This window comes from Budorcas taxicolor, chromosome 4 (assembly GCF_023091745.1).
Source record: "Budorcas taxicolor isolate Tak-1 chromosome 4, Takin1.1, whole genome shotgun sequence".
Classification (NCBI taxonomy): Eukaryota; Metazoa; Chordata; class Mammalia; order Artiodactyla; family Bovidae; genus Budorcas; species Budorcas taxicolor.
The window spans coordinates 113,478,300-113,619,286 of NC_068913.1; the positions used below are offsets into that span (position 1 = coordinate 113,478,300).

The window sequence follows — 140,987 nt, forward strand, 5'->3', positions numbered from 1 at the left end:
ATGGCCCCCAAGGAGAGAAAGTTTGTCTTACTCTACTTTTTATCCCCTGTACAATAGCTGGCACTTGGAGGTACTCATAAGTGATCATAAAACTTAAAAGAAATGTTGTGATGTCAACGGTCGTTGCTGACTCTTCCAAAACCCAAAAGTTGTTCATCTGTTTATGCATGCATGATCAGTCGCTTCAGTCGTGTCCAACTCTTTGCAACCCCATGGACTGTAGCCCGCCAGGCTCCTCTTCCATGGGATTCCCCAGGCAAGAATACTGAAGTGGGTTGCCATGCCCTCCTCCAGAGGATCTTCCTGACCCAAGAATTGAACTCACATCTCCTGTATCACAGGCAGATTCTTTACCCACTGAGCTGCCTGGGAAGCCCTCATCCGTTTATACCTGGTAGGAAAAAGATAATACTGCATATTACTGAATGTTTTAAATAATAATGTCTTTGCAATGAGAAATCTGTAGCCATCTTCAGCCATCTCTGGTAGGCTCTCTCTTCTTACCTCATTCATTTAACAATTTCACATTAATGTTGGTTTAAAGGCCATAAAGAAAGTAGTGCAGCAATGTGGTCAAGAACTTGGGCTGTGGGGGCTTCCCTGGTGGTCCAGTATTTAAGATTCCATGCTCTCAATGCAGGGGACCCGGGTTCAGTACCGGGTCAGGGAACTAGATCCCACATACCACAAGTAAAGATTCCTCATGCCTCTGAAGATTGAAGATGCTGAGTGCTGCAACTATGGTCTGGCACAACAAAGTAAATAAGTAAATATTTTTTTAAAAAGGGCTTGGGCTGTGGATAAAGAACAAGGACCTACCCTATAGCACAGGGAACTGAATTCAATATCCTGTGATAAACCATAAGAAAAAAAGAATATGAAAAAGAATACATATATACATGTACAGCTGAGTCACTTTGCTGTATAGCAGAAATTAAACACTACATTGTAAATCAATTCTATTTCAATAAAACTAAAAGAAAAAGGAAAAATTTGGGCTGAGAGGTTAAAGGAACTTGTATTTGAATCCTGACCTGTGCACTTCTTAGTCCTGTGACCTTGGGCAAATTATTTCACAAAGGCATGTTATCTCTATTACAGACTAGTTGAGACGGTAGGAGGAGAAGGGGACAGAGGATGAGATGGTTGGATGACATCACTGATTCGATGGACATGAGTTTGAGCAAGCTCCGGGAGTTCGATGGACAGGGAAGCCTGGAGTGCTGCAGTCCATGGGGTTGCAAAGAGTTGGACACGACAGAGTGACTGAACTGAACTGAGAAGATCGGATTATATAACATATTTAAAGAGCAAAGAACGGTCCCTGACATTTGGTACTCAATAAATGTTAGTGGTTGTTGCTATAACAAATCATGCAAGGGAAAGACTTGAAGTTTTGTTTGTTTTTTTTTTTCCCATAACCAAAAGAAAATTTAAGAATTTTCTTTATACTTTTAGATTAACATGACAAAACACAAATTTAGAAGGCATAAAGGGAAACACTGACAGATTTGAATACATAGAAATAAACTTTGGGGAACTTCCCTTGTGGTCCAGTGGTTAGAACTCCCACTCCCACTGGAAGGGGCAGGAGTTCAATCCCAGGTTGGGGAACTAAGATCCTCCATGCCGCACGGTGTAGCCAAAACCAAAACAAAACTTTGGAACATTAAAAGACACAACAATAACAACAACAATAAAGCAAAAGTGAGATTTATATATTGCTGGTGGGAATGTAAACTGGCCTAACTTCTCTGGATAGAAATCTAGTCATATATCTCAAAAGTCTAAAATAATCATACTTTGCCCAGTAATCTCTCATTCATGGCAACTGCATCTAAGGAAATGATCAAAAAATCTTATAAAAATTATGAACTGAGACAGGAGATAGATGGCCACCCCACACCCCCCGGGATGAGCAGTTGGAGTTCGTCTCCTGTAGACCAACAACCAAAGTGAAAATAGCAGGGCAGTCGAGAGAGCAAGCTGAGCCCTGCCCAGATAAAATAAGAGGCCACATATTTCTTATTCTTGAAGTCAAGGAGACCTTCCTGACTAGAAAACTCCTTGGAGGTCAAAAGGGAAGTGATGTCAAGTCTACCCATAGGCCTCCTCGCTGGAATCCATCTTGGTTGAGGGATGCGTGTGCACACATGGGAGGATCCTGAGATTAACCAAATATGGACTCAGAACCAGATAAAGCAAGATGACTGGCCGAAGAAAACCCGGAAGAATGCACCCTGCAAGTGATTTAAACTACCACTAGGGCGTGGCCATCTATGGGGTTGCACAGAGTCAGACACACTGAAGCGACTTTGCAGCAGCAGCAGCAGCAGCAGGGCGTGACTCTCTCTCTGAGTCCTCCTATGTGTCTGTCCACATGTATTCGACTCTTTCTCCTCCTAATAAACGCTTTACTTGTTTTAGTACTTTCCATCTTTGTGGGTATCCTTTTCTGTAAAGCCGAAGGGCCAGGGTCTTGTCACTGACCACTGGCCTAGTGGCTAGGATAGGGTGCTCTCACTGAGGCAACCTGACTTTAATCCCTGGCCAGAACTGAAACCCTGCTTCAAGCTGCTGCAGAACGAGGCCACCCAAGATCAGGAAAAGGAGACTCATCTTAAATGTATGTATTGGTAAAAATTTGAACCTAAATGTATAAATAAATTATTAAAACCTCTACAATGAAATACTGTGTGAGCAATTCATTTATATCTTAAAAGAATATTTAATGCTGGGGAAGATATTCAAGTATATTTAGTAACAAAGGCAGCTTGCAAAATAGTACTTATGGTTCCAACTATGTTAAACAAACAGACAAACAAAAATACAGAGGGAAAAAAGAGGCCTGGAAGGATAGACACCAAAAGGCTGAGCGAGTATCTCTGAATAAGTGCAGTTATAGGTAGCTTTTGTCTTCTTTATGAAAAAGTGGAAGTGTCGGTCACTCTGTCATGTCTGACTCTGCAACCCCATGGACTGTAGCCCACCAGGCTCCTCTGACGATGGGGTTCTCCAGGCAAGAATACTAGAGTGGGTAGCCATTCCCTTCTCCAGGAGATCTTCCAGACCCAGGGACTGAACCTAGGTCTCTGCCACTGCAGGAAGCCTCTTTACCATCTGAGCCACCAGCGAAGCCCCTGTCTTCTTTATACATCGCTGTATATTTCAAACATTCTGCAAAGCACGAGAAAGTATAATAAATGTTACTAGAGAAAGACAAAGGCAAAAGTAGGGACTTCCCTGGCAGTCCAGTGGTTAAGACTCCATGTTGCCAATGCAGGAGGTGCACGTTCAATCCCTGATGGGGGAAGTAAGACTCCACATGTTGTGCATGGCACGGCCAATTTTAAAAAAAGAAAATGTAGAGGTGTTAATTTCAGAATTCTGGTGGTCACTGGTGGCAAAAACAGAAAATGATTTCAACCTATTTATATCATATAAATATAAAATATTTAAATAATTAAAAAATAACACCCATTCTTTCAACTGAGGTGAATAATAGCCGCTTGGAGGTTTCCATCTGCAGTCATAATAATTTGATCACTGTACAACTCCCAGGCCTTTTGCATATTCCCAGATGAGAACTACATGCACATGTCCTGGGAGGGCACTGTTTTCTCTTTGGCTTCAAGTTCAGTGTTTGGCCAAATTTTGCTGTTTAGCTGTGGCTTCAGCCTTGGCTACTGCAAAGTGGAACAGGTGAATGCTTACGCAATACCATTTCTGGCAGCCTTAAACCTGTAAATGAGTAAGACTGTACGGTTGGATAGATTTCCATCGCATCCCATCAGTGCACCAACCTTCAGTAACATCAACGTGGTATGCCATTCATTGTTAGTATATGAATCTCTACTTTCAAACTTAAGTATTCTAAATTCCAGTTTTAACTTGAGGTGGCAACTCTGTTGATCTGCTTTAGATGCTGAAATTCTAATAGTCAGTTGAGGTATACAATGAATGTATGTTTAATATTGCCAAAGTAAAATGCTACAATAATTACTGACAGTTATGATAGGTGTCATATGAGTCTATGTAATAAATAAAAACTTTCAAATAAACATGTTACCAGTTAATATGAATACTGAAAGAATGTTACCTGGATAACTTATTATATCCTTTATGAGCCTACAGGTGTTCAGAAAAACATAAATATGACCACAAGGCAAAATAATAAAGATTAGATCATATCACAGTTCTAATTACTATAGAATTATTTGGTGAAATTGCATTCATAACACAAAGTAATCTTTAGAAACTAATGTTTAATTATTTAATTCCATTTAGTCTGTGGCTCTTTAAAAAGAAAAAGCCCTATTTGGTAATTTTTCACATATTAGGAGGGTAAAATTAAATGCAGAATGTGAATATGGCTACATCAAAATTTCACAAGGACAAAAATGTCACGTACAAGACATGATAAATCATCTTTTATTGAGATGTGATTAAAAATATAGAGACAGCAGGGGAAAAAAAGGGGAGAGTTTAGATAAAACGAGACACCCAGTATACATTCTTCTCTCTAAACAATGGACTTTACAAGAATCCTTTTAATAAGACAGTGGCTCATAACCTGGGATCTGTGAAGGGTAATATTTTTTAAAGCTAGTAGAAATAATTATTGTAGACTACTAACCAGTTTTCAGCAACTGAAGAGAAAGGATTTTTGAGATTAGCCCAAGCTATGAATTCTAAATATTGATTTATCTTAGAAGCATTCCCCAAATCTTTTCCTGATTTATACTTTGTTGTGTCCAAAAAGGTTATTGAAATTACAAAATACGCTACCACAGTATGTATTTCTGGACATGAAGAATCAACTTTAACTTTTTTTTAAGGTTTGACAACATAGAGGATTAAGGATTACTTCAACTGTGTCACCTCTTTCCTTATTTGATGAAAGATTCCCAGGTCTCACACACATAGTGAACTGGACTTTGAGAAACGTTCATGGAATGTAAAACTTGTAAAGAGAAATGCATAAAATTATCGACTAAGGAACAAATACGGTGAAAGCAATGAGAACAAGCATACTATAATTTGTTTACGCTCTTCAGTTCTATATCCGAAAATGGTTATGCCTTAAGAAGATGTAATAGAAAATAACTGGCTTCAGTGATTTTGTAGACATATTGTAGAAAGATCGTAGACCACTTTCACCATTTCCATTCAGCCAAGGACAAATGATATGTCACACAACGATTTTTGGAATTGTCATGTCAGTCGTGTCCGACTCTTTGCGACCCGTGGACTGTAGCCCACCAAGCTCCTCCATCCATGGGATTCTCCAGGCAAGAATACTGGAGTGGGTTGCCATTTCCTTCTCCACATGTCCATATGCAAGATATTTAAACAAGATAGAACAACAGCTATTACATCCTTCAGAGGCTCGTGGAATACAGAAGGCCTTAATTTTGTATTTTCCAGAGAACATTACTAATGCAGCAACACTTACTAATAACCATTGGTGGTTTGCATGGAAAGCACTTGGTTTGTTGATACTTGCTGAATAAACTTGAGAGTGCAAGCGTGCCCTACACCGCCACTGCTAAAAAAATTTCCCTTTGATTCTATTCCGGGGAAGATACTAAAATTGATGTGCATACAAAGAAAGCCAAGATGTGTATGGATACTTCGATTATTTTCTTAACTTGAAAACCAGTTAAATTGTTCCACTGTCCCATTTCTAGAGCTCAGCTTTAAGACCAATTTTTCTCCAGTGATTATGTGTAGCAGCAAGAACAGATAAAAATATTAGTGAAGTAGAAGTCGCTCAGTTGTGTCCACCTCGCTGTGAACACATGGACTGTACAGCTCATGGGATTCCCCAGGCCAGAATCCTGGAGTGGGCAGCCTTTCCCTTCTCCAGGGGATCTTCCCAACCCAGGGATCAAACCCAGGTCTCCCGCATTGCAGGCGGATTCTTTACCAGCTAAGCCACAAGGGAAGCCCCAAAACGTTCAGTTCAGTTCAGTCGCTCAGCCGTGTCTGACTCTGGGACCCCATGAACTGCAGCACCCCAGGCCTCCCTGTCCCTCACCAACTCCCAGAGTCCACCCAAACCCATGTCCATTGAGTCGGTGATGCCATCCAACCATCTCATCCTCTGTCATTAGGGTTTAGAAATAAAAAATATGAGTATGACCATCTTGAATTTGCTTCTGAAAATATGCATTTTCTTGAAACAGTTTGTAAAACTTCAGTCATTAAAATTGCTTCAGTGAAATGTCATCACCATCCCCCCAAATTTTGAAGGCCAAGAATTAAAAAAAGAAAAGTCGTTACCTTAATAAGCTCTTATTTGTGGTCACTCACCTAGAGCCAGACATCCTGGAGTGTGAAGTCAAGTGGGCCTTAGGAAGCATCACTACAAAGCTAGTAGAGGTGATTAAATTCCAGCTGAACTATTTCAAATCTTAAAGGTCACTACAAAGCTAGTGGAGGTGATTAAATTCCAGCTGAACTATTTCAAATCTTAAAAGATGATACTGTTAAAGTGCTGCACTCGTTATGCCAGCAAATTTGGAAAACTCAGCAGTGGCCATAGGACTGGAAAAGGCCAGTTTTCATTCCAATCCCAAAGAAAGGTAATGCCAAAAAATGTTCAAATTACCGTACAGTTGCACTCATTTCACATGCCAGCAAGATTATGCTCAAAATCCTTCAGGCTAGGCTTCAGCAGTGTGTGAACTGAGAATTTCCAGATGCACAATCTAGATTTAGAAAAGGCAGAGGAACCAGAGGTCAAATTGCCAACATATGCTGGATCATAGAAAAAGCAAAGGAATTCCAAAAAACGTCTACTTCTGCTTCATTGACTATGCTAAAACCTTTGACTGTATGGATCACAACAAACTGTGGAACATTCTTAATGAGACGGGAATACCAGATCACATTAAATGCTTCCTGAGAAACCTGTATGCAGGTCAGGAAGCAACAGTTAGACCCTTACATGGAACAACAGACTGGTTCCAAATTGGGAAAGGGGTACATCAAGGCTGTATATTGTCACCCTGCTTCTTTAACTTATATGCAGAGTACATCATGAGAAACACTGGGCTGGAAGAAGCACAAGGTGGAATCAAGATTGCCAGGAGAAATATCAATCACCTTAGAAATGCAGATGATACTACTCTAAGGGCAGAAAGTGAAGAACTAAAGAGCCTCTTGATGAAGGTGAAAGAGGAGAGTGAAAAAGCTGGCTTAAAACTCAACAGTCAAAAAACTAAGAACATGGCATCTGGTCCTATCACTTTATGGCAAATAGATGGGGAAAATGTGGAAACAGTGTTAGATTTCATTTTCTTGGGCTCCCAAACCAATGCAGATGGTGACTACAGCCATGAAATTAAAAGACATTTGCTCCTTGGAAAAACAGGTATGACAAACTTAGTCTATTAAAAAGCACAGATATTACTTTGCCGACAAACATCCATCTAGTCAAAGCTATTGTTTTTCCAGTAGTTATGTATGGATGGCTACATACATAGTTATCCATATGTGAGAGTTGGACCATAAAGAAAAAGAGTTAGACCATAACCTATAAATTAATGCTTTCAAACTGTGGTGCTGGAGAAGACTGTTGAGAGCCCCTTGGACAGCAAGGAGATCAAGCCAGTGAATCCAAAAGGAAATCAACCCTGAATATTCATTGGAAGGACTGAGGCTGAAGCTGAAGCTCCAATACTTTGGCCACCTGATGAGAAGAGCTGACTCATTGAAAAAGATCCTGATGCTGAGAAAGATTGAGAGCAAGAGGAGGAGGGGGAGACAGAGGATGAAATGGTTAGATAGCATCACCGACTCAAAGGACATGAATTTGAGCCAACTCAGGGCAATAATGAAAGACAAAGAAGCCTGGAATGCTGTAGTCCACGGGGGCGCTAAGAGCTGCAACTGAACAACAACAACTCAAGAGGAAAGAACATTTAATGGTAATGTTACCATATTATACTGTCAGAACTAGCCTTCTGCCCAGAGAAGTTCAGTTGAAAATATTGTATTTAGCAATACAATTGTTTCTGTGCCCAGCAGTTGACAGGCTGGTAGTTGCCATTCTTGCCTTATAAGTTAAACTTTAAAATTTTAGCTTTTCTGTTGTTGTTCAATTATTGAGTCGTGTCCGACTCTTCACAACTCCATGGACTGCAGCAGGCCAGAGTCCTCTGTCCTCCACTATCTCCCAGAGTTTGCTCAAATTCATGTCCATCGAGTCAGTGATGCTATCTAACCATCCCATCCTCTGCTGCCGCCTTCTCCTTCTGCCTTCAATCTTTCCCAGCATCAAAATTTTAAGTACTACATTTTAAATAATAAATGAATTTCCTTATCAAGAAAATTCAGATCCCCCCCCCCCCTTTTTTTTCCTCTCTAGAAGTTCATTCTGTCATGGTGATATTCTGGTTCAGAGAACAGCAACTTTTAACTGTCATTAGTCATCTGACCAAAATATGTTTTCCTTTGCGGTAGACCTCAAAGGACACACTGCAGGTATAAGCTAGTCTAAAAATAGCTTTGTATGCTCAAGAGTAGGTGCCCCAACACGACGCTTCTCATACTTTTGTGATTCGCATCTACTCTGCCTGTTAGGGGCATTGACTTGAATCGTTTACTGAAATACAGATTCAGGAGGACTCCAGTCAGGTTCAGCCGGTTGGAAAGGAGGGCTGGGCTGGAAACAGAGTTATGTGTTTTATGGTTTTTTGTTTTTGTTTTTTTTTTAAACTGTAACAAACGCTCTGTCAGCCTGAAATCCACAACCTTCGTAGATAACACTTAGTTCTTCGCTGTCGGTTAGCACAGACCCAGCAAACCACAGCTCCCGTCATGTCATCCGAGATGTAAACACCACTGCCGAGTAACTTTTGGTCTTGACACCGTCCACATGGGACGGGAACCGCTTCCCCTTGGGAGCCGCATCTGCAGTTTCTGCCAGTGATGAACGTGGTTTCCATCACAGATCTTTCTGTCTTGTCCCTCAGTCTAACCCACTGGCTCCGGTCGCCCTGGTCCAGCACCTAGCCCTGGCACTCCGCCCATTTCCACCTTCCTGCAACTGGCGGCCCTCCCCCTGGCGCCTCCCCTCAGGCGGCTCCCGCTGATTGGGGTCTAGGAAGAAAAACTCTTCCCAGAACGAGCCCGGGTTTGTGGCTGGGCCCCGAGTACCCATCTGTGGAGCACTCCCGGGGGCTCGTGAGAAAACGGGCCCCCCTGAGTTCCGTAGCGGAGCCGAGCAACGCCGAGCAGAAGCCCGGTGGCGCACAAGTGGCCGCCGGGGCCGGCAGGGGGCGCGCTGCCGCGGCTGGCGGGCGGCGCGTCTAGGCCCGAGCGGGCCCCGGGGTGCGCTCGGTGCCCACAAAGCGCCAGCTGAGGGGTCGCCGCGGGCCGAGCGAGTGGGGCCGAGCCCGCCCGCCACCCGAGCTCCGCCGCACGGCCGCCCGCGTCTCCACCGCGTCCCCGCGTCCCGAGCAGGCCGGGCCCGACGGGCTAGCGAGAGCCCGGGCGGGGGAAGGCAGGGCCGGGCGCGCGCCGCCTGCGGAGAGGCCGGGGGGCCGGCCTGCGTGGGGCGGCGGCGGCGGCAGCGGCGACTCCGGCTCCGGGCCGGACAGCGCAGGGGCCATGGCCGAGGCGGCCCCCGCTCCGGTAAGGGCGGCCCGCGCCGCGCTCAGCGCAGCGAGCCCGGGAGGGTCGGGGCGCCTCGGGCTCTGAGACCCGGACCCGAGGGGAGGCGGGGGGGAGGGCGGGGAGCCGGCCTCCTGTCAGGCGCGGGGCCCCGGAGTTCGGCGCAGCCCCGACGACTGAGCAGAAGACACCTCTCTCGGGGTCCCGCCAGCAGGGGAGGGCCAGGGAGCGGGGGGGACCCCGACGCCGAGCGCGGGTCTGGGATTGCTCGCTCTCCGCTTCGTGCGGTCTCCGCACCTCCGTGCGAGTCCCCGGCTCCCCATCCCGCTTGGAGGTTTGCAGCAGAGACAGCCTCTTACCCCAATGGGAGGGATGAGTTCAGAAACAATCCCCCCGCCTGGTGCCAGCCCCGCTGCAGGACGCGGGGGCAGGGGAGGGTGGTGGCTTGATTTGATGTTTTCATCAGCTGTTCTCCAGCCCTGGGAGCGGACCCCACAAGAGTCACCCTCGCTGCAGCCCCCCACCCCCACACCTCCACCCCCACCCCAAGCCTCGTGCAGCCACAAATGCGGGGTGACGGCAACAGTTAGGTGTGTTGAAGGACCGCGGAAGCGCAGGGATCCCCAGTGCCCAGCGCGTGTCGGGGGATGCCGGACACACAGGAGGCCTCTGTCGGGATTGCCGAGTGCTGGTTTCCGAGCGCGGGATTACCTTCTGCGTGTTTATTCATCCCGCGGATGTTTACCGCCGGCCGGCCGCGGGGCCAAGCCGGCTCTGTCCATGACTAAGCCAGCAGAGCTGGCCGAGACCGTCCCTGCATACAAGAGCCTCGTGAGAACCAGCCAGGGACGCGTCAATACCAGGACTGGATAGGGGGGCCCAGGATTTGCCAGCTAAGAAGCCTCTGCGCACCCCAAGTTCAGCCATTGTAATGGCTCAGGAGCCAGACTGGCCTACTGAGTTGCAAAGTGAGAGGAGGAAAAGGGGAGCAGCAGCAATGGGGCTGGGGACAGAGCAGAGGAGACCTATTTTTTCCCTTTCGGATCTTGTTTTTCCAATATGGTAGAGACGATCGTATGTCTATGCTAGCCCTGTCCAATAGAAATATAATGGAAGCCATATAGATAACCTTAAATTTTCTGGTAATCACACTGTTTTATTTATTTATTTATTTTTGCCAGACCCTCTGCAGTGAAAGCTACAGAGTTCAAACCACTAGGCCGGCTGGGAATTCTCAGTCGTCACATTTTTTAGAAGTGAAGAGAAACAGATGAAATGAACTTTCATGATATGTTTTATTTAGCCCCGTGCCTACAAAATATTTCGCTGTGTAATTAGTGTTAAGAAATTATCGATGAAGTTTTACATACGCCTCCTCATATTACGTCTTCAAAACCTGGTGTGTATTTTATACTCACTGCACATCTCAATTGAAATGAGGGCAGTTCAGGTTTTCAGTAGCCACACGTGGCTACCATATTGAACAGTGCAGGTCCCATGGAGAAGACTCAGGAGGGATTGAAATATTGACTATAAAAAAGAGATAAGATCAGCGTATTTTAAAATGTGGAAGGAGGTGGCATTCAGAGCCCAAGGTTTTGAGTGGGATGAATCTTTTTCCTGAGGGAAGGAAAGAAGAAAGCATATATATTAAGCTACTGCTGAATTTGAAGTGAGGAGTGTGAAGAAAAAGAAGAGAAAGTTGAGAGAGACTCCCCCCATTCCCACTGTCCAGGGTCTAATTACTCTTAATTCTTAAAGTAGGAGGCCATGTCATCTCCTGAGAGGCAGGGGGCCTGCAGCAAACAGGAGGCTCAGCCTGTGATCCCTGAACCAGCAGTGTTGGCATCACCTGGGAGCCTGTTTAAAATGCAGACTCTAAGTTTTCCTCCCAGACCTACTGAGTTAGAGTCTGCATTTTAAGGGGATCTCCAGATGTGCTCATTAGCTTGAGAAGCGCTTTTACGGCAAGTTGAAGAGGGCCAGGAGCTTATAATGGCCAGTATGGTGGGAACCAGGCAGTGTAGTGTCCCTGCTGAGCTTAGAGACCAGGGGTGTGTGGTGACACCAGTTTACCCTGTTGTGCGACTTCGTTTCCTTGGGCTTCCCAGCCTCCTTCCAGGAACAGAGAATAAGAACAATTGATTCAAAGCTGGAAGTTAGCGGAGCCGCTGAGGCAGAAAGAGAAGTGAAGGGTTGAAGTTAGCTGAAATGATCAGCCAAGGAAGAAAGCAAAGCCTGGAGCAGGCTGGTAAACCAGAAGCAAATGGAAGGGTCAAGGGTTCAATGGGATTGCAGAGCAGGTGAAAGAAGAGTAAGCTCGTGGGAGCCAGAGAGATCAGAGGTTGTGGCCAGAGAGCAGGTTATCAAATTCATAGCCAGAAGGCTTTGCAGAGATATCCTCGTCCAACCTCCTCTTCGTTGTAGGAATTTCATTTAAAAAAAAAAATACACTCATGTTTCAAAGTATGCTCAGTGAGCAGGGGAGGGGGGAGCCTGTTATTTTCTTGGAAAGACCTAGTTCCATACTCATTCATACAGACCAAAGTTTCCCTTCCCGAAAATTCTATGTTGGTTCTAGTTCTGTCTGCCCTCTGGAGTAACACAAAGTGGATCAGATTAAACAAGTCTGTTCTGCCTTCGGTTTTATAACCTGCAAGTATTAGAAAAGAGCCACTGTGTTTTCTCCACACGCAACATTCATAGCTTATTCAACTACTATTTCATGGTGTGGCCGTGGTTGTCAGCCAGGTGGTGGATGGGCGGGAGCTTAATTAAGTCAATAAGGAAGGGGTTTATCAGAGGGCACGGAGCTCGGTGAAACCTGGAGAGATCCTGGTGCATTTCGAGCTTTTGCGGAGGCAGAGGATGCCACTGCAGCCTGGCCCCTGGGGGGCTGGCTCAGGGCCGTCCACCCCAGGGAATGCCCCAGGCCGCTGCTTGGTCCAGTTTCACCTGGTCACTGTCTTAGCTCATCCACCCCTGAGTTCTCTTGGCGTTTGGTGCCACTGAGCTCCACAAAGATGAGGCTTAAGCAGGCAGTACTAAAACTGTACTTAGGGTAATCACAAATGGCCATGGAAGCAGTGCTCATCTGGTGTGCTTTGGATTAGGGCCCCTTCTAACATTCAGTGTCTCCTCCCGTCTCCCCACTGCGCACAGACTTCCGAATGGGATTCCGAATGCCTTACCTCCCTGCAGGCGCTCCCTCTCCCCGCAGCCCCAGCGGCAAACGAAGCTCACTTGCAGACCGCGGCCATCTCCCTGTGGACTGTGGTAGCAGCCGTGCAGGCCATCGAGAGAAAGGTAGAAGTCCACAGCCGGCGACTGCTGCACCTGGAGGGCCGGACGGGGACAGCAGAGAAGAAGCTGGCCAGCTGTGAGAAGACAGTGGCGGATCTCGGAAACCAGCTGGAGGGCAAGTGGGCCGTGCTGGGGACCCTGCTGCAGGAGTATGGGCTGCTGCAGAGGCGGCTGGAGAACTTGGAGAACCTGCTGAGGAACAGGAACTTCTGGATCCTGCGGCTGCCCCCGGGTATCAAAGGAGACATTCCAAAGGTAGGCCTTGCACTTTGGCGTGGGAAGTGCAACCCCTCGTCCTTGCTATTGTTCAGTCGCTTGGTCGTGTCCGACTCTTTGGGACCCCATGGGCTGCAGCACGCCAGGCTCCCCTGTCCTTCACCATCTCCCGGAGCTTGCTCAAACTCATGTCCATTGAGTCCGTGATGCCATCCAACCATCTTGTCCTCTGTCATCCCCTCATCCTTAGACTGTTAGTAACGGGTGGTCTTGGTCAATCAGTGAAGGCTGAAGGAACCAGGAAGTGGCTCTTTGTCTATTTGGGAAGCATTGCATGTTCAATTTACATGTTTTGATCATGGGAAATGTCAGACTTCAGACTGGAAGACTCTTCTTAGCCCAAAGCTGGCTATCCGGCAGATGGATTTTTTTTTTCTTTCTCCTACCCATTACCGCCAAGTCACTTTTTTTCTGTATTAACCTGTCTGCCGCAGTCTTGATCGAAAACAAAATTAAATAGCATTGAAATCAGTCAATTTGAATTTGTTGGGAATTCTGGTTTTAAAAAAAAGAGGACAGAGGAATGAGATGTAGAGTCAAATGGTTGGTGTAAGGATGGGGGGCTGCCTGTGGCTAGGATCCATGGGGGGCCTGTCCTTCACCCTTTACAAGGTGTGCTCTAGTGCTTGGGCCCAGCCTCTCCGGAGGGAATAGCCCATAAAACAACAGGAAATAAACGCCATTCCCTGAGCTCTGGAAGACAAAGGCAGGTAGTTTCCAAACATGCCTGTTTATTCATTCATTCAACAAGTATGTCTTGAACACATACTGTTTGCTTGGTATCTAGTTCCTGAAGGCACAGCAGTGAAGAATTCATGCAAGCTCCCCTGAAGCTTAAATTTTAGAGGGAAAGACGTTACAAACAAACAAAATAAATCCATTTAAGTGCCTCAGTAAAAAATAAGAGTGTTATCTGGTGATTTCTTTTTTAGATTGGATGTCAGAGAAGGTCTAGTAAAGTATTTAGGCTAAGAGTAAATGACAGGAGGGACCCTACTGGGAGAAGGTCTGAACAGGAACCTTCCAGGCAGAAAGAATACCTAGTGCAAAGTCCCAAAGGCACAAACTTGGAACACCAAGAGGAAGGAAAAAGGCCAACCAGCTGGTGTGCCGTGAACAAGCAGTGCATGTCCAGAGACACGGGGGTGACTCGTTTAGGGCAGGGTTTTTCAGCCCTGGTTCTACAGGAGTCAACTGGGAGACCTTGAAAATTCTGATGGGCGTCATGTCTAGATGTTCTAACTTATCAGGTTCAGAATGGGGCCTAACCATTGATCTTAAAACTCCATAGACGATTCTAACATGCGACTCTGGTTGTAAAACCACCAGTGTAGGGCCCTGGAGACCGAGGTGAGGAATGTGGTCTTTATCTGAATTAGAATGAGAAGGTTGGAAGGCTTTAAGTGGAGGAGTTGTATCTGGTTTATATTCCGAAAGAATCTCTTTGGCGTCTACCTGGAGAATGGCTCATGGGAGTAAGAACAGAAGCAGGGAGAAAACCCTAAGGCAGCCGTCAGGGCGGGAGGGCCAAGAGTGGCTTGGCTGAGGGTAACAGCAGTGCAGGGGGAGATAAGCGGGCAGATTCAGGACATTTTGATGGTAAAATTGACAGTAAGATTTCCTGATGGGAATTAGGGAATGAGGAGTTAGGAACAATAATAATGTAAATTTACTGCATGATAATTTCTGAGCACTTACTGTTGTAAGTACTTTGGTTACTTTCATAAGAAGTCTAACTTGCCCAAGCTCATACAGTCAGTAAATATAAATAGCAGGGTTAGATTGTGACGCAGTTGGCTCCAGAGCAAGTGCTCTTAACCACGGACTCTCAGGTTTTTGACTTGGAGGTCTGGGGGGATGGTGTTGGCATATATGGAGGTGGGGAAGAAATTAGTGCCCCTTTGGCAGTGTTTGAGATGCCTGGGATATGTTCAGGAGTGCTGCTAAGCGGTCTCTGAAGCTCAAAGGTGAGAAATATTTGGAAATCATTGACATGCAGATTGTATCATAAGTCACGAAGCCAGAAGCAATGACCTCGGGAGAGAAGGTGGAGAGGCAGGAGAAACGAGTCCCAGGACCAAGCACCAGGGGCGGGAGTGGCGGCCAGTGAGTGTGTGGGTCACAGGGTCAAGGGACAGTGGTCATGTGGGCTGATACGTTGCTGAGAGGTCTACAAAGATGAGGATGGTGAATGCAGTTTGACAACTTCACCGGGGACCTTGCAAGAGCTGCTGCAGGGCAGAGAGCGGGGGATAGAAGACTGAGTGTGGGTTGGGGGGCAAACAGAGGGGATGGAGACCCCTTCAAGGAACAGGGGTGAGCAGGTGGCCGGGAAGGTCAGAGCAGCATCTGAGAGAGAACCTTCCCCGCTGTATGGTGTGTGTGTACCTGAGTGCTTCCTGAAGTTCTCTGGAGTAATTTAAACTTGCTGTTGGGCCATAAGAATAGCAGAGAAGGTAAGGTAAAGTTACTTACTGTCTAACCTGGGTAAATGGATAACATTTAAACTGTCCTTCTTAAACTTCCAATTTGTATATAAAATAATGTGATTCCTCTCAAAGATTACTTCATGAAATTAAAATATATAGAAGATTTACTAGATTGAAATATGGGCCATAGGAACACTTTCATGTCCTTGATTTGTTGAAAATGCTCCTACTCTGCCCTTATTTTTGAATGCCAAGTTCAAAATAATTCTCCCTCAAAAATCGTTTCTTAATTTTCATTTTTCGAATTGTGGTAAAATATGTGTGACATAAAATTGACCATTTTAGGGGAGGGGGGGTGAAAGAAAAAATACTTACCATTTTAAACAGACAGTTCAGTGGCATGAAGTACATTTCCCTTGTTACGCAGCTATCACCAGCATCCATCTTCAGAATGTCTTCATTTTGCAAAACTTTAGTGATGTACCCATAAATCCTCCCAGGACCCCCTCCCCCAGCCCCTGGTGACCCCCATCCTGCTTTCTGTCTCTGTGAATCTGTCTGCTCCAGGTCCTCATCTAGGCAGGCTCATACTGTATCTGTTTCCTTGTGAGGGAGTATTTTCCTGGGCTTGACACCTTCAAGATCAATCCATGTCAGGGCAGGTGTCAGAATTGCCTTTTTAAGGCTGAGTAATGTTCCACTTCTCTCACAGTTTTAAAGGCACCAGTGCTTTTTTTTCATTACATCAAATGCCATTGGTGAAAAGTTTAATAACAAATCAATTCTTGTTTGTAAGAAATATATTTTTTTCTCTCTCTGGAAGCTTTTATCTTCTATTTGTACTTGTTATGTCTTCGGTGTAGGTCTTTTAAAATTTATGTTGGGCACTTGGTGTCACCTTTCACAATCAGAAGACTGATTTTCCGCTCTGGGAAATTTTCTTCTGTGATTCTATTTTTACAATCTTTTGTTTCCCCCATCCACATTTTTTTTTTTTCTGTTCTCTTTGTGGAATTACTGTTTGACAGATGATGGATTCTTGTCTTTGTCTCTTTAACTTTTCCTTCGTATTTTTCACCTTTTAAACTGGAGTTCTGTTACTTTTCCTTCCAGCCTTTCTGACTTTTAACAATTGTATATTTAATTGTAAAGAATATTTATTTTCTCCTTTTTTAAAGCAGCCTGAATTTTTCTTTTTTAACGGATGCAATATCTACTTGAATGTCTCTGGGAATATGTGTTAGAGCTTTTTAAAATGTATTTTTTTTAATCTAGGATTTTTTTGTAGTGTGTGTTCATCTCGATGCTATTAATTTTGCTTATTCATTCATTCATTTGCTTTACTTCTTGGCTGCACTCTAGAGCACAGGCTCTAGGCACATGGACTTCAGTAGTTGCTGCACTTGGGCTCCGCAGTTGTGACTGGCTAGGGCATGTGGGCTCAGCAGTTGTGACACAGGGGCTCAGTAGTTGTGACTTGTGGGCCCCAGTGCGTGCAGGCTACAGCAGTTGTGGCCCATGGGCTCATTGCTCCACAACATGTAGAATCTTCCCAGACCAGGAATCGAACCCATGGCCCTTGCTTTGGCAGTTGGATTCTTAACACTGCACCACCAGGGAAGTCCAGTTTTACCTTTTTTTCTTTTTTTAAATTTAGCTACAGTGAGTCCCTAGTTGCGGCTCCTGCTCTTAGTTGTGGCATGTGGGATCTAGTTCCCAGACCAGGGGTCGAACTGGGGGCCCCTACATTTGGGAGTGTGGAGTCTCAGCCCCTGGACCACCAGGGAAGTCCCAGTTTTACTTTTTTTAGTATTGAGTAATCTTTTTTTAAATATATATTTTTTAATCTAGGATTTTTTGTAGTTTTTTTTTTTTTGGTTGTTTGTTCATATTTATAAGTGAAGGATTTGATTAATAGGATAATTAGAGGAAGCTTGCATTTTTCTCTACCACCATGTCAGTCTTTTTAACCAAAGGATCTTTCCTTTGCATGAGAGGCTCTCTCCTTAGATGCCCCATATAGGTGGGCTTCACTTCAGGGTGCCATGCAAGGAGCAAACAGGCAGTGCGGGGCCCACCAAGAGGCCAGGAGTGAGGCAGGACTCTGAGTTAGCCCCACACCAGGATGGGGTACAGTGGATGGGACAGTGTGGGTACTGTCTCCAGACAGGTTTTTAGATTTCTTTAGAGATGAAGTCTGGGTTTCAGCTTTGGGGTAAATGCTTCTTTACCAGGGCTGATGAGGACAAGAGAGGGGGCCGTACTGTTCCAAAGATAGACCTTCAGACTGCAGTTTCCAGCCACTGTTACTCCTACTCAGTGTCTCTGCCAGCTTTGAGCTTGCCGTTCTCTGCATTCCTTGCTGCGGTCCTTCCCTGTGCGTTGTCAGAGACGCCGCTTCCTTGTACCCCAGCCCCAGCGCTCGCACGTCCTCTAGGTCTCAGTGAGAAACTCATCAGAAGTTCTGACTGGGGCACACCCTCTCCTTCTCGTTCTTGGTACTGTTACTAATATTTAGTCCCTCCTGGTCTGACTTGCTGTCATTTCAATGGAACTTGGGTGGGAAAGGAAGTACGTGTGTGTTTAGTTCACCGTCTTGAACCAGAAACCTGTACTGATCCTTCATTTTTGTCATCGTTTTATCATATGTGTTTCTGTTGTAAGCTTTCACACATCTTTTGTGTAGTGAGGTTAGATAAAAACTTGACTATTGAGTTCATCTACATTTGCCCTCAGCTTGATTTTAGATGCTGAACAGGATGTGAAATGAGTAGTTTATGATGCTAGTAGCTCCTAAGGAACAAAATTTATGGTTGATGACACAGATGAAGCAATTAGAAAATGTAATTGCCTCACAGAATTGTATAGACCTTTGTATTTTAAAGGATATGTGAAGTTTATGAAGATGAGTATCTTTTTATTGAATTTTTTAATTTGGGGAGAAAAAAATACACACAAACATATATATACGAAATTACCAGGAGTCTTTCTCATTCTCTTTCCTTTTTCCATAGGATCCTGTTTTTATTTTATGGATTTAATCTCTCTCAAATCCTTATGGTATTACTAGTAAGGTTTTTATAAAGATTCTGTTGCCTAGTTTTTCCACACTCATCCTCCCCCTCTTTACATTTTAGTCTATCTTGGTCATGCTGTAGGATTTCTCAGTGGTCACGGTATTTAAAAGTTAACTCATATTTAAGAATAAAACTGTGGAAAGCTCTCAAGTGGGCGAAGGAAGAATGAGCGTTATGATGATGGCAGAAGTAGAGAAGCTTTATACTAGGTGACAGTGCCCACACCTGGTACCTTAATACCCCAGGCCCCTCTTGGATTTCTCTACAGAAAGACATATCCATTTGCCTACGGATAAGCTCCTAGCTTTAGATAGCATTATGCTGGAAGGTGGGGTTCCTTATGACCATTCCCTTCATGCAGCTTGACTCCAGCTAGGCAGAATCCATAATTGTTCTCTGAATGTGTTCTCTAATTTTCCATGCTTAAGTGTTTTTCCCATTCCTGTTAGGTCTGTTTATAACCTACCTATTAGGACTGACCAAAGTCCCACCTTAGTCCAGCCTCTTTATAGCTGTTTCCAAAATCTGTTGTCCAGGTCATTAAGCTGAATATAGTCGTATGCTTCTTTTAGACTGAAACTGTATATTTATAATCTTGCTGCTTAAGATAAGCCTCGTACTTCATGGATATCCACTATAGGCTCTGTTCTGTGAATTAAATACTGCTTTGCATTTGTACCTATCTCTATTGATGACTAAAACTCACAGCCTTAAAGTTTGTCACAGTGAAAACATCATCAACTCTTGGAGGTTAGATCTGTGTCTTAAGTCTTCCCTGTATCCTTTTGGCATCTCACATAGGTTTTTTGTAACTAGTAGGCATATATATAGTTGGAGAAGGAAATGGCAACCCACTCCGGTATTCTTGCCTGGAGAATCCCATGGACAGAGGAACCTGGCTGGCTGGCTACAGCCCTAGGGTTGCACAGAGTCAGACATGACTGAAACAGCTTAGCATGCCTGCAGGCATATAGTGGAGAGGTGATGTAGCAGAGTGCTTGAATTGCAGTGAGAGAAACTAACCCCAGTGTGTTATAATTGCAGGTGCCTGTGACGTTCGATGATATCTCCATCTACTTTTCCACTCCAGAATGGGAAAAATTAGAAGAATGGCAAAAGGAACTTTACAAGAATATCATGAAGGGCAACTATGAGTCTCTCATCTCCATGGGTGAGGCTAAGTTGGCACCGTTTGAATGAGGGGACAGCAGCTCCGAGCAGTCTCAGAGCAATCCCTTTTCCTCCAGCGTCCTCATTTTCCCTCTGTCCTCATACATTTCTGGTTCCAAGCCAAAGATGTCCAATTCACCCTTGCTAAAAAGGAAGTCATAGTTTCTCCTTCTGCCAAGTCAGGGGACAGAGGGTGAAGTTCAGGGGTGTGGGTGTGCCAGCTGCAGTGGTCTCCATGGTGTCCTGTCTATTTATGGCCTCGCCTCTCCTCACTGAGGCGCACGTGCTCTTACTCCATGGAGGTGGCAGTCGGCGGGCCTCGCCTCTCTTGACTGAAGTGCCCTCACTGTTACTCCATGGAGGCAGCAGTCGTTGGGCCTCGCCTCTCCTCACTGAGGCGCACGTGCTCTTACTCCATGGAGGCGGCAGTCGGCGGGCCTCGGCCCTCCTCACTGAGGAGCCCTCACTCTTACTCCATGGAGGCGGCAGTCGGCGGGCCTTGCCGCTCCTCGCTGACATGCACGCGTTCATACTCCATGGAGGCGGCAGTCGGTGCTCAAGGGGTATACAAGCCTTTCTCACTCATCACCTCTCCTCCCACCGCTTTCCCAATAGACACTGTCCATGGTTGGAGGTGAATGGATGGGGAGAGTGGTCTAGACCAGTGGTCCCCACCCTTTTGACAACAGGAGCCAGTTTCGTGGAAGAAGACAGTTTTTACACGGATGGGGGTGGGGCTCATGTTTCAGGTGGTAATATGAGTGATGGGGAGCAGCAGATGAAACTTCACTGGCCACCGGCTGCTCACCTCCTGCTGTGTGGCCCGGTTCCTAACAGACCACAGACTGGTACCAGACCATGCCTTGGGGACCCATGTGCTAGACTCAAAGAAATTCCCTGGGACTGTGGGCCTCACAGCCTTCAGTTCAGCTTCGATGGCTGTTAGTTGTCATCCTCACTGATCACTTGTCATACCCTCTTTCCCATTTTCCTCTCGTAGATTATGCCATGAATCAACCCGATGTCTTATCTCAGATTCAGCCAGAAGGAGACCGTAATACAGAGGACCAGGCTGGGCCAGAGGAGAGCGGGATTCCCACGGACCCCAGTGAAGGTGAGTGGAGAAGAGAGATCCACCCTTTGTCTCCCTTTCCTGGTCAGAGGTGATAGCTCGGAGCAGAGGTAAGCAGGGGCTTCTGGAGGCTCTCGGTCCTAAAGCAAGGAGACTGTGAATGGGTCAGCAGGCCCTGGAAATCACCTTGTCCAAAGCCTTCACCCGTCAGTAGCACATGCCTGAGAGTATTGAGGGAGCATGTGTCCAGCTGTTCAGAAGTGTTGAGGGGCTGGGAGTCTGCATGGTCCCTCAGGGATGCACGAAAAGGGCAGACCTGATGATGTCCACCTGGGTGAAGTGGATTTTGCCCAGTTTGGGAGCCAGTTATCACTAATTAACTCCCCCTACTTTTTTTTTTTTGGTTTGCATCGATTTGATATTATGGGGGGAAGATTGCTAGCCCAAGTTCAGTTGTTATTTCTCTCAAGTCCCACCTGTTACCAGAAAAATTTCATACAGATTTTGTTTGCTAGATAGAAATTTTATCCTCCAGACATCTCTGTGAGATGAATATCTCTGACAACCCACCCTCATTCCATGCACTGGTATTTTTTTTCCTAGCATTTTACTATGAAGATTTTCAGTCAGAAAAGTCAAAATGATTTTGCAATGAACACAGAGATACCAGTCACTTAAGATTCTATCCCTGGCATTTTATTCTACTTCCTTATTATATGTGTGGCCATCTCTGCGTCCCTCGGCCGTCCATCAATACAGCCTATTTTCTGTGTATTTCAAAATCAGTGCAAATAGCAAGACCTTTCCTCCTAACTAGTTTGGCATGGATATAATTAACCTAGAGTTCAATATTTGTTTATATATTTTGTGATACACATTTTATATACAATGAAATGCTCAAATCTCAAGTGAACTTTCTCTGAATTTTGAGGAATGTATGTCTGCCACACATTGTTTTTAAGAATGTGTAGGTGATTATATTTAGGCAGTGTAACAGGTTGAATTTTATTAATCTCTATACCTTGGATATAAATAATGAGTCTAAAATCACATCACAAGTAAAGATGGGTTATTTGATTGCAGAAAAATTCATTATTGGAAGTGGCTCCTTAGTCAGCTTTATTAGTTACCTGACATAGGCCTCAGTGAGAGAAAATGAGTATGTCATTTTATTGTTTGTGGATGAATGGAAATGGTGTAAGTAATTTGGTTTTGTGATCATACTTGAAAGTTTCATTTAGCTGCCGTTTTGTCAATTTATTTTTACCTTGGTTTTCAAGACTCCATTTGTGGGTAGTCACCTTTTATGCTTTAATATATTTTTACTTAAAATTAACAGTGTAAGCATTGAATTTATTTAATACTCTGGTTTTATTCTTTAGAATTTTAGTTTGCATTGGTAATTACCAGCCTAGTTATATACCTGAACTTAAAGATAGGAGTCATAGAATTTAGACTGATCAATACATAGCATTTAAAAAAAATCATACATGTCTAACCTTTAGAACCCTTAATATTTTCCCCCTTTTAGGTTTAATTACATTTTCATGACTTTTTATTCATTTAATTCAATTGCTTTCTTTCAGTTGCTCAAATTGTCAACAACTGAGTTTTAAACCACCTCCTGTGTCCTTTCAGTACTGCCTCAGTACTTGTTTTCTTTTTTTTTTCCATGATTAAGAAGTTGAATATTTTATTATTAAATTGTTTATTCTCCTGCAAGGCTGTTACTTCACTGTATAAAAATGGCACCAGCAAACACAGTATATTGCAAAATTAAGATAGTAATATTCTTCACTGGACACTATACAACTAACAAATTTTTCTCCACTGGCAGTTATTTCTAGTGGGAAGATAATTTTGACCCAAATCCAAGGATAGCTGTAAGCAAGTTACAGTGTCATACAAGGTTTAAGATAACCATGTTATCCTTGAATTACATAATTTTTGTAATTAGTTTTACCAGAGATAATTTCAGGAATTCTGAATATTATAACTGGAGCCTAGCCTAAAAATCACAGGATGCTGTGGAAAAGATGCACAGCGTTTATCTGAAGTCATTAGAAAATTAAGGGGTATTTTCTTCAGGAAACATTATTATAAGTCATTTCTTTTGCTAAAAGTTGCTTTTTAAATATCTATCCACTACTAATTTAAGACAACTATGCTAGATTAAGTTGTTTCAAAGTAGTTTATTTAGGGGTTCCATTTTCACTCCTCAATAGATTTTATGTATTTCTCATATGCTTCTTCACTCATTAATTCATCTAGTTCTGAAGGGTTCCTGAATGTCAGTCATCTTGATCAGCCAACCATCTTCATAACAAGACTTGTTGACAAGTCCTGGATTTTCTGCTAGAGCTTTATTAATTTCAGTTATTTCTCCTGATAGAAAAGAATAGAGTTCACTAGCAGCTTTCACACTTTCCAAAGCACCAAACTCCTCTTGTTTGTTCAACTTTGTCCCAACTTCAGGCAGACTACAGTAAACAACATCTCCCAAAGCTTCCTGTGCAAAATTGCTGATTCCCACTGTTCCAACACCATTTTCTGTTGTTACCCATTCGCGTTTTTCTGTGAATTTCCGCACCGATAGCAGAGCAGGGCCGGTGCGCAGCGCCCGGATGGTACCCGCTCGCAGTCCCCAGGGCTGTGGCAAGCAGGGCGCACTGGGTGCCGAGATGGCGCGCAGGCTGCCGATTGCGGCCCGCACGCTCCGCACCGCGCACAGCGCCGTGTTCGCACGGGTGCAGAGGGTCTCCGCGCGGCACCTAGAGCACCCTGGCCGGCCAGTACTTGCTTCCATAAAAAAAAAAAAAAAAAGTTCCTGACTCTGTTGGGGTTTCCAAGACTTCTACACTCAAGTAATTTGCTGGGAGAACAGAGGCCCCAGCATATAGCCATACTTAGGGCTGAGATTTATTACAGCGAAAGGACACAAAGCAAAATCAGCAAAGATCAAAGGTGCTCAGGATGCAGCCTGGAGGGAACTGGGGGCCAGCTTCAGGGTCCCCTTTCAGTAGAGCCTCATAGACCACACTTAATTTCTCCAACAACAAGTTGTGGCAACACACATGGAGTATCATCTCCCAGAGAGGCTCTCCAGAGACTCAGCACCCAAGGCTGGTCCCATAGGCCCCCTCTGTCTGGCATGTACCAAGATTCCAGACTCCCAGAAGGGGAGTGGATCTTCAGCATGAACCACAATGTAGAAACAGCTGAGACCCAGCGAGGCACTCTTAACATTGAGGAGAGCTTGAGATCAGCACAGGGAACTACTTATCAGCCAGGGGCCAACCTTGGGAGCAGGCCTTCCAAGGACAGGCAGTCTCAGGCCTGCTGTGTTGACATGGGGCCACTTTAGATTTTCCTTCTCCTAACACATTAAAAACCTCCTGATTCCTTTCAGTGGAGAATAGTGTTAACTGTTTGGTCATCAGGTGCCTAACAGACTGTCCACGTGGATGCCAGGTGGATACTAATGCTGGGCCACTTCAGAAACGGGACTAATCAAATATTTTTTTCATTGATTATTCTTCACTCTGTTTATATCATTTCCCCATCTTGTTCTAATAGGAAAAGAAAAGAAGAAAAACTTCTCATTATTGAGCAAGCAGCTGTCCTCTTCTTTAACATCATCATCTTTTTAAAGTTAAAAAATTTTTTTAAAATTTTATTTATCTATATATTTTTGGCGGTGCTGGGTCTTTATTGCTGTGCCGGCTCTTCTCTAGTTGCCGCCACCAAGGGCTGCTCTCTAGCTGTGGTTCAAGGGTTTCTTGTTGCCATGGCTTCTCTTGTTGCAGAGCGCAGGCTCTAGGGCACTCGGCCTTCAGTCATGGCGGCTCCTGGGCTCTAGAGCACAGGACCAGTAGTTGCGGCACAGAGGATTAGTTGCTCCTCGGCATGTGGGATCTTCCCAGATCAAGGATTGAACCTATTTCTCCTTCATTGGTAGCTGGATTCTTTACTACTGATCCACCAGGGAGGCCCTTCAAAATTAACTTTAACACACTTTGTAATTTGTTAGTAGACCAGTATGTTCATATTAAAATATTGATGTATTTTTAGAAACAATTTTCTAAAATATGTTTGGATTTTATCCTTATTTCTTATAAAGCCCATAATTTATTATCTTACTCCATTTTAGAGCTTTAGGAAGAACTGTGCATTGTAATTAAGTAAAAATACATACAGGTAGAATAGATTTGGGGATAGTAAGGATACCTTATGGCACCCCCTCCTTTTTATGTCCAAATATCTTGGAATTCATTTTATATTCTGTCTTAGTCACCATTATCTGAATCTGATGAAGAAATTATTATTCCTTCCAGGGAGCAGTCACTGGTGCCTCATATCTTAGATAAAATTGCTTCAATTAGTAGAAAATAGTAATGAATGAGAGAATGCAGAAAACTATAAACCTGAGATTTTCTGGAATTCTTTGTTACTAGGGCCAAAATGCAGACCAGCTGTGTGTGTGTGTGTGTGGCCATTATTTGGTCACTGATAGTTGTAATATTGAACTCCAGTATTTTAGAATTCTTTGGAGAAAAGCCTTAACTAAGAAGTTCAAACAGAATAACAACCAAAAGCCCATTATCTAGCCCTTCTTCTAGTTTGGAAGCCATGGACCTGAGCCTACATTCTAGAAAAGTAAAGTAAATTCATTCCCAAACCTGCAGTCCTGAGGAGACTTCTTTGCTCATCATTGGTTAGGGTCCATCGCCCTTATCTCCTTTGTCACTGGTCACTCTTGTCCAGCAAGACCATCTTTTCCTAAACAAAATCAGTGACTAAGACATCCCAATATGGTAAACTCTTTATTTTTGTTTAGCCTACATGCAGACAAGAATTACCCTGGAAATAAAACTTCGCTTAGTACACAAATACACAACATAATCACCTGCTGTGTTACACCTGCAGTTCCATACCTGCTTCACAAAAGTTGCAAAAAGAGTTTTGTATCTTTACCAATGGTAGTTTCATGTACCAGGCATTTTCATTGTCTGCTTAAGAATTCATACCTCAGCATCAGTTCCAACTCACTCAGTTCATAATACATTTGTACACATCCCAGAACCTCAAGGCTCCAGCTCCTTCTCAGACAGCTTGGGCCCTACCTGCTTAAAGCACACATGATAACATTCAACCAGCGTAGACATTAAAATTTTATATTTTCTTGCCATCTGCCTTTCTATTTTAACCACCTCTCGAACCTAAAACCTCAGCATTTCTTGATTTCCTCTTACCTGATCAGTATTTTCCGTTTCTCTCTTCTCTAGCTTTCCCCAAAGCCTGCTGCTTGCATGAACCTCTGATTTCACTTTTATTCCATGTCTCTTTAAGTGTCCACTGTTAGGGTCCCCCAGGCCTGTGAGGATGTGCTCCAGGTCCCCCTGTGACTGGGCCAGCAGTCGCCCTTCTGTCACCAGGCAGGTGACGCACGAGGCCCCCTGACCACTCCCGTCTCCTGCTGCTTTCATCTCACTTCCGAAAGGTGCTCAGCCCTGCACTCCCACCACTCCCACCGAGTGTAGCAGGCACAACCGTATTCCATGCACTCAGTGACAGCAGTGCTAAGACCCAGTTATTTAATAAAATAAATATTTACTTTGTTGTCCTAATCTAGTTAGTTAAATGACGGGAGGAACTTACTTTAGCATCACTATTCAAGAAGACCCCGGGTTTCCTTCCCGGGGTTCCCCAGGTTCAGTGAAGGCATGCTGAACCAGTGACGGGAACAATAGCCACTCCCGTTTCTGGAGAACCGCCTTGGTGTTTCAGTCCTCCTCAGCTTTTATGGTTGGCTGCTGACTAATACTGTAACAAACGACTGGAAAGAAACCACATGCCCATCAGCGGGAGATGCTGAATGCACAATGGTACAGCTACAGAAAGGAAGGAGGAGGGTCTCTGTATAATGCTGCAGACACGCATCCCAGAATATATTGTGAAGGAAAAAATAAGGTCCAGGACAGTTGGTGTAGTATGCCTCTTAAAGAGGGAAAAAATGAAGATGTATGGAAGATTAAAACGAAAGCCAAGGAGGATGGCTACCTACACAAGGAAAGAGACTAGAGATGGAAGCTAGATCTCTTTGAATGTATTTTATACTTTTGATTTTGGAGCCTTGTAAATATTTTACATAAAAAAATAAGATACAAAATCAAACACATGCTGAGAAAAATAAACTGTATACCACAAAAAATCTTAAGTTGAGTCCATATTTTTGTTAATAATACTGGTATAGTTTTGAAATGTACCTTCAGATAAAGCAAACATGCAGTGTTATTGGGACCAAGATTCTCAGGATAAGAGAGAACAGATACAAGTATTAAAGCAGTTTCATAAATATTAATATACATTCATTATATTTTGTTTTTCTAAATGGTATTTTATAGCTCTGCCTATTGAAAAGACCTAGAAGCAGTGACAACCTATTAACAATTAGCATCCTTATCATCCAGATTATGGTCTCTAAATTCCATTTCTCAGATTATTGATTGTGTGGTTGGAGTGGAAAACATACAAGATGAATCTGGTCTAGTTTGTTATACCAGAAATGGAGGAAACTAGATATTTGATGATGTGAAAAGACATAGAACTGATCTGAAGGGGCTCCCCCTAGCCAAAAAGGGACAATTTGAGCATCGAAAAGAATAATGACTTGAACTTACTTCTGGAACGGAAACAGATTCACAGACACAGAAAACAAATTTAAGGTTACCAAAGGAATTAGTGGGGGTTAGGGAGAAGGAAATAAATCAGAAGTTTGGGATTAACATATACACACTGCTGCTGCTGCTAAGTCACTTCAGTCGTGTCCAATTCTGTGCGACCCCATAGACGGCAGCCCACCAGGTTCCCCCGTCCCTGGGATTCTCCAGGCAAGAACACTGGAGTGGGGTGCCATTGCCTTCTCTGATATACACATTACTTTATATAAAATAAACAACAAGGACCTACTGTATAATGCAGGGAACTATATTCAGCATCTTGTATTAACCAATAATGGAAAAGAATCTGACAAAAAATGCATATATATATATATATATATATATATATATATATGTAGAACTGAATCACTTTGCTGTATACCTGAAACTAACACAACATTGTAAATTAATCATACTCAATTTTAAAAATGGTTTCAGAAAAGAATAATGACTGCAATGGATTGAAACTCATCAAATATATAGCATTCTATGAGTTCATAATGATACACTAGAGAAAAAGTAGTCAGAACCACTTGAATCACATTTGGAGGTTCTAGAGCACTAACTCGTTATTTAGAAGACTGATGAGTGAAGCAGTTAACATATATATTATATACATATGTTATAATACAGTTAACAGGTATATTATATACATATGTTTATAAAATATATAAACATATGTATAATATTTATAAAATCTTGGAGGAAGAAAAGATAAGGTTGGACTGTAGTTAGTACACTTCAGCCTTGTAGCTCAAAGTAGGAAAGGCAGCCCACAATGTGTATAGAACCCTGTATTCTCCTGTCTGTCTGCATAACCTGACAGTCTGTTGGGCCTTGTCCAACCTCTTATTTCTGCTTTGTGTATACCTTTAGATCCAAGCAGTCTCTAACTGATTTAAAAGGCATTGACCAATAACAGTGAGTTCTGTTCATTCACTAGGAATAAAACCATAACCTGCATACAAGGCTTTTTTGGTAAATAATATAGAGAGCTTGAATTTACTCTCCGGACCCTGTCAATGTGCCAGCTTGTTCTTTTAGGCCAAAAAAGGCTATATAGACCTTGGCTGGAATAGCAAGCTCAGCTGTTTCTGTACTGATCAAATAAGGCATGTTATGTGCAAAATCTTTAGAGGCTGTTCTTTTTTATTTTCCAAAAGAATCCCCAAGGCCTGAGGAACTTGCAAATACTATTCTCCCTACTCTCAGGGTTTAGGAAAAAAAAACCTGTGTCATTAATAAGCAAAAGTAATGTGCTGTCTTGAAAAGAACATGGAATTGGGAACCTGAAAAATGTTTCTGAGCAATCAGATGTGTGCTTAAACCTGATCTTGTAATTCTGATAATATATTTGTTTTTAAATTAACATTCTTAAAAAGTTTTTGGTCAGTCTTGTTTGTTTGTTTGTTGTTTTTTCTGTATTTTAAAGTAAACCTTTGATAATCTGGTGTTTCACTGTAAATGTTTCCTTACTGGAAATTTACTTAACCTCTGTGGGCCCCCTCTAACTTAAATGGAGAGGAGATCCCCTGCTTCCTTATCTCATAAAAATGCTGTGAGAGAAAAATGTGAAAATACTCTGAAAGTAAGTGTGCTGATGAAATGAAAGGTACTCATGCTTCTAGGTGATTTCAGGATGTCATCTCCAAAATAAAACTTTTATTTGTTTTGAAGGGTCGGGAAGGTCCCATGGAGAAGGGCATGGCAACCCACTCCAGTATTCCTGCCTGGAGAATCCCATGGACAGAGGAGCCTGGCAGGCCACAGTCCATGGGGTCGCAGAGTCAGACACGACTGAGCGACTATCACTTTCACTTTTCACCACCAAAAATAGTGAATCAAGGTGAGTCTATCATGGAAAGATTCATACATTTGGTTTCCTTTTGAATTGGCTCTCTGGATGTTATATGTGTTTTTGTTTTTTTAAGGCTGATTTTTTTTTGTTGTTATAGTTAATTAGAGATAAATATTGGGGCAAAATGTAGTATTCAGCACATCAGGATGATTATTTCCACTTTCTGAGTCAAGCCCTGAAGACATTTCTCTTCCCCCCACACCCCCTCCCCCCCACAAACAGAGCCTGGCATTTCGACATCAGATATTCTGTCTTGGATTAAACAAGAGGAAGAGACCCAGGTCGGTGCCCCGCAGGAGCCCAAGGAGAGTGACATGTGCAAAGGCACCTATGCTGGTGAGTACCAAGCCGCCCAGGCTCAGAGTATGTCAGACTACTGAGTAGAAGCTGCAGAGGAAGTGGGGTTGTGGAGGCAAGGAAGTGGGTAAGGAATAAGAAAAGTGGGCGGGGGGAGGCTTGTTCAAGTAAGAAATGAAACTGAAATCCAACTAAGATAAATTTTAAGTGAGAAAACACACTCTTAAATGTGAAGACAAATTAGAACTGTCAGAGGAAGGAAAAGAAGTGCACACGGATGAAAAGTATGAGGGGAGAGAAGGGCAGAAGAACATTGGAGGATCTCGTAGAAAGGGCCGAAGCTGGATGGGGATAGGGGAGACAAGCCAAGGCACAAATGAGGGTCTTAGTGAGGAGCTCTCCCTAAGGACAAAACCAGGACAGGAGGAAACACCTGTCTTCTAAGACACTTAGCGCCATCTGTATTTTGCCATCTGAACAGAAGAGAATCTCAAGGTCAGAGGAGACACAATGGTTCATGCAACTGAATGCAACCTATCTATCTTTTGTGCTCTGTGCTTAGACCCTGGAAAATCAAAAGAGAAAAAGAGTTTCTGCTCTTCCAGAAGTTTTGTTGGAGGGACACATTTCAGTACTAGGCATGCCTATTATTAAACGTCAAGGGTGAGTGGGATGGATGACTTAACTTATACACAAGACATAAGGAGTCTGGAGGACATTCCATCAGTTATCCTCTAGGCATTTAGATAGAGCCTGAGAAGGACATGAAGCTGGAACTGGCCTTACAAAACCAGTACCAGTGCTTGGGTGTGACTTAGGAAGCTGGGAAGGGCGGGTGCACTCTACAAAAGGGAGGGCAGGGTGAGCGAAGATACAGGAGCAGAAATGCATACTGTATTTCCTGAAAGATAAAGGGACAGAGAACTATGTTGAGGGGTTTATCTGACAGAGTAAGGAGGAACAGGATTAGATAAATAGACCTGGTCACAACAGGCAACAGAGAACACCTCAGAGTGTGTGCGCCAGTAATGAAACAGTGAAAGTCACTGGAGAGACAGATGCCAGGGCCCTTGTCCAAACGGAAGCACCGCAGAGGCTCGGTAGCGAACTCTCCGGTGATTGACCGCGAGCCCGGCAGACACCCTGGTGGTTGTCTCAGCCCTCTGCTGACTTCCTGCTTTGCGCCGGGCAGGGACCCGGGAGAGCTGCAGGGAGCCCGGGGGGTGGCCGGGTGTGACCCTGAGCTCTTTCTTGCAGATGAAGAGCTGGTCATCAAGGCCGAAGGCCTCGCCAGAGCCTCCCTGTGCCCCGAGGTGCCCGTCGCCTTCGCTTCACCAGCAGCCGCAGCTAAGGAGCCGTTCCCGGACGTGACCTTCAAGAGCCCGCAGTCCGCGCCCCTGGCGCCGTTTGGTCGTCCAGCCGCCGACCTGGCCGAGGCCTCGGAGGGACAAGTGACCTTCACGCAGCTGGGCACCTACCCGCTGCCGCCCCCGGCCGGGGAGCCAGTGTTCTCCTGCCACCACTGCGGCAAGAGCCTCAGCCAGGACCTCCTGCTGACCCACCAGTGCGGCCCCCCGGGCGAGCACGCCGCCCCCTGCGCCCAGTGCCCCAAGCACCTGCCCCCGCCGGCCGACGGCGGCCCCCCAGCCCCCGCCCGCGAGATGCCCCCCACCTGCCCGCACTGCGCCAGGACCTTCACGCACCCGTCCCGACTCACCTACCACCTTCGGGTCCACAACAGCGCCGAGCGCCCCTTCCCCTGCCCCGACTGCCCCAAGCGCTTCGCTGACCAGGCGCGCCTGGCCAGCCACCGGCGAGCGCACGCCAGCGAGCGGCCCTTTCGCTGCGCGCAGTGCGGCCGCAGCTTCAGCCTGAAGATCAGCCTGCTGCTGCACCAGCGCGGCCACGCGCAGGAGCGGCCCTTCTCCTGCCCGCAGTGCGGCATTGACTTCAACGGCCACTCGGCCCTTATCCGCCACCAGATGATCCACACGGGCGAGCGGCCCTATCCCTGCACCGACTGCAGCAAGAGCTTCATGCGCAAGGAGCACCTGCTTAACCACCGGCGGCTGCACACGGGCGAGCGGCCCTTCAGCTGCACGCACTGCGGCAAGAGCTTCATCCGCAAGCACCACCTGATGAAACACCAGCGCATCCACACGGGCGAGCGGCCCTACCCCTGCGCCCAATGTGGCCGCAGCTTCCGCTACAAGCAGACGCTCAAGGACCACCTGCGCGCGGGCCACGGGGGCGGCTGCGGCGGGGACCGGGACCCCTCTGGACCGCCGCCGGACCCCCCGGGGCCCCTCCTACCCGGGCTGGAAGCCTCGGCCCTGGGCGTCAACCCCGAAGGTCTGGAGGCCAATCAGTGGTATGGGGAAGGCAGTGGGGGCGCGGTTTTGTAAAGCTGTCTCCTTTCAGGGTTATCTATGTGGGCAGGGTAGGGGCAAGAGGAAAGCCCCGCCACCCCTCACCCCGCGGTAAGGACTGCTTGGCACGTCGAGGAATGTGGGGTCCTGAACACTTGACTAGAACCGTGCTTGAGTTTCGGAACTTCAGAAGAGCACCACGTTGCGAAATCCAGGAAGACCTGGAAGAAAGCCCAGCTTCCCCATCTTTTCAAAAATATGACCGAAGCAGAAGTTAGAAGAATGTCGCAGAGGTTGAAAAGCAAGGTTCAGCCTCTGATGATCCATCATAGGTTAGTAAGTTGAGAGTGGTTGAGCTCTATGTAGAGTCAGGTGTATGGAAGAGCCTCCAAGCACTGAAGCCCACCGTGAGGCAGAGAATGTTTGCCCGAACCTTCCTCACTTCCTTGGTCGTGTGATGGCTGCTGGAAGCCAGTGCCCAAGCCCTCCCCACTGCTACTGCTCCCCTAGCAGAGCTCCAGTGTCCTGCCCTGCCCAAAATGATGACTCAAGACTGCCTTCCTAGGTCTCCCAGAGTAATCCTTCTAATATATTTTGTTTAATACTGAGTGAGCAAAAATCTTGATGTTAAAAGCTTCTTAAGGAGAACAATTCTTTCATCAGCTTAATTTGAAGCATCCAGGCTTTTACTGCCATTTAAGCTACTAGAAAGCTTTGCCAAGGTCCTGGTTAAGAACTTGGAGGCAGGATATGCAGCCCCAGCTTTAAAAGCTAGAGATCCCAGAGAAATGATAGAACAGCCTAGAGTTTGTGCCTGAACCGTGTTCCTGAGAGCCACTTATATGTCATATTCTTCCTTATTGTTTCCAAGCCAGTAGGCTGGCTTTTCCATTCCTGGTGTCTGATATTCTGACAATCATCAACGGAAAAGGCTACAGCACCTTCTAGAAGCATTACAGAGTCCTGGACAGTGCCCATGGCCTCTCAGCTTTTGCTTCCTCAGTAGTGAGATGACAGTTACAATGCAGCTTTCTTGAGCCGGCATTGCCTGCTCAACCCCTCCTGGTGATGGACAGATTGAGGGGCTTCATAGACCCCTGAGAGCTAAGCGCCAGACGGGGCGAGGGCAACCTCTTCCCGCCGGCGTTGCTTCTGGGGAAATTTGCCACCATGTGTACCTTTGAAAGGGTCGGTCAGTCACCAGGCAGCATCTGAGCCTGGTCCCATTCCTAAGTGACTTTGCAGTCGGGTCACTTCCCCTTTACAGATCTCACATTTTCATCTGCACTGTGAGGCTGGTGAAGGGGGAAAAGTGAACCTTTAGGATTAAAAAATATACATATTGTGGTACATTCCTTCTCCTGCCAAAATCCTATCTCTATCTCTGGTTGTTATCCAAGGAAAGCAAAATAAGACAGCAAAATCAAGGCAGAGAAGTTCTTGCTGAAACTTGACTGAAATCAGTCTGATTTGTTGTTGACCCGGTTGGAAACTGGGATAGAAGATGAGAGCGCAGAAGCCCCAAGTCCTGGGCAGAAAAGTTGTTTGTACCTCTGGCGCTCTCCTGTTTCCCTGGAACCTCCCTACGGTGACTCCGATGAGGTCTGCAAGCATTTAGGCAAGACACTGTCCTGACAAAATGATAAGGGAAGGACCCGTTTTCCCCGTCGTCACCCAGCGCACACTTCACCCTGCCTAGTTAAGTGTGACTGCACTAGGAAAAAGTGTCAGCCCAGCCAGCTTCACTCCTAGGAGGGTGCTGTCTGAACATGCTGCTCTCTGGATAATCACATGTATAAAATATCTGCTCTGTGACATTCACAACACCAGGCATCACAGGAGCCCTAAGAGATGTGTGTGAGACCTAGTCCCCTGTCATAACTTACAGTCTGAAGGCAAGGGTATGGAGCACACCAAGAGATGATGAACAGAACCTTGACATACTGGATTGAAGAGTTTTCTAGCAAGGATCTGGATCCACTACCATGGAAACTGGGGAGTCCTGGGGATCTCAGAACCCGAGTTCCAGCTTCACGGGTAACCACCTCCCCGCCAGGAACTCGAGACTGAGATCCAGCTCTGGTTTGCATGTCCCTAACGAAAAGGAAGAAGAGTCACAGTGCTGTCCCCGTGTGGGGAGCTCCCTTCTGAAGAAATGGACTTGCACATTCTCCAGGGTTTGCCAGAGAAGGCACCCCTCCCTGCACTAGATGTGGTGATGGATGAAATGACCTGGAGAAGCCTCTTTTACTCGAAGGTTTCCTGAGGACACAGCTTATTAATGAAAGAGACCTGGGGATTGAAATGCTTCAGAGAGGTCCCACAGTCCCTGTTGCAAGGAACTCTAGCCAACCGGGACCCACAGTTTGGCAAGAAGTGAAGAGTTCACATACCCACGAGGTAAGAACCATGAAGCTGAGTGAAAGGGAATGGCAGGGTCAAGCCAGAAAGATAGAAGTGGAGGTTATCCAGTTGTCAACTGTCAAACGGACCAGGGGTGCAGCCTCTGTACCTTCTGGTCTCCTTTCCCTCCCACAGTCTTCTCACCACATAGAAACCCAGGCCGGGTCTAAATTAGAATTTGTTTGCTTGAGATGCAAAAGTGGATAAGTGGGAAAAAAAAAGACCGTTTGGAAAGATAAGTCCAACAGAGAGGCTCCAGAGTACCTTGACTCAGCAGGGGCTTCTGAGACAAATCATACCCTTAACAGTATTTGAGGATTGGTCGTCCTGACTGGACTCAGTAGGAAGGAGGAAACCTGGGAAACCTGCGCTCCATCAGTCGGCCCTCTGGCCAGGAAGTGTGTACTGTCGCACATCAACAGGCACCATCTTCGCGGAGTAGATCCAGCTGTTGACTGTAACCAGATTCACACTTTGCTTCCTTACTAGATTTTTCGTTATCACCGTAAGACGAACCTCTGGTTCCGCCGCTGATGTAAACCTAAACGAAGTTGACCGTCTGGAAAGTGAAAGAAGATGACTCTGATCTTTCATGCTGGGTGTTTGTTACTAGAACACCCTGGCCGGGTTCTGGCTACTTTACATAGCTTCCTAGCAGTGCTTTACAGAACTTCCCTCACCATTAATAACAGCCTGCAGACTTCCCGATTGGGGGACTCCGCTGGGCTTCTTTGTGGAGCATTTTTAAATATTTGGGTATCCATGGCTATCTCAGACAGAACCAGACTCTAGTCTTACCCGGGAGTAATAAATGTTTACTGTCTCAGTCTTAGAAAGTCTGGTTGATAAGAGAGAACCCGAGTCCCTTTATTTGTTCATTCCAAATGGGATGGAGAACTCCGCTTACATGTCCTCTGGAGGAGGAGCAGAACACACTGTCTCCCTGTCCCCCACCCCCAGCTGCATCCCACACTGTAGCTTCTTAGACAATATAAAGCGTCCTCCTCAGCTGCCTGAGGACCACTGAGAAGCTGGGAGGAAAAGTAAGACTCTCCCAGAATGTTCTCACAGACCAGGAACTCTGTTACCGTCAGCGCCGTGTTCTCTGCTCTTGGTGGAAACCTTTGACCCTGCCCTCTTCACCCTACAAAGGAAGCAGTCTTCTCACAGGGTTTTACACAGAGGACATTCTTTGACTTGGGAAGAGTCAGACTCTTATAAGTAGAGGATCCTCCAGTTGGGGCACATGGGCGGGAGATGGGGACAGGGAGTGCTCGGGCCTCACAAAGGCATGTTTTGTGGGTTAGTGCAGCTTAGTGGTGTAGGGCATGGGTTTGGCCCAGACCTAGCGAGTCCTGACGTCGTAAGAAGTGACGTAACAATTTAATCATCGTGAGTCTAGTTTTCCTATCTGTAACATAGAATGATGCTAGGTCTTGGACGTGTCAGGGTTTAAGGGGAAACTGTGAAAGTACTTGGCATGGAGCTTGGCACACAGAGGTGTCAGATCGGCAGCAGTCAGGAAAGGTGCAGGCCAACTAGAGAGGGAACTGAGGCCATGCTGCAGAAGCGCGTGGCCACTTGATGACTTAGCTCCTGCCTCCCATCTATTGCTTCCATTTAGCCTGTTCTTTTACCTATTCTGTATCTCGTGGCTCCCTTAAGTTTGTGTGTGCCGTGACATCAGCTGGTCCAGATTCTAAGGTGTGGAATCTGGCCCTTCTCTTGCTATGTGTGTGCGTGCGCGCTCGGCTGCGTCCGACTCTTTGCAACCCCACGGACTGTACCCACCAGGCTCCTCTGTTCATGGGGTTCTCCAGGCAAGAATATTGGAGCGGGTTGCCATTTCCTACTCCAGTGATCTTCTCAACCCCAGGGATCGAACCCCCATCTGCATCGGCAGGCGGATTCTTTGCCACTGCCCCGGGGCTTCCCTTCCTCTTTCTATACCAGGCCACAGAAGTCTCCAGCCCGCCCTTGGACTCGCTGCCCTTGGGTCGGGTGCTCACCTTGGCTCAGTCAGCCATGGCGGGAGGGAGGGTCCTAGGTCCCTCCGCGGGATCTGGGGCTGGTAGACTCTTGGGAACGGGCAGACGGTGGGGCGTTTCTAGTACTGCGTAGAGAGGAAAGACTCTGCTTCCCCTGTGTCAGGCTTCCTTGAGAGACTTCTGCTCTGGCAGCACATTGCAGACCAGAGCTCATGGCCAGTACAGAAAGGACCTGGAGGATGCTGTTGCTGTATCTTGCAAAAAAAGTAATTTGTTACTTTCTGGGGTATTATTCTGCCTTCCCAGCCAGGCTCCACTTCCTTTTCAAATAGGTGACTCAGGCCTTAATTCCATCTCTACACACATACACAATGACTTTCGTCGCATTGCCTCTTGAAAACAAAAAATTACTCCGCCCCTTAAGACCAACCCCAACTAAAGAATGCAGAGAGATACAGTCAAATCAAAGAGGACTCAAAGGCACCGTCCTGCAATGTCCATAAAATTGCCAGGTTACATTTCAAATAAAATATCTGATAAAACCTCTTTGGGCTCTGTGGCTTTGTGTCTGCTATTAGCAAAGCCAGCATTCACTGAAAAATCCTGCAGCTGATCTAAAAATGAAGCTACCCAAGAACTAGGGCCACGTCTTGTGTGTCCCTTCTGGTGCCACATGCTCTCAGGAACATGGATCCTTGATGGATTAATATGACTGTGCAGTGCGAAGACCACCTGTTGTTATTTAGTTGCTCAGTTGTGTCCGACTCTACGCAACCCCATGAACTGTAGCCCTCCAGGCTTCTCTGTCCATGGAATTCTCCAGGCAAGGATACTGGAGTGGGCTGCCATTCCCTTTTCCAGGGGAACTTCACATCTCCTGCATTGGCAGGCAGATTCTTTACCACTGAGCCACCCAGGAAGCTCCGAAGAGTAGGGATTCTGGTTGAGATTAACATTCTCTACCTACTTGGTACAATGCAAGCCACTTTGATTGTGTAGATTACATATCCTAATTCTAATGGGCAGATTGAACAAGGTGGTAATATAACTCTACAATAATTGAATTCCAACTCTACAAGAATTTAAGGTTTTACTGACTAGGACTGGTTTTCTTGCCTGGTTTCTCCCCAAATCCTGCCCTATCGAGTGATGCACACAGCAGAATGAACACCTTGGAGAGGTAAGTATTATTAACAGATTAAAGTGTCTCATTCTAACCATAGTATGATTTTTCCAAAGCCACACACAGACTGACAAAATTCTAGCAAAACTATAAGAATTCATTTTAAAGACACAGTATGTGTTTGCATTTTTAAGCATAGGAAAACAAAATAATGATTGGTCTAGGGTGCTGGGGTCATTCAGTGGTTACTTTTTCCTGTAAATTTTGTGTCATAAGAAACATTTTGTATATAGCATTTCTAAAGTGTTTGTAAGAATAAGGATTATGCTAATGAATGAGGTCCTGGAAGCAAGTCAGGGAGGCCAGAGTTTTAATTTTGGTTTGGTTTTCTCATTTGCAGTATGAGGATAATACATGCTTTACCAAGTTAACCCAAGGTGTTGTGAGGCTCGAAGGAAGGTGTTAAAAAGTGCTTTGAAACCTACTGCAGGCCTAAAAAGGAAGTGTCCATATAGGAAGTACAGGAGAATTACTTGTTGATCAGTCAAACAGTTTCCTGGGTGTTTCTTAAATGATGCTTCTCTTCATTCAAGAATGGGCAGTGGTTGTTGCTTCACTTCCAGTTTGCTTGCCTTTGCTGGGGGGAAGCTAGCTGAGACCGCAATTTGGGAAGCAGTGAGAGAGCAGAAGTACTTGCGGGCAGAGACTGAAAACAAAGTTTGGTGCAGATAATATCAGATTGACATATATAACGTGACCCATGTAATGTGTTGACCTCTACCCCCAACTTAGGCAAGATAACCAGTTTTATGTATATGTGGAATGATAAAACTGGAAAGGCAGGCACATTACTGAAGTGTGTGTCTGTGTGTGTGTGCGCACGCCAAGTCACTTCAGTCATGTCCACCTCTTTGCGACCCTACGGACTGTAGCCCACCAGGCTCCTCTATCCATGGGGTTCTCCAGGCAAGAATACTGGAATGGGTTGCCATGCCCTCCTCCAGGGGATCTTCCCGACCCAAGGATTGAACCCACATCTCATATCTCCTGCATTGGTGAGTGGGTTCTTTACCACTTGTGCCACCTTGAAGTGGTTAAACAATTCAAAATTAAGGATGTATGTGAAGCTGTGTACATCAAACCAGTTCTTGGCTTTCCGATTATAGTTTTTAAAAATTATGTAAGAAAAATAATATCTGCAAGCCAACCTCAAAGAGTAAACAGCAGGACAAAAACAAAAGAATAGTTATGTCAATAATATTTTATTAGTAGTAAGTAATAATTTACGATGCTTATGTCCCCAGGGAGATCTTGTGGGGCTGAGACAAGGATCTGAGGACCAGCAGGGAGCTTTCTTTTTATGCTGCTTTGTTCTTGGAAGAATATTAGAATAACATGGGGAACAAAAAAACATATATATGTCAGGGCTCACCTTGGCATGATTGAATTAATCTGGGATTGTGGTAGGGGGGCCTGGATGTTTTGTTTTTAAAGTTCTCCCAAGTGATTCTACATCTTCCCAGATGGCTCAGTGGCAAAGAATCTGTCTGTCAATGCAGGAGACTCAGGAAGTGTGGATTTGATCCCTAGGTCAGAAAGATCCCCTGGCGAAGGAAAAGGCAACCCACTTCAGTATTGTTGCCTGGGAAATCCCATGCATGGAGGAGCCTGGTACATGGACTACAGTCCATAGGGTCGCAGAGTCAGACACAACTGAGCGACTGAGCATGCCCACAGGTTACGTAATTCTACTGTGCCTGCAAGTTTAGAAGATCATAGAAAGGAAAAGTGAATTACGGGACTGGAAATGACCAGTTAACCTGCTTTCCTAAAACAGGGAGCTGTGGACTGAAGATGAATAAAGAATCTTTGAATCCACAATAGAAAGCCATGATTTGATTCTCGAGGCAGGACTCAGAAGGAAACAAGGCTATGGAAAGGTTGTTGGAAAGTGCTGACGGATCTCAATAGTCAAGTGAGGCCCTCCAGAGGCAGCATTCACTTCAGCTGTGCCCACTGCAGGCTCTGTCCAGAGACCCGATATTAAGAACACGGACAGGAGGCTGGACGGGCACAGATGCCAGCATCTGCATCATGGTTCTCCCTCACCTCCATCAAGGTGAGGCCAGTACCTCTGTGTGAGAAAACTTGGCTAAAGAACCAAAAGGGAGTGGGGTGATGTTATTACCAGCTCAGACTTAATACACATTTTAATACCTTACTTGTTGAATTTAGAAGGTATTAGTCACTCAGCCATGTCCAACTCTTTGTGAGCCCATGGACTGTAGCCCGCCAGGCTCCTCTGTCTATGGGATTCTCCAGGCAAGGATACTGGAGTGGATTGCCATTCCGTTCTCCAGGGGATCTTCCCGACCCAAGAATCAAACCTGGGTCTCCCACATTGCAGGCAGATTCTTTACCATCTGAGCCACCAGGGAAGCCCATTTAGAAAAATCGGTATTAAAAAAAAAAAAATCGGTATTATTCTGGATGAACACTAGACTTCATTTTAAATGGATTCTGGCCATTTTAAATAATCAATCCACACTTATGTGCTGAAGGGCTGCCCACTGGGAAGATTCAAGAGAACACAGCGCAGTCATCGCCAGCCTGAAGCATGTCTTCTGCATAAAGGGTTTCTAGGCCCTGGTGCCTGTGTGTTAGGACTGTGAGTAGCTGGCTCAGTCACCAAGCAGTCACGTATTGAGGAGAGTACCTCAGAGTCAGTATGAACCAAAGAGAAGTGAAGGAACTCCTGTGAACTCATCTCCTGTGTCAAAGCTCACAGAGAAAGTGATGGAATGCCTATTTCCAGTAGGCTGAAAATGAACTCAAGAGGGGAAAAGTCGTATTTTTCTCCAAACTTGGCATAGGTATAAAACAGAATGTTACTGAGAAAGAGAGGGAGAGAGAGAGAAAAATGTGTGTGTGTGTGGGCATCTAAAGTTCGAATTAAAATGTTGGCGAAAGGGCAAGGACACTGAAAACTCATTAGCAAGAGCAAATGGACCTTAAAATTGTAAAATACAAAATATTTGACTGGGATTCACATTAACACTTTCTGCCTCTTCTAAGTAGTCTAGAGCTTCATCATCTTACCCCCAGCAACCCTCCCCTTCATAAAGTCTTGCCTCTGATTTTTAGTTATACTTAGGATGTCAATGACTTTGAAATCTAAGGTGTTATCCTTCCTTGGAGGTTGGCCTAAAGTGTCTAAAAGTGCAGATAGGAAGTTGTAACCATGGAAGTATCACTGGGAGAGAGGAACTTGAGGATTATACTTAGTCCTTAAGCCTGCTTGTTAAATTAAGCAAGGAGCGACACTGAGATAAAAGGGCAAATCTGGTTACCTTCCTCACTTAGCTAAGAGGGAAGCTAGAGGTTTTCTTCCTCAAAGCTTGTGGTAGTTGAAAGGACGTGAAGTATACAGGAAGCACCAAGAGTTGGAGTGGTAGACACATGTATTCGGGTTCTCTAGAGAGAGAGAACCCATAGGATACAGAGAGAGATTTAAGGGAGATTTATCATAGAAATTAAACACGCAATTATGGAGGCTAAGAAGTCTCATCCTCTGCCATCTGCAAACTGAAAAACCAGGAAAGCGGTGGTGTCCATTCATTCTGAGTTCAAAGTCCCAAGAACCAGGAGCACCAGTTTTCCAGGGCAGAAGAAAGTGGCTGTCCTAGTGCAAAGAAAGAGCAAATTTGCCCTCCTTTTGCCCCTTTGTTCTCTTCAGGCCCTCAGCGGATTGGATGGTGTCCACTCACATTGGTGAGGACAACTTCTTTGATCAGTCTCGGATTCAACCCTAATTTCTTCCAGAAATTAGACCCACAGACCCACAGACCCACCCAGAAATAACATTTTACCAGCTACCTGGTCATCCCCTTGTTCAGTCAAGCTGACACATAAAATCAGCCACATGACGCACAGATATTCTGGCATTTTTGAATCCCCTCTCCTTTGTCCTCTCTGATATCCTTTAGCTCAGCACGTTATCACTTCCAATACCCGGTCCAGCGCAGACGCCATCTAATTCCTCGGTGAGGAGATGAAAAGCAGCCCATTGAGAGACTGAAGGCCCAGCCCTGGGTCCTCCCCCTTCAAATGTTTATTAACAGTGACGCTTGACATCTGTAATCCCCTCCATCCAGTTGCTCATTCTGCTCCTCGGTAAGTTAGATAACTGCCTCGTAGTTACTCAGTGAGTCGCAGAGACAAGTCTGAGGACTGGCCACCTCTCCCAGCGAGGCTCTCTCCCAGCCACGCTGGGTGGGATCTCTCAGCCCCTTCAGCCTTTTGGTCCCTGGAGTCCATGGGCCCACGGCCTGGGTTGCCATAGCAGCCCTCTCCTCCCGCCCTTCTTGTTTCCCCCCCATCCCCCCCCCACCATTCACCACCCATATGCTATATCCACTACTGGCTTTTGTGATCTGTGGTTGCTAGGGTTGGCAGCTATAAAAAGCCCGTGCATTTAAATTCTGTTTGAGTTGAGTAGCTTCGCTCATATCTCATGACAGTGAACTGAACTCTGGCTGCCAGGGGTGAAAGGGTGATGGCTGGCTGCAATGTGCAAAATTCACCCTCTGTGAAGGAGAAACGTAAAGTGGATGTACTATATGGTACCTTATTGTGTAAAAAGAGAAGCAGTTATTATAATTAGTTTAATGCTTAGGAAGGGAAGTAATTTTACCTACTTAATACTGGAAAGACAGCTTAAACCCTTGGGACTAACCTAGCCTCTCTTCCACCTCTAGGAACGAGGGAAGATGCTGATGATGTATATAGATCAGAATATATGCTCTGAAATGTGTCTCACCAGCGGAAATGAATTCACCTGGAGCTCTTTAGACTCTACTTGTCTGGTTCCCCTAAAAATAGTGACATGATATTTCCAATCAGGGGCAGCTCATGGCCAGGCAACAGAGGGAAGGAAATCACTGACTTCTGGGAACATAGCCTTTGCTAACCTGTAAGCTCCTTGAGATAACAGTAAGTCCGTGAGATGCTCAGTCTGTATCCTGGATGCATGCACAACAGAGAAAGTACTTGATAACTGTCCTTCTTAATATGGTGCTCTAAGCACATGCCTCCTTTGGGCCAATTATGCCCTTTACTAAGTGCAGTGGAAGAAAAGAGTACCAGTTTGTGGTGGTTCTCTGGCCAGGTCTGCCTCTACACAGGGCAACAGTAACCCTTGGAGATCTCTGTCTTAATAAGACAGGGACCAGTCATTTAGGAAAACAGTGTAGACACTATTTTGAGGATAATTACAAGGACTTACCTTTTCGAAGTAAATACCTTTGTTGAGTGCCTATAAGCACTGTTGTCATCTCATTTGATTTTATAACTGTGGAATGTCTCATTAGTTTCTTCATTTATATACGAGGAGACCAAGTGAAGCTCAGAGAGGTGACATTGCTCAGTTACAGCTAGTGAGTGGTGATTTTGGCATTTAAACTCAGGTATGTGTGCATGCTAAGTTGCTTCAGTCATGTTTGACTCTTTGCGACCTCATAGACTGTAGCCCACCAGGCTCCTCTGTCCATTGAATCCTCCAGCCAACAACACTGGAGTGGGTAACTGTTCCCTTCTCCAAGGGATCTTCCCAACCCAGGGATCGAACCCAGGTCTCCTCTGTTGCAGGCGGATTCTTTACCATCTGAGCCACCAGCAAAGCCCTGACACTAGTAGGTGCTCAGTAAACAGTTGTGGAATGAGTAAATGAGTTTCCCCTTCCCACGCTTTCTCCATCAGCCTATCTTGTCCTCTTCCCCCATCCTCCTCTGACTTGGCCTGGTGTTCCAAACTGCTGTTGAGCTGCATTTAAAGGTGCCAGATGAGGCTGCTGTTAAAACCCAGGGCTCTTTTCCTGGCTGGAAAGGTCTGGCCCTCTTCTAACCCAACCCAAGTCACTTCTCTGTCATCCAGGCAAAGGCCCGGAGTTGATCCAGGTAAATCTGGATCGAGAAAAGGGACAGTGGGGGAGGTGAAGCCTGCAAAGGAGTGAGGCAAGAGGCAAGGCCAGAACAAAGGTGGCTGAAGACAACTGCAACATTTTTCAGAAGGGTCAGGTCCTTTGGGATGCCCAATAGATATCAGCCGAACGGACAGAAATCCCTCCCCGGGCTTGGGACCCTGAGCGGTTGGGGACTTTGGGGTAGGCCACCCGCACCGAGGGGCCCACGGGCGGTAGGGCCACCTCGGGGCGGCGCTGGCTCCGGGCCCCGGAGCGGCCCCCGTCGGTCCCCGCAGGCGGGCAGGAGCTCGGAGGCCATTGGCTGGCGGCGCGGGCGGCGGAGGGGCGGGGAGCGCCGCCGAAGGGGACTGTTTGCTCCTACGGGCTGTAGATGGAGCTGTCCGGCCCCGGCGAGGGGGAAGGCGCCTGGAAAACGTTCTTCTTCTCCCTGGCCGGCCCGAGCGGGGGAACAGCGCTCCCAGGATGCAGTTTGTGTCAACACGGCCGCAGCCTCAGCAGCTGGGCATCCAGGGCCTGGGGCTGGACAGCGGGAGCTGGAGCTGGGCGCAGGCCCTGCCCCCGGAGGAGGTCTGCCACCAGGAGCCGGCGCTGCGCGGGGAAATGGCCGAGGGAATGCCGCCCATGCAGGTGGGTGCACCCCCGCCGGCGCCATGGCCGCCCGCCTGCCGTGGGGGCGGGGCGCGGGGCCGGGGCGGCGGGGGCCCCGGGCCGCGGGCGGGGGTGGGGTCGGGGGGACAGGGGCTCGCGCGGCAGGCCGGGCCCGGCGCCCTCGCAGGCCCCCGCCCGCACCCCGGAGCGGCGGGCCCCCGAGGCCGCGTGCCGGCCGGGCCCGGAGCCGGCGCCCCGGGGAGGCCCCCGCGGGGCCGGGGGTTTGCGGGGGGAGGGCCCGGAACGCGCGGTCCCCGCCGTGACCGCGTCCCCCACCCCGGCCCGGGCTCGCCGAGGGGCTGGCCGGCCGCCTCGCGCCAGGCCGGGGACGTGGGCGCGCGGGGTCCCTGGTCAGATTTTACCGCTGCGGCCAACTCAGACAGAAAGGTGTGTTTAAATGTTGTACGGCCATCATCTCTCCCCAAGTGTAACAGCGATTCACGTTTCTCCCTGGCACCGGCTGTGATCGAGGAAGGGGCCGGTGAGAGGTGCTTTTGCCTTCTTGCCAGCGGTGGGCAAACTTGGCCGCACTGTTAGAAGCACCTGAGCACCTTTCAAGACTCCTGACTCCCAAGCCTCCTCCAGACCGGTGAAATCTGAGTCTCTGGGGTTGAGAGTGGGCACCAGTCCTTAAGGAGGAGCTCACGGTGCAGACGAATTGGGGAGCCAGAGCTCCAGGGCTGTGTGTGAGGCGGAGACAGGCCTCGATGGCTTTGCCAGGGGCAGAGGGTGGGACCTGACCTCCGCTGGACTCCACCAAGCCCCTCTCTGTCCCTGGCCTGGTTCTCAGCCAGCCAGGTTCTGACACGTCGGCCAGGAGTTGCTGTGTCCTGTCTGACCATGTTTCAGCCTTACATCTCCAAACCTGTTTAGGGGAGCAGAATCTGCCGCCCCAAAATCTGCCTCCTTGGCACCAGGATTATTTTAAGATGGTTATTTTAGAGGAGCTGCAGGCACAGGAGACGCTCTGAAAACCAAGTAGGAGTTCCCTTTGTAGAGGAGAAACCTCCATCGCTGTACCAGGAAGAGGGCATGACTCAGTCGCTAAAAACTCTTTATCAGAGAAGGCAGCGACTTATGTCTGCATTAACCTGTGCCCTTACATCCTATCCTTTCCCTGGGCACCCCCATAACTAACTCCCCAGCCCCCCAACATCATCCTTTGTCTTTAGCTGAAGATGGTACTTCATACAGTGGTTTGGGTCATTTTGGCAGATCACTCAGGTCTCTGGGTCTCGCCCATGTTTACAGGAGGTATGTTTGTTTGTTTAGTCGCTCAGTCGTGTTAGACTCTTTGGGACCCCCATGGACTGTAGCCTGCCAGGCTCCTCTATGGGATTTCCCAGGCAAGAATACTGCAGTGGGTTGCCATTTCCTTCTCCAATACAGGAGGTATACGTGTTACTGAAATTGTTTTTCTCTTGTTGATCTGACTTATGGCAATTTGACTGTGAGACCAGGGAAGAACCTAGAAGGGTAGAAGAGGAAAATTTTTCTCCCCCAACACCTGCGAAAAGTAAACTGGGCCCAGTGACGTTCTGAACTTCCACCCGTCAGCCCTTGACCTGTTCGGTGGGCCAGGCTGGAATGACACCTCTGTGTGCTGAGGGCACAGCTTTGCTGGAGATGCCAGGACCTCTCGCCCAGGCCCTGCTGCCTTTTCTCCCATGTCAGGAGTTGCTCCCTGGAACCTGTGTGATCTTCCTCTGTGGCTGCCACAGCCGTGCCAAGTCTGAGAGGGCCGTGAGCATGTCTGTCCCGACCTGCCCAGCTCACCTCTAAGTAACAGGTCTCCACTTCACCCATCCTGAGGGCCCCTTCAGCAGCAACAGAGAGAACAGAAAGTGACCCTTCTCCTGTCACATGGCAAGGAGAGACCATTTCAGCCCTGCTGTCCAGCAAGCCCTGGGTGCTGGTGGGGTATGGGGCCAGTCCCCGGGTCAACAGTACACAGTGACCACCCCTCTCTTGGTCATAGGGATCAACTCTTAACTTGCATCCTGGGGACTTTGCCTTTCTGGGTGAGGACCCAGAGCTGGGGGTACTGGAGGGCCAGGGCCACTGGGTACCCCTCCCCTGGGGAAGCAGGAGGGGTGGGGGGACCTTCTCCTCCTCTTAGAAATGCTCCCCCCTCCCTCCTCCTCAGGGAATGACATTTTCGGGCACACCCACTTTGGAAAATATGAATACAGAGTTGTGTAAGGAGACAAGGCTGCTCGCTTGTTCTCTGGCTCGGGCTCCCAGTGTCTCCGGTGCCCCCAGCCCCATTATCTGAACTGTGTTTTTGTCAACCTGCAGCACCTAGAACCGCTCCAGTAGGCGGTGCAGAGCTGTGCTCTGGAAAGGCACTTCTCTGGGCTTCTATTTCATCATCTTTAAAGCAGAGCTCTAGGATAATCATTCTTGCCCTAACCTGCTTAGAGATTGCTGGAACGATTAGGGGGCGCGTGACTGATGTGAACATTTTTGCTTTGAAGCAGCAAATGCTGGGCAAGCTCTTCGGAGTTCACCATTAAGTTTAGCCCGCTAAGAAAGCAGCTGGTCTCGTCAAAGAGAAGTGGCCTGTGACAGTTTAGGCCAGGGTCCACCACCTTGACCTGCCATGGGTCAAGGTGGGTGGTAGACTAGTGACCAGCCCGACTCCCGCAGGCCGGGAGTGGGAAGGTCGGGTGGGTGGGTGCCCAGCTACTGCTGCGGACCTTAGTGAACGCCGTAGCCGGAGAGGAAGGGGCTTGGCGGGAGAATGGGGATCTGCAGCATTTGACGCGTTGTCCCCTGCTCTCGGGCCACCTTCGCTCCTTACACGGGGTCTCATGCCGGCCATCACTTCCCCCACTCTGCCCGCAGGCTCAGGAATGGGACATGGACGCCCGGCGACCGATGCCTTTCCAGTTCCCACCCTTCCCAGATCGGGCCCCTGTCTTCCCCGACCGCATGATGCGAGAGCCCCAGCTACCCACGGCAGAGATCTCACTCTGGACCGTGGTGGCCGCCATCCAGGCCGTGGAGAGGAAGGTGGATGCCCAGGCCAGCCAGCTGCTCAACCTGGAGGGCCGGACGGGGACGGCCGAGAAGAAGCTGGCCGACTGCGAGAAGACGGCCGTGGAGTTCGGGAACCACATGGAGGGCAAGTGGGCCGTGCTGGGGACCCTGCTGCAGGAGTACGGGCTGCTGCAGAGGCGGCTGGAGAACATGGAGAACCTGCTGAGGAACAGGAACTTCTGGGTCCTGCGGCTGCCCCCGGGCAGCAAGGGCGAGGTCCCCAAGGTAAGCGGTGGTCCCCAAAGGGCAGGGAGGCTGGTGAGGACCTTGATTTCATTTCGTCAGGCCTTCTCACAAACGTCTCTGACACCCTGTTGCCCAATGTTGGTGTCCTCTCAAAGCCGGCCTCCATTTGAACAACCTCGTCTGGAACGTTCTTCTGCAGGGAGGCTGGCCTCTACCCATTCCCCACAGAGCCCGCGGGTTCTGTCTGTGAGCCTTTTGCCCTCTCTGCTCCCAGTCCCTCCCAAGCGGTCTGGGTGTCTGCAAATTCCTAAAGCTTTTCCCGCCTGGGTTTTCGCCTTGACACCTTCAAAGACCGTTTGTCGTTGGCTGTGGTCTGCGCCTGCTCCTCTGCACGCGGCTGGAGACAGACCCGAAACCACTCCAAGCAGAGTTGCTGGAGTCATGACCGTCACCAGCGGGCCCATCTCATGATCAGAATTCATGCTCCGTTTCCTATTCTGTTTTCCCTCCCACCTTCTCCTGGCCCATCAACCCTGCACTCTCAGTCAACGGGCTGCTTTCCCAGGCAAGAATACTGGATTGGGTTGCCATTTCCTTCTCCAGGGGATCTTCCTGATCTGGGGATGGAACCTGGGTGTCCGGCATTGCAGGCCAATTTTTTACCAACTGAGCTGCCCAAATGAGAACGTAAATAAGTCTGTACACTGTGATTGCTATGTCTCTTAAGTTTTTCCCCCTGTAAGTGCCTCCTTTGTCTCTCCCACATCCCCTTGTAGTTCTAGGCCATCTGACCTGTGGACTTCCTCACTGTCTGGACTCTGCTGCTGCGTCCTCCCTGGTCTCATTTACTGTGTTCCTCTCTTCTCAGTCTTCCAGTAACCTGGGGGTTGGGTTATTCTCCCTGAACTCATGTGGCTGAGGCTCTTGCCGCCACCTCGTCATCCTGTTGGTCTTGCCAGAGCTCTGATGGTGTCCATAGAGCCAAGGATCACTGGAACCACAGTATTAACCTCCCAGTCTTCGTCTTCCTGCCCTTTCATGCAGGAGACCACCACCCTTCCTAGAAACACCTGTTGGCTCCCGGACCCCCCGGACCCCCCTCCCCACCTTGGTTCTTTCCCTACAGCGCCAGCTGCTGCTTCTCAGTCTTCTTTGCCGTTCCCTCTCCTTTCCTTATGTTTGGGGTGGTCCCGGGCTCCTCCTGGCCTGCCTGCGGTCTCTCCTCCCTCCCTCGTGATTTCACCCAGGCTCAGCGCTGTAGACGCAGCCTGTGTGCTGTCAGCTCCCGAGTGCAGTCTCTCCCTCCCACTCTTGCTCTCTGTATCCTGCCTAGACTTCCTTCTCGAATGCCAGATTCGCATTCCTGCCTGCTAATTCAGCATCTCCATCAGGCTGTCAGCAAATATCTTAGATTTAACTCAAACCAAACTGGGGCCTCCCTGATAGCTCAGTTGGTAAAGAATCCGCCTGCAATGCAGGAGACCCTGGTTCGATTCCTGGGTTGGGAAGATCCCCTGGAGAAGGGATCAGCTACCCACTCCATTATTCTTGGGCTTCCCTCATGGCTCAGCTGGTAAAGAATCCGCCTGCAATGCAGGAGACGTGGGTTCGATCCCTGGGTTGGGAAGATCCCCTGGAGAAAGGAAAGGCTACCCACTCCAGTATTCTGGCCTAGAGAGAATTCCCAGTTCATGGGGTCATAAAGAGTCAGACACAACTGAGCGACTTTCACTTACTAACTTACTTAAACTGAACTTCTGATTTCTGCCCGAACCCTGCTCTCCTCAAAGTCATCCTCATCCTTCCAGCTGCTCAGGCCGCAAGCCTCGGGGTCATCCACGCTTCCTCTCGTTCTCGCACCTGATTTCCATTATATTAGTAAATACTATCTGATTTTTCTTCAAAATATGCACACAGCCCCCCTCCCACCCCCCGCCACCTCACTGTTCCCACCTTCGTCTAATTGTAACCACCGCTGCCTCCTGTCTGATTCCTGCTGTGGCCTCCGCACTGGTCCCCTTGTCTCCATCCTTGGCCCCCACGCCAAACCATCTATTTTCAACAGAGCAGCCAGACTGATCCTTTTGAGAAATATAAATCAGTCATATCACCTCTGTTTAAAGCCCTCAAATGGCTCCCCAGGTTATTCAGTTTAAAAACCTCCATTTTGTCAGTGGTCCCCTCCCTCAAACCCACCCCTCTGACCTTATCTCCCTCCACCCCCTCTTGCCCACTCCTTGCTGCCAGCGCACCACAGGGTCCCCCTGGCAGGGACTTTCCTTCACTGAAGCCGCCCCCCTGCAGGTCGCTCCCATCAGGGGTCTGCTAGCTGTCACTGGATCAGTGTCCCCTTCATGGCCACCCAGCCCAGCACACTCTTTCCTTGGTCCCTGCTCTCATTTCCTCCAAGCAATTAAGCATTCAGGTATCTGAAATACTTTCTCTGTGTCTCTTGGTTGGCTTTCCTCCGTGTGGTTCACTGCAGCATCCCAGTGCCTGCGACAGGACCTGCTTGTAGCAAAACATGTGTGCCGAGTGACTCTGCAGCTGGAGGGCTCACGCTTCCACATAAGGGCCTGGCCCTTTTTTATCTTTGGTTCTGGCAGTCAAGCCAGTGGCTTGGCCAGAGGAGGTGCTGGGCGGTGATCCATCGAGGCCTCGCAGAGCTGAGTCCTAACAGCGGTTCCTCCCTAAGCCGCCCTCTGCCGCTGCAGCCCGCGGGGCTGGTCTGTGTAGAGTTTGGCGTATAAACCATGTTGCTTGTGATCATCTCCCCACACGCCGCCCTTTGCTATTGTCTGTGCTCTGCACTTTAACTCAGTGCCGAGTCCTGGCCCCGCTGTGCATTGAACCATGTGTCAGGGTCTTGATTTGTACCTCACGGAACATGGCTTACTTGTGGGGTCCAGAAGCAGAAAGCTTGGGTTTGAATCTTGGCTTCACCACCTATCAGTTTTCCTACCACAGGTCAAGTATGTTTTCTGTTGTCTCTGGGCCTCCTCAATCCCTGTTAGGAAAGAACTGACCTTTAAATAAGTCATTCAGTAAGTGAATTCCCAGCAGGTCCCTCTGAGATTCATTGTTCTCATCTGTAACATGAAGATGATAATACGCTTGATTTGTGGAGCTGCGAGGACTGCTGGGACAACACCATGTAGCTCATTGTATTAGTTGTCCATTGCTGTGTAACAAATACCCCAACACTTAGCAGCCTAAAAAAATTATTTTTTATCATCTTACAGTTTCCATGGGTTAGGAATTCAGGAGCAGCTTAGCTGAGTGGTTCTGGCTCAGAGTCTCATGAAGTTATAGTCAAGCTGTTGACCGGGGCTACAGTCATCTGAAGGCTCAACTGAGGCTGGAGGATTGGCTTCCAGTTGCTCCTTCCTTCCTGGCAGGAAGCCTCAGCTAGGTCCTCACTGCTTGAACCTGTCCTGTAAGGCTGCTCAGGCATCCTTATAACATGGCAGCTGTCTTCCCCCAGAGTAAAAGATCCATAAAGAGAGACCAGGATGGAAGCTGTAGCAACTTTTATGACTAAGCCTCAGAAGCTGTTTTACAAATTTGTTGACATACTGAGTGCAGCACGCTAACAGCATCATCTTTTAGGATTTTAAATAGCTCAACTGGAATTCCATCACCTCCACTAAGACGCTGGCTACTTGGAAGGAAAGCTATGACAAAGCTCGATAGTGCGTTAAAAAGCAGAGACATCACTTTGCCAACAAAGGTCCATAGAGTCAAAGCTATGGCTTTTCCAGTGGTCATGTACGGATGTGAGAATTGGACCATAAAGAAGGCTGAGCGCTGAACAATTGATGCTTTCGAATTGTGGTGTTGGAGAAGACTCTTGAGAGTCCCTTGGACTGCAAGAAAATAAAACCGATCAATCCTAAAGGAAATCAATTCTGAATGTTCATTGAAAGAACTGATGCTGAAGCTCTAATACTTTGGCCACCTGATCTGAAGAGCTGACTCACTGGAAAAGATGCTGAAGCTGGGAAAGATTGAGGGCAGGAGGAGAAGAGGGTGACAAAGGATGAGATGGTTAGATATCATCACCAACTCAGTGGACATGAATTTGAGCAAACTCCAGGAGACAGTGAAGGACAGAGGAGCCTGGTGTGCTGCAGTCCCTGGGGCTGCAAAGAGTTGAACATGACTTACTGAACAACAAAACAGCAGAAGTTGTAGACCATCACTTCTTTTGTTATTAGAAGCAAGTCACTCAGTCTTGCTCACACTCAGTGGGAGGAGAATTAGGCTCTATTTTTTGAAGGGACAAAGAATTTGTGGATGTATTTTAAAATATCCACAACCATAAGGCACCATGAGACTGTTAATATTGCGGGCCATAGTTTTAATTCCTTGTAGACTCTTGGCCTTGTTAGATGCATTCTCTTTGTCAGATCCAAGGAAGGCCATTGTCTCTCAGCTGCTCTGTGCCTTGTGGTTTCTATTAATTGTGTAATTATTCATGGATAATTCATGAATAATCTTTTCTGTCTGGCTGAACTGTAGGCTGCCTGTAGTCTTGGACCATGTTTCAGACTTCTGCCACATCCTAGCACAGTGAAGTTTTTGCAAAGTGATATCTTTTGCCACCTCGGAGACTATGGTCCCGGAATTTTGACTGGTGAAGGGAGGCAGAGGAGTTGGTGTGTTGGAAAAGGTAACAGGTTTTTTTTTTTTTTTTTTTTGGCCGCACTGGGTCTTTGCTGCTGTACACGAGCTTTCCCTAGTTGTGGCGAGCAGGGGCTACTCTTCACTGTGGTGCGCAGGCTTCTCACTGTGGTGGCTCCTCTTGCTGTGGAGCCTGGTCTGTGGGCACGTGGGCCCCAGTAGTTGTGGCACACGAGCTTAGTTGCTCCGCGGCACGTGGACTCTTCCCGGACCTGGGATTGAACCCATATCTCCCGCATTGGTAGGTGGATGCTTATCCATTGTATCTCCAGAGAATTCCACCAACTTGGTTTTGAATACATTTAGTGTGAGGTCCTTAAAAGATGAATAAACGAAGCCAGTCAGAAGACTGTTGAAATGTGAACTCTGAAGGGAAAGTTGAAGAGTGTCATCTACAAAGAGGTACCCACAGAACTTGTAAAAGACACAAGCCAAAAAAAAAAGAAAGAAAGAAATTGCCAAGGGGAAAGCAAGGAAACAGGGAAGAGTGAGGGCCGGACCTTGGTCTCGGGAGGAAGAAGGAGGAGCTGTAAGGAGGATGAGAGCCGGGCTCCATGGTTGTAGGAAGCAAGCAGGGGGAGATTTCAGGAAGGCGCTCTGGCCTCTGTGAGGACTGAGGGGTCGAGGGTTAACGGCAGGGAAGCTGATAACCTCCCAGGAGGTGGTTTAGACAGTGGGGGGCAGACAATGGGCAGATTTCAGGGGGTGAGGGATGTGTGGATTGTGAAGAAAACACAGAGCGTGCATCTTGGGATGTTCTTTTTTTTTTTTTTGAGCCATGCCAAGGGGCATGTGGGATCTTATTTATAGTTCCCTGACCAGGGATGGAATCCGTTCTCCGTGCAGTAGAAGTGTGGAGTCTTCACCCCTGGACAGGGAGGTCCTTGGAATGTTTCAGGAGAAGAAGGCACGTAGCCTCACTGAAGGAGGCAGAGTGGAGGGCTGGAGGCCCTGAAGTGAGAGCAGGGTGGGGAGAGACGGAAGATGCCAGAGGGAGAAGCTGGCATGGACTGAGTGTCACAAGCAGGAGGAGAAGGAGAAATGAAGGGCACGTGTGGGGAGTCGGCTCGCCTGGGAGACGGGCCGAGCCAGGAGCTTGCGACCAGCAAGCTGCCATCACGGGGAGACTGGGGATGGCTGGGGAGAGCGAAGAGCTCAAAAGAAGCCTCCCGGGGAACACAGCGAGATGGGAACAAGCTGGCCAAGAGGCTTGCGAAGCAGCCTGGAGCCTCAGCCAAGAGGTCAGAGTGTATTGCGATTGTCACCTGCAGAATTTGTGACCTTTATCTCGGGCAGGGAATTTAAATGAAGATGGCTCTGCCTCAGTTTTCCTAGGCTGGGGGTTCGCCCAAGCCTGTGGAAGGTCCAGGGGATTAGAAGCTCTAGTTCTGTTTCTACAGATGGGAGTGAGCTGCCAGGCGGTAGGCGGCACCCAGGTGCGCATGTGGCACCTGACCCTGGCACTGGCACCTCTCCTCTGTGTAGAGGCACTGCCCACTCACCAGACAGCGCACCTGCGGGCCTGCCCAAGAGGGCAGCTTTTTCTAATTCACACCAAGGTACCACGTGTCAGGTACCAAGAAGGATGGTACCAAGAGTCAGGGCTTGGGGAGAACCGAGGGCTTGGGTTTCAGGGTGAGGGGGAAAGGCTGGCCCAGCAGGAACAGAAAGTGTTAGGAGGTGAGGCTGGTGGTCAGCACAGGGCAGCTCAGATCCTAAAGTCACGGAACTGAAACCATCCTGAACGATTCTATGCAGATGAGGTCAGGCTGGTGAGTGACCGCAATGGGCAGACAGGAGGCCTCGCCCACCCAAGATGACAGCTTTATGGGGCAGATGAGATGCCCTGAACCTTGTGACTGATGTTAGACAACTGACGACTCAGGCTCCAGCGGGACCTTCCTAGTGTGGGTGAAGACCATTCAACACATCCAGCAAATGCTTACTGACTCCAAACTACGAGCTTCTAGATGCTTGGGACATCGGTTCGGTTCAGTTCGGTTTAGTCGCTCAGTCGTGTCCGACTCTTTGCGACCCCATGAATCGCAGCACGCCAGGCCTCCCTGTCCATCACCAACTCCCGGAGTTCACTCAGACACGTTCATCGAGTCGGTGATGCCATCCAGCCATCTCATCCTCGGTCGTCCCCTTCTCCTCCTGCCCCTAATCCCTCCCAGCATCAGAGTCTTTTCCAATGAGTCAACTCTTCGCATGAGGTGGGCAAAGTACTGGAGTTTCAGCTTCAGCATCATTCCTTCCAAAGAAATCCCAGGGCTGATCTCCTTCAGAATGGACTGGTTGGATCTCCTTGCAGTCCAAGGGACTCGCAAGAGTCTTCTCCAACACCACAGTTCAAAAGCATCAATTCTTCGGCGCTCAGCCTTCTTCACAGTCCAACTCTCACATCCATACATGACCACAGGAAAAATCATAGCCTTGACTAGACGGACCTTAGTTGGCAAAGTAATATCTCTGCTTTTGAATATGTTATCTAGGTTGGTCATAGTGGTGCCCAAAACATCAAGATGCCAGAGCCTTAGCACCAGCAAGTTTTAGTGACAGAAATGTAGCTGTGCACTTAGAGGTGACAGAAATACAGCTTCTCAACAGGATTTTATTGTACTTGATTCCCTGAGACTCCAAGAACCTACTCTATGTCTGTCACCCTGAACACCAAAAGCTTGACCTTTGGGTACCCAGTTGACCTTAAAGTGAATTTACAAAGGATGTGGTTAAATGCCTCATTTTAATTTTTTTATTATATATTTTTTCAAACTTTTAAACTTTTCATTTTGTATTGGCATATAGCCAATTGACAATGTTGTAATAGTTTCAGGTGAACAGCGAAGGGCCTCAGCCATAGATATGCATGTATCAATTCTCTCCCAAACTCCCTTCCCATCCAGGCTGTCACCTAACTTTGAAATGCCTCATTTTTAAAAGGCAGTGGTGACCATCTGTTATTGGAAGCTCAGGAGAATCAGAGTGGACTGACTCCACTGAGACAGGCCAAGCAGGATGGGGAGGTTGGGGCCATGGGGACTGGGGCCAGAGTCTGGGGTGGAGCGGTCAGTACCCCTCCCGGGAGCTGGGGAGGAGCAGCAGGCAGGAAGCACCAGGCTAACACTGTTGTTGGCCCAGGTTCCAGTGACCTTTGTGGACATCGCTGTTTACTTCTCTGAGGACGAGTGGAAGAACCTGGATGAGTGGCAGAAGGAGCTTTACAACAACCTGGTTAAGGAGAACTACAAAACCCTGATGTCCCTGGGTAAGTGTGCCTTCCGTCCCCCAGGCGAGCATCTTCGGAGTAAGGGGTGACATGCTTCTCAACCCAGGGTGCACCCCTAGGCAAGGTGTTTCATGTTTATACTTCACAGAAATTCAAGAGACGATGTGCTTCCCTGTTAGGAAGTTAGAGCAATTGATAAGAGTATGGAAAGTAAAGACCCAGGAACAGGGCCTGTTACTACAGAACTGAACACTGTGCTGCTACTATTCTGGAATACAGCCCAACAGCATCCCTAGGCGCTACCTCCCAGCAGCCCTGGAGAAGCCACCGGTCTCTGCTGCTGTTTCTGGGTTCCAGAACCCAGCTAGTTCTCCACCAGGAACTGGAGCATCCATTGACTTAGACTCTCCTGAGAGGTGACCTGACATAACGGTCACCTCCGCCCGCCGAGAGAGGCGCCAGGGTAGAGGAGGGGAGGGCTCCCCATCACCCTTGATGGAGACCCTTTGGTGAAGTTCCCTCAGCCCTTCCTTGCCTTCCACTTCACTCCAGACTCGGAGGGACCCGTGTCTAAGCCGGAAGCCCCATCTCAGGCTGAGCCCCGGGAAGAGCCCTGCGTGTGGGAGCAGCGTGACCCAGAAGAGAGAGAGATCCTCATGGATCCAGACACAGGTGATGGCAGCTGCAGAGAGCCCCAAGTCGGGGTGGGGCGGGAGAGAAGCCCCCATCCCAGCATGAGTTCCGGGGAGCAGCGGGGCGCGGCTTCTCTTAGTTGTTCGTTGGGCCGGTTCTGCCACCTTGCAGATTGGGCGGTCACATACAGGAAGTTTCAGGGCCAGGAAGGCCACCATGGAGGTTCGTCTTTTGGGTTAGAGGCATGTCACTTGAGATGCCCAGGTAAACTGGAGACGATGGAGAGGGGCGGCCTCCCAGGCCTGACTGGGGCGCTAGACATGGGAGCGGCCCTGCCCAGGCAAGTGGGCGGAGAGGGCTCTGCGTGGGTGTGTGGTGTGCGTGGCTGTGTGGGTGTGTGGTGTGTGTGATATGCACAGGGTGCTTAGTATGCATGCTGTACGTAGGGTGCGTGGTGTGAGTGGTGCGCGTGGTGCACGTGGCCGGTTGCTTTGTGCCCAGCTGTCATCTCCAGCATTCTCAGCCTGTTCTCACAGGCAGATTTACCCTCCAAGGCTGTCCCCTCACCCGAGGGGAATCTTATGTTCTAAGGATCCAGTTCCCTGAGAACATCACACCTGGTGACAGGAAGTGTGCGGGTTCTCAGGGACTCGGCTCTCCTGACGGTGTCGAACCAGGTGAAATCCGGTCCTCCGACCGTATTCTCTGCCTCGTCACAGCAGCCTTCCTATCGGGGCCTTCTGCCCCTCCTGTCTTACATGTGGAGGGCGTGTTCACCGAAACCTCCCTAGAAGGTTGCTCGAAGACAGCCCCCTCCCTCCCAGTCTGCTCTCCTTCAGTTCAGTTCAGTTCAGTTCAGTCGCTCAGTCGTGTCTGACTCTTTGCGACCCCATGAATCACAGCACGCCAGGCCTCCCTATCCATCACCAACTCCCGGAGTTCTCTCAGACTCAAGTCCATCGAGTCAGTGATGCCATCCAGCCATCTTATCCTTTGTCATCCCCTTCTCTTCCTGCCCCCAATCCCTCCCAGCATCAGGGTCTTTTCCAATGAGTCAACTCTTCACATGAGGTGGGCAAAGTACTGGAGTTTCAGCTTTAGCATCATTCCTTCCAATGAACACCCAGGACTGATCTCCTTTAGAATGGACTGGTTGGATCTCCTTGCAGTCCAAGGGACTTGTAAGAGTCTCCAACACCACAGTTCAAAAGCATCAATTCTTCGGTGCTCAGCTTTCTTCACCGTCCAGCTCTCACATCCATACATGACCACAGGATAAACCATAGCCTTGACTAGACGGATCTTTGTTGGCAAAGTAATGTCTCTGCTTTTCAATATGCTATCTAGGTTGGTTATAACTTTCCTTCCAAGGAGTAAGCGTCTTTTAATTTCATGGCTGCAGTCACCATCTGCAGTGATTTTGGAGCCCAGAAAAATAAAGTCTGACACTGTTTCCACTGTTTCCCCATCTATTTCCCATGAAGTGATGGGACCGTATGCCATGATCTTCGTTTTCTGAATGTTGAGCTTTAAGCCAACTTTTTCACTCTCCTCTCACTTTCATCAGGAGGCTCTTTAGTTCCTCTTCACTTTCTGCCATAAGGGTGGTGTCATCTGCATATCTGAGGTTATTGATATTTCTCCTGGCAATCTTGATTTCAGCTTGTGCTTCCTCCAGTCCAGGATTTCTCATGATGTACTCTGCATATAAGTTAAAGAAGCAGGGTGACAATAGACAGCCTTGACGTACTCCTTTTCCTATTTGGAACCAGTCTGTTGTTCCATGTCCAGTTCTAACTGTTGCTTCCTGACCTGCATATAGGTTTCTCAAGAGGCAGGTCAGGTGGTCTGGTATTCCCATCTCTTTCACAATTTTCCATAGTTTATTGTGATCCACACAGTCAAAGGCTTTGGCATAGTCAATAAAGCAGAAATAGATGTTTTTCTGGAACTCTCTTGCTTTTTCGATGATCCTTATTGACATGTGATTCACATTGCCATAAATTCACGTTTGGAGTGTAGGATTTAGTGGTTCACAGGCTGGTGCAGCCATCAGCACTATCTAATTCCAGAACATTTCCTCATAGGGAACCCCACGCCCGGGAGCAGTCACTCCCATTCTCCGTACCCCGCCAGTCACTGGTCGCTATGGATCTGCCTATTCTGGACATTTTGTCTAAATGGCTCCTTCCCTGGCTTAAGCACCACACATGTTTGAGGTCAGCAGCTGTGACAACCTTTCCCATGAAAGCAGTGTAACCTCAGCTGTTCCACTGAATTGTCATCTATCCCTGTGTCACATAGGACAGAGACCACGGTGTCCATTTAATCGGGGACAGAGCAGACTGAGAGCCAGAGAGGCCAAGTGACTCATCGGCTGGGCGGAGAGCAGACCTGAAACCCAGATCCGAGTCTTCCATTTTCTCATCTAGTCTCTTTCCTCCTGCCTGAGCTGTCTTCTGCCGGGGCTGGTGGTGTAGGTCACACCAGAGAGCCTCGTAAGAGGAAGATGCCCTGTGGTCACGTCTTGGGGTCTACATGGAACATGCGTTATTGTCCCTTATGCATAGGATGCTGTGCGATAGCCATCCAGGAATGGGGCTGGGCTGCTTCCCTTTGCCCACTCTAACTTGCTGCTAATTGTGTGTGTGTGTGTGTGTGTGTGTGTGTCTGTGCATGTCTGTGTGTGTGTCTGTGTGTGTTGTGTGTGCCTGTGTGTGTCTGTGTTGGTGTGGGTGTGTGTCTGTGTGTCTCTGTGTGTATCTGTGTGTATGTCTGTGTGTCTGTCTATTTGTGTCTGTTGGTGTGTCTGCGTGGGTCTATGAGTGTATCAGTGTATGTCTATCTGTGTCTGTGTCTGAGTGTGTCTGTGTGTGTGTGTCCGTATGTCTCTGTGTATCTGTGTGTGTGTGTGTGTTTGTGAGTATGACTGTGTGTGTGTGTGTGTGTGTTGGTGTGTGTGTGTCTATGTGTGTCTATGTGTGTATGTCTGTGTGTCTGTTTGTTGGTGTGTCTGTGTGTTTATCTGTGTGTCTGTGTATCTGTGTCTGTGTGTTTATCTGTTGGTGTGTCTATCTGTGTGTCTGTCTGTGTCTGTTGGTGTGGGTGTGTGTGTCCATCTGTGTCTGTTGGTGCAGGTGTGTGTGTGTGTGTGTCTGACCCGATCTTTCTGACTGGGGTGCAGGATGAAGCCGGATGTCTCCCACGTGGAGGGAGCCCTGCGGCCCACCCTGACAGCAGCCACCCAGCACGGGCTGTCTCCGCGCTCTCTGCCTGCCTTCTTTTACCTTGCTCTGCAGCATGGCCCACCCCCTTGTCCTGGGGGTTGATCACCCCCTGCTCCCAGGCCCTTCTGCTCCTCAGGGTTCTTGGTGCCCATAGGAACCCAAGGCCCCTGTGCTCTCTTCCCTGGCGAGCGCTGTCGGCTGTGCCCCTGACCCCGAGCTGACGATCATTCCTGAAAACGGTACCGACCGTGTGACCCTCTGTCCCCAGGAGCAGAGCCCCTGGGGCCGGCACCGGACACGTCCTCTCAGGTGAAGCGGGAGGAGGCCCTGTGCGCCCGGGCTCAGCGGGGCCTGGAGGAGAGAGCCATCCCCACGGAGTCCATAACCGGTGAGTGAGCGACCTGGCTGCCCGGGCTGAGTGGCTGAGGGAAGGGTCTGCATGGTCTGCAGGTGCCCAGCATTCTCTGACAGGTGTGCCCGGCCAGAGGCCTGAGCTGAAGATGAAGTGTTGGTCCACGATTGATGGATAGGAAAGACAGGGTTTCCCACGAGGCACAGACACGGTGCGTGATGGGGACGAGGGGCCAGCACCTCTAGCCTTAGCTGTTCTGTTTTCTCTTCTTTGTAACATCAGGTTTTAACTATTCGTTTCTCCCCTCGAAAAACAGTGTCTGCCGAAGTACCGAGAGTGAAGCATTTTAGAGGTTCGGTGGGTAGGGAAACTGTGGGTCCCTAAGACCTGCTCCCAAGTGGGAAGAACTGATTTGTTTTAAACAAACACAGCTGTTGCCTCTGTGCCAGCCGCCCCCCTGCCCTAGGCGCCGTCCTGACGGGCAGTCTGGGTACTTCTTCTTTGACAGCATCCATCCAACATGTGTACGTGAGCACTCTGTTCGAGAAGATGTGGCTTAGTCAGAGTTCTCCAAAGAAGAATAGGGTGTGTGCGTGCACACACATGTGTAAAGAGAGAGGGATTGAATTGAAGGAGTTGGCTTCTGCCAGCTGGAAACCAGGGGCAGTCTGCCGGTAGGATTCACTTTTCCTCGGGGAGTCAGTCTTTTCCTATTTGGCAGTCAGCTGGTGGGAGAGGCCCACCCACATAACCGAAGGTAATCCACCTTATTCCAAGTCTATGGGTTAAGTGTTAAACTCCTCAAAACAAAACAGCATAACAGCATCCAGAGTAATGTTTGGCCCGCTATCTGGGTACTGTTGCCTAGACAAGCGGACACATAAAATTACCCATCACAAGATACAGTAATGCCCTGTGACTATAAGTTAAGATGATAGTATATTATAAGTTAAGATAAGCTCTTAACTTACCCATGGGTTAGGGCTCCACAAGCTTCATCCCCTTAGTCAAAGCCTCATACTCATAGGTGAGTAGTAACAGCCCCCCAGCAGAGGAAGACAGCTTTCCAGTTCATCCAGCTCATTCCTTGAAAGCTTATATAGATAGCCATGTTACTATCTCCAGTGGAGTCTTTGAGATAAGAAGGCAATAAAAGGTAGATGAAGTTTAATGGAGTCTGCAGAGGAAAGAACAGGTAGGTTACATCTTAGAAAATTCCCGCTAAGATGGTGAAGATAAAAGGCTTTCTTGTTCAGTCGCTCAGTTGTGTCTGACTTTTTGCGACCCCGTGGACTGCAGCATGCCAGGCCTCCCTGTCCTTCACCGTCTCCCAAAGGCTTCCTGGAAGTGTCATTTCCCTGGCTGGTCCTTGCAGGAGGAAGACCTCCCTCATGCCGGTGCTCAGGCTTCGGGTGTGAAGCTCCGTGGAAGGGGTTACATTCCTGAAGGACAGACAAGCTCTCTCAGCGGCATCCCTGTGATGTCATCATTCCCCCGTAGTTTCCACTTATTCTCAGCAAAAGCACCAGCAGTGGGGGCCAAGCCGACTTAAAGCTTTAATGACCTCCAATGATTACCGCTGACGTTTAGGGAAAAGAACCTATTGAGAGACATAAAGCAGTGCCTGGTGGGCGGGCCCGTGTCCCTTAACCCCTTTGCCGCTCTGTCCCGTCAAGCAGACTCACCGGCCTCCGCCCAGGATCTCCTGTCCCGGATCAAACAGGAGGAGCCCCCGTGCGTGTGGGACCAGCAGGACTTGGCGGAGAGGGACATCCCAACAGACCCCAACTCAGGTGAGTGGGCCGCCAGAGCACATGGAGGGTGATGTTCCTATCTTCTGGGAAATCAACCCGACTGAGTCACTTTGGTCCAAGGCCAGTGAGAAACTCAGGGAATGAACCACTGTGTGTTCCCCAGAGGACGACTTTGTACCCATTTTTGTGTGTAACTACTAGAAAAGCGAGGAGGATTTCTCTAAAGGAATCCTTACATCAATAATTTGTCCTGTCAGTGAACTGATACTGAAATGACTTAGCTGATTTCTGAAGTATAATCAACAAGCCTTTTATTTATTTTGTACTTTTTTCGGCCATGCCACGCAGCATGTGAAATCTTAGTTCCCTGTCCCAAGATTGAACCTGCACCCCAGTGGAAGCACAGAGTCTAAACCACTGGACGGCCAGGGAAGTCCCTCAAAAGCCTTTTAAAGGTTGCGCATATTTCTGACAGAAAGTAATTTACATTTTCTGGAATTTTCCTTGAGCGAATACTAGCTAGATGACTCCCAGAAAATTTCTGGGGGTAGTCCAGGCATAAACGGGAGCATAAAAGAGCAGTAGGGATGCTCTGCCCACCCAGGCCCCACGTGCGTGTATGTGTGTGTGTGCATGCACGTGCGTGTGCGCATGTGTGTATATGTGCTTATGTGTGCACACGTGTGTGTGCATATGTGCATGCACTCACGTATACTTGCAGAGTGGAGGAGGCCAGCGTCATCTCATTTGGTGGTTGTGACCCCTGGGGACACCAGGCAGAAAAGCTGATGTAGAGTCTGGGGTTCCGTGTAGTCTGTCAGCTCTCCAGGGTCGCACAGTTTGGGGTGGGGAGCTGAAGGGCTCCAGGACAGAGGAGGAAGCAGTGCCTCCTGATAAGGGAGGTGGACGTTCTGCTGCAGTTCTCATTAATGACCCTTGTCCACCGCCTCTGCCGTCGCTGATCATGAAGGCCTCGCCCTCCTCCCTCTGTCCTGTGGGCCGTCAGAGGCTGAGCTCCCCTCTGGCCTGGCCCCACAGATGGCCCTGGGGCTCCCAGGATCCCAGTCCTGGCTCGGTCGCCACACGGGCCTCCTGAGAGATGGGCCTCCTGCCTGGCTGAGCCCAGGTGCAGCAGCATCAGTGAAGTCCATTCAGGACCTCGAAGAGGGTGGGGGCACGGGATACCCAGACTGGCACACGCTCTCTGAGCAGAGCAGTGGCCTCTGCGTGTGGTGGTGTTTGAGCCTTTGGTGGGATGCTCGGCAAAATGAACAGGCTCTAAGTCTGCCTTCTCTCCCCAAACAGAGTCTCTGATCTCCGCCCACGATATCTTGTCATGGATAAAGCAGGAGGAACAGCCGTACCCATGGGGCCCACGCGACTCCATGGACGGGGAGCTCGGGTTAGACTCTGGCCCCGGTGAGTGGGGCACCCAGCCGGGCCCCTGGGTATTTGGTCCAGAGGGATGGCTGCTCACCCACCCTGCCCCTTACAGGGTGATGCTCTGTCGTGGCGGCCTTTCAAAGGCCTGTATCAAAGCATTGACCCCTTTCCTTTCGAGGATGCAGGGGTGTTAGTTTCCTAGGATGGCTGAAGCAGCAGACATTTGTTCGCATAGTTCTGGAGGCCTGAAGTCTGAAGTCAGAGGTTTGGCGCGGCCCTGCTCCCTCTTAAAGCTGTGGGGGACCCCACCTTCCCTCTTCCTAGCTTCTGTGTCTGTTGGTGATCTTTGCTGTCTTTTGATCTGTGGATGTATCACCCTAATCTTCTGTCTTCACACCGTCTGTGTGTCTGTGTCTTGTAAGGTCAGGAGTCACGTGGGATCAAGGGCTTGCCCTCCTCCAGTATGACCTCATCCTAACTAATTACCCCTGGAAAGAGCCTATTTCCAAAGAAGGTCACACTCTGAACCACTGGGGGGGATCCAGATTTTGACATATCTTCTTGGAGATATGTCTGTCTTGGAGATAACATCTTCTGTGTTGCTGTTGTTCAGTTACTAGGTCATGTCTGGCTCTTTGTGACCCCATGGACTGCAGCACACCAGTCTTCCCCATCCTTCACTAGCTCCCAGAGTTTGCTCAAACTCAGGTCCATTGAGTGGGTGATGCCATCCAACCATCTCATCCTCTGTTATCCCCTTCTCCTCCTGCCTTCAATCTTTCCCAACATCAGAGTCTTTTCCAATGAGTCGGCCCTTCGCATCAGGTGGCCAAAGTATTGGAGCTTCAGCTTCAGCATCAGTCCTTCCAATGAATATTCAGGGTTGATTTCCATTAGGATGGACTGGTTTGATCTCCTTGCTGTTCAAGGAGCTCTCAAGAGTCTTCTTAACAGCCAGGGAAAGGAGAGTGGACTGGGAGCGAGAGGAGCTGAATGTTGACAAAAGTTTCAGTGGCATGCTGGGACATGCTGCCTGATTGTGAAAGTCTGAAAGAGAATGGAGGTAAAGAAGTAGTGAAAGCAAGTATAGCTAACTCTTAAAAAGAAAAGGAACAGAGAAATGAGATGAGCTGGTAGCTGGATAGGGGAGCACATGAAGTCAAGGGAGGGTTAAGTTGGGTGAAGCTGTACCATTGTGTCTGGAAGGATACTCACTGCTTTCGAACCCTCATTCAGACTGCCCTAAAGAATAAAGACAAAAAAATAAAACTAAAAAAGAGAATTGCGGTAGCCGAGGACAGAAACCCACCCATCCACACTCAAAGAATAAAGACATTTATTCTCTGATGTAATGAAGAGGTGGTCTGGTTTCAGTCTTGGTTAGTTCAAGGATCCAAGGCCCCAGGTTCTTTCCAATCCTTGCTCGTCCACCTGTGGTGTGAATGGAGCAATATGGCCACAGCTGTTCCAAGCATCACCTCCAGCCCCAGAGGGGAAGGAAAGACCATCTTTTTTTTCCCTACACTCTCTCCAGGGAGTGAGGAAGCCTTCCCAGCAAACACATCTCATTGGCCAGAACAAGGTCATGTGCTTGTATCTGAATCAGCTACTGGCCAGGGATTTCCAGAGTTATCAAGTCCTCACATTAGACCCTGGAGGAGAAGGTGTGACATCTCCTTGGAAAATGGAAAAATGGGACACACTGATTTGCAGGGTAGGAGGCCAGGGTCTGAGACGTGTGATCTTCTCCAGCAGTCTTCAGCTGCCTGAGTGCTGTTACCCACACTGGGGTCCCCTGGGCAACCCCGACAAAGGAAGGGGCAGAGGGACCCAGGAGCTAAGCTGGGTCAGGAAGGCAGAGCACCAAAAAACGTGCCCATACTGAGCGTGACGACGAAGGATCAGAGGAGGATTGGGACCGTTTGGGGTTGGGTTTCCCGGGAAACAGTCCCCGAGATGGAGGTTTCCTTGGGGGTCCTCTTGGGAATAACACCTACGAAGGAATGAGAGGAGCAGATTGTGGAGAGGGAGAAGCAGGGCCCACAGTGCAGCGGTGACAGAGGCCACAGCCAGACCTCCCAGCAGTGTCGGCTGAGAGGGGGGGTGCGGGGCAGGCTCAGCCCAGTCTGTTTAGGAGCAGCTGGTAAGGAACACATGTCATGGTTTGGGGCTCCTGTAGGAAGAAGGGACTGTGAACGAGGGATCCAGGAGGTGATGATGGAGGGTGAAGGAAGGAGAAGGCTCCTGAACACGGTCATCAAACCGAGTGGTTCCTTGGGGGTCAGAGTCCTGGCCTGAGGTCGCGGCTCTGATCGATGCTCTAGGCTTTGTGTCCCTCTGACCCCACGGTAGTGCGGGAGCATGGACTATGGAGAGGCAGGGATGCAAGCAAAGAGCATCATTGCAGGAGCAAGACTGGTGCTTCCTGGGGAGGCTGGCCGAGCAGCCGCTTCCACAGGAGGGGGTGCACAGCGTCATGACGTCTGCTCCCCACAAATGGGATCTGAGGCCAGATGGGACTCACACCAACACAGTTGACCCCACTGCTGTAGGAGGCCAAAGGCTGCATGCTAGGTGGAAATGCAACCTCACAAGGGAGGTGGGAGGCATGCCCCCAGCTCTCTGCATTCCACTCCCCTAGGCCTTTAGACAGGCTTTTCACCTGGGATGGTGGTGGTGGTTCAGTGGCTCAGTTGAGTCCGACTCTTTGCCACCACCCCATGGACTGTAGCCCGCCAGGCTCCTCTGTCCATGGGATTCTCCAGGCAAGAAGACTGGAGTGGGTTGCCATGCCCTCCTCCGGGGGATCTTCCCAATCGAGGGATCAAACCCCGGGTCTCCTGCATTGCAGGCAAGTTCTTTACTGCCTGAGCCACCTGTGTGGTGGGTTCACCTGGGATAGGTTCTGGCAAATTCTTTCCATCTTGTCAAGAAATTCTCTTTAGATAAATTAGCATCAAACATCAATACAGTTAAGTCTATTTCCGGGCAATTCTGCCTTTCAAGGGAGCTTTCGCGGAGCGCCGCTCTTCCCAGCATCTGCGGGAGTTTCCTGACCTAGCTGCGTGCCCCCCAGCTACCCGCTTCGGGTGCCTCCGGCTCACGGCTCTGTGCGGGTCCGAGGGTCAGGCAGCCGTGTTTAATTCGCTCATCCTCGGGGGGAGCTGGGGGCCCGCCAGCCCATGACTCGCAGGAGGCCTCAGAGGACCTAATCAAGGACCCGGCCCCCACCCCGCCTCGCAGAGACGGTTTGGGTCCCCCGCGCCCCAGACGAGCCGTATCAGCATGTCCCTTCTTCGTGTCTCTCCCCACAGGTGACAGCCTGCTGATGGTGAAGAACCCGGCCCCGCCCCCGCCGCCGCCGCCGCCGCAGCCCGCCCCGCCGAGCCTGCCCCGGCTGCCGGCGCCCCCGGAGGACGCGGGCGGCCCCCCGAGCCGCGGCGGGGGCGCGCTGCTGGACGACGGCTTCCCTGCGCTGCCCGGGGAGCGCGGTGCGGGCGGCGAGGGCGGCGGGGGCGCGGGCGGCGGCGGCGGCGGCGGCGGCGGGGGCGTGGGGGCGGCGGGCGGGGGTCCGGGCGGGGGCTGCGGCAGCTGCTGCTCCCCGGGCGGCCTCCGGCGTAGCCTCCTCCTGCACGGCGGCGGCGGCGGCGGCGGCGGCGGCGGCGGGGCGCGCAGCAAGCCCTACTCGTGCCCCGAGTGCGGCAAGAGCTTCGGCGTGCGCAAGAGCCTGATCATCCACCACCGCAGCCACACCAAGGAGCGGCCGTACGAGTGCGCCGAGTGCGAGAAGAGCTTCAACTGCCACTCGGGCCTCATCCGCCACCAGATGACCCACCGCGGCGAGCGGCCCTACAAGTGCTCCGAGTGCGAGAAGACCTACAGCCGCAAGGAGCACCTGCAGAACCACCAGCGGCTGCACACGGGCGAGCGGCCCTTCCAGTGCGCGCTGTGTGGCAAGAGCTTCATCCGCAAGCAGAACCTGCTCAAGCACCAGCGCATCCACACGGGCGAGCGGCCCTACACGTGCGGCGAGTGCGGCAAAAGCTTCCGATACAAAGAGTCGCTCAAGGACCACCTGCGTGTGCACAGCGCCGGCGGCGGCGGCCCTGGCGGCGGCTCGGGCCTGGGCGCCCCGCGGCCCCTGCAGCCGCCGCCCGAGCGAGACTAGGGCCTGGCGGCGGCGGCGGCGGCGGCGACGACAGGAGCAGGGCCGGGGCCAGGGGGCGGGGATGGCGGGGCGAGCCTGGGGGTCCCCCCGTCCCCCCCACCACGATCCCGCCCTCGGTTCTCTGGGCGCCTTCCCTCCCTCGAGCCGCCACCTGCTGGAAATTGGGAACAGGAATTGCACTCCAGACGGGGGTCCCCCTGAGGGTGGGAGGGGCGGGCGGGAGTCCCCTAGACCTGTCCGGCTGAAGGGGCAGCCCAGCTCTTCTCACGGGGTGGACCGAGGGGCTTCCTCCCGCAGGGACGGTCCTGAAAGGACAGCGAGGAGGCCAGCACACACCCCCACCACCCCTCGGGCACCTAGCCTGCCCATTTGGCCTCTGGGCTCTGGGGTCTCAGATCGTGGTCAGGGAAAGTCACCCGGGAGTCTCGGACCCCTGCCGAGATCAAGAAATAGGGTTCTAAGAGTTAAAGCGACCCTAAAAAAGGAAGACGAGGTGTCCAGGTGAAAGAGGAAGGACGTGCTAAGGGGTGGATCTCCGTGATGACAACACTGCCTCGCGTTTGAATAGCGCTTTATACTTTTTTAAAAAAAACACGTTTTTCTATCTGTTATCGACTTTCACCCTTAGCCTGTCCCTCTGAGGTAGGTGGGGTCGGAGTTTCCGACTGGATAGCTGAGGAAGGGGAGACATAGCTGAGATGGTTTAGAGGGGCGGGCGAGGGACCAGGGCCAGGCCTCCAGCGGAGTGTCCACCCCACCACACACGCGCTGCCTACCTCTGGAACTGGAGAGACCTCTGTGGCCTGGTCTCTCTGCCCCTGACCCACCACACATAAATCAGAAGCAACAGGGGGCCCACTCATGGGGTCATGGGGCGGGGAATGGGGAACGGGTTGACTACATAATGCCCCAGGAATGTGCTTCTGGAAGGTTCTTGGTGTTGGGGCACTGCTGGGTGGGAGGGAGGTCCCCCCGTCGGACCCCCAACCTGTCCCTCCCACGTTGGCCCCTCAATGTGGTGCCCCTGGCCCTCCGGAGGCAGCTGGTGCCCCAGCTCAGACCTCGTCCTGACAATTTCCTCCTTTCCTGGGGCCACGCGGGGTGAGGTTGAGGCTCCTACTGCCAGAGCAGCCAGGCAGGAAGTGAGTCTCATCCCAGGAGGGCCCGGGCCAGTAGGTGCTAGCCTCTGAGAGCCTCTGTCTCTCCTGCCCTGAGCCTCCCAACTGGTGCTATCTGTTAACCGGCCATGCCCCGTGGACTCGGACACAGACCCTCCTGGGCTCCAGACCCTGCAAGCGCCTGCGGGGGGGTAGGGGGGTGGCCCCCAGGGGACTCCCCACCAGTCGGTGCATCTCTTCCGTGGTCCTGATGGGCCACAGTCTCCATTTCTGCGTCTTGCATGGCCAGGCACTGGGGTGGGGTGGCTCACCCCAGGCCCCTTGTTTGCGTCAAGAATGACTTCTGCTCCTCCCATGGATCCCATTTCTCTCCCAGCCGGGGGGGCCACAGTTCGTGAGTACTCTGCCTCTGCCCCTCCCCTCATCTGTGCCGCTCTGCTTTCCTCAGACCCCTTTTTGCCATGCAAAGGGACTTCCTGAAATTAAATAAAAGGTGTCCAGATCGCAGACTGCATGTTCACAAGGCTGGAGGGTTCTCCAGCGTGGCTTCCTATAGTAAACCCTCAATGAACTGGAATCCAGTTAACTGGGATTTTTTTTTTTTCTTCTTCTTCTATTCTGCTTTCGGAAGGAGGCACATCTTAAGAAAATGAGAAGTTAAATATAGACAAGCTCAGTGGAGTTTTGTTGGAGTAGCAGGGGAACCCTCTAGTCTGTGGTTCTGGTTGGGAGGCAGCAGTATTCTGCTTTTCAAAAGCATGTGGAGAAAATCACCATTTTCATAACCTAAATCATAGAAAGTGAGACCAACGGGGTCGTATTTTGCTTTTTGGCTGCTCAGTGTGTGAAGGAAGAGGGAGAAACCCCTATTGAGACATGAGTTTTGTCGGTGGCCAAACCACCCTGAACGCACCCGATCTCGTCTGATCTTGGAAGCTAAGCAGGGTCGGGCCCGGTTAGTACTTGGATGGGAGACATGAGTTTGAAACATCTGCGCCCACAGCTCGAGTCTGTCCCTTTATTTCACCTTAAGGAGCTGATTCCCAAAGAGGTTTAGTGACGGATGATAAGCGAGAGAGCCGAGTCTGGGTTTGGTTTCTTGCGTCCTAGTCCGGCGGACCCCACTGCACCAAGTGCCCCCTCGGTTACGCCACAAGTCAACCCAACCCCCAGCTCCGGCCCCGTGGGAGCCCTCGTGTGAGCTGACCAAAGCGGGTGACAGTCAGTGTGGACCTCCCCCAGACAGCGAGGATCCTCGGTGTGGACCCAGCAGTCCATCTGCGGAAGCAGGGTGGTCCTGCTCTGCGGCGGATTTTCATTTTCCTTCCGCTGATGTGTTAATTAAAAAGTATTTTAATTAAAAAAATGAATGCATGCAGTAAAAATTGGTTTTAAAAAAAATATGAAGAGTAAAACTCTTTCCTACTAGATCCCCATTGAGAAGCATCCGCTGCTAAGAGATTATATGTCCTTTTGGACCTGGAGGAGTCGGGGCATAAAGGGATGACCTGAATGGAGCAGGGGAGGAGGGAAGGGTGATGTGGGATGTGGATGGGACACGCTGGGGAGGCAGGAACGGGAGCTGGAAGGCAGGAGGCTGGCCTGGCCAGAGACAGGATGTGTGAAGTTGTAGGTGATGAAGATGCAAGGTGAGTCACGGCCAGGCCACAGCCGGCCTTCAATGCCAAGACCTTTCAATAGCAGGCTGCCAATCAACCTGAGACCTGCGGTGCCGCAGACCCGCTTGTAGCCCCTTAGCACAGCTCAAAAGCAGCGAGTGGCTTCTTGAGAGAGGAAGTCTGGAGATGACAAGGTTAAGCTAGCTGCTACTGAAAATGAAGAGCCACAGATGAACAAGGTTATCCTGTGGTCCAGGATCTGGGCACCATTCCTGGTTGAGATCTAGTCCGGGAATATCGGGTGATGGCAGAGGGTGAGGGGGAGATGAATCAACTTCCCACCAGGCACAAGACGAACCAGCCTGTGTCTGGGTTTTCCAGTAATGGTCTGTCCGATTGTTACCGTTAGAAAAACAGGTAGGGAATTCTCTGGCGGTCCAGTAATTAGAACTCTGTTCTCACTGCCAAGGGCCTGGGTTCAGTCCCTGGTCTGGGAACTAAGATCCCACAAGCCAGCGTGGCCCCACCAAAAAAAAGGAGGGGGAAGAAAATTTAAAAATGTAGCAGCATTTTATCATCCTGGGACCCTAACAGTTTGGACAAGGCCACGGCTGTCACTCCAAACTGACTCCTTAGGGAGCCGCCATGGAAGGACATCTCAGGAATGGTAATTCTCGGGGAGTCCTGGGTATGAGACAGAATTCACGTCCCTCTACCCCATCCACTGAGATTCCTATAGTCTCCTATAAGTCTCCTAGTGAGATGCTGGCATCATTTGCCGAAGGCTGAGAACCTCTGCTCACACCCCTTTAGACATATTTTAAACCCATATCGTCCCTCAGCATTATAATTGCTATCAGCTGACTATCTCCTATTATAAGAGAAGACACCCATTTAAGAGTCAGGAAAGATCTATATCCAGTCTTAGAAGTGTAAGCTAGTGTTGGTTACCTGGGTGCATCCCAGTGGGATCAATATCCTCTAATGGTAACATGGAGTGTCAAAATCTGCAGTCCTGCCCCACCTCTCAACGATTTGGGGGTGAGGAAAGGTTTATTTTCCTTAGTTAATGCATGCTTTCTGGATTCTCAAATTCACATATCTCTGCTTTAGCTCCCTTCCCCCTTCTGCAGTCCCTCACTCCTAGGACACCCAGTGAAGTGAAGTCGCTCAGTCGTGTCCAACTCTTAGCGACCCCGTGGACTGTAGCCCACCAGGCTCCTCCGTCCATGGGATTCTCCAGGCAAGGGTACTGGAGTGGGTTGCCATTTCCTTCTCCAGGGGATCTTCCGAACCCAGGGATCGAACCCAGGTATCCCGCATTGCAGGCAGATGCTTTAACCTCTGAGCCACCAGGGAAGCCCCAGAGAAACCCCCAAATCCTAATTTACTCTGAAGGGCAGTTTAGTTTTATCTTTGCTCACATTCTGCCTTCCAAGCCTTGCCCAGGAGCCTATTTTTTCACAGTAAAACTCTTTTGGTGAACAAAATACTGTTTTCCCTCTAAAAGGAGTTCTGCACCAGTTTTTAATCAATCAATGAAGTTTTGAATAGATTTTACATTGATCCATTCAAAATTCAAAAGGGATAAAAGGATATGCAATTAAAAAAAAAATCTTGTCACCCAGATACCCAGTTCCCCTATCTGAGCCTGACCAGTCAACCAAGGAGCAAGGGGAAGTTTCTGGGAGGAATCCGGAATTATTCACAGACGCAGAGGAGCCACTGAAGCATCAGTCCCCCACAGGGACACAAAGGACTCATCTCTGCTCCTTTCTCTGGGAGCATTCTTTCAAGCTAACCTACTCCAAAAAATGGGGGACAAGACTCTTCCTGACTCGCATTTATAACTTCACCAGAAAGGATATTAACCTGCTTCCTCAGCTCCAATTAAAAAGATTTCAGGGATGAACTTAAGTCCCAGGCCCACCCCTGGCTCAGTCGCTGTGGCCGGGAGGTGAGGGTGCTGTGACTGGGCTGCTTTGAGTCAGACGCCTGCCTTTCCCACAGTCGCTGTGGGGCTGCCTTGGTGGCTCACTGATAAAGAATCCACCTCCCAGTGCAGGAGCCACGCGTTCCATCCCCGGTCTGGGAAGATCCCACTAAGCCTGTGCACCACAACTATTGAGCCTGTGCTCTTAGAGTCAGAGGGCCGCAACTACTGCGCCCATGTGCCTCCGCTAGTGAAACCCTTGCACCCTAGAGCTGGTGCTCCCCCGCAAGAGAAGCCACTGTGATGAGAAGCCGGGCACCGCAGCTAGAGAGTAGCCCACCAATGGCTGCGACTAGAGAAAAACCCGTGCTGCGAGGAAGACCAGTCACCGCCAAACATAAATAAATACAATTTAAAATAAATAAATAAAACTTTATAGTATATACATATTTAACATTTTATTTTTTTAGATAAATATTTATAAAAATAACATTTTTATATTTAAATTTTCTATATATTTATTTTATGTTTAAATTTTAATATTTAGATTATATATATATATATCAAACAGGCTGGAATTGTCACTGAACGAGACGGTGGCAGCCCTTTGAATTACATGACTAGAGCCTAGAAGAAGCCGTCCCCAAAGGGGAGGGGGTGCCTATCTGGTCAGAGGAAGGGGGACGTGCTAGGCCGGCGAGACTGACAGACGTCCACTACACGAATACACACACTCGAGGTTGGGGTGGGGCAGCTTGAGCCCAAGAGTGTTCACTCTGGGATTCTCACTGACCCAGAAGCTGCATGGGGCATGCTCCCTAAAGGGTTAGTGATGGGAAAGGAGCAAAAAAGCCATGGTCCCTGCCAGCTGGAGACCTGCAAGGTGGTAAGGGGAAACAGACTGCAAAGGCAGGTCTCAAAGCTGTGGTCTATGAACGTTCTTGAGTTGAAAAAGACGATTGGGTGTACGCATATGTACCTATATATGTTGATATGTATGCTATAAATCATATGATAGAAAATTTAAGGGACAAGATAACCATTTTAAAGCATTGTTTTCTTTTTATGATTTTATAGGTTTACTTTTGGTTGTGTTGGGGCTTCATTGCTGCGCGGGATCTTATCTAGTTGCGTCCGGTGGGGGCTGCGCTTCGTTGCTGGGCCAGGGCAGCTCATTGCAGAGGTTTCTCTTGTTGCGGAGCACGGGCCCTGGGGTGCGCAGGCCTCAGCAGTTGCGGCTCCTGGGCTGTAGGACACAGGCTCAGTAGCTGTGGTGCACGGGCTTAGCTCCTCCTAAGCGTTTGGGATCTTCCCAGACCAGGGCTCGAACCCGTATCTCCTGCATTTGGAGGTGAATTCTTTACCACCAAGTCACCAAGGAAGCCCTAAAGCATTATTTTAAACTTTATATTATTTGTGATTCGAAGAATACTTTTTCCATCACTAAAAATGAAGGTGTGAGTAAGATAACATCCAAGGTCCCATTCAGCTCTGCACTTTACATTCATATTCTACAGATGTAGAGATGACAGGCTCCAAGTACTAAGAGTAAATTTCCTTGATTCCTCTAACACCGCTGCCACCAATGGGAATAATTGTGAACGGCACCGAGGTTCATTTAAAGGCCTGTGTCAAGAGTGAGTGTCATTGGGGAAGGAAGATGGGTGGCTTCTGAGAGATGCAACAAGATGACATTTATCTTGATGAATTCATTGCAGGTAAGGCATAGAGACCTTGCCAAAGTGAAAACAAGCCAAAATGAGAAATTACTCGTTTCTGAGTGCTTGCTCTATGGCAGGCATTCCGTCACACAAGCACTTTTACTTGTATCTGTTATTTCACAAAGAGTAGTGGGATGAGGCATGCTTCTTGAGCTCTTAACCTGAGACAGGCACTGTTCTAAGCACTTGATTTCAACTAACACATTTAATCTGCAAACTCACTTAATAACTATGAAATATGTGCTACTATTATTCCTCACTAATAGTGAGGTCATGGAAGTGATGAGAAGTTCAAGACTTGCCCAAGGTCTGCATCTAGTGATCTGAATCTACATCATTAGAAGTTTGCCTGGTGCACACGTGAATTCAGTAATGAACCATTTAATGATCTTGGTATCCTATGTCCTGATATGTCTGCCTTCACAATCTTGATCGGCATCACTCCTTGGCCCACTTTCTTTTCTTTCTTTTTTTTAAGATTTATTTGTTTATTCTATTTCATTGTTTCTGGCTGCGGTGGGCCTTCGTTGCTGCACATGGGCTTTCTTTAATTGTGGCCAGCGAGGGCTATTCTTAGTTGCAGAGCGTAGGCTCTGGGGTGCGTAGGCTCACTATTTGTGGCTCGTGGGCTCTAGGGTGCACGGCCTTCAGGAGCTGCAGCACATGGGTTCATTAGTTGTGGCTCTCAGATTCTAGAGCACAGGCTCAGTAGTTGTGGTACGTGGGCTTAGTTGCTAGGTGGTCTGGGGGATCTTCCCAGACCAGGGATTGAACCGGTGTCCCTTGCATTGCAAGGAGTCTTCTTAACCGCTAGACCCCCAGGCAAGTCCCTCAGCCCACTTTCTAAACTGCTGCACCATCTCTGCAAGGCGATCAGACTGCAAACCGCTGCCTGGTGCTGCCTCCCTTGACACTGGAAATTTGATGTGAATATTTTTCTAGAGTTTCAGGCTGGGATGCTGAATCCAGCTGACTCTCAGAAACTGATGGATAAGCCAGAGTGTCGGTTTAATAATGTCCATGGGTGGTCTGGATATTCACATCAGCCTGACCTACATGTTGTTTCCCAGAAGCTACACGGGAACCTACATCATTAGAAATTTGCCTGGTGCACACGTGAATTCAGTAATGAACCATTTAATGATCTTGGTATCCTATGTCCTGATTTGTCTGCCTTCACAAACTTGATACTTTTTTTTTCTGTCTGACAGTAAATTTTTGTTGGTTTGAGACGTATCTCAGCCAATTTTCTCAGCCCATCCCATTTTTTCTTTAGGTATGTTAATGATTCAATTGCTTGTGGATCTGGTTGCCCTGGGCATCATGCCTTCTGTTGGAGTTGACTTTTCCTAGCCCTATTTTTTGATTCACCATTCAATCATCCAAAACTCTTTATGAACATTTCTGTGTGCAAGAAATGGAGGATAACAGTGGCGGGCTTATCCACTGTTATGGATTATCCACTCTCCATAATTACATTATGCATAGTAATTAGTTTGCATAATTACTATGCAAACTAATGGGAAAATGAGGTTATTTCAGATAGTGAGAAATGCCCTGAAAAGTTATTAGGTGACAACACTGAGTGTTGGGATGGAGGAGGGTGTTGGGCTGTGGACAGTGTGGTCAGGGAATGTCTCTCAGAGCAGGTAAAGTCTGAACTAAGCCCTCACGCTAAGGAGTCAGTCACATGAACATACTTTTCTGTTGATCTTAAGATTTTAGTTCTCAGGGAAAGTGCTTCATGCCTATCATTCAAAATGGAAATTCATCGCCTGTCTCTATGGAGACAGTGTGCATGAATCACATAATCATCGCTGTATTAGTGCTGCGTGTCACACGCTCAAACGGTAAAGCAGCCATGCTTTTCAACCCAAAACTCAGAGTGCGTGGTTTAACATGAGGCATGTAGGCTGGATGGGCTCTCGTGGATTCTCCAAAGCATGATTACTTTCACTGATAGACTTCAGTGGGATGGTCTGGGCACCTGACCCCCTGTTGATATGAGAAATGTGTGTCTGGTTTCTAAAAAGCAAAGTAACAGGTGTATGTTTGAATAAAACTGCTTGCGGTTTGGGAGTGTGTCTCTTTTCCCCAACCAGATTACAGCTTCTTCCCTCAGAGAAATGTCTGAGTATTATATTTTTAAAAGACTTTTTACTTTATATTGGAGTATAGCCAACAATATATATACTACAATATGGACTTCGCTGGTGACTCAGGTGGTAAAGCGTCTGCCTGCAATGTGGGAGACCCGGGTTCAATCTCTGGGTCAGAAGATCTCCTGGAGAAGGAAATGGCAACCCGCTCCAGTATTCGTGCCTGGAAAATCCCATGGACGGAGGAATCTGGTAGGCTACAGCCTATGGGGTCGCAAAGAGCTGGACATGACTGAGCGTCTTCCACTTTCACTTCTTTCATTCTCGCCCGTGAGTTTTATACATTGTTTTAATCCGTCAAAGCACCTACCAGAGTGCTGGAGAAACAGAGGTCTACGCGTTGTGTTCGTGTTAGTCGCTCAGTCGTGACCAACTCTTTGCGATCCCAACAGGCTCCTCTGTCCATGGAATTCTCCAGGCAGAAATACTGGAGTGAGTTGCCGTTCCCTTCTCCAGGGGATCTTCCCTACCCAGAGATCAAACTTGGGTCTCCTACATTGCAGGCAGATTCTTGACCGTCTGAGCCACGAGGGAAGCCCTCCAAACCACTGAGAGATGAATTTAAATGGAATTAAGTGTTTGCTAAGGAGTGGTAAACGTATCACGATAAAAACTTAGACAATTGCTTGTTTGGGGTTTATTAATGAAGCTGTGCTTATAGGAGGTTCGTCTTAAATTTGCAACCTGCCCTTGACTTGGAAAGTCCTTGTCGTGCGTCCCTCTCGGGCTGAATGCCGAGGTGTTGTTCACCCTCCTGCCGCACGGAGGCGCCAGGGGAAACCCCGCGCGGCGAGGATCGGCGGGTGGCGCCCGTCTTGGCCCGGGAGGGCCGGACTCCCACAATGCACCTTGCATCAACACGGCGCTGGGGGCGGCTGCCAGGAGGTGCCGGCGGGCCCCCCAGGAAACCCCGCACGCAGCCCGAGGCGTATTAGACGGGCCCCAGGTGGCAGCCATGGCGGAGTTGGCACCTGCTCGGGTAAGAGTCCTTCTCGTGCGGGCCCGGGGGCGCGTTGGGGGTGGGGGAGCCCCTGGCCGGGGGCTGGGCTTCGAGGTGCGGCCCCGGCGGGGCTGGGCGTCGGTAGTCAGCGGTTGGCGCGGGTCCACGCTTACCTTCCCCCGACGACCCCAGCGCCCTGCCCTCTCGCGGACGGTTCCCTCCGCGTCGGCCGTATCCCCGGCGTCTTCCCGAGAAACTTCGCCGAGGCTTGTTTCATGTTCTTGGATTTGCTACCGTCCCGGCCTGTTTTCGTCGCGCCCTAAGAGAGCCCGTTTCCTGGCTGATGAGGAGGCGCGGATGGGAAACCCTGAGTCCCTGTCATTGCCAGCGAACTTGCCCCTTGTTCCGGGACCCCAGGACTCTGCTTCTCTGTGACCAGCTCGTTCTCGGCCTAATGGGGTTGCCCTCGTTCCTTCTGCCGTGCTCTCTCCTGCTGCAGACTCTGCACTGGTTGCAGCCGCGCTGGTTGAAGTTAAGGCAGGGCTTTCTCTCCCTGGGGGGCAGGTGTTACCCTCACGGTGTAAGTTGCTGGCTTTTTGTCTGGGAAGCTGTCGATCTCTTTCCGTCTCCTCCTCTCCCACATGTCCCCATTCAGGGAATGGCAAGACGTGGAGCTTGGGCACGGAGTCGGGAAACTGGGTTTTAGCCCGTAACTCAGCTGTCAGCTATCCAGTGTAGTGATTTTAGGTAACTGTGTTCACTGTAAGCTTCTGTTTCCTTAGCTGTAAATTGAGTGTTTGGCTAGTTACTAGGTGATATGGTGGCTCAGACAGTAAAGAATCCGCCTGCAATGCAGAAGACCCAGGTTCTATCTCTGGATCGGGAAGATCCCCTGGAGGAGGCCTTGACAACCCACTCCAGTGTTCCTGCCTGGAGAATCCCATGGACAGAGGATATTGGCGGGCTGTAGTCTATAGGGTCACAAAGACTAGGACAGGACTGAAGCGACTGAGTTTGCATCACACAAGGTTCTTGGCAGCTCTGACAGTCTCTTTATTATTACGAAGTGTTGGTTACTTTGATGATATGAGAGGATTTGCTGTAGGAAGGGCAGGTGGAGTTCAGTTGGTCTTCAGGGCAGCATTTCTTAATCTAAAGACACTTTCAGAATCATGTGAGAGGGCTGTGGAGATCCTGTTGTGAAAATTTGACCGTGAGCTGGGTGCCTTGTATTTGATTCTTGTGGGAAGTTGGTAAGAACTGAGGGGAAGGATTGGGAGACTTAATACAGTGTGTGTTTTCAATGAATTATGACAAGACACAAATGTTCATGATATCACTATATTTACCTCATTTGATTCCTTTAAGCTAAGGTGATCTAGTCAAAGACTTGCCTTTTTTCTCAAGACCATGTTATAATACTAAAGTTGGGCTGGAGGATACATTACTAACTTCCAGAATACTTCTTCCTAACTGGTCAGTGCAGTTTCCTACATGTCTTAAACAGATCTTGTTAAAAGGAAGTCTTGTCCTCCAAAATCCCCAAGTATGCTTTAATTAATTCATGGATCTATCAATGCAGAACATATTTAAATTGTTCTCAAGCATATTTCGTTTCTCGTCTTCAGATAAAAGATTCTGTAACTCTTGTTTGGCCAGTATGGCCAAAGGGTGCCCTGATGAAAACAACGAAAAATCCTGAGGTGAGGGAACAAATATATTTGAAATGTAGTTAGTAGAACATATGAAAGAGCCCAAAGACTAAGTGAAAGAGCAAGCTCTTAAGAGATAATAAGGATTTCTGAAGCCAACTTTGAGGACATTTACTGAACATTCACTGGTAGTGTTTATAACCTCAAGGGACATTGGAAAATAGGCAAAACTCAGAGCCTAAGATGGGAAGTCTCAGACGCCTTCAACTCCAGTCTCATAACATTGAAACTTCAAAGGGCAACCTTAAGGGTGAACTGGAAGTAAGCTCCCACCTCTAGGGAGTGATTGCAGAGAAAATCATGACAAACCTTGGTGCCGAGAGATGGGTACAAGGTGCCCCTTGAGAATTCATGTTGACTCTCCAGTGGGCTTATTGCCTGAATTCATATGACCTCAAATCTCTGAAGTATTCAACACTTAACTCAGACTTCAAATAATTCTCATAGATAAAATCTAAGAAAAAATGAATTCCCAATAAAAGCTATGCAAAAAGTAATGAAAAACTCTGAGAAAAAGCCAGTAAAATGAATGGACAAAAAATTAGTCATTCAGAGATTTCAGAGGTTGCAATTTCAGAAGAAAAACCTATTGGAATTCCAATAGGAAAAACACTCAGTCTGCACTGGAGGCCATGTTGGATGAGTGGTTAATGGCTGAGGATATCATAGGACTGGTGCAAATACAAATACTTAGAAGCCCAGTAGATCCCAATCAGGATAAACATAAAGAAATCTCTACCTAGACACACGATAGTGAAGGTACAGAATACAATGCAGAGACAATTCTTTAAAAAGATTGGCTTCAAATGAACCATTCTTTAGACTGACGAGGTTCATCTCGACAACTCTGGAAGCCAACCAGCAGTAGACTGGCATCGTGGAAAGGCTAAAAGAAAATAACTATGTAGTCCCATATTTATACTTCTCAAAAGTATCTTTTAAAAAAATGGTAAAATATTTTCAGACAGAACTGACAATTTGTTACTAGTATACTCATTAAAGAAATTCTAAAGAATGTACTTAAGGTACAAGGAAACTTATCCTAAGTGGAAAGTGATAATATAAGAAAATATGATGATCCATTAAAATGGGTAAATCTAAACAACTATTGTCTGAATAAAAGAGTAATACTCTCTTGTGGGTTAAAAACAAAGATAGAGTAAATACATGGCAGCATTGATATAAACAGTAGGAAGCTGCTGCTGCTGCTGCTGCTGCTGCTGCGTCACTTCAGTCCGACTCTGTGCGACCCCATAGACGGCAGCTCACCAGACTCCCCCGTCCCTGGGATTCTCCAGGCAAGAACACTGGAGTGGGTTGCCATTTCCTTCTCCAATGCAGGAAAGTGAAAAGTGAAAGTGAAGTCGCTCAGTGGACTCTTTGAGACCTCATGGACTGAAGCCTACCAGGCTCCTCTGTCCATGGAATTTTCCAGGCAAGAGTAATAGAGTGGGTTGTCATTGCCTTCTCCAACGTTAGGAAGAGATGATCAAAATTCAGATGTTTGAAGTCTTTGTAAGCAGTTTCTAGGATGGTTGCTAAAAGACTAGACATTGGCTATATAAGTTAAAATTCAAAAGGGGGAATAATAAAATAAGAAAAAAAATCAGTCTAAAAGAAGGCAAGAAACGGGATGGGATAAATAGCACAAATAAGGTAAAAATAAATAAAAATAGACCAACAATTACAATAAATGGAAATGGACTAAGTGTTTTAGTTAAGAGGCAGAGATTGATCTCCCCATCTGGGTTAAAGTTTAGCAAATGGTTTATAAGAGATACAGCTAAAAGATAAAGCTATAGAAACAGTTGACTATAAAAGGATATGAAAACATGTACCAGGCTAATACTGATCATGGGAAAGTTGGGGACTTCCTTGGTGGTTCAGTGGTTAAAAATTCACTTACCAGTGCAGGGGACACGGGGTCAGCCCCAGTCCGAGCAGGTCCCACATGCCGTGGAGCAGCTGAGCTCATGTGCCACAGCCGTTGAGCCCTTGAGCTGCAGCTCCTGGAGCTAGTGCTCCACACCAAGAGAAGCCCCCACTTGCTGCAGCTAGAGAAATCCCATGCACAGTGACAAAGACCCGGCGCAGCCAAAAATAAAATAATAAGCAGTATTTTTTTAAAAAGGAAAGTTGGCTTAACTGTATTAATATTGCTAGAGATAAAGGGCTACTACTGCTTTTATTATGGTAAAAGACTTAATTACCATCCTGATAGAATGTTTCTAATCTTATGTGCATCTAATTATATAGCCTCAAAGTATATTGAACAAAAATTGATAGAACTACAAGGAAAATTCACTGTCATAGTAGAAATTTTAACACAACCTTAGTATTTTATGAATAAAAAACTAGTAAGGGTGTAGTGCATTCGATAGAGCTTTCTGAGATGATGGAAATATTCTCTGCCCTGTTCAGTAGAGTAGGAACAAAGTACATGTGGCTGTCAGGCACTTGCAATGTAGCTCAATAGCTGAGGAACTGAAGAACTCAGTTTTTAATTAATTTTAATTAAATTTTAGCATCTGCATGTTTCTGGTGGCTGTTATTGTACGGTAAAGGAGTTAAGAGAAGGCGAGGTTCAGAAAAAGAACGAGACCAGCATTTTACAGGAACAGGTCACCTTTAATGAGGGGAGAAGGGGCAGCAGTCAGACCAGTGAGCTGCTGCACTTACCCAAGAAAAGAGTAAGTATATATAGGCATATATGTGGAAATCTGCTGTCTTAAGAAGGCCTGTTCTTCTCCAAGGTTGTTTGGAGTAGTTAGCTCTTAAACAGCTGGGGCAAGGAATTCTGGCTATCAGCCAGAGGCTGGACCAGCTGGGAGCTGGGCATAATCAACCTTAATGTCCTTTTTTTTTCTTCCGGTGAGAGAATTCTTTTTTTTGCATAGATGGTGGGGAGGACCCAGAGGGGAGTTTTAACTCCAGGCTATTTTGAGCTGTGTAACTTTCCTTCAGTTATATTGTGCAGCATGAAGATAATAATTTTGTATCCACATAGCTATCAATATATAATTTCAGTGTTTAGAGAGATTAATGAAGAAAAAAGAGAGAAGGCAAAAATGCCCTATTAGAAATGCAAGTGTGTTCTAGTGGTTGATGCTGACTGCAGACTGGGACCGTAGGCAGAGCTGTTGAACAGAACATGACCATTACCACCAAGATCATCCCTGTCCATGTGGCTTGGGATTCTTCAGGTGATTCTAGCACGTGCCCATAATGTGCTCCACTTGACCTGGAGTGCGGTAGACCAAACTGTCCTTGACAAAGCCTCCTCTAGTTGCAGATTTGTGAGCAAAGTACATGTTGTTGTCTTAAGCCACTATGTTTTAGAATTATTTATAATATAGCAATTGATGATTGGAACAGATACCTATGGAATATGTTTAAATAGCAAAAGGTATTAAAAATGTTAGAAAAGGAGTATGTACTGTGAGTGGATTGAAACATTTTTATTCTAAAGATGTCATTTCTCAGATTTATCTATGAGTTTGACGCAGTGCCAGACAAAATCTCTAAAGATATTTTTTTGTGAAACCTTTCAAACTTGTAGACTATCACCAGGCCAAAAATAATCACGATACTCCTGTGAAATAAGTAGGAGGGACTTGTACCAGGTATCAATCATTATCAAAAAGCTGTGTCATTAAGATGGTAATTTTGGTAAAGCAGTAGAAAATTGACCCATAGAACAGAAGAGAGATGCCAGAGACAGACTGATTTCATGTATAAAAACTTGATTTATGACAGAGGTAACAGGTAAATGATGGGTTTTTCGGTATATAGTATTAGATCTGTTGACTTCCCATATGAAGATTGAGGCTTGGACTGTACACAATACTGTCTCAGTTCTAGTTGAGATAAATACTTAAATATGAAAGTCAAAAATATCAAGTGTTTAGAAGACAGTATCGTGTGATACAGATGTTTTTTTGTACACCTGAACTGAAAGTTCAAACCAGAAGAGAATTAATACTGATAATTATTAAAACTACATTAAAACTTTATATTGAACAGTAATAAAGAGAGTTTTAAAATGAGGCACGAATAAGGGAAGTGATTTGTAATACATATAACTGATAGATTAGCATACAGAATTTACAGACAAATTGTATCAGACAACCTCTTAAATACTTAGAGAAGTCAGATAACCCAAAAGATAAATGGACTAAAGACTTCAGCAGTGAAGGGGAAGTCTGAATGGCCAGTAAACATTAAGGAAAGATGTTTGTCCCTTGCTAGTAATAACAAAAATGAAGATGAAAACCATAATGAGATATCATTTCAGATCTATAGAGGGACATGCACAAGGGTTTCCCTGGTGTCTCAGAAGGTAAAGAATCTGCCTGCAGTGCAAGAGACCTAGGTTCGATCCCTGGGTCCTGAAGATCGCCTGGAGAAAGAAACGGCTTCCCACTCCAGTATTCTTGCCTGGAGAATTCCATCGACAGAGGAGCCTGGGGGCTACAGTCCGTGGGGTCGCAAAGAGTCAGACACAACTGAGCAACTATCACTTTCAGTTTGCTAGAGGGACACAAATTTTAGTTTGACAGTAACAAATGTTTATGATATTGTGCAACAGCCAGAATACTTATAGACTTCTGATGGGAGTGAAATTGGTACAACTACTTTGGAAACCATTTGACATTATCTGTTTATGTTCAGGATGTGTATACATCCTATGAGCCAATAATTCCCTTCCTAGCACTATGCCCTTGGGAAACTTGCCCATATCCACTAGAAGCCAGGCACAGTTCTATTCATCATAGTACTGTTTGTAGTGACAAAGATGAGGAAACATCAGTAGTGGGATGGAAAAGTAAATCGTGGTGTAGTCACATGGTAGAATATTATACAGCAGTGAAAATGAATCCAAGCCACCTGCAATACTGAGTTGTTCCTGGAGCTGTAGAAGAGTAACTTGTTTATGTAAAATCCTAAAACATGAAAAATTAGAAGAATATATTTTTTGGAAACAAACGTGGTAAAAAAAAAATGAAAAAGGGCAGTTAATAGTGAAAAAACAAATTTGGGATAGTAGTAACTTCAGAGAGTTGCACGAAGGACTGTAAAGCTGGTATACAGATCACACACGTGCGCGCGCGCGTACCCTGCTGTGTTGTGCTTTGCTTTACTGCACTTGACGGTGTTTCTTAGCAGTTGAAGTTTCTGGCAACTCTCTGTCAAGCAAGTCTGTCATCTGCCAGTTTTCCAACATATTTGCTCACCTCCTATCTCTGTGTCACGTTTTGGTGATTCTCAAAATATTTTAAACTTTTTCATTGTTATTACATTTGTTATGGTGATCAATGATCTTTGATGTTAATACTGCAGAAAGATTCCAGCTCCCTGGAGGCTCAGATGGTGGTTAGCATTTTTTATCAATAACCTACTTTTTAATTAAGGTATATACTGTTTTTTAGACATAACGCTATTACATTAGATTACAGAATAGTGTAAACATACCTTTTCATATGTACTAGAAAATCAGAAAATTCATTTGACTTGTCATACCTGCTTTATTGTGGTGGTTTGGAACTGAACCCACGGTATCGCCAGGGTATTCTCAGTGTGTGTGTACACATATGTGTTTAATTAAATAGCTTTTTTACCTGAAAGCTGGTTACACAGAGATTTGTTGTCACTACTTTTTATAATTTTCTGTATCATGTAAATGTTTTTTATCTGTTCAGTCGCCTGTCTCAGCGCTAGAGGCAGCCTTCAATACCATCTAGGCCAGCTGTGTCAGGCGTCACTTTAGAGTATTGCTTAGTGTTTTACTCAAGCAGCGTGTAGGTTTCCTAAGAGCAGGGGCTGTGTCTCATGGGTAGTGACTGTGGGTTTCAGACCATAGCTGCAGGCCCGCTGTATGATACATGATCTGACGGCAAGGTACAGTTTACAAGCAGGACTGTCCCAGAAAATCCAGAAATACGTGCGTGTAAGTGTACTTTTTTAAAGATTTCTCGTTTCCTTCAGGAGTATTCTTATGTATGAAATCTAAGGAAAAAATTATAGAGAAGTATGTGTTTAGTGAAAAAGTCAAACAAGCAATAGTTTATAATCAAAGATTAAAATCCCTCTCACATCCTGAGGCTGACTTGTGTTAGTATAGTTTGGTGAATGTCTTCCCACACCTTCCTGTGTGCTAAAAGAAACATAAACACTCATCTTGTCTCTTCTTTAGGAAAATGAAGTCGTAATAAATCTATTTCCCTCAGAGTTGGCTTTTATCCTATCAGTGTATGATGAGCATTCTTCCAGGTCATACACGTACGTCTCACTCATTCTTTTTAACAGTTGTGTAACACCATCTTTGTGCCACAGTTTATGTAACCATCGTCTTCTTAATAGACATCTAGAGGGAGTCCCTTGCGGTCCAGCGGTTAGGACTTGGCACCGTCACCGTGTCCCTCGTCACTTCCGTCGTGTCTGGACTCTTTGTGACTCTGTGGACTGTAGCCTGCCAGGCTCCTCTGTTCATGGAATTCTCCAGGCAAGAATACTTGAATGAGTTGCCAGTTCCTATTTCAAGGGATCTTTCCGACCCAGGAATCGAACCTGCGTTTCTTGCATCTCCTGCACTGACAGGTAGATTCTTTACCCACTGAGCCACGTGGAGAGCTGGTCACTACTGTGGCCCAGGTTCAATCCCTGATCGGGGAACTATCCTGTAAGCCACTTGATGCAGACAAAAAAAAAGACGTCGAGATTATTTCCAGGTTTTGGCTCTTCCGAAGAATGTTGCCAGTAATCAGTCATCTTCGTAAATAGTAATGTTTATTTTTGAAGAGCCCTTTAGTGGTGTCACTAGGTGAGAGGGTTTTTAAGGACCTTTTGGATATTTTCTTCCCTCAAAGTTTGTTCCAGGAATGTTACGAAGGTACCAGATTTACCACTTCATAGTCAGCTCTCATTGTTGTTCCCTTTCCCTCTCTTTCATATTTCTCAACCAGGTCGATGAAAAGTGATTTCACTTGGTTGTATCTGCGTTCCTGACTGCTAATATGGTTGTCTTTGCATTTGCTTACTGACCGCCTACATTTCCACTTTTGCAAATTATTTATAGTCTGCAATTTTATGTTCGGGTTCTTTATCTTTTCTTCCCGATTCATATCCTGTTTACAAATATTCTCTTCCTGTTTGTTTCTAGACTCTGTTTATGGTATCTTCTATGATAGCTAACATTTTCTCCTTCCTTGATACTCTGCGTCCTATTTACTGAGACATAATTTACATACAGTAAAATTCACTCCTTAAGCATAACTATAGTTCAGTGAGTTTTGAAAAATGTGTAGCCATCATATTACCAAGTTATAGGATATTGTCATCATCCCCAAAAGTACCCCCTAAGAAATTAATTTCCTCCACTCCAGTACTCTTGCCTGGAGAATCCCGTGGGTGGAGGAGCCTGGTAGGCTGCAGTCCATGGGGTCACGAAGAGTTGGACACGACTGAGCGTCTTCACTTTCACTTTTCACTTTCATGCATTGGAGAAGGAAATGGCAACCCACTCCAGTGTTCTTGCCTGGAGAATCCCAGGGACGGGGGAGCCTGGTGGGCTGCCGTCTATGGGGTCGCACAGAGTCGGACACGACTGAAGCGACTTAGCAGCAGCAGCAGCAGTCCCAGCCCCTGGCAACTGCTGGTCTCTTTTGTGTCTGTAGTTTTGCCTTCTCCTGAATGTCATGTAAATGAATGCAGTATGTAGCATTTTGTGTCTGGTTTCGTTCACATTTGTGATTTTGAGATTCATCCATGTTGTTACAGGCATCAGTAATTTGTTCCTTTTTAATTGCTGAGGAGGATTCTGATATAAGGTGGAGAAGGAAATGGCAACCTACTCCAGTATTCTTGCCTGGAGAATGCTATGGACAGAGAAGCCTGGTAGGCTACAGTCCGCGGGGTCGCAAAGAGTCGGACACGCTGAGTGACTAACACGAACCATTCTGATATAAGGTGTATCTTTCCTAGGCCTGCTGTAACAAAGGCCGGCCAGCTAGGTGGCCTAACCAACAAATTGATCGTCTCTCAGCTCTGGAGGCTAGAAGTCTGCAATCCAGGGGCCCGCAGGGTTGGCTCTTGGCGAGGGCCGTGGGGCAGTGTCTGACCCCTGCTCTCCCCTGGCTTCTGGTGGTGCCCCTTGGCTGGTGGCAGCGTAACTCCTCTGCCTCCAGAGCTGCGCATTTGCCTGCTCCTGTGTGTCTCCCCTCATTCCTCCCCCATTCTTAGGGCGCCAGTCACTCTGGATTAGAGCCCACCCTCCTGACCTCATTTTAACTTGATAGGCGGTGAGACTGTCTCCGAGTCAGATCACATTGTGAGGTGCGGGGTTAGGACGTCCTCCTGTCCTTTTGGGGAGACATAATTCAACCCATAATGAACGAATGGACCACCATTGGCTTGTTTATCCAGTCACCAGTTGATGGACATTCAAATTGTTTCTGTCATGATAATTTAAAACAAAAGAAAAGAGGAAGCTTGGCTTGCCTGCTCTTCTTAGCCTTTGAGGACATGGGAGAGGAGGGATGTTATTTCTCTGCTCAGATCCCAGCCCACCTTCCTGTTTGGAAAATAGTGCTAGCAAGTAACACAGTGCTGGGCCACAGAAGGGAAAGAGATGCCGAAAAACTAGAGACTTAAGAACAGAATGTGTGGGGAAGTGAATTTATCCAGTAATCGAATTTTTTGGTTTCATTTGTATTTTTCGTTTACATTAAACTTATTTACATGTTTTTTAAGCGGGATATTTAAGCCTTTGGCTTAAATAGCTCAGTAACGAACTGAGTTGGTTACCTGGAGTAGGTCACAGCCAAACTTAAGTGTTCAGTTCTGTGCCATTGGTTGGCCTCATCTCATCCCCTCTTTCTCTAGACCATAAGCTCAGGCCCTGGCAGTTCTTCTAAAGCTATTTCCTTCCAATGTCTTGTTCTCCATGTCCTCATTATAGTTAGAGAAGCAGCCTTGAATAAAGTGTGTGCCATATAATAGAATATGAAGCTTTGGGGTTTAAGACTGCCATGAACACAGTGTGGGCAAGAGGACAGCTCAGAACACTTCCCAGGTGCTGGTTTTATTAGCTCTGAGCTTCAGCCGCTGTCAGGGACAGACCCTAAAAACGTGAAGCCTCGGGACAGTGCCAGAGGACTCAGTCCGGTCATTTAAGTAGATGTTTCCGAAGGACTCAGTTTTCACTCTCCTGGTTGGTAAGGTGCAAAGGTGGATGTGGTGAGTCTTGTAGGTCCTGCTAAGGAATTTTGTCTTGATTGTGGGGAGCCACCTGCAGGGCTGACGTGATCCACTGTGAAGTCTGGCAGGAATGTGGAGGTGAGAGTGGATGGAAATCACATCATTTATCGTAGCCGAGTATCACACAGACTCTGTAATATCAAATAGAAAAAAATCGGCTTAAAGACATGAATACTGACACTGGAAAGGCGTACTGAAGAGGCTGGCTGTGAAACGCAGGCAACAGGACACTTACAACACGATGGCAGCTTTGTTGAAGAATAAAATAAGTTAGAAGATGGGGGGCGGGGGGAACCTTGTAGGAAACCTACCAAGATCCCAACAGCCTATTTCTGGACGGTGATATTTTACATACATGTTAGTTTTTTCTTGTTACGGCATATACGTGTAATTTGCAGTATCAGAATATAAAGTCACGTGCTTTTTAAACTAAAAAAAAAAAGTAAAAACTGGGTGCTGTTCCTGGACCCCTTGTGTGTTTCTAACCTGTTGTTTGGAAGAGACGCTGACCGCCTGACCCTGCACCTGGTTCTTCAGCACAGGAGGAAGCACCGCTCCAGCCCTCTGTCTTCTTCCACGCCACCCCTGCAAGCACTGGAGAAAAGCCCCTACCTGGAGACCACAGAGATCTCGCTCTGGACTGTGGTGGCCGCCATCCAGGCCATGGAGAAGAAGGTGGAGTCCCAGGCCACCCGCCTGCTGACTCTGGAGGGGCGGACGGGGACAGCCGAGAAGAAGCTGGCTGACTGCCAGAAGACGGCCGTGGAGCTCGGGAACCAGCTGGAGGGCAAGTGGGCCGTGCTGGGGACCCTGCTGCAGGAGTACGGGCTGCTGCAGAGGCGGCTGGAGAACGTGGAGAACCTGCTGAGGAACAGGAACTTCTGGGTCCTGCGGCTGCCCCCGGGCAGCAACGGGGAAGTTCCCAAGGTAAGTCCGATTCTCAGGGGCTGGCTTTTCCTTTGTATCTTTGATCGGAGGCCCTCACTGTGTGACATTTGTGACTCCAGGTGTCCAGGTCACTTGAAAATGACGGCATCTGCTTTTCGGAGCAGGAGTGGGAGAACCTGGAGGACTGGCAGAAGGAGCTCTACGCCAACGTGATGAAGAGCAACTATGAGACTCTGGTCTCTCTGAGTAGGTAGCGGTTTCTTCCCTAGACCTCGCCTTCAGACATCCTGCAATTCCTGACCGAGGCGTTTGTGACCCAGGCTACACCTGGGATTCTTGTGGCTGTGGGTCCTCTCTTGGCCTCCGCCGCGTTGAGTAATGGGAATCTCCAGGCCCTCGGTTTAGGAAGACTCTTGGGAAGGTTTTGTATTCATGTAGTCAGTTCTTGATAGTGTTTATACTAATAGATAAGATGTCATCATATGCGTTAGAGTGTAACACAGCTAGGATACCTCAAGCTGTTTTTAATAATTAGGACGGCTTGACAAGAAGTCCTTTGTTACCTGGGATGGGCAGGCAGCAGGGACTCACCAATGTTTCTTGGCATTTATCTGGAATTATAGCCAGTCCTGTGGTTTGAAAGTTCATGCTGTGTTGATTAGAAGTGCTGCTTGATAGATGTTCGTCTTTATAGGTAAAATAATAAACGCATTTTGTTTGGTTCTAAACTCCTTTAGAACCGAGGTCCGTGGAGGCTTGTCCAGAAGGCTGCTGTGACCGGAGCGGAGGGAGGGAGAGGGAAGGGGCAAATGGTCAGAGAGGAGTCTGTGACCTTGGCTGGGTCACTGGTGCTGGTGCCTGTTGCCTTGTCTGTCCCAGTGGGGACAGCAGTCCTGACCTTGCCTTGCAGGGCTGTGGCCCAGATGAAGTTAGAGCCCCGGAAAGGAGCCCCCAACCGTGGGAGGTGGGGGTGGTGTGGGGAGGAAAGCAGGGAGCTCTGGGGCCTGGCCCCCAGCGCCTGAGAAGGAACGTGAAGGCAGCCGTTAGCCGAGTGGCTCCTTCGAATTGGCCATGACTTTCTGAATTGTCCGAAACTGCTCGGGAAAAGTGACGGTGAATCTTCTGAAGTTTTACCGTCAGCTCCTTGACCTCGGTTGCCTTGTTCACTGGCAAATGACCAGTCCTGTCTTCTGGGCTCACACTGTGCCCTTTCCAACCCAGAGGTGCTTGGCCAGCCCGAAGGAGAAATGGAGTTGGGTGCAGAGATGCCGGGTGACTTGGAGGAGGAAGAGTCTCGTGGTGTCCACCCAGGTGAGTGGCTCCAGAATATTCCAGCCCCATCCCGTCCCCGGCAGCCTGTTGTGAGCTTTGCCACCACCAGACTGCCCCATGCTGATCGGCAGTCACCTTGTCCGGCGTTTGTTTGTTCTAAACTCCTATATGGTTGTCGTCAGGTCACCTCTTACACGTGGCTCTTACCTCCTTCACTACTGCAGGGAGTCCTTAAGACTCGTGGCTGCTTCGCCTTTCCGTGTGCCATACAGGGTAGGGTGCCTAATAGACCAGAGTCAGAACCCAGCGGAGACTGAGAGCAGGGTGGGTCAGAGCTGCAGGAGTGAGGCTCGCTCGGTAAGAGGCAGGAGAAGCCACCGGGAACCAGGTCATCTGGGGAGAGTCGGCAGGAAGAACGGAGCTGGATGTGTGGATTTCTAAGCTACAGGTTTAGGTGTGTGTTTGTTTTATTATTCACATTTATTATTTTAACACTCTTAATACTTAAAGTAGCTTATACCTGTGTTTATCTAGCCATTTTCTACAGAGGTTGAAAGCAGATCTGTGGACAAGCTTGGAGAATATAACAGTGTCCTGTAAGCACACCGTGTTCAGAGTCCAGCCAGCATGTCTCTCCCTGAGCACAGTCTAGTTTTTCAGGCCTTGCAAGCCGCTCAGTCTCCTCTTTCAGACTGTCCCGGTTCCCTTGGTCCTGGGGTACTCTGATTTGAGCCCTTCTGAAGCTGGCCGAGGCGCGTTTAGCTCTGAGACAGCCTAGACTGTGCTCTCTTTTGTGGCTCTCCTTTCTCTCGGCAGCGGAGGAGGTCGTGGCCAAGCAGGAGACCCGGTACACGCAGGACAGCTCTGCGGACCTTCCCAGAAAGTGCTTGGGCTTTGCCGACGAGCAGGCTCTCCGGAGCCCGGAGCAGGCTGAGCTCTGGGATGGGCAGGGCAGTTCCATCCTCTTGGAGTCAGGTCCCGGGGACACTCGTCTGCAGGAGCCCACCGAGGATGGGAGAGACCCTGGCAGTGGCAGAACTCTGGGCTGCACCCCGAAGCGCAAGTGTCACAAGCAGCTGCAGCCGGGTCGGGAGTGTGGGCAAGGCCTGCAGCTGAGAAGGGACAGCGCTGGGCCCTGCGGATGTCCCGAGTGCGAGACCCCACACCAGCAGACGCCCTCGGAGCCAGAGGCGAGCCCCCGGCCCCGGCCCCAGCTTAAGCCGCCGGCCCGGAAGGCGCAGCCGCTCCAGTGCGATGCGTGCTCGAGGCGCTTCCGCTGCCGGATGAGTCTGCTGACCCACCAGCGCTGCCACCTGCAGGCCGCCGCCCGGGCCGGCCGCCCGGCCCAGGAGCGGTTCTCACCCAACAGCCTGGTCGCCCTGCCCGGCCACATCCCCTGGAAGAGGAGCCGGGGCTCCCTCCTCTGCGGTTACTGCGGCAAGAACTTCAGCCACCCGTCAGACCTGGTGCGGCACCAGCGCATCCACACGGGCGAGCGGCCCTACAGCTGCCCCGAGTGCGAGAAGAGCTTTGTGCAGAAGCAGCACCTCCTGCAGCACCAGAAGGTCCACCAGCGGGAGCGGGGCGGGCCCGCCCTGCAGCCCGCCAGGCCCAGCGGCCTGCTCTAGGGATGCCAGCCCCTCGCCCAGTGGAGGGGGGTGGGGGGAGCTGGCACTGTCCCCCAAAAGACACTGCAGAGTCGGGCACTGACTTCTTCCTGAGGGGGCTCTCTTTAGTTTGCTTTTGTGACTGGGTGCCAGGCCGAGCCCAGAGGCTGTCCTGAAATCCAGGGGAGGCGGGGAGCCTGGGCCAGGCCTCTCCTGCTGTCTCTGGTTTTCCCGTTGGAGCCAAAAGTCTCAGGCTGGGGGTGGCTGTCTGACCCTGCCGGGCCGGTGACCTCCCCCAGCCTCTGGGTCTTCCCAGGGATTGAGTTGGACCAGAGGAGTGAGCAGGCATGTGGGAGCACAGCCCTGTGGGTCCTCCTCTTCTGTGGTCTGATTCCTGACAAGTAGAGGAGGTAATTAAAGGGAACTGCTTATCCTGCTCTGAAGAACCTTTTTTTTGGGGGGGGGGGTGGTGTGGGGGGATTCGATTTTAGTTTATGAAGAAAGCCTGGCGCTCTTTAAATTTTCAGAGTCGTAGAAGTTGTTCCTAACAGGGACCTGGCTTGCCCTCCAGGAGGGAGTCACTCACAGGCTCGCTCAGCCCACTCACGTTCAGTCAAGCCAGAGGCTGGGACGCAGTGCTGAGCACCCTGTCGTGGGGGTCCTGGGCTCTCCAGGGGGCCTAATCAACCACAAGGGACAGTGTAGTGAGAGAGCCCCTGCTGGGCGTGAAGGGTCCAGGAAAGGAGCTGGGGTATGGCTGCTCCTGCGAGGGAGGCTCCTCCCTGCCCTTCCAGTCAGTCCCCGCTGTGGTTCCACAGCCTCCTGGGGTGGAGAGCTCCGTTTTCACTTTGGTGGTTCAGCTTGTTCCCGTGCAGTGGTCCCTTGAGTTGGTCCTAGTTACACCAGTTGTTTGTTGAGGTTGTTCAGATCACACACACTCCACACTGTTCTGGGCCTGACTTCCTGAGAAGATGGAGAAAAAGCACTGTGTCCCTCAGGGGTGTTGGATGCCCGCCCCTGTTGTGTGCGGGAGGTGGGAGCAGGCTCCTGGGTCCTTGTGTGAGTGTCCCCTTTGATGATTTGCAGTTGGCCTAGAATAAAACTTGCTACTGGCAAAAAAAAAAAAAAGTGCTCCTGTTTGATGTCTTTCTCCATTTGTTGAGAATTCCCTCCTAGGGCCAGGGTGAAGGCCTAGTGGCATAGCCTGGCCTGCACCTTCCTTAAACCTGGGCAGCAGAGAGGAGGGCACGCAGGGGATACTCACCAGTATCTGTGGTGGTCGAGGGCTGCAGACAGGCTGAGGGTCTGAGTCGTGGGAGGTGGGCGATAGGGAGGGCAGGTGAAATGCCGTGGTACACGAGGAGTCTTGGGGAGACAGGAGTGTTGGCTTACGTGTCCACATAGCCGTGTGGGTCCATCTTAAATACTTGGTGCTGATGGGGAATGTAAGAAATTGAATGAGATCTGTAACAGTACTATTTCAGTAAATGAAAAATGTGCGTGTATGTGTGTGTGCGTTGCTCAGTCGGGTCCGACTCTTGGCAACCCCATGGGCTGTATCCCGCCAGGCTCCTCTGTCCACGGGATCAAATCATTTGTTAAGAACACACAACTGAAAAGTTCTGTACAGGCTTTACGGTTGCCCATGAGGTGAGCGAGAGGGATGTGGAGATTAAATAGAAACGAGCTTGGTCTCTGTAAGGTAAGGGATAATCTTGGTGTAGAGACACAGTGGGGAGGGAGGTTATTGTAGGATGAGGCCCTGAGAGGTGCTCAAGCTTCACCATGTGCAGGAAACCTCTGGAGCACCTCCTGAATCCCTTCTCCAGCCTCCTCCCCTTGACCTTTTGCATTAGAGACACCCCCTTATCCCATCCCAGGAGTGCTTTAACGTTCCTGGCCTTTGCCTTGCATCGTGGGGAGAAAAGCAAAATAGATAGGGTCCTGTTTCTCCAGCAAGGTCAGGTTCTTCTTGAAGGGAAATGATTGTATCACTCCATCAGACTAGTGTAGCGGCACCCAGGGTCAAACCCACACCTCCCGTATTTCTCACATTGCAGATACTTTACCCATTGAGCAATAGGGGAAGCCCGGTGTTTTCACTGGAAAAGACCCTGATGCTGGGAAAGACTGAGGGCAGGAGGAGAAGGGGATGGCAAGAATGAGATGGTCGGAGGGCATCATTGACTCAGTGGAGGTGAGTTTGAGCAAACTGCAGGAGGTGGTGGAGGACAGAGGAGCCTGGTGTGCTGCAGTCAGTGGGGTTGCAAGGAGTTGGACAGGACCGAGTGACTGAACCACTGTTTTAAGTTCTTCACGTCAAAATGAACTTCCTCCTCACAAGACCCTACGTGGTGGGTATTTCCCCATTTTCCACGTGAGATGTGAGGAGAGACCCCAGAGTTGATGTGAAGCAGAGGTGGCTGTGAACCGAGCCATCTTGCCTCAGAGCCCGCACGCTTGACCACAGGCTCTGCTGCTTCTGGTGGACCACGATTAAGGACCTTGTGTCTGGGTTGGATTCTAAGTCCTTGTTGCCTGTGGCCTCCGCACCGGCCGCATCGGCCTTCCGTGGGAGCCTGGTAGAAATGCAGACTCTGAGCCTCACTGCATCAGAATCTGCCTTTTCACAAGATCTCTGGGTCATGCTCTGCTCACAGAATGCCCTGTTTGCCACTGATACAAAAAAATCTTGCCTGCTTCAGCTGTCCTTCATTGAACGCCTGCTCTGTTGGGTGATGAGAAGGTAACAGGCGGTGCAGCTGCCTGAAGGACAAGAATGATCAAGTTAGCTTGAAATCAACACATAGTGAAGAATGAAATGCCAAACACCAGCGACTAATCTGTACTATCTTCTTGCTGTTCCTGCAGGTAAGGTCCTCATTGTCGTCCACCTAGCTTTTCATTCAGTAACCTAATTGATCTCCTATTCCATTTCACATCCTTTTTACTACCAGAGTTGTTGTCTTGGAACATAAATTGGATATGGCCTTTCCTCAAAGCCTTAGGGCAGGCTTTTAAGTGTAGAACTCAAGACTTGGACCACCTAACCTGCTCTGGGTTTCTTCACCTTTCATACTAAATTCTCTATGCTGCTGCTGCGGTGGGAGTCCTGTTATTTAATCAATAAGCCGCACTTCCCCGTGGCCACATTCAGCTCATGTGTTGCCTCTCCTGGGAATGCCCTTCTCTGTGAGCCAACTATTCAATACCATTCCCTTGTGGCTCAGCTGCTATAGAACCCACCTGCAATGCAGGAGACCCAGGTTCGATCCCTGGGTTGAGAAGATCCCCCAGAGAAGGGAAAGGCTCCCCACTCCAGTATTCTGGCCTGGAGAATTCTGTGGACTGTATAGCTCACGGAATCACAGGACATGACTGAGTAACTTAACACTTTGACTCAGCTTGTAGACCCGCTTCTATGAAAGCTTCCCTCGTTCATTTCTTTTGTTCAGCAAATAGATGTCGAGCACCTGTTACTGAAGCACTGTTTTAAATACTTGGGTTAAGGCAGTGTAGAAAACAACAATCTTAGCCCTGGTTGAATTTCAGTTCAGTCACTCAGTAGTGTCCGACTCTGCGACCCCATGAATTGCAGCATGCCAGGCCTCCCTGTCCACCAACTCCCAGAGTTCACCCAAACTCATGTCCATCGAGTCGGTGATGTACATTCTATCAAAATCTATTTCCTTAAAAAAAACTTTTTTAATTGAAGTATAACGATATCCCTGGCGGTCCAGTGGCTAAGACTCCATGCTCCGAAAGCAAGGGGCCTGGGCTTGATTCCTGGTCAGGGAACTAGATCCCACATGCTGCAACTAAGTTCACGTGCCGCAACGAAGATTAAAGATCCTGAATGCCGCAACTAAGACTTGGTGCAGCCAAATGAATAAAGTACTAAAAAATATATACCATGTACTGTAGCAGTAAAATAAAAAAGATGAGAAAGTTATTTTGTTAAAAAGAACACTAAAAGAATGAAGTATAGTTAATATATAATATGTAAGTTATAGGTGCACAGTAGAGATTCACAATTTTTAAAGATTATTTATAGTTATTAAAAATATTGGCTATATTCCCTGCCCTGTACAATATATCCTTGTAGCTTATTTTGTGCATAATAGTCTGTACCTCTCAATCCCCTTCTATGTTGCTTCTCCCCGCTTCCCTCTCGCTATTGGTAACCACTAGGCTGTTCTTCGTAAGTCAGTTTCTGTTACATTCACTGGTAGGTTGTATTTTTCAGATTCCACATATAAGTGATACCATAGAGTATCTGTCTTTCTGTATCTGACTTACGTCACTTGGCATAACACCCATCAAGTCCATCCATGTTGTCACAGATGGCAGAATGCCACTTTTTTAATGACTGAGTAGTATCCTGTTGTATGTATGTACACACCTTCTTTCTCCATGCATCTGTGGACGGGCACTTAGGTTGCTTCCGTGTCTTGGCTATTGTAAACTGCTGCTGTGAACCCTGGAGTGGAAATCTGTTCCCCTCGTGTACTGTACCTTTGCACAGCCTTAGATTTTGTTCACTCATGAATATCCAAGTCTCCTCCATGTGCAGAGTCTACAGAGGGAAGGATAAAAGGTTAATAAATCTGAGACTTTGTTCTTGGGCTTACAAGTTGTCAGGGATATCTAATAGAAGATCGAAAACGATATGTCCTAAGTGAAGCTAAAATCTAAGAATTCAGAGAACAGTTACATTCAGCTGTGGGACATTGGGAATGGCATTATGAGAGATGCCTTTGGGCTGGAAGAAATGCTTTTGAGCTGGACCTTTAAGTTGAAGTACATGCTAAAAAGGAGTGATATGACCAAACTAGATATTATGGGGTGTGTACCAATAAACACCAATTCATTTGACTCAGCTGAGGGTGGGGTGGGAGGAGGGGAGTAGTGGGGACGTAGTTGGAAAGAGAGGTTGGGGTCAGACTAGGGAGTTTGGATTTTACTGAATTAGTAATGGGGAGCTGAGAGTTTTGAGCAAAAGAGTGATTTGTATCTAGCTGCGAACTGGGACGATTACCCTAATAAGAGCTTTTGTTTTAGTTGAGGACGGGGGGCGCATGGGGCATACGTGAGAGGTTTTTGAGTAAGACCAGCAAGAGCCGATGAAGGTCTGATTGGGTGTAGCTGTGGCTGGAAGAGAGCAGTGGACGAGATCACAGAGGCAGAGTCAACAGGAGGTGATGCTTTTTGAAAGCAAGGTGTCAATCGAATCCAGATCCCACAGCTCCGAGCTTGGGGGCTTGGCACGGAGGTTCTCACCAGACGTCCGCTGAGGGAATAGGTCTAACGAGTTCACAGAACAGGGAGCCCAGTGCTCTGTCAACAAGGGAGGGCTTCGTGGAGCAAGGGGATTTGGTTACCCTCTGGCCTCCCTCTGCTAATACCTCCCCTCTTGCTACTTTAGAGGGGGGTGTCCACTTCCCAATCTAAAGGTAGGGGGCATGGGAATTCTCTGCCCCATCTCCTGGTGCAGGATGCGGTGGTGGGGTCACTAGCATTAGAGTACCTTGACACTTCCCTCACCCTACATGACCCTAGGTATTGTTTGAGTGGCCCTCAGCGTCTGACAAGCCTACCTTCTGCCGCAGAGGCCGATGGTTGACTGTGCTAGAGTGGCCTGCACCTGAGTGGAGTCACCCTGTCCCTCCAGGGTCTGTGCCTCTACTGTGGAAATCCAGTGTTGTCGGCTCACCCAGAGGTACTCAGGCCCTGGAGACCTGCTCCAGAAAGGAGCAAATCGACAAGAGAAAGATTAATGACTAAGGATGCACATCATCTTAATTTATTTTTGTGTGTGTGTAATAAAGTTTTATTAAAGTATAAAGGAGATAGAGAAAGCTTCTGACATAGGCATCAGAAGGGGGCAGAAAGAGTACCCCCTTGTTAGTGTTAGCAATTAAGTTATATACTCTCCAGTGAATCCAAAGAATGTCTGGAGGTTGTAAAGACCTCACCAGACCTACTCCCATAATTTACATTTTAAAATAACAGAATTAGCCAGAAGGTTTAATCCAGTGACTGTCCTCAGGCAGAATACAGTATTGTTATATAATCCTAAGGAATGTAGAGAAGAAAAAGAGTTTGTCCTCTCTTCCTCCTTGAGAATTCCAGACCCCTCTCTCCTTGGGGACCCCTAGACTTCTTATCAACCTGCCTAGGAAATGACTCTCTCATTTCCCCCTTTTTCTTTTAGAAGAATTATGTTGCCTAGGGAAAGGGGGCATCATTCTCCTTCCATAACTGCTTCTGAGCTGAGAAGGGGCATTGTCCCTAAATTGGCGAGGCAACATATTCTCCTAATCCTCATATTGAGGATATCTGATCCAGGGGCCCCAAATAGTAGTTGGAGGAAGGTGCAGCAGTAGCAGGAGTTTGAGCAACCATTTGTAACTTAAAAGCTTTCATGCGGCTAGAAACAAATCCAGTTATGCAATTACAGATGCAGGGAGCAAATAGCAAAAACAAGTGAAAATCAAAATTAAAAGTCACATTATGTCCATAGTTTAAGTACAAAGTGTTGTACCAGTCCATTTTAGGGTTGGTAGCTGTCATCAGATGAAGAAGAGGCATCGTATGTGATTGTTGTCAAAGGTATTCACAGACTTGGAGAAAGTCCTTTCCTTGAAGTGGAGATGTCCACCACAGGAAGCCTTCCACTGATGAAGAGAATCTTTATAACCTCCTTAGCCTGTTCACTACAACAGAGAAAAGCCTCAATCCATCCAGTAGAAGTATCTACCCAAACTTGTAAGCAAGAATATCCATTAGCTTTTGGCATGTGAGTAAAATCAATTTCCCAGTCCTCTCCAGGATACTTCCCACTTCGTGGTAATCCAGATTTTGCTAGCTTTTCAGTCTTTGGGTTATTTTTCTGACAAATCTCACACCTTTTGATAATATTCTTTAAAGTTTTCTTTACATTCTTACCTTGGCCATGCAGTATCACATAGGAGGACCAGGTGTGCCTTCTTTAAGCCCTGGGGATCAAGTCTATCCCAGTTTTTCAGGATACAGTTCAAAGGAGTGAGGCTGGAATTGTTAGCTCCCATCTTGTCCTGAAGGATCCCGGACGAGCCCCCAAGATGAAAGTTTGTTGTTAAATCACGACACCGGGATTCTTGGCCCCCGGAGGAGAAGAATTCAGTCCGGGGCCAGAGACGAGGCTTGATCGCTCAGAGCTTTTGTGTAATAAAGTTTTATTAAAGTATAAAGGAGATAGAGAAAGCTTCTGACATAGGCATCAGAAGGGGGCAGAAAGAGTACCCCCATCTTAATTTATATTAGAGCTGCTCCTGGCCTGACACCCAGGCTGGTCTGCTCAGGAAACCACATGATGTTATCACGTTTTTGTATTTTTTGTTTAATATGTTTATAAAATCAGAGCCTGGGAACGGGAGGCAGCTTTGGGAGCTAATGGGCACGGCAGTGTGATCATTCAACAGCAGAATCAACATCTCATGGCAAACAGAAACAAAATTTTGTATGTGCCCCTGCCCCACCCACACGAGCCTCAGACCTGGAAATTCTGAGACTCGTGCCCAGCAATCTGTATTTTAATAAGCACTCCAGGAGATCAGGATACTAAAACTTGAATACTGATTACGGAAACTCTTTTCTAAAAAACTCCGACCAGCTGTCAAAAATGAGAGCACTCTTCCCGGGGCAAAGCTTGTGAAATTCTAACATCATCTTCCTCTCCCATCCATTTTCCAGACTCTTTCTGTTTGCCTTGGACATTAACTCTTATTTTATGAGATCACAACTTATAAAATTATAAGAAATTTTTAATCCTTAATACACTGCCTGACCCCTGCTGAGACCTCAGGGGCGCTCTTTTGTTTGCCAACTGTCTTAGATCAGGTTATTTCAACAAGGATTCCCAGGATGAACCATGCCATATATAGATTTGATTTCTTGTTACCTTAAAGTAATACTTCCTAACCTTGTCCCAGATTCTAGGGGTGAACCTGACCTGAAGACGGTATCAATTTATTTGTGTTCCTACTATGTTAACTGACCTCACTTTTGCTTGGATCAGATATACGGGCTAATCATCTTCTCCCTCCCTCCCAAGAGAAAAAAAGGAAGAAAACATAAAGAAACAAAACTGCAGACTGATGTCTAACGCTTCCAAACCCGGAAGAGTTTCCAGGATTGTCGGACAGAGTGAGATTGTTGTGAAATGCAGAAGCTTAAACTGTATACAGCATATTTTATTTTCTGGCTGCCCTGCACCTTAGTTCTCCAAGCAGGGATCCAACGCACACCCTCTGCATTGGAAGGGCGGAGTCTTAGCCACTGGACCACCAGAGAAGTAAAGCGTATTTCGCTCTAGGTGTATGCACATGAGCGCAGGCTCAGTCATGTTCCACTCTGCAACCCCACGGACTGTAACCCACCAGGCTCCTCTGTCCTTGGGCTTCTCCGGGCAAGAATACGGGAGTGGGGTATGCCCTCCTCCAAGGGATCTTGACGACCCAGGGATGGAACCCGAGACTCCTGTTTTGCAGACGGGTTTTTTACCACTGAGCCACCTGGGAAGCCCATTTAAGTTTAACATTCGGTGATTAAGAGGTTTTCCAGAGTAAGGCTCTGTGGGTTGCAGATGAGGGGAAAGTAGGTCCCAGATTGAGTCGTTTATTCCAAATGCCTCAGGGCCTGAGTTAGTGGTGGATTTAGTCCTCCCGATCCAGAGGACCCCCCAGCTGGTAGCTTACAGGCGAGTGGCAACTGGATGTGGCAGAGCGGGCCTTCCAGCCGCGTACCTGCTGGGAAGGCGGACCCCAGGGAAGGCGGAGGAGACCCTGGATCCCCAGAGGGAACGAAGGAAGCAGGGTTGGTTTATTTAACGAAATGCAGTTTTCGTTATTCCGGAAAACTAATAAAAGTTTAAAAATACTTATCGATCCCTCCCACCCCACCTTGGCTTTCCCCGCGCAAAATGTATACCCAAACCAACATTAGAGGTGTTAAAACGGCAGATCAAGTGCATACACAGTTGAGGTCACCCGGCGATGACTGAGCGTCTTACCCCCAAACCTCGAAGTTTCCAACGCGTTTCCTTTGTTAGCTCACTGGCTGGATTCCAGCCTCCACCCCCCCAAGCACCCCGCCCGGCCCGGGCGCGAGGGTCGGCTTCGCCCGACGGAAGCCCGGCCGGTGGGCCCCGCGGCGCGTGCGGCCCCGGCGTCCACTCTCGCGGCCCAGGCGAGGGCGGGCAGCCGGCTCCCCCGACGCCCGGCGGGACCCCCGCGGCCGCCCGGGGCTGGTGAACACCGAAGGCCGCGGGAGTGCGGTCCTTCGGGCTGCAGGGGGCGCTGCGCGCGGCCTCTGGCCCGGCCGCGAGCGCAGCTCTTGTTTAAAGGGCCAGCGGGGCACGTGGCTCGGACGCAGCTCGCGGCCGCCCCGGCAGGAGCTCCGAGGCTGGGCGGCTCCGCTCCGCCTCCGCCGCCGCGCCGCGCCGGCCCCCGGGAGGAGAGCCGCGGAGCGAGGGACGCGAGCAGCCATGGCCGAAGCGGCGCCCGCCCCGGTAAGCGCCCCGCGCGCGGACGCCCAGCCGCGCCGGGCCTCCGCATGGACCCGCGAGGGTCTCGGTCGGGCGGCGGCCCGCGCGGCCTCCTCTCCGTCGCCTCCGCCCCGCGCCCGCGCGTCCGGCCCGCTCGGGCCGCCCGGCTGCCCTCGTCCCGGCCGGGACTTGGGCGGCCCAAACGCCAGGCCGTGCGCAGCGGGTGGGCGGCCCCGACGTCGGGGGAGCGGCCGGACTTTGCGGTCACACTTAAGATGACAAGCCCTCGTCTTGGAACCGAGTGGCGGTCTCCTCCCGTCCATTGTCTCACTGGAGGCCTGGAGGCCCGGCGGCCCGGAGACAGGCCGGGGGGTGGGGCGGGGTGAGGGGGTGGACAGGCACTCCGGCCCCATCGGTTCTGACGACCGAGGTCTGAGGCTGGGCGGGAGGGGAGCGGGACGCGCCCAAAGTTGCACACCGAGTCGAGGCCAGAGCCTGACGCCCACCCGGGGCTCCGGAGCTGGGTCCCCTCTCGGGTGCACACGTGCGCTGACAGCTGAGAGAAGGTGTTGAGTGCTGTTTGCTGCAGGGATTGTAGGCGGGTGTTTTGGTTTTTTGTTGTGGTTCATGAAAGATGAGCAGATACTGGAATGTTGGCTGATAATATACAGTGTGTCCAGTTTGGAGAAAATAACCTTTTAGCCTGTTTTTTTGGACATAGTAGAAAAACATTTGTGAAGAGCTCAATCCACCGTGCAAGCCTGCTGAGTCTCTCAGTCGACTCGGACTCTTTGTGACCCCGTGGACTGTAGCCCACCAGGCTCCTCTGTCCATGGGGTTCTCCAGGCAAGAATACTGGAGTGGGTTGCCATTTCCTTCTCCAGGGGCTCTTCCTTATGCAGGGATCGGCGCCAGCCTCTCTTGGGTTTCCTGCGTTGGCAGGCAGGTTCCTTACCACTGCGACATCAACCCGTATCTACCATTATTAATACATCATAACAAGGTTTTTGAAGCCTTGATTTTTCTAGATACTGATTATTTTGGATACTTTTTAAGGAGGAACTTTTCTTTCCTTAAGGAAGACTTCCCTGGTGGCTCAGATGGTAAAGTGTCTGCCTACAATTTGGGAGACCTGGGTTCAACCCCTGAGTCAGGGAGCCTGGTAGGCTACAGTCCATGGCCTCACAAAGAGTCAGACGTGACTTCACTTTTACTTTCTTTTTCTTTCCTCTTTGGTGAGTTTGGTCAGACGTGACTTCACTTTTACTTTCTTTTTCTTTCCTCTTTGGTGAGTTTGGTGTGTGTGTGTGTTTTTAAGGGCTCTCTGAGTGCAAGGGCAAAAAAAGAGGATGGGCCTTCTTGGGACTTACAGCCCTGCTCCCTGGGGGAAGCCCCCAGCAAGGCCTTTCCCTGGGGCTACAGGTGTCATCTTCAACTCCCACTTAGCCCAGGACCACTTCCTCAGCACTTTTCCTGGCCCTTCTCATCCACCTCTCTCCTTCTGCTCTCTTGCAGCAACCTGAGATCCCCAAAACATTCACCCAACAGGATAGACTTGCCCTCAGCTTTCATTAGCCCCTGGTATCACACTGTTAATTTGACTGTCTAGGTACATAACTTTTCTCCAGCACAAGGAAGAACTGCATAATTTTTTTCTGCATCCCCATTGTACTGACTGTTGACAGGTGTTTAGTCATTGTTATTGAATGACTGTGTTTAATTGTTGAGTCACTCACTCATTCACTCAGTAGGCATTTACTGAGCATCTGCTGTGAATGAGGCACTCTTCTAGAAGCTGGGAATACAGCGGTGAATAATACATACCTTCATGGAGCTGATGTCCTCATGGATCTTATGTTCTCATGGGGAACAACACAAGCCGTAACAGGAAGGGCCAGCAGGCGGCCTAGTTTAGACGTGTCCTTGGTGAAGGTCTCTGTGAGGCAGTGTTTAAGCTGGAGTCTCAAAGAAGAGGGAGCCAGGCGTCAAGAGGGGTGAGGGAAGCGCTCAGGCAAACGGAGAGGAGAGAGCCAGGTACATCATAAGAATCCCAAGAGGCTAGGGGAGCTGGCCTGTAGTTAGTACCCAGGAGGATATAAAGTCAAGGAGGTAGGTGGGGATATGATAAGACGTTTCGATTTTATTCTGGGTACACCAGGAAGCTATCAGTCAAGGGACTAAAATGCTCTAGTCTGTATTTAAAAGATTACTGGTCAGCTTGTGGAAAATTGATTGCGAGGGAAGAAGGGTGAACCGGGGAAACCAACCGGGCAGAGTAGCAGCGGTTCCGGGCAAAGGTGACTGGGGCTTGGACTAGTCGTGGCAGAGGAGGAGAGAAAAGGGTGGACTTGAGATACTTTTAGAGATGCACAGTTAGGCCTTGATGGTGATCTGACCATGGGGATGAGTACAGTGAAGGGCTGAAGTGGTCCCTCTGTCCAGCAAGGCTTTTAGCGAGACGAACTGGGCTGAGGCCTGGTCATCAGGCCCTGAGGTCAGCTGAGGTACTTCAGAAGCCCTTTTCCAAGACATTGAGTTCACTTCAGTTGCTCAATCGTGTCCGACTCTTTGTGACCCCATGGACTGCAGCACACCAGGCTTCCCTGTCCATCACCAACTCCTGGAGCTTACTCAAACTCACGTCCATTGAGTTGGTGGGTAGCCATTCCTTTCTTCAGGGGATCTTCCCAACCCAGGGATCAAACTCAGGTCTCTCACACTGCGGGCAGATTCTTTACAGCAGAGCCACAAGGGAAGCCCAAGAAGACTGGGGTGGGTTGCCATGCCCTCCTCCAGTGGATCTTCCCGACCCAGGAATCAAACTGGGGTCTCCTGCATTGTAGGCAGATTCTTTACCAACTGAACTATCAGGGAAGCCCCCAAGACACTGAAGGACAATGTAATGAACAGGGTGGAGCAGAAAGGCCATGTGAACGACTTACTGCACCCCTGAGTTGGACCCACCGTCAGCTCAACATCCTCCTCGTTGTCAACAACACAGGGCTCACGTTTTTTGTTTGCCACATTGGACATCGTCATGTTAAGTGTTTACTACACCAGTATCATTAATTCTCGCAATCCCCATCATGTAGGTATTATTATTACCCCATTTTACAGATGTGGGGTTGGAGTTGAAATGCATAACAAGCTTTGCAGAGCTCAGCCAGCTTGTGAGTAGTACCACTGCCACCGAGCTTCTGAGTGTCAGCGGAGGAGACCAAGACCAGGAAGGGAAGTCACCTGTGCTAGGTGACAGATGCTTTTCCTCCTGATTCCCACTTGCTAACACCCTGGTTTAGCCTCTCCTTGAAGATGGATATCCCCCCTGCTCCTCCCTCTCCTCCACTTCCTGCTGGGTCCTCAGGATCCCAGGTGGGGCTTCACCTGGGAAGGTGCCATTCTGAGGTTTCTCTTTGAGATGGACATCTCACTGGATAATTGTGATCATATCTCCCCTTGCTCTTGCTGGACAGGCTCCAGAGAGGGACAAACTAACAGGGGATGAAAGGCCTTCGACTTCTTCTCCATCACCCCAGCCGGCCGCTGAGAAGAATTCCTATCTCTACTCCACGGAGATCACACTGTGGACGGTGGTGGCCGCCATCCAGGCCTTGGAAAAGAAGGTGGATTCCTGCCTGACCCGCCTGCTGACTCTGGAGGGGCGGACAGGGACAGCCGAGAAGAAGCTGGCCGACTGCGAGAAGACGGCTGTGGAGTTTGGGAACCAGCTGGAGGGCAAGTGGGCCATGCTGGGGACCCTGCTGCAGGAGTACGGGCTGCTGCAGAGGCGGCTGGAGAACGTGGAGAACCTGCTGAGGAACAGGAACTTCTGGATCCTGCGGCTGCCCCCGGGCAGCAAGGGCGAGGCCCCCAGGGTAAGCCCTGGGCACCAGGGGTGGGACAGCCTGCGGCCCCTGCCCGTCAGTGTGCGGGTAAGCCTGATGACCCTGTGGTTCCAGGTGCCCGTGACCTTTGATGACGTGGCCGTGTATTTCTCTGAGCCGGAGTGGGGCAAGCTGGACGAGTGGCAGAAGGAGCTGTACAAGCACGTGATGAGGGGCAACTACGAGATGCTGGTCTCCCTGGGTAAGGCTTTCTAGATGATGCTCGGGGCCCCTGCCCACAGATGGGCCTCCTGCAGGCTGTGTCTCAGCTTTGGCTTCTGTTCCTCCAGGTGTCACTGCGTCTCTGGGTACCTGGGTGATGGGTGTCCAGTCTTGACCCCAGCTCTCTCTCTACTCTGCACGCAGATTATGCCATCTCCAAACCGGACATCCTCACCCGGATGGAGAGGGGAGAGGAACCTTGTCCTGAAGGCCCATGGGGCCAGGAGGAAGGGAACGAGAGAGAGGAAGCGTGCCCCAGGAGGCCAGGTGCAGGTGAGTGGGGGCGTGGCCGGGGCTGGGGACAGTGCATGCGTGTCCCCGCCCTCCTGCACTTCCCACACTGCGAGGCCAGGAAGGAGCGCAGGCTCCTTATCTCAGGGTAGGCCACGCTCTGGCTGCCGTCACCTGTTTTACCTACCCCCTGCCCCTCACCTCTGGCACCCCCCAACCTATTCTCTGTATCTGTGATCTTGTCTTTGTTTGTTGTCTAAATATTTATTTGTTAAGTTTTGGCTTCGCTGGGTCTTTGCTCCTGCATGCGGGCTTTCTCCAGTTGCAGCAGGAGGGGGCTGCTCTCTAGTTTCTGCGGATGGGCTTCCCAATGTGGTGGTTTCTCATTGAGGAGCATGGGCTCTGGGGAGCATGGGTGCAGTAGTCGGGGCAGGTGGGCTCGGTAGTTGCAGCTCACAGACTCTATAGAGTGCTGCCTCAGTGGTTGTGATGCAGGGGCTTAGTTGCTCTGTGGCCTGTGGGATCTTTCTGGACCAGGGATCCTTCCCGTATGTCTGTGTCTCCTGCATTGGCAGGCAGATTCTTGACCACTGGACCACCAGGGAAGCCCCTCTTTCTTTGTTTTTTTGTTTTTTCTCCTACTGCTATACATTTATTAAAAAGGTCAAAAATTTTAAAAGACTAAACATATTGGCAAGGATATGGAAGAATTGGAAGTCCCAAACTCTTCTGGTAGGAATACAGAAGGAAACAACCATTTTAGTTCATGGTACGTGCTGATGTGCTCGGTCCTGGCTGACTCTTTGTGATCCCATGGACTGTAGCTTGCCGAGCTCCTCTGTCCATGGAATTTTCCAGGCAAGAATATTGGAATGGGTTACCATTTCCTACTCCGTCTTTGTTTGTTTTTAATAGATTCCAAGTATGAGTGAGATCGCATTCTCTGTCTGACTTATTTCACTTAGCAAAATACCCTAAAGTTTGTTGCAAATGACAGGATTTCATTCTTTTTTATGGCTGAATAATATTCCATTATATTTATATATGTATATACATACATACATACACGCACACATAGATACACACCACACTTTCTTTATCCGTTCATCTATTGGTTCAGTTCAGTTCAGTTCAGTCGCTCAGTTGTGTCCGACTCTTTGCGACCCCATGAATCACAGCACGCCAGGCCTCCCTGTCCATCACCATCTCCTGGAGTTCACTCAGACTCACGTCCATCAAGTCCGTGATGCCATCCAGCCATCTCATCCTCGGTCATCCCCTTCTCCTCCTGCCCCCAATCCCTCCCAGCATTAGAGTTTTTTCTAATGAGTCAACTCTTCTCATGAGGTGGCCGAAGTACTGGAGTTTCAGCTTTAGCATCATTCCTTCCAAAGAAATCCCAGGGTTGATCTCCTTCAGAATGGACTGGTTGGATCTCCTTGCAGTCCAAGGGACTCGCAAGAGTCTTCTCCAACACCACAGTTCAAAAGCATCAATTCTTCGGCGCTCAGCCTTCTTCTATTGGTACCCTCAAGTTATTTTCATATTTTAGCTATTGTAAAGAATGCCGCAGTGTGCAGTGAACATTGGTGTGCAGATATCTTTTTGAATTAGTTTTTGTTTTCTTTGGAAAAATACCTACATCGCTGGATCTTATGGTAGTTCTATTTTTAATTTTTTGAAGAATCCCTATACTGTTTTCCCTTGTTGCTGAGACATTTTACATCCCCAACAACAGAGCACAGAGTTTTCCTTTTCTCCATATCCTTGTTGTTTCTGGTCTTTGAAAATAGCTATTCTGACATGTAAGGTGATGTCTCATTGTGGTTTTGATTTGCATTTCCCTGATGGTTAGTGATGTTTTACATCTTTTCATGTGCCTACTGCCCATCTGTACATCTTCTTTGGGAAATGTCTGTTCAGATACTCAGATCTTCAAATGTTAATTGAATTTTTGTTTTGCTGTTGAGTTGTGTGAGTTCTTTATGTATTTTGGATCTTAACCCCTTATCAGGTGAATGATTTGCAAATATTTTCTTTCATTCAGTAGGTTGCATTTTCATTTTGTTGATGGTCCCTTTTCTATGTAGAAGCTTTTTAGTTTGATGTATTTCCCCTTGTTTATATTTAGTTTGATGTCCCTTTTTTTATATTGAATCCCAAAAAAATCTTTGCCAAAACTGATGTCAAGGAGCTTACTGCCTGTGTTTTCTACTAGGAGTCTTGTAGTTTCATGTCTCACTCAGTTGCCTTTCTTTTTGTGATTATCAGCTTTATCTTTCTATTATAAAATTCCCCATCAACTTTTCACCTAAGGAGTTTAATGGCCATTGAAGACTTGCCTGGATTCATTACTGAATTAGGGGTTGTAAAATGGTGAAATTTGGTCATTACTTTGGCGCCTAATAGGGCTTCCCTATTCGGTGCCCTGGCCTGCTGCAGTCCATGGGGTCGCAGAGAGTCAGAGACGACTGAGTGACTGAACTGAACTGAGGGCTTCCCAGGTGGTGCAGTGGTAAAGAATCCACCTGCCAATGCAGAAGGTGCAAGAGACGCAAGTTCAATCCCTGCATCAGGAAGATCCCCTGAAAGAGGAAATGGCAACCCACTTCAGCATTCTTGCCTGGAAAAGTCCATGGACAGAGGAGCTGAGTAGACTACATTCCAGGAGGTCACAAAGAGTCAGACATGACTGAGCATGCGGGCATCAGCACCTAGTAGCTGAAATTCTTTTATAAAGAATAATTTCCCTAACCAGCTCTTTTAATTACCTTGAAATATAGTCTGTACAGAAAAGGCAGGTTAGCTGCTTAAATATTTCTTGTCATCAATTTTCGGAATGAAGAGTTGCTTCCTTAGAAGTCTCCAATGGTGGCCAATACTTGGGCTTTTCTTTCTTCCTTTTTTTATTTTATAACTTTGTAGGTGAATGTTTTATACATGCAGTCCTTTGCAACCATTATTTTCATGCTTACATTGTCCCATTCTTGGCTCTTGGGAACCCCTTCAAGTTGACCTATAGGTCATTTTGATGTAACTTCAATGGCATTCAGACACACAAGATGTATCATTTACATTCCCGTCAGTGTTGTGAAAGAGGGCCTCTTTCCCCACAGCCTTGCCACTAGGGAATGTGGTCATACTCATAGGATTTTAGTCTGTGTGATAGGTAAGGAATATTTCAGTGTGCTGCTGCTGCTGCTAAGTCGCTTCAGTTGTGTCCGACTCTGTGCAACCCCATAGATGGCAGCCCACCAGGCTCCCCTGTCCCTGGGATTCTCCAGGCAAGAACACTGGAGTGGGTTGCCATTTTCTTCTCCAATGCATGAAAGTGAAAAGTGAAAGTGAAGTCGCTCAGTCGAGTCTGACTCTTTGCGATCCCATGGACTGCAGCCCACCAGGCTCCTCCATCCATGGGATTTTCCAGGCAAGAGAACTGGAGTGGGGTGCCATTGCCTTCTCCGTATTTCAGTGTAGTTTAAAAAAATAGATTTTTTTAGAAATAATTCACAGACCATACAGTTCACCTATTTAAAGCATATAGTTCAGTAAAAGGGAAAGAGAAAGTCGCGTCTGACTCGAATTCTCCAGGCCAGAATATTGGAGTGGGTAGCCTTTCCCTTCTCCAAGGGATCTTCCCAACCCAGGGATTGGACCCAGGTCTCCAGCATTGCAGGCGGATTCTTTACCATCTGAGCCACTAGGGAAGCCCAAGAATACTAGCGTGGGTAGCCTATCCCTTCTCCAGTGGATCTTCCTGACGCAGGAATCGAACCGGGTCTCCTGCATCGCAGGTGGATTCTTCACCAACTGAGCTATGAGGGAAGCCCCCTTTCACTTGCACTTTCAGTGGTTCCTAGAATATTCATAGATAAGTGCAGCCACAGTCCATTTTATCACATTTTTTGTCACCTCAGAAACAAGCCCTGTATCTTTCAGCTATCACCTGAACCCCTTCCAAGCCCCCTAGTCCTAGCAACAACAAATCTGCTTTCTGATTCTATAGATTGGCTGATTCTGGACATTTCCTATAAGTAGAATCATACAATACATGATCTTCCACGTCTGTCTTCTTTCATTTATAATGTTTTCAAGGTTCATCTATATTGTACTGTGTATCAGCACTTTTTTTTTTTTCTTACTTTAATCAAATGCGTATAACATAAGATTAACCATATTGACTGTAAGTGTACAGTTCACTGATACTAAATACATTCACATGTTGTGCAGCCATCACCAACATTCATCTCTTACTCCTTTCGTCTCGTCAGACTGGAATTCTGCTCCATCAAACAGTGACTCTCCCCCTTTGTCAGCCCCTGGCAACCACAATTCTCCTTTCTGTCCCTTTGAACTTGAGTTCTCTAAGTAAGTACTTCATGTAAGTGGAATCATAAAGTATTTGTGTTTGTATGACTGGCTTATTTCACTTAGCGTAACATCATCAAGGTTCATCTATGTCATAGCATATTGTTTGAATTTCTGCCTTATTAAGACTTTTATTATATTGAGGTAGTTTCTTTCTATTCTTAATTTTTGGAGTGATTTTTTTTTCATAAAAGGGTATTGAATTTTGTCAGATACTTTTTCTGCATTAACTGAGATAATCATATGTTTATTTTTTTTTTCTCCCCATCATTCTCAATGTGGTATATTCCATTGATCTAGTTTCACATGTTGAACCATCCTTGCATTCCAGGAATAAATTTCCACTTGGTTGTGCTATTTAATCTTTTTATCGTGCTGTCCAATTCAGGTTGCTGGCATCTTGTTCAGGGTTTTTGCATCAATGTTCGTAAAGAATATTGGTCTGTAATTTTCTTGTAGTGTCTGACTGGCTATTGTACTGGTATAGTTTTGTTTATGGGCCATTTTAATTTTTCATTCTGTGAAATAGTCATGTCTCTTCCACTCAGAAACTTTTTTAAAAAATGCATACTTTCTAGGCCCACCTAGAACTAACTGAGGGGAATCTTGGGGGTGTTCCGCAGGGGATCTTTATACACCAGCCTGCTGGAGGACTTGGGTTTGGGAACTGCTGTTAAACTGTCTTGAGCCAGGACTCCCTAAAAAAAGCCAGATCTTTGGTCCTGTGTGTCACGGTACTGTCGGATACCGTAACATACTATATGTACCATTTCTTTTCCTCTTTAGCCTGGAATCTAGTTCCTAGACAATCAGTGAGGTTCACTTCATTGTCATACCCCATGGCCAGGTGACTGCAGTCAGCCGCTCCCCAGAGTCCTGGGAGACCTCTGCGTTGCCCTTAGTGGCACTGATTTGCATTCCCCAGGCCTTCCTCCATGCCCAGACCAGATCCCCAGCTCGGTCAGCCCTGCCCAGGAGGAGCCGAAAGAAGGTCAGGCCCTGGAGCACCAGCGAGACTGGGAAGCAAGGGTGACCCCGCCAGAACCGGGCGCTGGTGAGTGAGGGCCGCTGGGAGGCTGTGCCAGCGGGGCCCAACAAGCGGAACTGAGAAGAGGCGCTGCAGCTCGAGGGTGGGAGAGACGGCTGGGGGCGGCCAGGCTGCTCTGCGCCAGACAGGCTTCCCAGGAAACGGCCCCGAGCCGGGTCTTAGAGGTGGATTTTGCTGGGAACATAGGGTGTTTTCGGCAGGAGAACACAGCCTGAGCAACGGTGTGAGTTCCTCAGGTATGTTGGGGGCCAGATACACCAGTTTGGCTAGAGTGAAGAAGGGCAACAGGAGGGGGGCGTGGGGCCTCTGCAGGGAGTGAGGACCATCAGGTCAGCGGAGCAGTACGGCTTGTGTGTCCGGCACGGTGCCAGCCTGTGCGGCCCTCGGTGAGTGTCCTCCTTCGGAAGGTCTCTGGGGGCTCTGTGGCTCCAGTCACCCCTCCCAGTGTTCTGTGCTTTTGTTTAGAGGAACATTCTTCCCGTCCTGTCACAAAAACGGCTTATAATCCAGAGAGCACCTAGCAGATAACCCAGAGCCTTGTTTTCTGTCTCCAGACTGCTCTTTTGCTAACTTGGTGATCCCCCTCCCTGCCAGCCTGCCCATTCAGTCTCTGGGGCGCTTTCTGTCCGTTTACTTCTGTGCTTCTTCCCCACTGGCTATGGGCCCCTCTGAATATGGGTGACACCCCACCATTCCCTGTGTCCGTCCTTCCCAGCCAGCGTGTCAGAGGACTAGACCTTCTTATTGTCCCTGCTCTGGTGCTGGGCCCTGGGGCCTCCCCAAACCCTCTGTCCTTTTGAGGCCCATCAGGGAGGCCTCCTGAAGCTTAGGGGCCAGGTGTTAGCACCACCTGCGTGGGAGCTGGAGGTATGGCCTTTGCCGCACCCCTCTCACCTTGGAGGCAGAGGTTGGGGGGCTGGAGGTGGGGAGCCACCACCCTTGGGACAGAACGTGGCGCTTCCTCTTCCTGGCCCTGGAGCTGGAGCACGCCCTGGGCCTGCTGGGGGATGGCTGTGTCCCCTTCTGGGGCCGGCGGCCGGGAAAGGCCTTCACGGGACTCACTCTCACAGGGCCCCCAGCCGGCGTCAGCATTCTGTCTTCAGTTAAACGGGAGGAAGACTCTTCAGATGGGGAGTCACCAACCTGCCCTCCCAGGGACATCCTGCCCAGCTTGGGGCCAGGTGAGTGAAGGGAGGAGGCCCCATGGCCTCAGCGGGGCCTCGGGAGACCTCGGGGCCCCTCTGGGAGTGGGTGTGGGCTTGCATGATGGACCTGGGGAGGGCTTTCCTCTGGAGGGCACCTCCCTCACCCCCAAGTATTACTTCCTGGGGCTCTGAGGACCCCGGTCACCTGTGGTCCGGTTTTTCCCCGTCGCCGTCTGCTCTGGCTGGGAAGGTGTTGCTTGCAGACAAGCCGCGAGCTGCCAGGGGGCAGTCAGGTGGCAGAGGCCACCTCACGGCCGCCCTGTGACATAGCCCAGCTGGACCGCCTCTCACGTCTTAACAGTTTGAGTATGGAGGCCTGTGATTGAAATTAGTTCTTCCTGCTGAGAGTCTGTGCATATTCTGTGAACTGGCCTTACACCCTGATAAGCAGGAAAAAGTAAAGCGATTATTGCCTATTCTGGCCCAATAGAAAGGGATCCAGCCTGCCCCCATTCCACCCGGGTTCCGGCTTTGGGGGAGGCACGTGCGTGATCTGGGTCCCCCGTGCGGTTGTGGGTGGCCTCAGATGAAGAGACCTGGCAGGTTTGCCTCTTCAGAGAAGAGGGCCTGAGACCCTCAGTGGTTCCTAAGCCCGAGGATACCGTGGCAGCCTATTCAGTGCAACAAGGTTTTTTACCTCAAAGTTTAGATAATTCTTAGACTCTTAATGATTCTGTAGCTGGAGGACTAAGTTAAAAACAGTGGGTCGTTTCTAACGTAGAAATGAGGTTCTGCCATGAGTTATCTGTGAGGACTCCTAGGTGAGCCGTGAGCAGAGAACCCACAGTCTTGCTGTTGGGTGCTGCCCTGGGGGCTCACCAGTTAACAGCTCTCATCCTCAGTGGTCTCCCAGCTTGTGGTTTAAGCTCAGGCTTCAGCGACAATGGAATCACTCCTGTCCTGAACCTTGGAAGTTGCCTGTTGAGGGTGGAGGTATTCGTTCTCATAGGCAGGGGTCCAGGTTCGCTGTCACCGGGGAGCCGACTCTGTGGTCTGGCAGGTAAGGCTGGCGGATGCTGGTCTGGGGGTGGGGGTCGGTCAGAGAAGAGTGTGGTTGGGGGCTGGCTCCAGAGGAAGCCAGAGGAGCAGCAGATGGAGGATGTGGGAGAACACAGGGCTCCAGGCAGGACTGAGGCCAGGGCCTCCCCCCCACCCCCCCGCCCCGGCCATGGCGACCCCTGCAAGCTGGGGCTGAGACCACCCGTCGCTGCCTTCAGAGTCAGGGGGACCCACCCTGAGGCCCAGCCTGGAAGCCGGGCCTCGTGCCTGCTTTCTGTCACCTGAGAGCATGCTGTGGGGCAGGCGGTGGACAGTTGGTGTGGATTTGCCATGTGGCCCAGTAGCTCTGACCCGGCAGAGTCACTCGCCAGCTCCAGGCATGAAGCCTCTTACAGTCTAGGGGCTGTGAGGCCTGCAGCGCTCATTGTCATAGATCAGAGCTAAAGTCTTCAGAATTTTGGAGGGTCCCGTGAAGCCAGCATGTCTCAGGGTTGAGGATATGGGCCTGTCTTTGTCTCCTCTTCATTTTCCATCCATCTGTGTCCCCTGCTCTGAGCCCTGGCCCGGGCTCCTGGTTTTGCAGCGTGGTTTCCCTGCCCCAGGCGTGAGAACTCTGGAGCAGGGGCTCAGGGAAGGCGATGTGGGCCGGGCTGGTGTGTCCGGATCCCGGCTTGGGTTGGGGTGGCAGAGATCAACACCCCGCCCTGAGATCAACGCAGACTCCATTTGCCAGGGGGTGATGCTGTGGTCATCAAGACGGAAGCACCATCCGAGGACGAGATGACGCCAGAGCCGCCCTTCCCCAGGGCGTCCCCGAGCCGGGCCGCGTGTGGAATCCCCAAAGGGCCCAGGAGCAGGACTGGGGGTTCTGGCCGGCTTCATGCGGGGGGCATCCCCCGGGCGCGAGCGGGGGACCCCCGGCCCACGGGGGCTGGGGCCCAGCCGCCCCGTGTCCTCCCGCGTCGGCGGGAGCGGGCCTTCCCCTGCCCTGACTGCGGCCAGAGCTTCCGCCTGAAGATCAACCTGACCATTCACCAGCGAAGCCACGTGGAGGAGGAGCACCGGGAGGCCCGGGGCGGCTCGCCCACCGGGTGGGGGGACGCGCACTCGGCACTGGAGCCGGGGGAGGTGGTGGTGCCCGGCCCGGTCATCCGCTGGCTCCCCGAGGAGCGCGAGGGCCGCCGGCCCTTCGTGGGGCGGAGGCCGGCGACAGCCAAGGTGTACCACTGCAGCGAGTGCCTGCGCTTCTTCCAGCAGCGGAAGAGCCTGCTGCTGCACCAGCGCCTGCACACGGGCAACAGCCAGGGCTGGCCCACCTGCCCCTACTGCGGCAAGGCCTTCCGCCGGCCCTCCGACCTCTTCCGGCACCAGCGCATCCACACGGGCGAGCGGCCCTACCGGTGTCCTCAGTGCGGCCGGGCCTTCAACCGCAACCACCACCTAGCGATGCACATGCAGACGCACGCCCGGGGCCAGGTGGGCCCGCCCTGCCCCGGGCCCCCCACCCTCCTGGGGAGCCTGCCCCGGCCCCGGCCCAGCCGCTCGGAGGAAGGCTGACCAACACGAGCCTGCAGTGTCATCCCGGGGAGGACCTCCTCTTCCCCGCCCCTACGGAGCTTTTCCACTCGTGCCTGACGCTGGTTCCTTCTCGGATGGCTCAGGAGAGATTCCCGCCCCACCCCCCCCCCACCTTTATTCAAATGGGAAGCAGTGGCCTTTATGTTGAGAGTGTATAGGGATGACCAGATGCCTCAGTTCCTTGTCACTTTTTGCTGCCTTTGCTACATTCCTGGCTTATAACGGCTCCATTAAGGCTTAGGGGAGTCCACACTTTGGTGGGGGCCTTTGACTAGTAGCATGGAGGGACACGAGAGCCAGGGTGATAGGGGCATTGAGGGCGTGGGGTTTCTCCGTCAACAAGACAAGCAGCAGAGTGGACAGAAAGCCTGAAGAAGAGGCGCTGGAAATTTGAATTTGTTACTATTATTTTGAAACTTCTTTTTTAATAGTTTTTCTAAGGGCTTTTGTTAAGTATTGTGTGTGGTGGTAAAGGGGACCAAGGTCTCCTGAGGGACAGGAATTAGCCTGCCGCCTCCTTGTGTGGGGATGGCAGAGGCACTGTGCAGACCAGCTGGGGATCCCTGCTGATGGTGGTGCCTCGGCTGCTGCCCTGGAAACCAGGTGTCTTCCTAGATGTGTGTGCTTGGCCCAGAGTGATTCCCAGTATTTCCCGTTCTTTCCTCAGTGGGTGTTCGCATCCATGATTAACTCTGGTAATCAGCTGAGACTGGGGGGAGCTAAAGCCTGGAGTGGATGACATTTCCCCCAGGGTCTCAGTGTTCATGGGTGTGCACGCTCCATGGACCCCACCTGATACCTGGGGGGGGTGTGGGGGGGTCAGGTGCACCATGGGCCCAGGAAGTCCTTCCCCTAGGGAAAGGTCCTACTCAGAGTGAGGCTGGTGACCCAGCGTGGACTGTGGGTTTGCCAGGCCTGACTTGTCATATTAAAGGATGGAATGTCTTCTAGAACTTGGGGCTCATGGCAGAGTTAGGCCAAGAGATCCAGGTGAAACTTTAAGCCACCACCAGCCTCACGTTCCTCATCGGTTAAAGGTGACCCACGTGCATCCTCCACTTTAGAATAGTCACGGTCATAATAGATTTGGAGTCAACAGAACCATAGGCAGCCTAGTTTTGACCTTCCTTTCACCTTCAGGGCCCCCTTCATCTCCAGCCCTTTTTCGACTCAGAATCACTCAAGAAGGACCTTTATTTTCCGGAGTGAGTGGAAGGTCCTTCAGGTGCAGAGTGAGATGAGACTTTCCCTTTGGGCTGTATCCCGCAGGTGCCTTCAGTACCTCAGTGAAACAAACTCTTAGCAAAGCAAAGAGGTTCAGATGGGTGGTTCGGACAATAGGATCGGGCCTCAAGGAGACGTCCTGATGGCAGCTAGCTTCTTGTGCCTCTTAAATCACACCACTTTGGGTGCTACCTAGAGACCAGCCCTTGGTTTGGCTGATTTTGAAGCTGCAATCATGGGTCCTCAGCTGTTCTGATTGTTGTCTCATTTGTCTGGCACTGTGGAGTGTCTAGTGTTCAAGCCTGCTTCCAGGTGCCTGGGTCCCTAGCTGTGCCACTTCGTGTTGCCCCCTTCTGATCTTCCCTACCTCTCCTAAAGTCCTGAGCAGAGTTGGGAGCAGATGGAAACACTGCTTTCATTTCTGGGACAGAGTATACGCGTCAATGACAGCTCAGCCAGGCCTGCCATAGATTCCGTCTGTCTGCTCTTGCATCCTCCAGCCCTTGCCAGAGGCCCCACAGTCCGGACTGGGCTGTCAGCAACTGCACAGGATGTGGTGCTAGTGTAGCTGATGGGAGCTTAACCCTCAGCTACAGAGTTAGTCTCAGGTGTTTTCCTTGGGGATGCCTCAAGGCTCAGAGCTTCTAGGCCTTTCTAATGCTTAATGCCCTATGTAAATACAGAGACTCAGACCGAAGGAGTGATCGCTATGCGCTGGTGCTCCCCTTCTTCCAAAGCACTCAGTGTGCCAGGCTCCAGGCTAGGCCTTGCGAGTTTGCATGACACTCAATAGATGTTCAAAGGACCTTTCTTTACAATAAAATGAATCAATGGAGACTGCGTGACCTGGAAGGATGGAACCTGGTTTGACCCCAGAGTCAGCTCTGGGTCTCGGGTGCCTCTTTCGTAAAGTAGAAGTTGGGGTTCTGGTGTTAAAGGCCCTTAAGAACTGTGACGGTGGCGGAACCTTGGCTGCCTTATTGCCCAGTAAATATGCTGGACTCAAATGAGTGCACGTCATCTGGTTCCTGCTCTCTGGAAGTCAGCGGAGATGTGGGAAGTCTCCGCCCCCCACGGGAGTGGACTGCTCAGCAGGACCCCGGGAGCCACGTTAGGGCTCACGCCGCAGGGGCGGGGCCTCAGGGCCGGCCAATGGGGGTGGGCTCTGGGATTGCACGGGGGGCGGGGTTTCCTGGTCCGGCCAATGGGGAGCTGCCTCTGGCCGTGGGGGGAGGGGCGGGGGGCCGGGACCCTGCTTGCAGACCTGGGGCAGCCTTCGCTGTGCTCAGTTGGTTTACTTGCTGTCCTACCCGGAGGTTCTTGTGTTCCCACGTGCCTCGGGCAGCCCGCCAACCGGGGAGCCCAAGGGCTGGCCTGCGTGGGGCGTCCGCAGTGGAGGCGGCGACTCCTTGGCCTGGCCTCATGGTGTTGGGCCCATGGTCTAGGTGGCCCAGCTCCCGTGAGGGCGGCCCTCACAGAGGATACCCTGCCCACACCCTGCCCTCCTGGAATTGGAGAGGTTCAGCCTGGGTAGTGTCAGTCGCTCAGTCGTGTCTGACTCTTTAGGACCCCCACGGACTGTAGCCCACTAGGGTCCTCCGTCCATGGGATTCTCTAGGCAAGAATACTGGAGTGGGTTGCCATTTCCTTCTGCAGGGGACAGGGATCGAACCTGGGTCCCCCGCATTGCGGGCAGATTGTTTACCGACTGAGCCATAGCCTGGGTAGAGGAAAGGGGACGTAAACAGCACTTGAGGCTGAAGGGTGTCTGAGCTCACAGGATAAAAATCCCTTCTTTCTCGGCCCCAGTTTGCTCACCTGCAGACAACCACATTTCCGAGGTTCCCGCCAGCTTTGACATCCTTGGATCCTGCTCGGGATCGGGATGTGGGGCGGATGAACTGACTATCCTCACTCCAGAGATGCTCCAGGGGCCCCTTCCTGAGGATCTGCCTTTTAGCTGTCACCCCTCTGAGGGCTTACCTGTGGCTCAGGCGGTAAAGAATCTGCCTGCCATGCGGGGAAACCCAGGTTTGACCCCTAGGTCTGGGAGATCCCCTGGAGAAGGAAATGGCAACCCACTCCAGTATTCTCACCTAGAGAATCCCATGGACAGAGGACCCTAATGGCTACAGTCCGTGGGGTTGTGAAGAGTCCGACATAACTGACACTTTCACTTTTCCTTTAACTGATGAGCTCAGGGAGATCATGACCCCATTCGCATCCCCTTCCTAAGCTAAGGTCAGTGATGTTGTCTGGGGAGGTGATTCCCACTCCAGTCCAGGCCCTTGGCTTCCTTCTGTCAGCAATTTTGCCTCTAGCTGTGTGAGGGTCCCAGAAAGCTCTTCTAGGTCTCAACTCTGATTCCTATCAGGATGTATTTGGGTGCCTGCTCACTCTTTTATGCAAGTAAGCAGGGTGTCCCTCCTATTGCTGCAAGAGGGAGTCTGTGTCAGAGGATTTGGGGCTAGTGTCTCAACCTCTGGTTTTTTTACAGAACTTGCAAGCCCGTGTGCTGGACACACAGTGAGGCCCATCAATACCAAACATTAGAGTTTGGAACAGAGAAAGGCTTATTACAGATTTGTACAAGGAGATGGGTAGCTCCTGCCCTAAGAACCCCAAAGTTACTGAAAGCTTTCAGCAAGTCTCTCTAAAAGCAAAAGGTGAGGGGTGGGTGTGGCTAGTTGCAGACTTACTGTCAGATCTTTTGTTCTTGAGATCTGGTCATGATCGGGGAACGATGTTCCTATAAATCTCTACCAGATGAATGCTGTTCTCTGTCCTGACAAGAAAGGGCAAAGCCCCAAGGTACAATTTTCACCCTCCCAGGTCCCAGTCCTGGCTAAGAGAAGGCAGATCTCAGTCGAAGGAGCAGGTTCCACACCCTGCCCAGCTGTCATCCCTGAGGGAGCCAGGCTTTCAACCCAAATGGCCCCCAGTCTCCTCAGGCGGACCAAAGGGGGAGACCAGGTCTCACAGACTATGACCAGACAGATGGTCACTGCTATTAGGTCACAGAGGGGAGAGGTTCCCACTGCCTCAAGGCCTGGAACGAGGCTGATGGCCTTAGTAAGGGCTCTGGAGCCCTTCAGGACAGTGCCCAGTCTGTTCCCTGAGCCCTCCTGCTCACCTGCTGGCCCAACAAGGAAGGAGAAGGCCTGAATCTCCCTCTTAGCTCACTCTCCACCTGATGACCACCACACCAATGACCCTTGACTGAGTCACTTCCCCAGTGGTCCCTCACCGACTGTTACCAGTGGGCAGGTAACCAATAGCCGAGCAGGACAACTAATGGTGTGGCTCACTGACTTTTGGATGCTTGTGGGCGGGGCCCACTGAGGCACCAGGCAATGGCTGAGCAAAACCTGTTGCCTAGTAACAGGGTGCAGAGTAATGAGGCCCAGCAATGGCTGACTGCCAAGGGCCATGCTCATCCTGCTCTGTTACAGTTTGACTGAGCCCATCCCTGGCCAGTGTGACAAGGGCTATCAAGATTTTTGTAACAGAGCACAGCCATTACTATGTGTGCCCTTAATCTGTGTCCCGTTGCTAGGCAACGGTTATAGGGGGCGGGCCCATTAGTGGTCCTGCTCAGCCATTGGTGGGGAGTCCTGCTCACCCATTGCTGCAGTGGGCCCCTCCCACAAGCAACCAACAGCAAATAAACCACCGAGGGTTAGTGGGCCGTTCAGCCAACTGTTGGTAGAGTAGTGGTGGTCAGGCAAAGAGTGAGGTAAGCAGGTGAGCGGGGGGCACGCCGGGAACAGGCTGGGGCCTGTGTCCAGCAGGGCTCCAGAGCCTTCATCAAGGCCACTGACAGAACCCAGGCCTTGAGGCAGCGCTGAACCTCACCCCCTTCCCCACCTCTGTGATCTAAGGCAGCAGCTGTCTTTATAGGATGCCCCTGCCATCTGGGCGACCTGAGGGCCGGCTGAGCCGTGGACACAGTCTCCCTCAGCGATGATGGCTGGGCATGGTCTGGGGACCCGGCCCTGAGGGAGCCAGCTGAGACCAGCCTGTTAACCAGGCCCTCAGACCTGAAACGGTGAAAGCTGCATCTGGGGACCGAGCCCTTTCTTGTCAGAAGAGAGGATTACATTTGTTAGAGATTTACAGATATATGTTGACCTGAGTGTGACCTGACCTCGGAGCACAAAGGATCTGACCCCAAGACGTTTGTAACAACTCACCCAGCTACTCCCTCCCCTTTCCTAGAAAAGGGCTTTGCTGAGGGCTTTCGGGGAGTTGGGGCTTTTTAAGGCATGAACCACTTGTCTCCTTGTGGGACCCTCAATAAAACCTTTCTCTGTTCCAAACTCCAACCTCTTGGTATTGTTTTGCTTCACTGAGTCGGACACATCAACTTGTGTTTCGGTAACAATTTTTCTGTTTCTGAAGGTAGAGGAGTCACCTCCTGGTAGACATAACTTCAAAGTGGTTTAGATCCATGCCTGGAGGCCAGACTTGTGAGGAGATCAGCTGTTGTTCCCTAACCTGTGAAGGCGGAACCTGCCTCCTGCAGGCTACACCTTACACTGGGCAGAGACCAGACTCCGAGATGGAGCAGCTATGCTGTGGGAGAACGCGAGAAGGGACAAGGGTGTGGTGACCGACCAAACGGGCCTGCAGAGCTGACCCCACCTCCTCCCTTTCCTCCCTCATAGAGGGTGCCACCACCAACCCTTGCTGCCCACCCTTTCGGAGATGGTGTGGGGAGGCCCTGGAGCCTGGGTCTCAGGATGAGGGCGGGCCTGGCTCTCACCTTTGCCTGCAGAGGGCAGCCTGGCGGCAGGGGTCCGTGTTTCTGGAAAAACAGAGACAGAGGAGGGTGGGATAAGCCGCTTGCAGTCACATGGCCGATTGTTAGGGCAGATCCAGGGAGCGGCGTGCCACTTACCACACAAACGTCACCGTGGCCTGAGATGGTCCTGGGAGCATGGAGGAGGGCAGACCAGACACCCCGTCCTGAGGTCGAGAATGGTGTCATGCAGCAGAGTCCTGATGGCAAGGCGATCGTGGGCTGGAGAGTGGTCTGCCTCTGAGACCTTCTCCGACCTGTGTCTGCCCCCACGTCTCTCCACACCTGCTCCCAAGTCCTCACTCTGAGCTCCAGTTTCTGCTTTCTTCTGTCTTCTCCTCGGCTTCAGGCTCCTTGTGAGAAGGCGCTGAGTCTTCCTGGAATGTCCCCAGCACTTAACACAGTGCCTGACATATGTGAGTAACAAATAATGAGTGCTTATTAAATGAAGGACGAACCAAAAGGAGCTCAGTTTTCTCCATCTTTCAAATAATAGCATTGGATCCAAGGCCCAATGCAGTTTTCAAGGCTTTTTTAAAAAAGAGGAATCTTTTATTCAAATGACACAAGGCAAAGTGGGACCACCTTGACTGAAGCAGGGGACAGGACTCCTGGAGCCCTGTTCTCTCAGGACATAAAGAATCGTGCCAAGACACCTGTCCATTGCTTTCTAGACTTTGACATTTTCTTTGGGGAGAAAAGTTTGCCTTTAAGCTGGTCCTTTGATTAGGTAAATTAAATCACCATGAGCTCAGACCTGGAAAGAAGGTGGTGTACTCAACCAGGGTATTGAGTAGGTCGCATATAAATCTGGTGGTAAAAGTAGCATTTTCAGACTCCTGCTGGGGCAGGGTGGCCCCTGTGGGTTTCTGACCTGTCTGTGAGTGCTGTTACTGCAGGAACCGGGGTGCCACTTCCTCCACAGCAGTGCGTGGAGTGAGCTGGGCCCGGCACTGCAGTCAGCCATAGCCACCAGGGCTGGGTTCCTACAGCAGTTGTGGAAGAACTGGGCTGTTTGGTGGTTCCCATGGAGATGCCAAGCAGGCAAGGCCTGGTTGAGGTGCCCTGGGAGCAGAAGCCCCCCAGCCCCGGCTCACCTCTGCTGAGCTGTGGAGCCTGGGGGTTTTCTCCTGAGTGGGGGCTCAAGTGAGCACTAGGAGGTGGAGGCGTGAGGTCCAAGGGGCACCTGGGGCCCACCGTGGGATCTAGGTCCCTGGGGTTTCAGCAATTACTTTCTTGCATTCCACCCTCTCTGAAAGCGTTTCCAGATTCATCAGGAGATAGCTCCGCTTCCTGCCTGCCCCTCCGCTGCCTGACCCCCAGAACAGGCCCTGCTCGTGGGGGCTGCTTCCACACCCTCTGGCCCAAATCTTGGGCTGACAGTACGTGAGCAGATTGCTTTATTTACTCATGTTTCCAGGGGCCGGCTTCTCCTACTGGGACTCTAGGCAAGGTGCAGACTGCATTCTCCCTCGGGAGATCTGGGTTACAAAGTTCTAGCATGTTCCTTGGGGAATTCAGAGGCAGGTCCACATTGGAGAACCAAGGCTGGAGAACCCTCTGAGCAGACACTAACCAGCCTCTAACCTTTGAAAGTTTTTTGGTTTTTTTTTTTGATTCTGCAAATGTGTTTTCACAAGAGTACATTCTCACCAAGAAAATGTGTGCAGATGAAGCTGAAGGGCTCTCTGTGCCTGCCACCCTCCATCCTCCACCCTCTCCCCCAGGCCCCTACTATTTTCCTTCTGGTGTGTAGCCTTTCAGGCTTCTTTCTCATGCATATTCATACAGGTAGGTAGTGCAGAAAAACACAGGGTTTAAAAAGCACACATACCATAGTCTGTGTATCATTCTGCAGCTTGCTGTCTTCACTGAGGAATATGTCTTAGGGACCTTTTCCTGTTGGCACCTTTTGATCAGATGCACCCTCGGAGCTCCTGGATTTGGCTGCGTGGTAGGAACTTGGTTGTTAGAGTCCTGATCTAAGTGTGGCAGCCAGTAACAGTAAATGACTAGAACTCAATGAATTCAGTAAAGTTGCAGGATATAAAATTAACACACAGAAATCTGATGATATCTATATACTAGCAAAGATCAAAAAGAGAAATTAAGGAAACAATCCTATTTACCTTCACATCAAAAAGAATAAAATACCTAGGAATATACCGACCTAAGAAGACAAAGGACCTATATTCTGAAAACTTTAGGACACTGATAAAGGAAATTGAAGACAACACAAACAGATGGAAAGATATAGCATGTTCTTAGATTGGAACAATCAAGTTCTTAAAATGCCTGTACTACCCTAGGCAATCTACAGGTTCAGTGCAATCCTTATCAAATTGCAAATGGTATTTTTCACAGAGCTAGAACAACATAGTTTAAAATTTGTATGAAAATGCAAAAGACCCTGAATAGCCCAAGCTATCTTGAGAAAGAAAAAGAAACTGGAAGAATCAGACCGCCGGACTTCAGACTATCCTATAAAGCTACAGTAATTAAAACAGTATGCTACTAGCACAGAAACAGACATCCAGGTCAGAGGAGCAGGGTAGGAAGCCCAGAAATAAACCCACGAACCTACGGTCAATTAATTTTTGACAGAGGAGGAAAGAAAATACAATGGAGAAAAGACAGTCCCTTTAATAAGTAGTGCTGGGAAAACTGGACAGCTATATCTAAAAGAATGAAACTAGAACATTCTCTAACACCATATTAAATAAACTCAAAATGCGTTAAGCACCTAAATGTAAGACCAGACACTATAAAACTCCCAGAGGAAAGCATAGGCAGAACACTCTTTGACATAAATTGCAGCATATCTTCTGGATCTGTCTTCCAGAGTAATAGAAATAAAAACAAAAAATAAACAAATGGGACCTAATTAAACTTAAAAGCTTTTTCACAGCAAAGAAACGATAAACAAAACAAAAACACAACCTACAGAAAAGGAGAAAATAGTTACAAATGATGTGACCAATGAAGGATTAACTTCCAAAATATACAAACAGCTCATGCAACTCAGCATCAAAAAAAAAAAAAAAAAAAGAACTCAATCAAAACATGGGCAGATGACCTAAATAGCCCTTACTCCAAATGCTCAACATCGCTAATTATTAGAGAAATGCAGATCAAAACGACAGTGAGGTATCACCACACCGAGACCAGAATGACCATCAAAAAAGTCTACAAACAATAAATGCTGGAGAGGGCGTGGAGAAAATGGAGTCCTCCTATACTGTTGGTAGGGATATAAATTGGTACAGTCACTATGGAAAAATGGTATGGAGGTTCCTTAAAAAGCTAAAAATGAAATTGTCATATGATCCTGTAATCTCAACCCTGAGCACTTATCCTGAGAAAATTATAATTCAAAAAACACACCAATGTTCATTGCAGCACTGTTTACAATAGGCAAGACATGGAAGCAACCTAAATGTCCATTGACAGGTGAGTGCTGTGTGTATGTATATATATATATATATATTTGAAAAGAATGAAACAATGCCATTCATGGCAACACGGATGGACCTAGCAATTATCACACTAACTGAAGTAACCCAGACAAGGACAAATATCATAATATCATATGATATTGCTTACATAGGAATCTAAAAAGATGCAAATGAACTTATTTACAAAATAGACATAGACCCACAGACACAGGAAAAAAGCTTACTGTTACCAAAGTGGAAAGGGGTAGTGGAGGGGTAAATCAGGAGTTTAGGATTAACACATACACACTCCTATATATAAAATAGATAACCAACAAGGACCTACTGTATAGCGCAGGGAACTATACCCATTAATTTGTAATAAACTGTCAGTCGTGTCTGACTCTGCCATCCTATGGACTGTAGCCCGCCGGGTTCCTGTCCAAGGGATTCTCCAGGCAAGAATACTGGAGTGGGTTGCCATGCCCTCCTCCAGGGGATCTTCCCGACCCAGGGATCAAACCCAGGTCTCGTAATGTCTCCTGCATTGGCAGGTGGGTTCTTTACCACTAAGGCCATCTGGGAAGCCCATAAGGGAAAGAATCTGTAAAAGAAAATATATGTGTCTATATATGTATAACTGAATCAGATTGTTATACACCTGAAACTAACTCCACATTGTAAGTCAACTACAATGTTTTTAAAAAGTGTGGCAGCCAGGAGCAAGTGGCTGGGCTGGCTGTGTCAAAGTTTCTTCCATGAGCTACAGAAAGGGAAGAGCTGTACCCTGTAGTCCTGGGGGCACAATCTGGCATAGTGTTTCAAGATCTGGGGGGCCATTAGATATTGGTGGTCTGGCATGATCTCCATTCATTCATTTATTTAACAACAACAACAAAAAATGTGCCTACCTTGGGCAGGAAAAAGGAGCAGTCATTATTCCCTGCTCTTAAGGTGGGCCTTAGAAGTTGGCACAGGGCTTCCCTGGTGGTGCAGTGGTTAAGAACCTGCCTGCCAAAGCAGGAGACACGGGTTCAATCCCTGATCCAGGATGATCCCGCATGCCCACAGAGCAACTAATCTGGGCCGTGTAGGGCGTCTGCTGACTCCAGCAGCAGAAACAATAGACTGCTCTCCTCTTTCACGCAGTAGACTTGACCAGTGAGCCCAGAGCTGCAGAGTTGGCCCCCTGGGCTGTGTCCTGGCTCCACTTGACTTCTTTCGGGGGAGTCACCCCCACCTCCCTGTACTGTAGACATGGATTCTGAGTGGGAGCGGATACATTCTTACATGACATCACTCCTGAAATAGTTGTATCACTCAACTCCCTGTGGTTGCACTAGAACCCCAGCCAGGGCAATAAGGGTCCAGCTCTAGGATTTTTCAGAATTCAACACTTTTCTCCCTGGCATCCCAAGTGTGGTGACGTACACCTAGAGGTGTTTGATGTGGGAGTCTCAGCTGCCTGGAGAGGTTTGTTTGAGAGATTAAAGCTAATTTGAGAAGGAAGCAAAGAAAAAAGCTGAACGGAGAGTCCTGATAACTTTTGAATTTCCGAAAGTCAGTTTCTTCTCTGATCTAAATTTCTTTAAGATTTGTTTTCGTGTTCATCCTCAGTCCTGTCCAACTCTTTGCAACTCCATGGACTGTAGCCCACCAGTCCATGGGGTTGTCCAATCCCTCCATCCATGGGATTCTCCAGGCAAGAGTCCTGGGGTGGGTTGCCATTTCCTCCTCCAGGGGATCTTCCTGACCCAGGGATTGAACCCGGGTCTCCTGTGATCTCCTGCATTGCAGGCTGACTCTTTACCCACTGAGTTTGTTTAATCAGTTGATATTTAACTCTGCCACTGATTGTCAGTGTTAGCATGATATGATTCTGGACCTGAAATATTAGCTAGACAGTTGTGACTGGGGGTATAGCTCAGTGGTAGAGCATTTGACTGCAGATCAAGAGGTCCCTGGTTCAAGTCCGGGTGCCCCCTTGTTTTCTTCACTCACAGAACCCACCTTAGGGCTCATCTTTCAGGAGAGAGTATTTGGGGGGAAAAGGTGAGAAAGGGGAGATTAATGAAGAGCTAGAGAGATGGATGCTGGGTAAACAGACTCAACAGATGTCCACTAGAGGGAGTGAACAGATTGAGACTTGAGACAACAAAACCACGTCTGGCCCTGCATGGTCTGGGCTGGAGGAGACAGGACAGGAAGGAGAGACGCTACACTGCTGCTGATGGCAAGAGGAGCTGATCCAAGCCCTGCTCCCTCTCCTGGGCCCCAGCTCTCGCTGCCTTCTCTTTCCCCTCCCTCTTGCTGTGCACAAGGTGTTTGCAAGAAAATCATTTCTCATCAGCCTGCACATCTCGGCTCAGTTCACAAAGGACTCTTGGCTTTGCGGGCAGAGACTAACCTTGACGGGCTGAAACCACGATGATCACACTGTCCCTCGGCGGTTGTATCTGCAGTGGGCACAGTTCTCTGAACCATGAACCTCCTTAATCAGCCAGGGGTCCTCAGTACCTGGCACAGATGGGAACACGGTAGGGGCTCAAAGGATGTCTGTTGAGGGACTTCCCTGGTGACCCAGTGGTTAAGACTCCATGCTCCCAATGCAGGGGGCACAGGTTTGATTCCTGGTGGGGGAGCAAAGATCCCACATGGCACAGCCCAAGATAAAAAGAAAAATCTGTTGAAGACATGACCTGGCTACAGGGCCCTCCCCACTCTCCCTTCTCCATGTCTGACCTCCAGAGTCCCTTCAGCATCCTTTCCCTTCTCACTACAGCCTTGCCCCCAGCCTTCCCCGGGTGCAAATCTGGAAATGAAGTCCTTGCTGAAAAGGCTCAGAGAGAGGGTGGGCACCTGGAGAAGGCCCTGCAGGTCAGCACCAGGCTCTGGGGAATCCAAGCTGGTAGAAAAACACGGAGCTTGTACAGAGATACCTGGAATTTTTCACGTGTGGTTCGGCCACCTGGCCCAAGTCCTGTCCTTCCTTCGGCCCTAAACTCAGAGGAGCTCATTTCCCACCTTGAGGAGGTAGGGGCACTTCACACAGCTGCTCATGTAGGATTTATTTTCCTGTCTTTCATTCAACAAATATGAATTAAAATACTTACTATGTACTAGATTTGGAGCTTCCCAGACGGTGCTGGTGGTAAAGAACCTGCCTGCCAGCGTAGGAGACACAAGAGATGTAGGTTCGATCCCTGTGTCTGGAAGGTCCCGGAGGAGGGCATGGCAACCCACTCCAGTATTCTCACCTGGAGAATCCCATGGACAGAGGAGCCTGGCGGGCTACAGTCCATAGGGCCGCAAAGAGTCGGACACGACTGATGTGACTTAGCACGCACGCATGGCGTACCAGATTCAGGCTCAGGGTTAAGCATCCTTAAGAAAAGTGAGGCGGGATCCCTGTTCTCAAGGGGCTCATGGACCAGCGTGTGGGTCCACTGTGGTGCAGAAAGCAGGCGCCTGAGATGTGTATCTTGTGCTCATCAGTGAGGCTGCTGCCTTCGAGGTCTTGATTTCAAGCACAGTACGGACCATCACCGCTGTCTGCTGACCTTGCCATGCCTTCTTTCAAGGCACCATATGGCTTTTCATCACCTGCCTCCCCTCCCCGTGTTCTCTCCTCTTGCCCACACAGCTTGGATCCCTTGGCCCAGCGAATCAACAGCTCTCTTTCAAATCTCTTACGTATCCGGCCCTCTCTCCCTGAATGGAATCTACCTGGCAAAATCACAGTGCAGGTATTCACTTATTCCATGCCCACATCCAAGCAGCCGGACATTGCTGGGGACAGTCACCCAGCCGTCTTGACAAACTTCACCTGTGACCAAAATCTCAAGTTAGTATTGGATGTAGCTAGGGTGGCAGTAGTGGTAAAGAATCCGCCTGCCAATGCAGGAGACACAAGAGAGGCAGGTTCAATCCCTGGGTTGGGAAGATCCCCTGGAGGAGGAAAGGGCAACCCATTCTTGCCTGGGAAATCCCACAGACAGAGCCTGGTGGGCTACAGTCTATGGGGTCACAGCATCAGATGTGAGAGAGCACACAGCACACACACACACATACACAAACACACACACACACAGGAGTCTTGTATATGCTTGCTTTCTCACTTTCTGAGACAGCTTCTTCACCTCTTCTATGCTCTTTTCAAATTCTCAACACTCCCTCCCTCTCCCCTACTGTAGCCGAATATCTTAACTATTCAGACAATGGATGCAATTAGATGAAAACTATTTCCACCTTTCTCCCATTAATTCCAAGCAACCAGTCTGTCTGCATTCATAGCAGCTGCCTTCGGCTCTGTTAAGAAGAAATGTTTTCATTCTCATCTGTCAAGGTCAATCTATCACTTGTGAATTAAACTCGCTTCTTGCCTCCTCAAGAACCCCACTGCGTTTTCTCTCTCCGGCATCAACGTTTAATTCCTCTCTACAGGATTGTGTTGTCTTAGGCGCACCACATGCCTTAATATCACCCACCTTTTTAACCACTGGGCCACCAGGGAAGTCCTGATTGAGGCTTTGGGTGTTTTTCTTTAATATTTAGTGCTGGCAGTGCTGGGTCCTTGCTGCCGTGCGGGCTCTCTCTAGTTGTGTCGAGCAGGGGCTACTCTCTAGCCGTGGTGCTCAGGCTTCTCCCTGCGGCGGCTTCTCTTTTTGCAGAGCGCAGTCTCTAGGGCGCGTGGGCTGCAGTAGTTGCCGCGTGTGGGCTCAGCATATTCAGCCCCCCAGGCTCTAGAGTTCAGGCACAGTAGTTGTGGCGCACATACCTAGTTGTTCCGTGGCATGTGGGTTCTTCCCGGGCCAGGGATCGAACCCGTGTCTCTTGTATTGGCAGATGGACTGTCTACCACTGAGCCACCGGGGAAGCCGTAGCACTTACTTTTGAAAAAGCCTCTCTTGATCCGTTGGAGAAGGTGATGGCACCCCACTCCAGCACGCTTGCCTGGAAAATCCCATGGACGGAGGAGCCTGGTGGCCTGCAGTCCATGGGGTCGCTAAGAGTCGAACACAACTGAGCGACTTCACTTTCACTTTTCACTTTCGTGCATTGGAGAAGAAAATGGCAACCCACTCCAGTGTTCTTGCCTGGAGAATCCCAGGGACGGGGGAGCCTGGTGGGCTGCCGTCTGTAGGGTCGCACAGGGTCGGACACGACTGAAGCGACTTAGCAGCAGCTCTTGATCCGTGACCCCTCTAGTTCCTGCCCAGTTTCTCTGCTCCCATTTCCCAGAAGACGGCTCAGAAGAACTGTCTGTACCTGCCGACTCCACTTTCTTATATCCCACTCCAGTCCAGTTTTCATTGTATTAATACCTGGTCCATTGAAATGGCCTTCATCAAGGTCATCAGTGACCTGTATTTGAGTAATATTTTGCTGACAGCAGAGACCAGCTCTCTCTCTGCTCTCTACTTAGCCTCTTGCACTTTTACAAGGATGACCACTCCATCCTCAATACTTGTGAAGGCTAAGCTTTCCAGACACCTCACTTTGCTTCCATCCTGCCCCACGGGGTGCTATTTCTCTGCCTTCCTGTCTAGCTCTCCTCTTCCACCAGCCTGGAAATGTTGGGACACCCAGGGCGATGTCCTGGCCTGACTTCTCACCTCTTAGTCCTGTGGCTTCAAATTCCTGTAACACGTTGGTGACTTATGTCGATGATTTACGTCCCCAGCCTGGACCACTCCTTACCCTCCAGATTTGAATACCTACCTCCCCTGGGTTACCTAATGGGATTCTCTAGCTTAATTTATCCTACCCTCACCCCAGTCTGCTCCTTCCTAACCCTACTGCAGTAGAACACAGGGGCCCAAACCTGCCCAGCTGCCCCACCGAGAGCCTAGTGTGGCCCCTGACTCTCCTTCTCCGGGTTCACACCCAGCCTGTCAGTGACTCCCAGCAGTTCCTCCTTCAGAACGCTCCCCACCCCACCAACTGTCTCCAGCCTCATCTCCTGGGTTGCACTGTCCTCCCCTCGAATCCATTCTCCCCGCAGTGGCCGGAGCGAGATCTCGTTCCCCTGCCGCTCCAAACCTCTGATGGCTTCCCCTCGAGCAGACAGAAATAGGAATGAAACCCAAGAGCTTGATAGCAACCCTGGCGTCCTGCAGGGAGAGCAGCCATCTGGGGGGGCTCCTGGAAGGCTCTCCAGGTGGAGGCAAGCACACCCCACCTCAATGAAACTGCGTTGTCACCCACCCCTTCCCACCCAGATATCCTGGGAACATCCCTCTTTTCCTAGAACAGGGCTGCAAACGCCCAGGACACTTCACCACCTGCCTCTCTCCTCCTCAGGCTCCATCAGTTACTGCACGGAGAGGACCACGAGCTCCGACACTCCTCCTCGAATCACCAAGACCTCCAAGGTGAAGGCGCAAGTGTGGCTGCGCTGACGTTGTCTGCCATGATTCACGCTAGTGGTCCTGGCCCCAGCCTTGCTTCCCAGTGCAAGTCCAGCCATCAGGAATACAGAGACATGTGTGATGATGGAGGTGTGCATGAGGCCCCGGGGGAGTCAGAGCAGGAGGCAGTGGGGGAGTGGGGGTCTCTACAGACACAGTGACACGTGACCTTGGCTTAACCAACAGTTGTTTGAGACCAGAAGGGTCTGGTTGGCGGATTCTGGGGGTGGCGAGTGTGGAACATTCCTGGCAGACCAGCAAAAGAGCTTGGTCATGGAGCCAGGCTGAAAAGACAGGGAGGGGTTTTCCATGTCATCCTCTGATACACCTGACTTGCGCAGTTACCTAAAGCTTGGATATTTAGGTCGTTTCAAATTCCTTTCCATTTTAGGGAGACTTGTGATGGACAGGGAGTTTGTTAAGGAATCTTCCCTGGTGGCTCAGGTGGTAAAGAATCTGCCTACAATGCAGGAGACCTGGGTTTGATCCTTGGGTTGGGAAGATCCCCTGGAGAAGGGAAATGCTATCCTCTCCAGTATTCTGGCCTGGAGAATTCCATGGACTGTATAGTCCATGGGGTCACAAAGAGTCAGACACGACTGAGCGACTCACACTTTCACTTTCACTTTCACTTGGCCATTTTGTAACATTTTAGCAATAGTCCTGAGAGCTAATGTTTGTTGAATATTTACTCTGTTACAGGGACTTCTAAGTGACCTGTTTCATTTAGCATCCACACAAGCACCAGAACAGGTACTACCGGTTTTCCCATTTTGTTGTTGAGTTCAGTCACTGAGTCCTGTCTGACTCCTTGCAACCCCATGGACTGCAGCATGCCAGACCTCCCTGTCCCTCACCCTCTCCTGGAGTTTGCCCAAGTTCACGTCGGTTGAATCCGTGATGCCATCCAGCCATCTCATCCTCTGCTGCTCACTTTAAAGATAGGGAATTAGAAGCTCATAGAGGTGAAATGACTTATACATGATCCCACTGCTAGTAAGTGGTTAAAACCAGGATTGAAACTCAGGACTGGAGTCAACCCAGTTCTCTCTGATTCCAGGGCCCTAGGATTCCTGCTGTTCTGTTGTTGTTATTATTATTACAGTATGCTCATAATGCTCACTTGGTTCTCTTGCTCCAACTCTTTGTGACCCCATGGAATGTAGCCCACCAGGCTCTTCTATCCATGGACTTTCCAGGCAAGAATACTGACTGATCTCCTACACCAGGGGATCTTCCCAACCCAGGGATTGAACCTGCATATCTTGGGGTCTCCTGCATTGGCCGGCAGATTCTTTACCACTGGTGCCCCCTGGGAAGCCCCTGGTCCCTTGCTAGGAGTCCCTTTTGTTTTCACACAATAACTGAGGTCCCCCAGAGGCCAGGACTCACAATAGCTTCATCCCTTCCATCCTCCCTACTATCCTGGGTGTCCTTCCCCAAACAGGATGATCAAGGTAGCTTGAGAGGACATAGAGCTGACCCAAGGTCAGCAGAGGGAGGTTTGGGGAAGGGTGTTGGCCAGAGGGTGAAGTCCCTGTAGGATGCCTCCCAAGAGCAGAGGCACCTCATGGGATCTGGACACTGGGGTGCAGACCTCAGCACAGGAAGAGCTCCCTGGTTCTAGAGCAGGCTCATGGGGAGCTGGGCCCTAGAAGGGGGTTATCAATGACTGCCCCAGGGTGCCTCACCCCTAGAAGGAAGGCAGGGAGCCTGATGAATTGTGGGCTGAGGTCCCACCCCGGGTGAGGGGGTAACCCAACAGGTATGTATTGGGCTCTGTAGGGAGAGGGCTCAGTTTTGCACTGAGGGGACTTATTGCAGAGATTCAGAAACACATAGGGAAGACAGGAGTCCTGGGTTTGACTGATGTAATGAGTGATTAGACTGAGGGCACAGTTGGTGGAGGTGGGTGACCCACCTTGGCGTCAGCATTGGGTGGGAAGGTGGGCGGAAGCCAGGAAGAGGTGAGCAGCTGGGAGAACAGAAGACAGTCAGGGGGCGGAGCAAGGGGATGGTAGGGGGAGGAGACGAGGCTGTAGCGGGGTGGGGACCAGCAGAGGCCACGACGTGGGGGGCAGTTTCTAGGAATGACCAGTCCCGGCTGTGTCCTCTGGCCAATGAGGAGCTGAGGTCAAGGCGCTGGGGAACCAGGGATGGGGGAGGTCCACCAGCCCGGATGCAGAGGCTACCCCGCACTACCAGAGAGGCGGGAGAGGGGGGAGCAGAGGTCGCTGCATCCAGGCTGGAGATGGAGCCTCTGGCGGCTGCCCAGCCTTTGCCCAGCGAAGGGGTGCAAAGTGGGCTGTGCCGGTGGCAAGCGGGAACTTTTGAAAAGAAGTTCTTGAAAGACAGTGGCAGCCAAAAGGAGATGAGCAGGTGGGGACTGTGTCCCGGGAGTGAGGGGTAGCAAAGACCAGCAAATAGCTTGAGAGATGGTCAGAAGAGAGGGAGGCTGATATCCACCGCTCAGCTGGCCTCGGGGAGCTGGTGTGACCTCCCCGAGAGGCTCATGCTGCTGCTGCTGCTGCTAAGTCGCTTCAGTCATGTCCGACTCTGCGACCCCATAGACGACAGCCCACCAGGCTCCCCCATCCCTGGGATTCTCCAGGCAAGAACACTGGAGTGGGTTGACATTTCCTTCTCCACGAGAGGCTCGTAAGCACCCAAAAATGCAATCGGCATCATTAGTAATTAGAGAAACGTACATTAAAACCATAATGGCAGGCTCAGGGAGATGGGAAGCGGGGAGGCACCCAGAGGCTGTGGACCCCATAAGGGCAGATGATTCCAAGGGTTGACCTAAATCTCTTCTGCTTTCTTCTGTTTTCCCCATAAGATGGGTGGACAGGAGCAGCCAGTGCCCCTTCCAGGCGTGAAAGCAAATGCTCTGCTTGGTGCTGACAGTGCTGATGGCGGTCAAGGGGTGGGGAGGCTGCAGAGATTAGGGGAAGGGGGTGTGGGGGAGATGAATCGGCATGTGTGTCCCAAGTGGCGCCCAGAACCTGCCTCTCCTCTGCTTTTTCTCTCCATACTATTCAGTTCAGTTCAGTTGCTCAGTCGTGTCTGACTCTTTGCAACCCCATGGACTGCAGCATGCCAGGCCTCCCTGTCCATCACCAACTCCTGGAGTTTACTCAAACCCATGTCCATCAAGTCAGTGATGCCATCCAGCCATCTCATCCTCTGTCGTCCCCTTCTCCTCCCGCCTTCAATCTTTCCCAGCATCAGGGTCTTTCCCAATGAGTCCAATTCTTCACATCAGGTGGCCAAAGTATTGGAATTTCAGCTTCAACATCAGTCCTTCCAGTGAATAATCAGGGCCGATCTCCTTTAGAATGGACTGGTTGGATCTCCTTGCAGTCCAAGGGACTCTCAAGAGTCTTCTCCAACACCACAGTTCGAAAGCATCAATTCTTCGGCGCTCAGCCTTCTTCACAGTCCAACTCTCACATCCATACATGACCACTGGAAAAACCATAGCCTTGACTAGATGGACCTTAGTCGGCAACGTAATGTCTCTGCTTTTGAATTAAAATACTATTAATAGTCCCTTAGACTACTGTCAACACCCCAGGCAACCACTGATCTTGCCGCAGATTCATTTGATTTTTGAAAATTAATATTCTAGAATTTCATATAAATGGAATCAAGCCACCTGTACTCTCTCTCGTTCTCTGTGTTTTCTTTCTCTCTTCTGGTCTGGTTTCTTTTACTCAAGGTAATTGTTTGAGATGCAAGCCTATTGTAGTATGTATTGATAGTTCATTCATTGTTATTGAGGAGAAATGTTCCATTTCATGCATACACCACAATTTGTTTATTCCTTCACCTGTGGATAAATGTTTGAGTTGTTTCAATTTCTGGCTTTACTGAAAACATTACTGTGACATTTGTGCACAAGCACATGGATAAATGCTTTCAGTTCTCTTAGCTAAGTACTTAGGAGTGGAACAGCTAGATCCTATGCTAGCAGTATGTTTCATTTTTTAAGAAACTGCCAAACTGTTTTCCAAAGTGGTTATACCATTTTGTGTTTGCACAGCAGTGTATGAATCTTCTGGTTGCCCTACATCCTCACCAACATTTGTTATGGTCAATCTTTGTCATTTACATTCCAATGTAATGTAGTATTGGGTTTGCCAAAATGTTCGTTTGGGTATTTCCATGCAATATTATGGAAAAACCTGAATGAACTTTTCAGCCCAACTCTGTAGTAACTCATGTGGTTTTAATGTGCATTTCTCTAACTATCAATGATGCTGATGGCATTTGGGTGCTTATTGCTGTCATATATCTTCTGTAGTGAAGTATCTGCTCACATCTTTCATCCATTTTTTCATTTGGGTGGTTTGTTTTCTTCTGATGAGTTGTTAACATATTATGGTGCTGGGCTTATATCAGCTATGGCTTGCAAATACTTTCTCCCAGACTGTGACTTGTCTTTTCATTCTCCTAACGGTGTCTTACAAAGAAATGCTGATGCTGCTAAGTCACTTCAGTCGTGTCCGACTCTGTGCAACCCCCCATAGACGGCAGCCCATCAGGCTCCCCTATCCCTGGGATTCTCCAGGCAAGAACACTGGAGTGGGTTGCCATTTCCTTCTCCAAAGAATGAAAGTGAAAAGTGAAAGTGAAGTCGCTCAGTCGTGCCCGACTCTTAGTGACCCCATGGGGTGCAGCCTACCAGGCTCCTCTGTCCATGGATTTTCCAGGCAAGAGTACTGGAGTAGGGTGTCATTTCCTTCTCCAGCGGATCTTCCCAACCCAGGGATCGAACCCAGATCTCCCGCATTGTAGGCAGACGCTTTACTGTCTGAGCTAGCAGGGATGACCCCTCCAAAGAGCAGATGTTCTTAATTTTGAAGACAAACCAATTGAGCTTCCAGCATCATATCTGAGAAATTCTTGTTTAACTAAAAGCCACATCACCAACCTAAAGAAGACAATTTTCTTTAATGGTTGAAAATATGATATAATAATGAAACATTGCATGAAGTTTATTAAATAAAAGTCAAAATATTTGTTTTATGGTGTAGCAATGTAAAAACCGCCAGGTTTTTTCCCAACATAAAGCATCCTTTGAACATTTTGTGCAACAAATGAGTGGAGGGCCCTCTGGCTGGTCCTCTCTGTCCTCTCTCCCATCGGAGGAGCAGTTCTTGTGACTGTGGCTCAGCGAGAACACTCTCTCTCTTTTTAAACATTTATTTATTTATTTGGCTGCACTGGGTCTTAGGTACAGCATATGGGATCTAATTCCCTGACTGCGGATCGAACCTGGGCCCCCTACACTGGAGTGTGGAATCTTGGCCACTGGACGACCAGGGAAGTCCTAAGAACTCTCTTCACTCGTACAGAGCTTAGAACCCATGTTCTGTTTTCCTGAGTAACTGAACGTACTGAACATTTCGACTCTGCTTTATTAACTAGAACAATTTGGGAGAGCTGCCCCTTCGTATCCCAGTGTCTCTGTGGCTTGGTCTCTCCCACAGACTGTCCTCAGGGTGTCTCCTTTTGGTGGCCCACAGAGCGCTGTCTCCCCCTGGGCCTGTCCCTCCAAGCCCGGGATGCATGCCCTTTGCTACTTCAGCCCCTCAGGCCTGTTTCCTAGCAGAGCTCGTCAAAGAAGTCCCCTTCCTGGGGGGGCCTGGAGTGGCAGGCAGCAGCATGGGGTGGAGACTATAGGCTGGGGGTCTGACGTGGAGCAGGAGCCGGCCAGTGACCTCCTGCCAGGTCTCTGCCAGGCTGTGCTGCCAGGGAAAGTGCCCCCCCAGGCTGGGCTGACCTGGGCTCCTCTGGCCAGGGAGAGGGCCCCAGGACACCTGAGCAGGGACCAGTTCCAGCTCCGTCAGCTGTGCAGGAGCTGGTGCCACCTCCCACCCCTCCCCCGCTTGGCCCACTCTTCCCACCCCTCCCCCTTCCCACATGGAAGCTTACTCTGAAATCTCAATGGAGGGAGGTGGGTCCCAGTGGCCTGGAGATGCAGTGCTCACAGTAGGTGCGCAGCCACTCCAGGCGCCAGGAGAGCTCGCCACAAAACAGTCCATGGGGACTAGGTCCCTCTTCAGTATTTCTGGGCAAAATAGCTACTTCCCCAACTGCCTGCCATGCAGGAGACCCGAGTTTGACCCCTGGGTCGGGAAGATCCCCTGGAGGAGGGCATGGCAACCCGCTCTGGTGTTCTTGCCTGGAGAATCCCATGGACAGAGGAGCCTGGTGGGCTACAGTCTATGGGGTCACAAGAGTCGGACACGACTTAGAGACTAAACCACCACCACCGCCAAAGCCCATGAACCTCACAGACTCTCCCGGAGATGCTTCCATGGGGAGAGGACTGGGCCCTGGGAAGAGTTGATGGGGGACTCAAAGCCTGCTTGGGCTTCTCCGTCAGTGGCGGGGACAGGGAGTCCAGCTGTCTGCCACACCAACACCCAGCCTTTCGGATGAGAGGACCCTCCTCCCCAGCTGCTTCCCCGTTCCCACTGCTCAGGCAGAGCCGCCTGCCCTCCGCTATGAAGCTTGTTGCCCACCATCTTCCATGAGCCGGGAATTTACCAGCAAGTTCTCATAGTGTTCCACCCCCTGCACAAATCAATTTCCTCCTGGAGAGGGAATCCAGAGCTGGCTCACCTTATTTCTCCACCATATTTGCAGGTTGAGCAGATGAAGGGGGCTGAGAGAATGAAGTGCATGGTAAAGGGAGAAGGAGGGGGTCAGCTGTCCTCGGGGGTGGAGTCCTGGCCAGGTTCTTGCCCCTGCTCCGCTGCCTGGGCGGGGCCCCCTCTGCTCCTCAGCACCCTAGTGCAGGAGAGGATAAGGGGACCACAGCTCTGTTAGGTGGAGAAAGCACTGACTGCCCATCGCAGGGCAGATGGCACTGGGGTGGTAGACAGATTCAGAGAAATGGGAGGAGAGGGCTGTGTCTGGCACACAGAAGCTGGCGAGTAGGTGTTTAGGGGTGGATGAGTGAGTGAGCGGTGGCAGGGAGAGCCAGGCTGTCATGGGGCAAGCTGTCTGCTCCTGGGAGCAGGGCTATAAGAAAGTCAGGTGGCCAGATCAAGAGGTGCAATTAACACTGGACACAGGTCTGGGGGTATAGCTCAGTGGTAGAGCATTTGACTGCAGATCAAGAGGTCCCTGGTTCAAATCCAGGTGCCCCCTTCCTAACACTTTTTGCTGTGACAAGTAGTAAATATACATAAATACAAAGTCAATTAGGGAGCCCTGGGGCACTCCATAATGCACATGTTCAGTTGTGTCAACTCGTTGTCACTCCGCGGACTGTAGCCCACCAGGCTCTTCTGTCCATGGAATCTCTCAGGCAAGGATACTGGAGTGGGTTGCCATTTCCTTTTCCAGGGGATCTTCCCGATGCAGGGATTGAACCCACGTCTCTTATGTCTCCTGAACTGGCAGGTGGATTCTTTATCACTGTGCCACCTGGTTTCCTGGGGTACACCACAATGGTGTTCTAGTACACACGAGAGGGGTTCTTCACATAACCTGGGCAAACCTGTGTACCTACTCGTCTCTAGAATTAGACATCTAGGGTTTTAATTAACTGGGGTTATGACTGGTTGTGTGTGTGTCACAAGCCTTCCTCCACTGACAGTCGTGATGGCTGAGTCCCTCTCATTAGCAGTCCCTCTCATTGACTTCCGAAGCGTCTCCTGGGCTGAAGAGCATAGTCTCCATGTGATGTCAGCCTCGAGCCTGTCTGAGCTCCAGACACACCTGACCCAGTTATGTGTCTGTGTTTTCACTCCTCCTTTGTCTGGAAAGCCTCTCCAGCTGCTTCTTCCAGCAAATTCCTCACCCATTGCCTCCGGAAGTCCCTCCTGACTTCTCAGCTCTCACTTGCGGCTCCTACAGCTCTCTGCTTGGGCTTCCGCCACTCTTTGCAAATACTTCAGTTCATACCCTCGTCTTTTATTTGGATTAAGACTCTGAAGAACGGGAACAATGTATTCGTCTCTGTGTCCTCAACATGGATGATAGAGCCTGGCACCTAACACGCTTCATGAGTGTCTGTTGAGTGAATGAATGAATGAGTGAAACCATGAGCACCCTTCTTGAGTCCTCAGAGTATAGTGGAGGCACTGAGTCTGAGGTTCACTAAAGACCCGGAACCAACCAGTCTTGTCTTGATGTGCATGTGCTGGCTGAGGTAGAAACACTGGTATAGACTCAAATGACATTTCCAGGTGTAAAGGGTGGCGCCATGATCATGACTTGAGGAAGAGGAGGGCTGGAGGGGAAAGACGGGAAAGTAGACTACAGCGGAGAAGACATGCCACCTCCTGGGACGTGTGGAAATAGCAAAGTGAAGGCTAGGCACAGAGCCTGGCTGCAGTGCCAAGGGTGGAAAGGTGCCAGTGCAAGCTTAGTCATAAGAGGGGGTATAGCTCAGGGGTAGAGCATTTGACTGCAGATCAAGAGGTCCCTGGTTCAAATCCAGGTGCCCCCTGCTTTGCTGACATTTTTCAGTTACTGAAGCAGAGGATGTAATTTCAGCCCCTTCCCTTCCCTCCCACATTTGAACATTAAATTGACATGCTATGTCTTGTTGCAAAAATTCAGGGTTCACACTAGGACCAGCTCCAAGTATTCTCCCCTGACCATCATACAGACGGTAGATTAGGGGGTCATATTTCTCTGAAGAGGCTGAAGAAGTGGTCTTCTTCAGGGGGCTGAACCCCCCCCCCCCAACCTCCCCCAGGGGACTCTTGCCCTTCATGGCCGGTGTGCAGACTGCACGTTCTCATCTCAACCTCGCTGTAGCCTCCAGGCAGAAGGCTAGCTCTTTGCTCTTGCTGCTACCCCTTGAGAAGTATGGAGGGTGCTTAGACGTCTTCCTAGTTTCCAGAGGCGACTGTAAAACCATGGTGATTGGAAAACCATGGTAAAAGCAAAACCTCTTTCCTCTCCCTGGAAATTTCTCGAGGTGTTGCTCCCACAACAGATTTGACCACTTCACCCTCCTTTTTCTCCTATCACATTTCTTTCTTTCTTTCTTTTCCCTTTGATGAAGACCGATTTTAAAGTCTTTATTGAATTTGTCACAATACTGTTTTTGTTTCATGTTTTGTTTTTTGGCCATGAGGCATGTGGGATCTTAGTTCTCCCATCAGGATGGAACCCGCGCCCCTGCATTGGAAGGCAAAGTCTTAACCACTGGGCTGCCAGAGAAGGACCCCACACTTTCTATTTTTTAACTCTCAATCAGTATGTCCTTAGTGAGAATGCCTAGAAGTAGCTGTTCGGTTGCCAAGTGGTGTCCAACTCTTTGCAACCCCAAGGACTGCAGCACGCCAGGCTTTCCTGTCCTTCACTATCTCCTGGAGTTTGCTTAAACTCCTGTCACTGAGTCAGGGATGCCATCCAACCATCTCATCCTCTGTTGCTCCTTTCTCCTCTTGCCCTCATCATCAATCTTTTCTAGCATCAGAATCTTTTCCAAAGAGTTGGCTCTTTGCATCAGGTGGCCAAAACAATATATCTAAAAGTCCAGATGAAATATTTAAGACATATAAATGGTATAAGGACCCATGTTAAAATTGTGTTTTCTTTTTTACTACTAGCATAGAGAAATAGAATGGATTTTTGTTTACTCACCATGCTCCTGGCAAACTTGGTATTAATTGATTAGTTCTAATAGCGTATCAGATTCTGTTTCTATATTCACAATTATGTCTTTGGCAAATAATGGCAGTATTAAGGAATTTCCAGTTTAACTTTTTGCTCCTTTATGGAACTGACTAGGAACTCTAGTTCTCTTGTGCTGTGCCTCTCCTACAACTCCCTTAACTCAATTTCGGAAGACGAGATATGCTTATTGTTAAATGCATTATGTTTCTCAGCACTGTCTCTTCCCGTCACTTGGTATGACTATGTGATGTCATTTCTCCTCTAATAGATTGACTGTGAGCTCCAAGAAGGCAGGGATGGTGTGTTCTTTGTTTTCCATTTTACGTTTTTCATTGTATCTAGACAAAGTAGCTGCTCAATGAATACTTATATGTTGAGGCAATGAATAAATGAGAAAAATGTTAGTAATGGAAAAAAAATCTTAGTAAAACAAAACAAAAGAATAAATGGTATAAAAGATTCCCTCATAGCTCAGTCGGTAAGGAATCAGCCTGCAAAGTAGGAGACCTGGGTTCAGTTCCCGGGTCAGGAAGATCCCCTGGAGAAGGGAATGGCAACCCACTCCAGTAGTCTTGCCTGGGAAATCCCATGGAGAGAGGAGCCTGGTGGGCTACAGTCCATGGAATGGCAAAGAGCAGACATGACTGAGCGACTAAGTACAGCACAGCTTTCCTTAACACACAAGGTAATTTGAAGCACTCTTTCCTATGAAGACAAATTAAAAGGCTGGAAAACTATTAAAAGCAGCTCATTAAAAGAATCAAAGAGCTAACTTTAGACAGACAATGGGAGGTGGAGATTTGAAAATGATGGGAAAACAGAAAGTTAAAGCTCCAAACTACAGGCTGCTTTGGCCCTGAGTGTGTTTTTCAGTCCAGAAGAGGCAACTGGGATGCTCATGGAACTTGTGGAAGCCTCTCAGGACCAGGGAGGTGAACGTCAGGATTCTGGCCCCACCTGGAGTAGAGACACTGGGAGAAGCATCTCTGTCTTTGGGCTGGGATCCTGAGTCAGGAGAACTGAAAGAAAACAGTCACTGCAAGACCTCATGGCTGGGAACTTCCCTGGTGGTCTAGTGGTTAAGACTCTGACCCCAATGCAGGGGGCACAGGTTTGATCCCTGGTCAGGGAAACACGGTCCCTTATGCTGTGTGACACCACCAAAAGTTTTTCAAAAATGAAGTTGAATTGT

General features: G+C 49.2%; 4 protein-coding genes and 3 non-coding genes across 8 annotated transcripts; all 7 read left to right on the forward strand.

Annotated features, from left to right (window-relative positions):
- The first annotated feature begins 9,553 nt into the window (after nucleotides 1-9,553).
- Nucleotides 9,554-37,112, forward strand: ZNF398 (zinc finger protein 398). The gene is made up of 6 exons (XM_052638652.1): nucleotides 9,554-9,642; nucleotides 12,784-13,179; nucleotides 19,751-19,877; nucleotides 20,877-20,990; nucleotides 29,748-29,861; nucleotides 31,080-37,112. Exons 1-6 carry the CDS (start codon nucleotides 9,619-9,621, stop codon nucleotides 32,225-32,227), a joined length of 1,923 nt encoding a protein of 640 aa, XP_052494612.1. The 5' UTR covers nucleotides 9,554-9,618; the 3' UTR covers nucleotides 32,228-37,112.
- A 6,984-nt stretch (nucleotides 37,113-44,096) lies between these two features.
- Nucleotides 44,097-66,990, forward strand: ZNF282 (zinc finger protein 282). The gene is made up of 8 exons (XM_052638893.1): nucleotides 44,097-44,312; nucleotides 47,181-47,600; nucleotides 55,386-55,512; nucleotides 56,026-56,145; nucleotides 59,602-59,721; nucleotides 61,365-61,478; nucleotides 62,745-62,858; nucleotides 66,137-66,990. Exons 1-8 carry the CDS (start codon nucleotides 44,148-44,150, stop codon nucleotides 66,988-66,990), a joined length of 2,034 nt encoding a protein of 677 aa, XP_052494853.1. The 5' UTR covers nucleotides 44,097-44,147.
- A 9,411-nt stretch (nucleotides 66,991-76,401) lies between these two features.
- On the forward strand, nucleotides 76,402-91,665 carry ZNF212 (zinc finger protein 212). Its single transcript, XM_052638689.1, has 5 exons — nucleotides 76,402-76,519; nucleotides 87,985-88,374; nucleotides 88,455-88,581; nucleotides 89,557-89,646; nucleotides 90,424-91,665. Exons 1-5 carry the CDS (start codon nucleotides 76,496-76,498, stop codon nucleotides 91,233-91,235), a joined length of 1,443 nt encoding a protein of 480 aa, XP_052494649.1. The 5' UTR covers nucleotides 76,402-76,495; the 3' UTR covers nucleotides 91,236-91,665.
- Nucleotides 91,666-100,725: 9,060 nt separating this feature from the next.
- On the forward strand, nucleotides 100,726-116,285 carry ZNF783 (zinc finger protein 783). 2 transcript variants are annotated; one of them, XM_052638731.1, is made up of 8 exons: nucleotides 100,726-100,764; nucleotides 104,214-104,615; nucleotides 104,700-104,826; nucleotides 104,991-105,119; nucleotides 110,371-110,499; nucleotides 111,564-111,674; nucleotides 112,648-112,698; nucleotides 113,431-116,285. In XM_052638731.1, the coding sequence occupies exons 1-8, from the start codon at nucleotides 100,741-100,743 to the stop codon at nucleotides 114,252-114,254; spliced, it is 1,797 nt and encodes a 598-aa protein (XP_052494691.1). In that variant the 5' UTR covers nucleotides 100,726-100,740; the 3' UTR covers nucleotides 114,255-116,285. The 2 variants fall into 2 exon arrangements, with proteins under 2 accessions (XP_052494691.1, XP_052494692.1); XM_052638732.1 differs by lacking the exon at nucleotides 112,648-112,698.
- A 9,362-nt stretch (nucleotides 116,286-125,647) lies between these two features.
- Nucleotides 125,648-125,719, forward strand: TRNAC-GCA (transfer RNA cysteine (anticodon GCA)). Its single transcript has one exon. It is a non-coding gene; the product is annotated as a tRNA-Cys (tRNA).
- Nucleotides 125,720-137,236: 11,517 nt separating this feature from the next.
- Nucleotides 137,237-137,308, forward strand: TRNAC-GCA (transfer RNA cysteine (anticodon GCA)). Its single transcript has one exon. It is a non-coding gene; the product is annotated as a tRNA-Cys (tRNA).
- A 1,234-nt stretch (nucleotides 137,309-138,542) lies between these two features.
- On the forward strand, nucleotides 138,543-138,614 carry TRNAC-GCA (transfer RNA cysteine (anticodon GCA)). The gene has a single exon. It is a non-coding gene; the product is annotated as a tRNA-Cys (tRNA).
- Nucleotides 138,615-140,987: the final 2,373 nt, after the last annotated feature.

Bases quoted from the DNA above. Each gene is read 5' to 3' on its own strand.
- ZNF398 (XM_052638652.1), top strand. From the start codon at position 9,619: ATGGCCGAGGCGGCCCCCGCTCCG. The intron at 13,180-19,750 runs GTAGGCCTTGCA...TTATAATTGCAG, and splicing joins TCAAAGGAGACATTCCAAAG to GTGCCTGTGACGTTCGATGA. The intron at 20,991-29,747 runs GTGAGTGGAGAA...CCCCACAAACAG, and splicing joins TCCCACGGACCCCAGTGAAG to AGCCTGGCATTTCGACATCA.
- ZNF282 (XM_052638893.1), top strand. From the start codon at position 44,148: ATGCAGTTTGTGTCAACACGGCCGCAGCCTCAGCAGCTGGGCATCCAG. The intron at 44,313-47,180 runs GTGGGTGCACCC...CTCTGCCCGCAG, and splicing joins AGGGAATGCCGCCCATGCAG to GCTCAGGAATGGGACATGGA. The intron at 55,513-56,025 runs GTAAGTGTGCCT...ACTTCACTCCAG, and splicing joins CAAAACCCTGATGTCCCTGG to ACTCGGAGGGACCCGTGTCT.
- ZNF212 (XM_052638689.1), top strand. From the start codon at position 76,496: ATGGCGGAGTTGGCACCTGCTCGG. The intron at 88,375-88,454 runs GTAAGTCCGATT...TTGTGACTCCAG, and splicing joins GCAACGGGGAAGTTCCCAAG to GTGTCCAGGTCACTTGAAAA. The intron at 88,582-89,556 runs GTAGGTAGCGGT...TTTCCAACCCAG, and splicing joins TGAGACTCTGGTCTCTCTGA to AGGTGCTTGGCCAGCCCGAA.
- ZNF783 (XM_052638731.1), top strand. From the start codon at position 100,741: ATGGCCGAAGCGGCGCCCGCCCCG. The intron at 104,827-104,990 runs GTAAGGCTTTCT...CTCTGCACGCAG, and splicing joins CGAGATGCTGGTCTCCCTGG to ATTATGCCATCTCCAAACCG. The intron at 111,675-112,647 runs GTGAGTGAAGGG...TCGTTCTCATAG, and splicing joins CCTGCCCAGCTTGGGGCCAG to GCAGGGGTCCAGGTTCGCTG.